The sequence below is a fragment of the Pinus tabuliformis genome, chromosome 4_2 (assembly GCF_031772625.1).
Source record: "Pinus tabuliformis cultivar Carrire ecotype Pingquan chromosome 4_2, CPIR1, whole genome shotgun sequence".
NCBI classification, from domain to species: Eukaryota; Viridiplantae; Streptophyta; class Pinopsida; order Pinales; family Pinaceae; genus Pinus; species Pinus tabuliformis.
Genome location: NC_142304.1, coordinates 1,093,917,264 through 1,094,061,442, shown reverse-complemented (window position 1 = coordinate 1,094,061,442; position 144,179 = coordinate 1,093,917,264). Strand labels below are relative to the sequence as shown.

Sequence of the window (144,179 nt, the reverse complement as noted above, 5' to 3'; positions counted from 1 at the left end):
AAGTGATCAATCCCGAAATCTTGCGCCAGAATGAACGCAAAGGAAAAGAGAACTTGAAAGATAAGGTAAATGGATAGACTGTACGGCCATCCTCATCAGAGGGTACTCAGAAGGTCTCTTCAGCCACATGCAAACCAATAGCCACAGATAGACCCAGAATAGAACTGCCAGGGGAAATAATAGAAGCACGAATCCAATACATGACTGACCATGCACTCATCGGGAAGTTCATAGGGTTTTGGCCGACGGAGAAAGCCCTGTACAGTTGGATTGCCGCGAAGTGGGAACCTAAGGGAGATGTGACACTGTAGTTAGGCACAAAAGGGTTCTTCACTGCAATATTTTTCTGTCTGGAAGATAAATATAGAATACTGGTTGAAGGTCCTTATTTCTTCAACTCGGCAGGCCTTTATCTAAGGGATTGGGGTCCCAGATTTAACCCAGATCAGGAGGATCTCACATGGGCACCAGTCTGGATAAGACTCTATGGACTACCAGATGAATATTGGCATGAGAATATTCTGAAAAATATAGGAAATGGTTTAGGGGAATATATCAGGACGGCTGAGGAAACGAAACTCCGAAGATTCACATCCTACGCCCGCTTATGCGTCTTCATGCGCCTGGACAAAGCCCTGCCGGAATCGGTAAGTCTCTCTCACCGTGATCATGAGTGGATTCAGCCTTTAGACTATGAACATGTTCCGTTTCGCTGCCGTAAATGCCACGCCATAGGGCATCTATTCAGAGACTGCCCCCTGAATGTTCAAGAAAAATCCCCTTCACCCTCTGAGTCACAGCCCAATGATGGCTTTACCAAAGCCCCAACTCGAAAGAGAGCGCATAAAAAACCACCCTCTGGGAAGAAACCCAAATCGAATACTGGTCCTGAACATTCAGTCAGGAACAGCTTTGGCATCTTGGCTAATATCTCGGATGAGCACAACACCTCCCCCCCTCCAAGTTCGGACCACCCCTCCTCCTCTTCACAGCCACCTCCCGAAGCCCACCCTTCCAAATCCCACCCCTCCAAGAAACCCCCGATCCTCATTGTGGAGAATAAAGAAAAACAACAGAACAAAGGTATTGAAATGGAGGTTGATGGATCCTCAGGCCCCGCCCAGGATTCAAGTATTCCCGTGGAAGAAGACAATCAGGTGCAACATATGGAGGAAGAGCCGGAAAGCATAGATCTATATGGTCTAGATATACTTGAACTAGAAGCAGCATGCAAGAAAAAAGCATATGAAAGTATCCCAGAAATACAGCTGGATAAACTGGAAATGGTCATTTCCAGGGCCTACTATCAGAATCAGCTTGGCATTCAGCCAGGCAGTCAATGGGATCTCAGCCAAACCCCAAAAGACTCCAAAAAAAGAGGAAGAAGAACAGACCTCCAAAGAACAATCGCGCTTGGAAAGATTCTGGTAGACTCCGGTAAGTATGCTAAGCTTACGAAGTACTACAAGCCATCCCCCATTAGTGAATCATGAAGCTCATCTCATGGAACCTCAGGGGGCTCAACGGCCCAGGAAAGCTCAGAATGCTCAAAAATATGATTAAAATAGAAAATCCACAAATTTGTTTTTTCCAGGAAACAAAATGTAATAGCACTACTTTAGAAAAAATCTTCACCAAAGCATGGTCAGGATGTCAATCAGTAGCTGTAGATGCTTCGGGTGCTTCAGGGGGATTAGCCATTGCATGGAACCCTCAGGCCCTTACTCTGTCGGAATTCCATGCCTCACATAATCTCATTCAGGCTATCTTCCACATAGTAGGCACTAATATTCATGGACACCTCTCGAATGTATACTTCCCCCAGGAAGCAAAGGAAAAGATGTTTCTCCTCTACACATTAGAAATCCTCAACGCCAATCGCAAGCACCCTCTGTGGATTGCGGGAGGGGACTATAATATGATCACAAATTTAGAGGAGAAGCTTGGAGGTAGAAACAAGCTGGAGCAGGAAAACATCCACTTCAAAAACTTCATTCAGAATGCATCCTTGATTGATTTACAGTTTTGCAATGGCACTTTTACGTGGAGTAATCGCAGAACAGGTCCTCATCAAATCGCTACCAAGCTGGATCGCTTTCTCATATCTGATAACTCGATCCACTTAGGGGGAGATTTCTCGGCGGCCATCCTACCCCACGCTGGCTCTGATCACTGGCCGATTGCCCTACAATGGCAATGCCCAGGCAATAAAACGCGAAGGCCTTTCCGTTTTGAGGAGTTTTGGTTCACTCATCCCTCTCTCAGAGACTTCGTCAACGCCACATGGACCTCCTTCCGCCCGCAAGACGGCTCCAAAATGTTTCAGTTTCAACAGAAACTCAAACATTTAAAGCTCTGCCTCAAGAGATGGAATCGAGAGACATTTGGAAACATATTCAAGGAGCAAAATGTTCTTCAAAAAGAAATGGAGGAACTGCAAAGAGAAATAAGCACATGCGGGCATACCGAGCGAACACTCGCACAGGAACAGCGCATCCACACTCAGCTAGAAGAAAGAAGAAGGCAGGAGGAGATATACTGGAAGCAGAAATCAAGAATCAGATGGCTCAAAGAGGGAGAAAGAAATACAAATTTTTTTCATAGAACAACAGTGCAACGCAGAATGGGCAACAATATTCCATTCATTCAAAAACCAGGAGGAGAAAAGGTGGAGCAACATGAGGAAATCGAAAATACTCTCCTCGAACACTTCAAGCAGGTTCACCAAGAACCTGACATCGACAGAAATCCGGCAATTGAAAGAATCACCCGCAATATACCAAAACTTGTCACCGAAGAGCATAATAAGATCCTCCTCAGCCCAATTCAAATGCAGGAAGTAGACAATGCAATGACTCAGTTCAAAGATGGAAAAGCTCCCGGCCCGGATGGGTTTACCACTTCTTTCTTTCACAGGTTCTGGGATTTGATTAAGATGGAAGTCTGGGAGGTGGTGGAGGAGTCGAGAGTTGCTCATTGGTTACTTCCCTCGCTCAATACCACCTTCATTGCCCTAATTCCAAAAGAAGAGGATGCGCTCAAACCGGACAAATTTCGGCCCATAGCTCTATGCAATGTCATATACAAGGTCATATCTAAAGTCATTGCGAACAGGCTAAAGCCCCTCCTGCCAATGCTCATCTCGCCAGAACAATCCGGTTACGTGGAAGGCCGACAGATTTTAGACGGAATCATCCACACTCATGAGATTGCTCATTCTCTCAAGCACTCCAAGCAGGCAGGTATGCTCCTTAAACTGGATCTTTCCAAGGCTTTTGACAAACTCAGTTGGAATTATATTCAGCAAGTGTTAACAGCTTTTGGTTTCAGCCCCACCTGGGTTCGCTGGGTTATGAGCCTTATCTCCTCCTCTAGCTTCTCCATCCTAATTAATGGGATCCCCTCTCGCCCTTTCTATCCCTCCCGTGGTATTAGGCAAGGTGACCCCCTCTCCCCCTTCCTCTTTGTTTTGATGGCTGAAGGACTGGGGCGTCACATTAAGAATGGCCTCCACATGCACCAGCTTAAGGGTATCTCCATTCACCACCTGCCAGCTACCTCCCATCAGCAATTTGTTGATGACACGATGCTGTTTGGATACCCTTCTGTTCAAGAAGCCTCAGTTTTCAAAGCTATACTTTCTGATTTCTCAGAAGCCTCAGGGACCAATATCAATTGCTCCAAATCGCAGATTTTATTTTTTAATACTCCCCCAGTAGTCAAGTCTGCCATAGTCTGTATCCTGGGATTCCCTTTGGCCTCTCTCCCTTCAAAGTACCTTGGAGCTCCCCTCACTACCTCAGCCATCACTCACTCCTCTTGGCGCAATCTAATTGAAAAGCTTGAATCTAGGCTCAATCAATGGACTCACAGAACCCTTAACCTTGTCAGTCGGGCGGTTCTCATTAAAGCTGTCCTTCAAGCTATGCCGTTGTACCTTTTCTCCATCTTGGCAGCGCCTAAATGGGTCCTAAAAAGATTAAGGAAAATTCAGAGAAATTTCCTATGGGGGAGCAACGCAACCAATTGCAAGTGGGCACTGGTAAAATGGAGCTCCGTTTGCAAGCCAAAGGCAAAAGGAGGAATTGGATTAAGGGATCCGTAGCACAGCAATGCCATCATGGGAGCCAAGATCTGGTGGCAATGGCTCACCAATGCAGGAAAGTCGTGGGTCACTCTATGGACAGCAAAATATGCAAACCAGCGACCCCAGGAAGAGCTTATCAGATTGGAACCCAGTAACAAAGGCTCGTTAATTTGGAATGCAGCCAAGGAACATTATAAAATGATCCAGAAGCACAGCTTCTGGGAGGTGAGAAATGGCAATAACGCTAGATTCTGGACGGATGCATGGAATCAAATGCCCACCCTCAGCAATGCCCTGAACCAGCCTTTGCATCATATGGAGGAGGAAACACAGATTACCAAGATCAGGCACTTTTGGACCCAGGATTTGGAGAAAGGATTCAGAATCTGGAAGCCAGGCAATCAAATCCTCTCAAATGTAAATCGCCAGTCATCCACAGCTCTGGAAATTGAGCTCAGCAAAAGAAAAATCAGATACGACGAAAGGGAGGATATCATAAGATGGGGATATCTACCTAAGGGAGCGTTCACCACATCTGAAGCTTATAAAATTATGTGCAATGACGCTGTACCTCAAGACCCAATCTGGGGCCAAATTTGGAACTCAGGCTCGTGGCCAAAGATATGTCACTTTCTCTGGCTGGTAGGGCATCAGAGAATCCTAACTTGGGACAAGCTTCGTAGAAGAAATTTCCATGGACCCTCCATATGCGTTAACTGTTGCGCCCATGAGGAAACGCTCCAACACTTGTTGGACTCTTGTCCTCTAGCCAACCAACTATGGGAGAAAGCAAGCTTTTGCTGCCAAAAAAGATGCAGACTTGAAGTGGAAATCACGAACTCCATACGACAATGGCAAAAGGACCCGTATAAGAGTAACATCCTCAATCATCTTTGGCGATTGATTCCTGGGCTAATCTTATGGAGTATCTGGAAGGAGCGAAACAAACGCATCTTCAAAAATCAACGCTCCTCCATGGACACAATCTGGCATATGCTCTGTAAAAACATCCAAGAAACTCTGATGACAAGATCATGGAAGAAGGAGGATTGGCCTACCTTAGACAATGAGAAAGCCATCATGGACAATTGGCAGATCAGAGGCATCAATGGCATGGACCAGCAGAATTCCCCTACGAACGGCACGGATGAACAAGCTGAATGGAAGCCTCTGCCAAAGCACACTTTCAAACTTAACTTTGATGGTGCCTCAAAAGGAAATCCTGCACTAGCAGGATTTGGGGGAGTAATAAGAAATCATGAAGGAACTCCCATAACTCTCTTTTATGGAAGCATTGGTTGGGACACCAACAACTTAGCAGAATTGGAAGGGTTATGGCAGGGTATTCAGCTCGCTAGCGAGTTAAACCTCTATCCTCTGGAGGTTGAAGGAGACTCCTAAATCCTCATCAATATGGCAAAAAAATTCCTAAACGGATCACAAGCCAAAAAAGTAGCAACCAGCTAGAGGCTAGAAGCGCGTCTGGAAGCTATAGAACAGAAGCTTCAAAGCAACAGAGCTATCACCTTCATTCACACAAAGAGGGAGGGCAATAAGATAGCAGACTACATGGCCAATGTTGGAGTGGGAGGTAATCACTCTCTACTTACTGGACAGCTGAAGGACATATTATCAAATGAGGAAGCCCAAGAATGTTCGCGACTGGTCCAAATGGAGGAAACGCCCCCGGATGCGGGTGTTTAACGTGATGGGACGGGAGATGGAAGCCAACCACATGCCGCTCCATGGGCATCACGTGGCCTTCCATGCGAGAGGACGACGTGCACACTCCTGGTTTAAATCGAAGGGACGGGGGACGGCAGAAGTGAATGCCCAGAGCATTGATGCAGTTATGGCGGATGGGAATTCGAGGCGGGTAGGTGACGATGGCGAGCTTATATCCGGTTGGGAGCAAGGAATTCTGGTCATGCTGCACTTGGCTGGCCTCTCTGGTGTTGAAGCGGCCCCCTCTCAGGCGGTGGAGTCTAATACAGTGTTGGTTCTGGTTTGCGACGGTTCGGCTCATCTGGCAGTTGGCAGGGAGGCTCATACCATTATGGTGAGACCCAGACAAAGGTTGCTGAGCCGTCGTGGTTCCTCCAGAGGCGGGGGCTCGAGCAGACCTGTGAGAAATGAAACGAGGCACTGTTGCCACTGTAATCTGGTAAGCTCCATTGGAGCCGCTCCCCTGCTCTCCGGCCAACATATGGATGCAGAGGCTTCCAGCTCGGCCTCCTTGCCAGCCTTCGGCTCCACGATTTTCAACTTCACCAGCTCCACGGCAAATCCGAGAATTAGTGCTCATGTCTCCATTCTGTTCATCGAGAACCCTCCTGAGGTGGATGACCCCATGGATGCTCAGGAGCATGGGACGCAGGACCACCAGGGGGATGCAGAGCAAGCTCCGACTGCTGAGATGGAGCAGGAAGACAAGAGTCGGGCCAACATTGAGGATACATCCAAGCAATCCCAGAATGCTCCAACAGCCACCGCTGGGGAAGCGGAAGCGACCTCGCCTACCCATGCTGAGCCGGATTACTACGGCTGGTACCCAATTGTGGAGGAGCAACTGGATGAGCCGAGGGAATAATCACGCCGGCGCCCCTGCTCCACCTGGGCGCAAGCACGCTGCCGTCTCCTGGTTTGTTGTTGTTTCAGTCTATGTTTTTTTCAGAATGTCAAAGCTGATGGTTTTTTGTGTCTCCCCTGCGCGGGACGACCTGAACAGTCCTTTTTGTGTCAATGGTGATAGTTCTTTCTGTATCCCCTGCGCCGGCTTGTGTGTCTATGTTTTGTCTTAGTTTTGTCTATGCCTGGGCAAGAGCAAACGGGTCTTACCTGATGTAATTTTGTACTCTGTAAATATTTAATAGAATAGTTTTGTTACCGAGAAAAAAAAAATTATTAATTAAACTAAAAAAATATTAAATTTAAAAAATATACATTTATATATTTAAATTTTATTTCACGGTAATATTTTACCTTTTTAAGAAGAGTTTCAGCATAAATCACATGTAGAAGGATCACAGAAGCCTCGGGACAAAGGTTTTCTACATGTGATTTACCCTGAAATTCTTCTTAAAAATATTATGGATCACAGAAGCCTCAATTCAATAATATTTTACCTATAAAATAATGCAAATTGTAATGTGTCGTCATATTTAAAAGATGTTTGAAATAGTCATAGAGTCTTGGATAGACGGTGATCCGTTGCTCTGTTAAAACACTCCTTAATATGAAATCATTAATTCCCACCCCAATTAAGTGATATAAATTGAAATAACCGATTTACATATTAAAATTTTGTTTCTTAATAATAAAAATATAAAAATAACTTATTCACATATTAAGATTTTGTTTTGTAATAATATTTCTACATATGAAAAGTAAATTATAATATATAATATTTACTACCATGCTCATAGTTATATCCTAAACTTTTCCACGAAGCAAAGTGTTCCCGAAGGCATATTTAAATCATTATTTTAGTTTCTCCATTTATTTTTGTTAGGAGGTTATATAGAATATATTAAAATATTCGAATTTTCAGATTTAAGATAAGAGACTATTTTATGGTTATGAAATTTGGAAGTCGTAAAATTATTATTACTTTATATATATAAAAATTAAAATTAAGATATTTTATTTTATTATTTATTAATTAAATTTTTTAATATTATTATGAATAAATATTTAATATACAAAAATAATATTGAAAATAATAGATTTTTTAAGATTACATTAAAATAGTTAAAATTATTTTTTCTCGAGTAAAGTTGAATTGAAGTACAGAGAAAAATGTCACTCTACAAAAACACAAAATTATTAGAGCAGTCATATAAATTAAAGGTGTAGTCTAACTTATGGTTGAAATGGTCTTTTATTAAAGGTGTAGTCTAACTTATAAACAAAATGGCCCAAATGACCTTTTTCATCACCATTTTTTGGTTAATTTTAATCAAAATCTGACTAGAGGTTTTTAAAACTTGAGTTTAAGTTGTTTAGTCTGCATAGTGCTCTAGGGATTTTCAAGGTTGTTGAACCCATTTATGCATTCAAAAATGTATTTTAAATAACAAAAAATCTTGAAATAGTATGGTCGGATTTTGGTGAATTCCGGTGAAAAGGGATATTTAGTATTTAGTCTATAAGTTAGCTTACTCCTAAATTAAATAGTCATCATTCCATTGTACATGTCTCACAATAATATCATAAAATTTAACTAAATTAGTAACACCCATATAAATTAAATGAATAGTAAATGTCTAGAAACATCAATACATAATAAATATCAAAACACACACTTCGTCATACATTTTAAGTTGTTAAAAAAAATCATACAAATTAATTAGATTATGACTTTATTTAATGTAATTATTATTATTATTAATGATAAAAATAATTAATGTATAAGTTGAACATATATATATTTTAAAAAATCATGTAACAAGATTCTTAACCATGGAGATTCACCCCACATTATCATGGAGATACCTAATTTGTAAAAAGGCTTTGTTATAACACCACCCCTTATTAATTCCACATGCCCAAAAAATAATAATTCATTTCATATGACACTTGTTCATATAACATTTTTTTAATTAATGAATTTAATTAAAAGGGTAAACAAACATAACTATTTTGGAAATAAATTCAAAATATTCTATGGAGGTTAAATCTCTACCATCCACTTAATAATTATTGATTATACTTAAAACCCTATTTCAAAATAGGCATGTTTATCGGCATAATAATAACTTTATTTTAAATTCCTATTATTATTATTATCGATTATAAGAAGAATTAATAGGTATGACAAGAGGGGAAGGAGTGCTCTATAACCTCGAGGAAGTTAAAGTTATAGAATATTCATGGGGCTTAAGGTGCATGACAAACAGCGAGGCTTAACCTTATGCCCTCTATTAGGGCATTCAGTTAACCAAAGAAAAATAAGTAGCTTCTCTCACTATTTTGGGAGACTCCCTCATTCTTATTCAACATTTGGTGAATGACTCCTCTCCAAGGGAGAAAACATTAGAAAGTCTTATGAAAATAATTAGGAAAGTAGTGGAAGGGTTCTCTTCAATAGCATATTTCCATGTTCTCCTTGGTCTCAATAAAGATGTGGACTTGTGTGCTAATGAAGGTTGTAGATTAAGATTGACAAATTTAAAAATCAATGGCCTAATTAGGCCTTCTCATATTCCTTTGGGTTAAATGTGTTGGCATTACACATTTACGAATGATTGCATTGTCAATCAGTTATAGTATGACATGTAAAATTTCTTTTTTGGTGGGTCATTTTTGAAACATATATGTTGAGAAATCAAGAGGCTTATTAATTTTAGATTATATTTTCTCTTTCATAGTAATTGCTTGTGAATTAGTTGGCTTCTTAATAATATTTTTTCTACTTTGTTTCGTCAAACAATTAGTATAGCATGAACATGAAAAACACGGAATCAAAAGAACACAAAATATAGGCTCTTGGCTAGGGAAAAGCCCCTCTCCTAGGGAAAACCCAATCAAAATTTCTTCTTATAAATCAGATCAAAATGAGACATCCAAGACCCATGATCATAGAAGAACTTCCACCTCTATATGACAAGTCAAACCTTACATTCTGCTTAACAAATTCATCATCAAGATATCAATGACAAGAAAAATACCAAGGGAAAATTTTCACATATTCCTTCTCAAGAAAAAACTCTTCTTCCATTTCGAACTTTGTCCCTCCACTTCATCTCTCTTCTTCTGCGAAATTTTAGACCAAATACATATCCAAGTGTTTGTCCAAATGAGCTCATAAAATATTCTATTTATATTGTCCATCGGGCGGCAAACAAACATGTCCATTCGGGCAGGGTTGACTTGTCATGAAGGCTGATTTGGCATCTCGAGGGGTATTGACCCAAAATTACATATTAAAAAAATTATTTTCAAGCGGTCCCAATAGGACTTTGACTCTTTGACTTAACAAAACTTATAAGCATGAAGAACATGCTTATTTAATAATAATAATAATAATTCTTTTGAGCATGAAACCCATGCTTGAAAACATTTTTTTTCTCTTCTTTTTGCTTCTTTTTACATAAAATGCATAATTACGATGACTGAAACTAGTTACATCTTTCAACATTCTCTCTTAACTAGGGAGGTATTGATAATGGTACAAGGATTACCTCAAGTTGAAATGTTCTAAGAAGAGTATTATAATTAACATATACATTACTAGAGATATTGATACCATCTAGGCCTACTGCGAAGATATCAACCCATCAAGGGATCTGGGCAACATCTAGGCTACCTTCCAAGGTACCAACCCAACAAGGACCCAAGTGTCATCTAGGCTACCTACCAAGACACTAACTAAACAGGGATTCAGGTGTCATCTAGAATACCTACCAAGACACCAAATCAATAGGGATCCAGGTGTTGCCTTGGCTACTTTCCAAGAGACCAATTCAACAGGGATCCAAGTGTCATCCAGGCTACTTGTCAAGACACCAACTCAACGGGGATCCAAGTGTCATCTAGGCTACCTGGCAAGACATCAACCCTAACAGGGATTTAGGTATCGTCTAAGTACCCTGCCAAAATACCAACCCTAAGTACCATCATATGGGCTAATTAGCCTAAGGTGGAACAACTCATCATCATGATCTAGTCAACGCCTCAACCTTATGGTAAACAGAATAGTACATATTTGTCATTACCAAGATCAGACTTACAGGAACATCTATCCTCAAGGAGTACCAGTCTCAGATGCTTATCCAATCCTCCACTATTCTCTCTCAATTCTCTCTTTATGGGTGCAAAAGTTGGAATGTGAAAATATTTATTTCCATTGTAGAGCTTGTTACGAAACAAGGCATCCCTTCAAAAATTGTCCCAAAGCTAGGAAGATCAAAGCTAAGAAAAGTAGCCGCAAAAAAAAGATGGTGTGATGGTGCCAAGTCAGAACATTATACGATCTTTAAAGATAGACTACCCCTAGATCTCAACAATGAGGAAAATGAGTAAGAGATTAGAATCCAAGAAAGATCCCCACTAGGTTCATGAAAACTCAATAGCAAGCCAAGTTGATATGGAATGTATGTAGGAGACCTATGAAAATCCTAAGAACTCTAGTTCCCCAAATGCTTCTCTTGAAGAAAATTATGAAAAAAAAAAAACTCCTTGGGTTAATCTTCCAAAAGTGACCAAGTTCAAGTCAGAGATTTTTGGTAATTCCTTTGTCTCTTCATAAATCATGACTAAAAAGCCAACTTCTTGGGTAGAAGAGGAAGAACCACATAAGAATCCCAAAGGTGCAGACAAAATTTGATATAACAAGAAGAAAAATGATCCTGAAGATATAGTAGATAACACAAGTTGGATCCAAGTGAGGAAAAAGGACATATACACTTCACCAAGGAAAACAACAAGTCAAACAAAGCTAAACAAAAACAAGAAGCAAGTCAAAATTAAAATGATAGAAAATTAAGAATGGGATGCAAACGTGTATGGATATTATGGGTCTTTTGGAAAATCTTTAGCTGGAATGGAAACAAACTTTTTGTTTTGGAGAGCTCTCGAGTAAGGTTTTGGATTGATCATGTGTGTTCAATCTCAAATCCTCAAAGAATTTTGGAAACACGTTTTTTAAAAGAATTGTAACAATTTTGGGCCAGATCATAATTATTTTAATATATTTCAAAATACCTATTTATATATATATATATATATATATCTGTGTGTGTGAATGTGTCATTTCTAAAAGTTATCCACTAATGTTGATTGACACATAATGTTATAAAGAGGAAAACTACACCACTTGAATTTATTAAGTCGATGGTCTATAAGTGGGTAAGCTTTCACTCCTGCCAAATGCACGAGGGTCTTGAACCATAAACTTGTTTCCTTAAGTCATTTTTTAAAATTATAAATATTATAAATCGTAATTACAAAAAAATCATAATAATTAGATTAAATATTCAGAACCTCGGATTTGGGTTTCCTCACATCAACCTAGGCATGGTAGAATTCATGTGTTAGTGATGCATGACCCACTAATGAGAAGGTTGGCCATTCTCTTTGAAAGAGGTCGAGCCAAGAGAGGTGGCAAAGGACATGGGCGTTAGCCTCTCCCTCCCTAGCATGGTCAAGGTGAAGACCAATTTAACGAGGACTTGTTGATGCACATACGTCGCTTAGTCACTACCATGGAGGCACATGAGCAAATAAATATCGGTAATGGCCATTGGGTTGTCCGGAACCTATGAGGCAGACATCTTCAGGAAGAGGAAGAAGCTAAGGAGGGGAGGAATGTCGAATAACAAAAATCAACTTCTATCTAATTCATACGCACACAACCTTATGGAATTTGTCCAAAGCATTGGGAATTCCTTTTCCCCCTCCTCCCCCTCTTTCAGATTCCTCAAATTGACATGACAGGATAGAAGCCATTGATTCCACTAATTAGGGACACATACAATTTTGTCTCGCCCACCCATTGTCTTAAGCAAAGAAACAAAATCTCGCTAGCAACCACAAATCCCTAGAACAAGTGGAGCAAGCACAAAACTTGGCCAACCAGATTGATGTTGTGTGCCAAACCAAGGGAGAAACCTCACAAAAGTAGACATACACCTACACCGAGACTGTGTATGTTGAGTGGGGGCACCCTTCATGCCTTCGTTAAGGATTTGATGACCCCTTCCTCTACCTTGACCAGCATGAACATGATCAAAGGGACAAGGCTCAAAAGGATCAAGCTCCACATAACCATATCAAGCACAACCAGGCATGGAACCAACTCAACTAGGCTCACTAAATTCCCAAGAGAGGCTTACTTAGCCTCTATCGCTTACTAGTTTTCCATGATGTTTTGTTGTTCTAGTAACCTGTACTTTTCTATGGACCAATATTATTTTAATTTGGGCTCAAAACTATTTGAGAGACCACCTGGTTTCCCTCTCATGCACAGTTGGTCTCTCTTACACTCTTGTCATGACAGAAATGCATTCTTGCAAACAACGCCACATCCTTGATACTCTCTACTATAGTTTTTCCATGATTGTACTTTATGTAAATTTATGAAAATATAAAGAATTTTGGCTTACTTAAAAAGAAGAAGAAGAAGAAGAAAGAATTAGTTAATTTATTGAAACTAAGACAAACATAATCAAGGAAAAAATTTGTAAAGTTTGTAATATGAAGAAATCATTTTCTTTGTAGTAGCTCCATTGGTTGACTCAACTTCAAAAAAATAAAAAAAGTGTGTTAGATACGCGCGCACACACATATTCAATACTTATAGATGTAGTTGCATGATATTTGTTTGCATTGATAATTCATTTAGGCATTTGAATTTGATGCACTCTAACTAATATATGAAATGATTTTTTTATCGGAATAAATGTTGAGGCACTCAAACTTTATAGGTTAAACAACTTAAATTTATGACTTTTAAAGTTTTATTCAGAATTTTAGACAATATTGAGTCAATTAAAAAAATGAAAAAATAGACTTAGCATATAACATATAATGAGAAAGCAATTTTAATAGCTTAAAATACTATTAAAATAGTGAATTGTATTCAATTTTTTATTTCCTAAACCAATCATAATAAGACCATAGTCATTATGACTTGACTCTTATAATTTTGTAAGCTAAATATAAAAAAGGAAACAAATACCTCAACACAAACCCCACTATATAAATTAGGTACATCATTTCTCTCTATATATAACTACTAGTATGTCTTGAGTTTTATATAAGTTATACAAATTTTATTTTGTTTAGACTAAATAATCTAGATAATTCTATGAGTCCAACAATTAAAAATTACTTCACATAAGTCCTAAGAGTTAGCTCAGTTGGTCTTGGTCGACCCCGTTGCTAAGTACCTTGCCAATTAAACTTAAATAGTAACAAAAAAAATAAAGAAAAATATTTTATATATTTAATGCTTCCTATCACCAAAAACCAAGCTCCCTTTTTTGTTTTGCCCTCTACCAAGCCATTGTTAAACACTAATTTGTTTTCTAACAAATGTTTCTCAAATAAAACCCTCCCCTAAAACCCTTAAGCTATATGAGCTCACCCTCCAGTCTTACAGGCAATTCCAATATTTTATAGCTCATCTCTTTGATATAATTCTAATTTCCTTAAAAATCCCCTTGATCTAATTCCTCCCCTACTCTCTCTTTAATTATTGTATTTATAAAACCAAGTAGAATTGGCACCTTGTTTTTGTTAATGCAAATTTCCAATTAGTAGACATTTCATCTTTTCATGCAATTTTTTTTTCTTTAAAGGTGTATTGTATTAATGGGGTGTAAAAATCCGATGGTAAAATTGTGATAGAGATTGTGATTTCTAATTATTTAAAATGTGTTTTTAAATGCATAAATGAATTTAGCACCCTAAAAAAACCCATGGCAATTGGATTTGCAAATTATATAGCTTAAACTTATAATTCTTAAAAATATCTATAAAAATTGCATTAAACTTATGCTTTTTGAAAATATGTATAAGATTTTGAGAAAATTGACCAAAAAAAATACCTAAAAAACAAAACCATTTTATTTATTAATTAAATAATATATTTTATTTTTTATTTAAAAATAAATAAATTAATTAAACAAAGAAAAATTCTACTTACAATCATAAAATGCTATTTTTTCCCTTTAAAACAAACCTACCATATTCCTCAAAGCATTAAGATTTCACAGTGAAAAAAAACAAATACCTAAATGCAAATCTTACTAAATAAAAAGATACAACATTTAAGTCAAATCAAATGCCCTATGCAACAAATATAAATCCAAAGTGCTAGATCAACTACAAATAAAATTAACTCTATCTATATGATTTCAAGAGTTCAAAATAATTTCACATAAATATTCCATTATTGACACAACCATACCTCGAAATTTTAATTAAATGTATAATAAGAATTAAAACAACATAAAAAAAGATTGCATACTTATTTCACCACCTTGCCTAATGATGGTTGAACATCAACTCATTTTCCACCCAGCCTTAAAAAAAAAAAACTTTCTCTAAAACCCCCAAACTACATGAGCTCACCACCTTCAGTAAAAACTCTCCCCTAAAACCACCCCTAATATCCTTTCTTTATTTTACTATCACCTCTTGCTACTTCCCCCAACTTTCCCATGCATCATTTTACTATAGAACCGCAATTGACATCCCATCTTTTCCATGCATATTTCCAATTATTTTACACCTCATTCTTCATGTCGTTTCCAATTTCCAATTTTTTTAATTTTTATTTTTTCAAAATAAAATCATCATTTCTAAGGACATGTACCTTATTTTATTTATTTATTTAATGTGCCTATGATTACACCCTCATAGTTTTTTTATTGATTAATTAACAACTATCCATAATTTTTTAAAGGATTATTGGCTTTGTTTTGCTTAACTTAGAAGGTTGATAATAGTAATTAGTGAGTTGGTAATTTTAGAAGATTATTTTGGGTAAAACATAGAATCAAATCACGATTGCCACTATTCACCTCAATATTAAAATATTCATATTAAGCTTAATTAGTAACTACCACTAGAGTTATTGTCTTTTCACATTCACATACAAAATAATTTAATAAAAAATAATATTACAAAAATATTTAGTCAACTCAAACTTTCATTCTTGCTAGATATTTATAAATATTAGACCATTGAGATGTTTTTAGTTTAAGAAAAACAAGTTCATAATAAATAAAAACTTATTTTAAATCTCATTTTTAAATAACTCTTCTTATTTTTCAACCAAATTAAAATTCAATTAATGATCTCAATTTCTTATATCATATCTCCAAAATACCTAAAATGATTTATCATCAGTCATCAGTAAAATTAAATATAAATTATAACCTAATTATATAAAACTAAAATAAAAATTTTAGATAAATTTTTAGAATTATCATACATAAATAGGCTAAAACATCCCAACAAACACTTTACCATAAATATATATTTATTAATTATAAAAATAATTTCTACCAAAAATATGAAAAATATTTTATCTCTTATTTATGCCAATTAACGATTTTGACTAAAGGGAAATAATAAAATAAATTTATTTATGGGTACTCGTTAAGAGGAGAAAAAACTCTTTTAATTTCTGCTTAAATTTAGTTGAAAATTGTATATGTGACAAGTATGGGCCTAATTCACTTTAATAAAGGGTACAATTGATCTTAATAATTGATTGGAAAGGCTTTCCTTTTCGTAACATTAAAAAATTATAAATATTCTAACAAATTTCATTAAAAATTAACTTTTCTTCATTTAATTTAAACTTAACCTTTTATAATAATTATAAAGATTTCTAACCAACATTTTTTTTCCTTGATTATTGTTTTTCCATTCATTTTTTATTATTATTTTATTTATTTTGTTAATTTTAATATTAAAAAATAATAATTTTAATATTTAAAAATATTATGTTTTAATTATAAACATTTTTAAGTAACTTCTCTCGAAAATAACTTGTATGCATTTATTTGATCCATATCTTTATTTTTACTCTCGTTAGTGTTATCCAGTTTATTTTTACATTATTATATAAATAAATGATTTTATTTAATTTCTTTAAAATGTTTCACGTTTACTACTTGTCGCTTCACTCTATTCCTTGACCATACCCTTATATTGCGGTGCATTTTCAATATTTTAGTTATTTGATGTATGTGAAATATTTTCACGAAATATGTGTATTTTTTTTTTTTTTTTAAGCTGAGATGGATCTTTTTCTATTACTATAAAGAAAACAAAACAGTACAGAGTATCAAAAAACATTAACTCGTCCTCGTGGGGAAACCAAGTATTTTAGCCATCTAAAATTTTTAATGGCCGACCAAAAATAAAAGGACCAAAGTCTGATTATCCCTGCAAGATGAACTAAACAGTCCTGAGAATTCCTAATCCTACTGATCTGCATAAAGCATTTTTCCTTATCTAGAACATGCAAAAAACTATAATTATCTAGACTATGTAATTTCATATACATATCTTTTCTCAAACATCCTCGGCTACAAGTTGCTGGTTTGCTCCTCTCTCTGCTCCCTGATGTTCTCCCTTCAATAACTGTTGTAATTCATCCAGTTTCTTCTCTTGCATCTCTAAAGAAATGTGGATAAACCTCAGTTCCCTTCTCAATTCGGGGCCTCCCTGCACTATTTCCACCATCTCAGTTGCAACTTGTTCTAATGCCTTTGCCAATAACCTTTTCATTACCTAGTAAATGTGGAGAGATTGCTTGAACAGAGACATTCTGCTTCTGGTGTTGCCTGGGTCATGCAGTAAGAATTCCAAATCCTCCATCTCTGAATCAGATTGGGCTTGTAAAGATTCCTCCTCCAAATTCTGAATAATTCTTCTGACCTTTGGGTTTGTATTCTGCTGATAGGCCCTCTCAGCCTGGTGAATTCTCTTCTCTATCGATCGTCTTGTTTTTTTGGCTGGTCCCGCTTCCTGCTTCAGATTCTCTCCTCTGTCCCCTTCATTCCTGCTCTGCCCCCTACCTCTCTTGCCTCCCGTATCCGTTCTGCTTCCCGCTCCCCTACCACCTCTTCTCCTGCCGTATCTTCTTACGCGTTCCACTTGTGGTGCTGGCTGTTCCTCGTCAGACTGCGGGTTGGCCCAATCGCCTGTAGCTTTGCCCTGTGCTTTATACTTCCTGTTTGCTTCGCGACGGGGTTCCTCATCCTCCGAATCATTCTCAATCTCAAAGATTTCTGCCGGAAGCTCCTCTTTCGCAACAGCCTTGCCTTTCCTGTCTCTGTTTTTGTCAGCTGCAATAGTCAGTTCCTCCGCCGCCCTTGACCTCATCCTGGTTTCCATGCTCTCTCTAATTATGTCACGAGGTATGTTCTGGTGCAGGATAAAAGTTTTCCTGTCTCGCAGTCTCAACACTGTTCTAGCCTTTGCGCGCTGTATTGTAAACAGACTAACCTGCTGCCTTCCCTTACCAGTCTGGGTACTTATTACCTTTCTGCCATCAATGTATGCCACAATATCGGCGATGTACTGCCGCCATTTATTTTCCGGGAGGTTGCCTTTCCTGGCCCCCATTCCTTGTTTATCATTTCCAATTTGAGGTTCTGACATGCCTCTCCACCGCCCTCTCCGATCGCATGCATTAATTATTTTGCGGTGGGAACGATCCTGTGATGCCATCCACACACGCCACCGGTGTACTGCACTGTGCGCTTTCATCATGTCATTCCTTTGTCCATACTGACCTGCATTAATCGTCCGGGATCTCCAGTCCCACTCATCTATCCAACTCATTAGTCCTGGAATTCTCGCTTGTTGCCTGATCATGATCGTCATTAATAATCGTTGCCAGGTCTACCCAATCTCTGCTGGATCGCACCGCTGTCCATTGGCTGTCTACAATGCTGCTTCGTCCTTTACAACCCCAATTCGCCAGGAAGTCGGCCGCGCGATTCCCATTCCTCCTTACATGGTTAAATAATTTGTAATCTATCCTTTTTAGCAGATCCGCTATTTCTTGAAATATGTGTATTATTTTAGTTATTTAATTTATATCAAATATTTTCACAAAATATGTGTATTAGCAAGTATATCTATTCAAAGTGTTGAAAAAATCACTTTGAAAAAATGGAATATATGACTTTTCAATAATAAAAATGTTTTAATCATGGGACTCAATTAATTGTACTAATCTTTATAGCTAAATGTTTTTAATAGTATACACAACTCAAACGTTGAAATTTTTCAAAGTGTTGAAAAAATTGAATACATGACTTTTAATAGTAAAAGTGTTTTAATGATGGGACTCAATTAATTGTACTAATCTTCATAGCTAAATGTTTTTAATAGTATACACAATTCAAAAGTTGATTTTTTTTTAATTAAATTCATTAATTAAATTTTGTTTTATATGAACAAGTGTCATATGAAATGCCTTATAATTTTTTGGGCATGTGGTATTGATAAAATCATAGTATTGGCACATGGTATTGTAACAAACCCTATTTACAAATTAAGAATCTCCATGAGGCTTAAAGCTTTATGGTCAAAAATCTTGTTACATTTTTTATTTAAATGTATATATGTTTAACTTATATATTAATTATTTTTACCATCAACATAGTATAATTATTATATTAAATAAAGTTATAATTTAGTTAATTCTTATATAATTTTTATTTTTTTTAATAATGTGATATCTATGATGTATGATAAAGTAAGTGTTTTGGTGCTTATTATGGATCGAAGATCGACGGAAGCATTACCCCAATAGGACATTTAATGATTATAGATGCAACATCTCCCCCACATTTACCCGCTTTTACTATCTCTTCATGGTAAACATGGGTTGAGTGTTACTATGACATGACCCGACCTCCAAGATCCAATTATGGAAGTGGGGCCTATTATTCGAAACACATAGTGCCACCCCCCAAGGACACCAAATCACTAAAGAGTCGGATAACCACTCTTGGTGATCAATCCCTGAGCTGGAACTTCTTTGCACAAACTTTACATCCCAACCACACCCATGACACATTGTGCATGCGGTTGGAAGGCTCCAACCGCATCCATAAGCCTTCTTGCATGCGGTTATGAATGAAATATGTCAATTCTGTGGCAGCGGTTGCGAGATTTGCGCCACTTTTTCAGGGCTAGCCTACAGGCCATTGCCTAAACTTTCCAGAATCAAGTCTAAGATGATAACGAGTCTAAACAATCAATACTAGGGCTAGACCTTGCTTAAAACACGTCAGTCACATGATAAACATATCGTCAAACATATGGTAAACATAGTAGCTACATGTCATGGTGCATTTCTAATAAAAAACGTCTGAACTTCATCAAAGAATCATCAAGAAGGCTCAATGCCCTCTCAAGATAGTTGTGACAACACTTGTTAGCCCTACATTTATATAACCAGTCATTGACACATCAAATCATGAACAAGATCCATAGCAAGAGCACATCGTTTAACTATGCATATAACCATAATAGAATCCATGACAATTTAGCCATAAAATCAACATAATAACCAATATATGTGCTCGTCAATCATAATGAGAGAATAAATGATATTAACATATGCAAAATCCAACCAAGTTAGGGACTTCCATGTACCACCTGACCATAGATTTGGCTGGACCAAAATCTCTCTTTCAACCAATCACCCTCGTGCCATATTCCAAGCATGAATGTGGGATCATATGGGTTAAAGCAAAATAGAACCAATCAAGGCTTCTAGAGGCCAAACCACGTCAACCCTCTACCATAGTGACTTCACCTAAACGGTCCAAAAATCACTAACATCAAAGCAAGCTTGGATGTCTCTGACGTCCTTCCCAACTCCAAAGGAATTTTCGTGTCTCCACCCATCTGTCAAGAGTTCTAAGAGAAACCCCATCTCCACCCTTGGCCCTTGGGAATTTTCCCGACACCACCTCAACCAGGATCCAAGTCTATTGACCATCTAAAGCTTAAGCTAAAACAAGGAACCCACAACACCATGACTATCTAGGAAATGGCAAGGAAAAGATGAAACTACTGCCAATCCTATCAAATCCCATGCCAATGGCAACAAACATAAACAAATAACCAATGCATGCACCATGCATTCGAATCCAAACATGCTAAATCTCACATGAACATTGTTACCTACAATCCACAACTAATTTATGTCCTTACTTACCATTGTCCAAACTTCCTCTTTGCTTCCCTTGCTTGCTTGTCCAAGTGCTTTCTCCTTCTCCTCTTGGAGTTTGTTTTTTGATACTGATAAAAAATTAAGCTAAAAGTTTTCAATTGTTTCTGAGGTGTCTTTTATCATTGATGTCTAGTCTCTTCCTTTCCTTTTTACTTTTTTCGTCATTTTCCTTCATTTTCTCTCTAATTTCCCTTGCATGCATATTTGTGTCTCTTCATCTCCCTTTTCTCATATTTTTCTTTACTTCCTTAATTAAATGTCAATGATTGTTTCTTTGCCCTTTGCCAATTTCCATAGCCATTAATTAACCACAAGTGACCCCCAACGTGATGTTCACTCATCATTCAACTTGGAATATGTGTCCCATGACCTTGGTCTTATTTTTTTTACATGGAAAATCAACCAAGGGTTGTTACAATAGAGAAAGTCATTGATGTCCTTAGGGTGGATGCCAACAATATTTTCTCAACTGAAGCGTTTATAATCGTTGGGAACTTGCAGGTTCTTTTTGTGTTTGATTGTTTTATGTTTCTGGATTGGTAGAATCGTGTAGTCTAAACAGGCCACAATGAAAATTCTGACATTATTTTGAGAAAATTCGGCATAAATTTTTGAAAATTTGGGTTGCGATTGTCAAACTTCACAATTTTATGTGCTCAGGGGTTCTTGAAGGTGTTGAATTCATTCCCACTATGAAAAAATGATTTGAACACTACCATAGACGGATTTATGAAATATTTTTTTACCGTATTCTGGCGATAAATTCATCATCGGAGCGAAATTGTGGCCTTGGTAGACAACACCTTGGTAAAATTCCATAGCTCTTGGCATAAATGTCTAGGAGGTTGTAAACAAACAATAATTTTATACTTTGGTTTTAATGAAACAGTAAGTATAAATATTTTTACATGGGAAAAACAAAGTATTGATGTTTATCAACATTCATTAGTCATTAAATTATATCAATATTCAAGTTTTAAAGTTAAGAGAAAGTTATAAAGTTGTATCGTAAAGAGAATTTAACAGATCTAAGAGAATTTTAAAACTTATAGCTTAATCTGAATACTACATTTAATTTCTTCTAACCAACCCTTGGTGGACCTAAGATTGACAATAACATTCTTGTATAGCCTACTTGCAACAACCCTCAACTCGAGAGGGACTTTTATCTCTTATAATCTCTTCCATAGCTTATCTCGAGGAACAATGTCGAGTGATTTTCTAAAGTCAACAAAACAGCAAAAGAGATCATTTTTATTATTGCGACATTCCTCAGCAATGATCTTAATAGTAACAAGATGGTCTATAGTTGAGTGATGTCTCCTAAATCCAACTTTCCCTTTAGCTCTTTTACCACAGCTTTAAAGCCAAAGAATAATCTTCTTTTCCAAAATGAGACAATACAACTTGGCTAAAATTTGCCTAATCATAATGGTCATGTAGTTAGAGGGAATGTTTTTATCCCCACTTTTAAAGACTCGCACAATAAGGCTTTGCCTCCAACGCTTAGGGAAGCCTTGTTTCACTACCCAATTGAGGAGCTTGCGTATATGAGGAATGAGGACAAACCTTCCAATTTTGAAAATTTTAGCTTGGTGGCCTTCAATGTCCGTAGCTCTCCCATTAGCGAGTTGCTTAATCTTGAACTGGAAGTCTTCCAAAGAAAATATATCCTCCTTTATAGGAGTGTAGGAGCTTGTGTATATGAGGAATGAGGACAAACCTTCCAATTTTGAAAATTTCAGCTTGGTGGCCTTCAATGTCCGTAGCTCTCCCATTAGCGAGTTGCTTAATCTTGAACTCAAAGTCTTCCAAAGAAAAGATATCCTCCTTTATAGGAGTGTAGGAGCTTGTGTATATGAGGAATGAGGACAAACCTTCCAATTTTGACAATTTCAGCCTGGTGGCCTTCAATGTCCGTAGCTCTCCCATTAGCGAGTTGCTTAATCTTGAACTTAAAGTCTTCCAAAGAAAAGATATCCACCTTTATAAGAGTGTTCAAGATGATGCGCATCGTGTCACGGGAATCATAAAGATTTTTAAAATAGATATCCTAGTTCTTTTAGGGATCGAATCATTTTCTTTCATTTTAGGAATAATAAAGTTCCTCCAAAATTTTATGGGCTCAACTTTAAAAAGGTGAAGAAGATGTTCTTGCCTCCTTTTTATATAGGATATTTTGTTTTTTTTATAAGAGTTTTGTACATATTTATTTTTTCAAGCTTTAAGGGTTAGTTAGGAGCATCTCTAATCACTTTCCCAATAATTTTACAATCATTATCATATCAACAATAGAAAATTCCATTATCTTAGTAAAAAAATTATTAATGACCATAAAAATAATTATAATAAAAATATAAAACTCATTTCTAACTGATATAATATATATAAAATATTTTATATCTAATTTATCCAAGTTATAAAATTACGATTTTGACGAAAAACAAGTCATAAAAAATAATTATTTACCGGTACTCGCTACAGGAGATAAAACCCTTTTAACTTCTATTTAATAGAAATTTGTATATGTGATAGTGTTATTTGAGGTCAGAATGGGGCCCGGCTCACATTTATAAAGCGTGAAATTTAACCTTAATTTTCGGAAAGGTTAGCTTTTTATACTCTTACAAAATTACAAAGATTTCTACGAAACACTCCGTTAGAAAAAGTATTATTTTTAATTATTAAAAAAATTAAGTAACTTCGTTGGAAAAGAAAATTTTGTTCATTTATTATGATTAGTAATTTTATATTTTATTTTACTTTCATTACTTTTTAATGTTATTATTCTATTTAGTTGGTTAATTTTAACTTTTTATAATATTATTTTTTAATTATAAATTTTTATAAGTAATTTTTTTCCATTTATTGCTAATATTAAGAATTTATTTTTTATTATTATTTGTAATTTTTTTTTTATTATTTAAATTTATTTATGCTTAAGGTGATTGGTTGAAATTCTATTATGAGATTTTTAGTAATTTTTATTTTTTATTAATTACTAATTTTTAATTTTTAATTTATTTATTTTTCTTTTTTTTTTCCTATTATTTCTATTTTCAAGAATTATAATTTTTCCTCTGCATTTTCAATTTAAAATGACTTATTATTATATTAAAAATTATTTTAATAAATTTAATTATAAAAATTATATATTAAAAAAATAAAACATATATACAAAATAAATATATATTAAAATATATAAATTAATATAAACAATATTAATCATATTTGTGTATATATATTAAAATATATAAATTAATATAAACCATATTAATCATATTTTCTTAATTTACAGTAATAACAACCCACATTACAATATTATTAAATATTTTATTTTTGTGATAAAAATTTGTATTATTATTTTTAGTTTAATTAAAATATATTTAAATTAAACCATACGTACTAGTTACTTTGTTTCATTTATTGCGTTAATTCTATAAAAATTCTTTAAATGGTTTTATCTTGACCACTTTCTAATTCACTTTATTCCTCAACCCTATCCCTTTTTTAATGTAGTCCTGGACCTATCCTTACTTATGTTGCCCTGCATTTTTTAAAAATTTAAGTTTTAATTTTTTAATCACATCAGAAAGCGACGTGGAGATGGTAGTTCAATTGATTTTCAGCTAGGGTGGTGGGAGGGCCTTCTCAATTTGGCTAGGTTTGGGATCTCTGTGTATCGAATGCGTTATGATTTTATTTATTTATTTTTCTAAGATAAAGAAGGGATTGTTTTATTTTTATTTTTTTTAAAGGTTAGGGTTAGGGTTATTGTATTGTGTGATAAATAATGAAATTGGACTGTGGTTTGATTTTTCAAAAAGAAAATGGGAAGAGTTAAGATATTTTCATTTTATTATAATAATATTAATTATCGTGTTATGTGTTTGGGTTTTTTAAACTTATTTAAAATAATGCTAGGTTTATGATTGCATTCTTTTATATATATATATATATTTTTTTCAAATATTGATATATTAGAATTTTGTTTCATATTATATATTTTTACTATCTATATTAAAAGTGGTGGAGAGTAAAAGTATTTGTCTTAAAAAAATTATATTAGATTTTAAATTCTTTAGTAAGAGAAGTGTTGAGCAAGGTTATTTTTAATTATTATTTAAATATTTTCATTTATTTTAGTTAAGAGATAGAAATATAAAAAATATATTAAACTTTTTAAAATTTTTAATGATGATAATTAATGTTATTAAAATTGAATTTGAATGTCGATATATTATTCAAAAACCTTGAATACCTAAGGAACTCTATCAAGATTGTTACGCTGCGAGCCTGCTCAGGCTTGACCTAGCTGCCCCCATCAACGAGCTGCCTCCTGCGGCCTCCCCGCCTGGCAGCCTTCTGCTGCTGGGCTCGATCACCTGCCTCGACACCCCTGGATCGCTCCCAACTGTTGGCTGAACTCGCTGAAGTGATACGCATCTCGGATAAGGGCTGGCACAGGCCCCTGCGCTGCTGTGCTCAGCCATGCCTTCTTCTGAGGACCTGAACAATATGAATCCGCCCCCGCCTCCCCCCCCGGAGGTTACAACATTCAAAGCAATGATAGCAGCTGGAAATAAGCGCCCGCCATCAGCCATTCAACAGAAATTTGTAAAAAAGCTGGAATCCATACCTTCGGTAGCACTCCCGGAAGAAGAAACGTGCAAGGCAGCACTGAATCTAGCTGAGAGAGGACTCATAGGCCAGTTCACGGGCCTCTGGCCCTCTCCCAAATCGGTGGAGGACTGGACCCAAAGGAACTGGAAACCCTTAATCAAAGAAGGTATAAAAAGTTACTTCGTAGGCAAAGGTTTCTTTGTCTTCGTTTTCGAAAGTGCAGAGGATAAAAGCCTAATCTTCAGAAACGGACCCTATTTCATGGGTCCTCAAGGACTATACCTCAACAAATGGTCGCCAGACTTTGATCCAGCCCAGGATGTCCCATCTACTGTTCCGGTGTGGGTGCGACTCCCCCACCTCCCACTCCATTGCTGGAATCAAAAGTCTCTCCAGATTATTGGAAATGGACTAGGCAAATACATAGACCAAGCCGTAAGGAAAGATCAATATTCATGCACTCGCATCTGTGTTGAAGTAGATCTGGAGGAGGGCCTGCCGGAAGCCATCAATATTACAGTCGCAGGATGGACGCATGTACAAGAGCTGGATTATGAACAACTTCCCTTTAAGTGCAGACACTGCCATGGCTACGGACATTTCGCCAAACACTGTAAGAAAAAGGCGGAAGAACAACCAGAACAACAAAGTGGTGAACAATGGACCCGAATCCAAAAAACTACTAATCACAAAAAAGGCAGCGGGAAAAGTATCCAGAAAGAGGCACCAAGCAGCTCCAATCCCACTCAAGAAAAGAACCAAAAATCCAAAGAAAGCAGACAGAGCACCCCAGTTACAGTAGTTACTGAAGATCTGGAACAGATAGATCCCCACATCACCAACAAAGAAGACGGTGAAATGGCACATCAGGAAACTCCTCAAGGGAGCCCTTCTAATCCTTCATATGCAGAAATCACTAGGAAAAAACTAGCGGACAGTTCTGGTTCATCGGAGGATGAAACCTTCGAGCAACCCACAAGAAAAGTTGGCAGGAAATCTCGCAAAGAAATAAGAGAAGAGGAAGCGGAAAGGCTTAAAACACAAGGAAGTCAGCCCACAATAGAGATGTCTATTGGGAGAAACTCCAGGACTAGGCCCCCTAAGGGAGGCTCTCAACCCACCTCTGGTAAATAATGCGTCTCGTCTCTTGGAACTACAGAGGACTGGGGAATCCCTCGAAAGTAGAAGCGGTCAAGGACCTACTCAAAATAGAACCCTCAGACATCCTCTTGCTCCAAGAGACCAAGATAGAGGGGAATACCCTTCTAGATATCAGTAAGAAGAAATGGAAGAAAAGCATGGGAAGAGCAGTCAGCTCAAGAGGCTCAGCCGGAGGACTTGCAACCCTTTGGGCAGATGACCTCTTCCTTCTGAACAAATCCCACGAGACCCAGCACTGGATCTACACAGAACTAACGCACTGCACAAGTAAGTTGACCATCTCCCTTTTCAATCTTTATGTTCCTGTTAATTATTCTGAAAAGAGAGACTGCTGGAATTCTCTCTTTGAATTCTTAGAGCAGCGATCCCCAAACAACATCATCCTTGCTGGGGATCTTAATATCGTCTTAAAACCCAAAGAAAAAAGGGGAGGAACTAACAACAGAGATCCCATGCTCCCCCTGGTGGAAGACCTTATACAGCAGTGGGAATTAATAGATTTTACTCCAATCAGAGGGCAATATACATGGACCAACAACAGAGTGGGGGTAGATCATATCGCGGCCCGCCTAGATCGATTCCTAGTACAAGGCACTCTGATGATGAATAAGAAAATTATCACCACAAAAATCCTCCCCAAGCTGACCTCAGATCACAAACCAGTCCAGCTCATATTGGAAGATGAAGAAGATTTGGGTCCAATCCCCTTTCGATTCAGTCCACTCTGGATAGAAAGGAATGGATTCATGGATACAGTGAAAACAGTGTGGGCCAAACCAGTCACTGGGTCCTCCAGCTATGTATGGGAACAGAAGCTCAAAGCTACAAAGTTAGCCCTGAAGGATTGGATAAGGAAGCCTGCCCCGAATCCTACCAGTCAAAGAAAAGAAGCAGTTCAGACATTAGATGCATTGCAAACTGAAATGGAAAGCAGAGAGATAACCACATCCCTGCTAGATAAAGAAGTCAAAATCCAATGCTCAGCATTCCGATCCTTCAGAACAGAGGAAGAACATTGGAGAATAAAATCCCGAAGCCTGTGGCTGAAAGCTGGAGACCGTAACACCACCTTCTTTCACCGTCAATTTAGAGCAAGACTCTCCAGGAACCACATTTCTGAAATCACATCAGCAGAAGGACAACTATGTAAAGGCTTCAGTCAAATAAAAGAGGCAGCTGAAAGACATTATAAAAGTTTGTATACCGCAGATAATCAAGGCAGCGAGGAAGATACTGCAGATCTACTCTCAAACATCCCTCTTTTGGTCAGCTCCGAAGACAACTCAGCTCTCACCCAACCTATCACGGAAGAAGAGATCATCAAAGTCATTTGGTCTATGGATCCGGATAAGGCCCCTGGGCCTGACGGATTCACCATTCATTTTTATATGACTTGTTGGGAAATCATCAAAGAAGATCTATTAAAAATGATAAAAGGTTTCATGAAAAAAGCCAAGGTAGGAGGAGGAACCAACTCCACCTACCTCGCCCTCATCCCCAAGGAAACTAATCCCGAAACCTTTGCCAGATTTAGACCAATTTCGCTTTGCAATGCATCTTATAAAATCCTGGCTAAGCTCCTAGCTACCAGGATGAAACCATTGCTTAGCAGGCTGATCTCTTGCAATCAAGGGGGTTTTGTAGAAGGCAGACACATCCTGGACAATGTCATTCAAGTCCAGGAGACTATTCACTCCAGCAATCAGCGAAAGGAAAAAGGAATGCTGGTAAAGCTTGACATGGCCAACGCGTTCGACCGAGTCAACCGCTCCTTCCTGTACAAAGTCCTCCTCTCCTTCGGCTTCTCCTCTCATTTTGTCAATCTCATCACTGCCTGCACTCAGAATCCCTGGATCGCCCCCCTTGTCAACGGACGCCCCACCTCCTTCTTCCAAGCTCAGAGAGGTCTCAGGCAGGGATGTCCGCTCTCCCCCTTCCTGTATATTCTGATGGCAGACTCCCTCAGCAGAAAGTTATCCTTTGAAAAATCCTCAGGCTCCCTTCCAGGCCTCAAACCATCAATCAGTTCCCCAGCTCTGAATCATGCCCTTTTCGTGGACGACTCTCTTCTCTTGGGAGGGGCATCTGCTCGAATTGCTAAAGCTATGGATTCAGTCCTCAAACATTACTGCAGGGTATCGGGCGCCTCCATTAACGAAAGGAAAAGTGAAGTATATGGATGGAATATTGGGCAGCAAGAACTCACAGGCATAGCAAACATTCTGGGCTTCAAAGGGCATGCCCAATGGGATATGATAAAATACCTCAGTCTCCCCATTACAATTGGGACCAATAAGAGGACGTTGTGGACGGATATCATCGGCAAAATTAAGTCAAAAATTACTTCCTGGGGTGGACACTGGCTCACAAAAGGAGGCAAGGTAATTCTGATAAAATCCGTGTTATCGGCTCTCCCAATCTATCAAGCAGCATACCTTCTTGCCCCAAAGAGAGTGACAGATCAAATATCAAGAATCCTGCGCGATTTTCTATGGCAAGGGGGAAAGGGAAACCAGCAAAAAATACATCTTGTCAAATGGGAGACGGTGAAGCGCTCAATTTCAGAAGGCGGACTGCAAATCCGTGACCCAGCCTTGGCAAATTTGGCGATGGGAGGGAAATTACTATGGAAACTTTTTAAGGAATCATCGCACCCTGTAAGCGTAACGCTGAAGTCCAAATATGCCTGTAATGTGCCGCTCAGGAACCTTCAGACATGTCAAATTCCCAATAGCACGCAAACTTGGAAACTCTGTAATAGAAGCTTAAATTTATTTAAAGGAAAGGCATATAAAATTCCAGGAAACGGCAAACGCACAAATCTGTGGTTTGACCGAATTATGGATCAAAATCCGCTCGCAGAGATAGATGAAATTGCAGGGATAAAAGAATGGCTGGAACGCGCAGGGATCACCAGCATATTCGACTTATCCAAATGGGATAGGCACGGAGATTGGCAGGGATGGGACTTCCTCGGAGTTCCTGAACGACTTCAACAGCAGAAACAGATTCTCGAAGAATTGTTGGAAGATGCGGCCCCAGTAAATAGAAATTCTAAAGACAGTTGGGGATGGGGGCGCTCTGGAACATACACCATAGCAGAAGCGTATAACACCATCCAACCAAACAGGAACAACAACAGAACACCTGAATTCTGGAAGAAAGTTTGGGAACCGCTCGCCTTGCCCAAGGTAAACTTCTTCTTCTGGACGTTGGCTCATGATAAGCTCCTAACCGGAGATAATTTAATGAAAAAAAACATTGCAGGCCCGCACAGATGTGAGCTGTGCAGAAGCAGCTTAGAAAGTGCCAAGCACCTTTTCATAGACTGTAAGTTTGCGAAAGAAGTATGGGGACTCTCCCTCCATGGGCTACAAATCACAGTTCCGACTCACAACTCAGTAGCTGATCTATTCGACATATGGAACCACTGTTATCCCAACAAAATTCCTGTCAAATCCATCTGGAGGAAGGTCTGGAATGCCATACCCAAATTTGTGTGTTGGCAGATTTGGCTGTCCAGGAACGATCTGATATTCAATGAAAAGGCACACACTCCCCTCTCCGCAGCGGTAAAAGCCAAGTCTTTTCTCCTAGAAGCAGTGCAACAACAAAACTATACAGGTGATCCACTGCTCCTCCCGGAAGAAGAGCGGTGGCTGGGTCCCCTCCACCCTCAACCACGGAAGCAGCTATCAGTCCCTCAAGCAGGAAATCAGACTTGGCGCATAAGAGAATCTGAAGAAAAATTTCAAGAATGGTGGAGAATGCAAAAAATTACAACAATATTCTTCGACGGAGCCTCCAAAGGCAATCCCGGGGCAGCAGGTGCTGGAGGGGTCATCTTCGCTCCGAACGGAATAAAAAGGGACAGTTTTAGTTGGGGCATTGGGCAGAAAACCAACAATCAAGCGGAGATCCTAGGCCTTCTCAAAGCTTGTCAAATTGCTAGGGAAAGAGGAGATAAAGAATTCCAAGCTTTTGGAGATTCGGAGATCATAATTAAAAAATTAAATACAGGAAATCTGTTCACTAATGCATGCCTCAACAAAACACTAAATAGGCTGAAGAGAGTTCTGCTCGATTTTGACTCCTACAAATTCTTCCACATACTCAGAAACCTGAACAAAGAAGCAGATCTAATGGCGAACAAAGGGTGCACCCTCCGGAAAGACCAACTTCTCACAAACGATGAGAGCTCATTTCATCCCTGCAATCCTTGAGGAAATGGAATTTTGTAACAGCTCAAAAGAAAGTGTTAGAATCAGAAACAGAAGATATGTAACATTGGCTGCCATGGTGTAATTCTGAGTTTCTTATCAAATAAATAAAATCATACCCGTTTGAGTTAAAAATAAAATAAATAAAAATAAATAATAATAATAATAATAAAAATAAAAAAATAAAATTGAATTTGAAGGTGATTTATTATTTATTTTTAAAATGTGAGAATTAATTTAGTTTAAATGTTTTATGTTTTTTTAGGTACAACTGAAACTAGCTCTACCATTAGTTATTAAACAAGCTCTCGATCCGCTCTCACTGACAGGAAGGCAGGCAGGCCAGCCCCTCCCAGTTGTTTAGGCAAGGTCCCAGGCCCGAGACCCCCAGTTAATTTTGTTTAAAATATGGTAAAAAAAATGGAACTACATATTTGACAACTCAAACTTATATAGATAGATGGGTTTGTGAGATTCTAGATCTATTCATGTCTCATAAGTTGTAACACCTCACGTTATATGGACATTTAACTTGTGTTACTATTTTACTTATTACTTTTATTTACTGTTATGATTTTGTCATCATATGTTCCATAAGAACATTAAAGAACTAAGGGTGGGCTGGCCAAAACATTTTACAAATAATGCATAATAAGAATTAAAACATTTTTCAACAACTGAACATAGTTGTTAACCTCTTGAGATAGTTAAGGTGGTTAATCAAGTGTCTCCTCCAAATGAGAATTAGAGGAAGGCCTAGGGGGATGGAGAATTTAGGAGAGGAAAGGATCAGATTGGTCAAAAAGGGCAAAGTGTTGCCATCAGAAATTCCTTGAGCTGGGTGGAATAAACTAGTGGGAAATCTGGAATACAGTCATAAGGGTATGTGACTTGATGCTGGACAGACAGTCTTGATGCTTCAAGATACCTAGACTGAGACAAACCTCATAACTACTATTTGGAGGAGGAAGAGCTCGGGGGAGAGTCTGGATGTAATTTCCAAACTCGCGCCTGGGTGGTGAGATCTTCCTGAAGAGGAACTACTGGCTACAAGATAGTGAACAGATAAGTACCTAAACTTTTTATGTCTTAATGATTAATAAAATTGGTAATTCTAGTGTTGTTAGATTACTATAAACAGATGAAATGAGTACTACAAAGATCATTTTTAATTCATTATATGCTTGGCAACCAATATTTATTTCTTTTATGGCTTAGATTAAAATTGATAAGACTATGTACTTGAAACGAAGGTTAATTACTATGCGGTGTGTGTGCCAATTACAAGGCAGACGTGATACAATTCACATGGTGAGTGGAAGACGTGAATCAAAAACTCAGAAAGATCCTGAATAGTCGCATAAGAACCAAACAACTGCATAATTGAAAACAGAGTAGAGAATGAGTGAGCCTTGAACCTTAGAGTCAAGAGCGAACCTAGTTATTCTCAATAATCATAGCATAAACACAACTATAAATCGATGGACTGGATATGCATATATAAACAATGAACGAAAGCATGTTGCAGCATCTAAAGCATATAGAACATAATTTAAAAACAATACACAGACCTTGCAAGGAGAAGGCACCATTATGAGATAATCGAACATTCCATATAGCATTTCAAGCAGGGTATTCGAAATAAAGAAACGATAATAATTATTAACCAAACCATCACCATAATTTTATACATGAAACCATTATGTTCACAAATTCAAAACCCTTGCCATTGAAACAAAGACCATCTCCTGAGGAAAATTACACATTAAGTTTATATTTGCAGGAAATCTTTAGAATTTGAAAGAACGAACAAAAACTTCAGTTGGGGAATGATGGAAAACTTATGTTCATACTAACATTTAAATGTATTACGAAAATCTTTATAACAGAAGGAGTCAATAAATTTTAAGCCCAGTATGTGTTCAAAGTTTAATATTAAATCCGTGTCCTAGGCGAGAAGGCCACCAAAACACAACAACTCAGGAAACCAGGGCAATGCTACAACCAGACAACCACATGCTAAGTAGATAGGCAACCAGAGGACTTGTTGAATGGTAAAATCCCTCGAGGGTTTAGTGTTAACTTTTAAACCAACCTGAATGGCAGCAGAGAGAAAAGAGATATGAGAACGCTGCTCCAGAGGCCGAATCGCTAAGAAGGAATGTTCGGGGAGAATGTGTACCTGCAACCAGTTTCAAAACCGAGTTAGGAGGAACCTCACCGAGCATTATTACTGAATGGTAAAATAAAACAGGAACAATTAACTCTAGAATACCTATGAAGTGGTTATGGAGTTGTGATTCTCACCTACACCGTTAACCAAGAACTTCGGGTTAGATTCACAACCCCTTTCTCTCTGGCGAAAGAGACATAACCCAAAACTCTGATAGTAAACACAATCTTTACCTGGGTGAGGACATTTGTTTCTGGATTCATCTCCATTGAAAGGTAAGGAGCCGACATTAGTAGGAACCACCTGCAAGGTTCAAGAATCTACTTAGAACTCATACTTGCACCTCTGGAAAAGAAAAACATTGATAACAATAACCATAATCTAGAGAAAAAACAATGCATACATTACCCAAGGGATAGCGCATGTAGTAGCCTGCAGATGAGCGAGGTTCTGGTAAATAGAAACCCTCATCATCATGGAGAAACACACACTCTGTTGCAGAGCAACCAAACCAGAAAGCAGAAAAAACCAAATGACTTCGACCGCGGGGCAGAGCAGGGGAGTTGGTTACCACAACAAACCCTTGTTGCTGAGGACCGTTGAATCCACAAGCTTTGATCGCACAACGTAGGAGATGCCAAGTGTCCTGGGTCACATGACCTTTCTAGAGTCGTGTACCAAAAAGATTAAATTGTTGTTGATTAATGTGTATTGTACATTGGAGGGAATGCAATATCTCGAGGTTTGCCTACTGTGTGCCATAAAACCAATGTAATAATGTCACATCAACCATAAATTCCGCAAATTACATTGATTGCATGGTGGTAAAAATAAACTGTTATTTATTTTGTTTATGATCGGGTAAATGATTTGCTTAGAAATGTCTGTTACATAAGTTGTATTTAGAGAAATAAAAAATAGAGATCTTAAGAAAAATTGTATGGTTGCAATGAAAAAGGTCATAAAGTAGAATGATTAGACTTTGTTGAATTTTATTTATATGCTTTAAAAGCATTAAGAGATGCATACCAGTATCACAATAGTTTTGTTGAGTTAAAAAAATTGAAAATGTTGGTAGTGTGAAAAATACTTTGAAATTTAGATCTAATATGAGAATAAGCTGGAGAATCCAAGAGACAGTGATCTTCATCTCCAACCCTCTTAGTGTCACAAAGGTGACAAACACTTTCATCCTATGGTGTTTTGAGAATTAACCAACACCTAATTTCGCCATGGAGCTCATGAGAATTTGCTCTTATTTTAGCAATGATTATTTTCTTCTTTACATTTGTCAAGATAGATAGATACTTTTGATTTTTAAGATTTGAATTGATCACCTTCTCATAATATCTTGGTATCCTTTTTCCCCTCTAACTCTTTATCACCCTATGATTTCTCCTTACATTTTTAAAGAAATAATATTGTTAACATTACCCTTATTTTCCATAATGATCTCTTCCTTTATCCGTTGGTGGTATACCTAAGATTGGGCATTCTTATGCCATCCTCGCTTTAGTTGAAAGTGGTTTTAGCTAGTGTTAGAATACATTTTAAGAAGCCTCTTTCCTTGATGTTGATTGATCTCATCTTATATGTAAGACACCTAGTCACATCCATATAAAATAACAGGGGCAAAGAAAGTCTCAAGGATGAGTATTTTTATCCCATATCGAAATATTTGTTGACTTATAATTGTTTTCAAGTCCAGAATAAGTTTTCTATCCTCCATTTATCATTTTCTCAATGTTATAATTCTAGTTGAGCTTGTGATGGTTATCAATTCCAAGATATTTGTATGAAAAAACTTCCTCGAACTTGTTTTTGTCATATATGAATGTATCATATGTGAGTCTTTTATATTTGATAATAATGACTTTTGTTTTATCAATGTTAACTGACATACCCATCTTGGAACGAAAATCTTGAAGGATTCTCATATGCTTTCCAAGATGGTAAGGACTCCTTGCTAAGAGAACAGTATCATCAACGTAAAGAAGTGTGAAGACTATACCAATGAGAGTAGGCACAAAATAACCTACTTTTTCCAAACACTATTCTAACTTATCAATATGTATTTCAAAAAGGGTATGGGACAAGGGTCACCCTTGTTAGACTCTGATATTGTAGCTAATTTCTTTTGACCAACCATTAGTGGTCCTAAACACCTAAATCTGTTGTGATTAGAACATATTTGGGGTGATATGGGGGGATTAAAATGATACAAATATCTTTGTCTTGTTGACAAAATACAGATTGGATATAACATTCTCTTATAACTCTGTCACAACAACCCTCAAATCAATAGTCACCTTTGTCTCTTCCAACCTCTTCAAAAGGTTTGTCCTTGGAATCGTGTCAAAAGCTTTTTTGAAGTCAACAAAACAACAAAGGAGATCAATTTAATTATTTTGACACTATTCCATAAGGAAGCTAAGAGAAATAAGGTGGTATACCATAGAATGATATCTCCTAAAATCGACTTGGCCTTTAAATATTTTAACATGGCTTTCTAGCGACAAGCTAATTTTCTTTACCAAAATAATCTCATATAGGCTACAGAAATGGGGTTAATCACAATGGCATATAATTAGAAGAAACATTTATATCCCCACTTTAAAGATAGGTACAATGAGGCTCTGTGTCCAAGGCTTAAGGAAGCCTTACTTCAATACCAAATTGAAGAGCTTGTGTGTGTGAGGGATGAGGATGGGCCCTTGTATTTTAAAATTTTCATCTTAGTAGCCTGCAATGTTCTTAGCTTTTACAATTATGAATGCATCACTCCGAACTCTATGTCTTCCTTAAAAGGATTTCATCCTATATAGGAACATTTAAAATGGTGTCCATGGTGTTAGGGGATTCATAGTGTTTTTTAAGGTAGGAATTATAGTTCTTAAATGGAATCATATTAATTTCCCGAGCTTTATGAATTGATTTTTCTCCAAAACTTCCTTGTGTTTGATTTAGATAGGTGCAACAACAACTTTTTCTTTCTATTTATATGGTACCTTTTTCTTCCTTTTTGTACATATTTATCTTATTCATTTTCAAAGGTTCATTAAAAATCACCCCTAATTTCTTTTCTAGCAATTTTACAATCATAATCATAATAAGAGTTAGTTGTTTTTTTTTTTTCACATGATACCTCGATATGGAATTTGTTAATGGATGTATAGAGGGTTGTAGTGATTGCTTTTAGGAAAAAGTGTACCAAGGACAAGTGTTCCCGAGGCTTGGTGTCTCACCTAGGAAAGTGTGTCCTAGTGTGACCCCCTTTACTTAACTTTGTGGGTAATAAAGTTAAAGTGTGTATATAAGGCATAAACTCATACATTGACTTTAAGAGAAATAAATTCATAAAGTGACTTCATAAATATAAAGTCACTTCAAGATAAATAACATCATAAAGTGACTTTATAAACACAAAGTCATAAGTACCTTTTGAGTAATTAATGAAAAGGGGACTAAGGGGGAAAGGGGTCTCATGAGTCAATGAAAAATCAAATCTCCACCCTTGGCCTAATCAACTAAGATCTAATCTAAGCCATTAGTTCTTAGGGTTAGGGTTTCTCTTCTTAATGAGAGAACAAAATGGAAAAGCAAATGGGAGAAGACATAATTTGAACATTTTCTTCATGAGAATTGGAGAGAATGAGCAAAAGAGGTTGAGAGGAAAAATTTAGTAGAGGAAGGAGAATACAACAAGTACATGAGCAAGGACAAACCATAAGAATTTTAAGGTACCCTCTAGCACAATTCCACTATATCGGCACAAATTTCGAAGGTCAAATTGAAATTGCACGATTCTTGAGTTGTAGCATTGTTTTTGCGTTTTCATAACAACAAATCTCAAGGATGAAATTGGAGTTACTATTGTACAAATTTTGAGACATTCTGGGCATGATTTTTGAGAGTCTGACATAGCAGTCAACGCTACTACAACAACGTGGAAATCGATAAAGTATAGGAAAAAACTGAGGGGTTATTTCTCATGAGATTTGAGGGGACAAACAACAACATTTATTGTTGCTAGATAGTATTGATGTTGGCACAACTTTCTGAGCAAGAGGGCACAAAAATCGAGGAGCAACTACAATACAGTTTCAAAGGAATTATGAGCATGAATTCAAGGACATAATTTCATTATGCTTATTCTCATTAATTATTGAAATAATTCGTTGATAATAAATAAAATATTCCTCTCTCACTAGTTTTCATGCGGAAAGAGTCAATTTTGCGGACAAAACCGACCTCCCTAGAAGCTAAGGCTTTCTAGTGACAAACAAGACAATTAAACACTATCTTTCCCTAAATATGCGTTTAGAATACAAGTAATCAGGTGTTTATAACATACCTTTAGTCCAACGCTTTGTATCTGTCCAGCCTCGCCGATCCGGATGAGGTCCTCCTTCTCTTCGAAACCTGCATTCACTAACAAGCAAGCGATTACATAGCACCTGAATAACTCATAAAATAAAACATATTTATCATATAGACCAAGGAGTATATGAAACAAATCATGTATAACAACTTGCTGAGAAAAATGAGCTTAATTGTATTAAGTGGAAACAAAAGAAACCATTACAACCTGAGCCTTGGTGTTGTACAGGTCCCTCCTAGGGTCCAACAAGAGTTTTCCTTTACTTTGATCAGATCACCCACTTCCAAATGAAGCTAAGAAAGGATGGGAAGCTCTCCTCTCAAGCTCTATAAGGGAGTCCTAATTTCAGCAACATCTACTCTTAGGAATCTTCAGCTTTCAACCTCCCCTCCCTCTGGCCCAATGCCTGTATTTATAGTGCTTTGGAGGAAGTTAATCAGGTCCACCATGAATGGGATAAGCCCCTCTTTCAATGGGATAGCTCCCCTCTTCATGGGATAAGTTCCTCTTACATAGGGATGCATGAACCATCTGGAGGTGCTCAATCCACGTCAAACCATCTTCTAGAATGCTCTAGAAATGACCACAAGTAACTTTTTTGAAGTGAAACTTGCGCCTTTTGACCTTTACAGGAGTACGCACCCACCCCTTTACAGACAGAGCGTACAAGTACGCAGGTATTGTGAACTTGGGGTGCGTACACGCAGGTAAGGCTAAGAGAAACTGTGTAACCAGAGTTAATTGACGTTTTAAGGACTTTCTCTCTTTCTTGGAGTTTGACATGAGGAGCAGAGGTATGAGACTTGCCAAGGAGGATTGTATGACAGTTGATAGAGCCATACTAACTGCAAATAGTCATGGTGACAAATTTTAGTGTAACAGATTGCCCCCTAAAGTGCGAAGCCTGTAGTAGATTAGGGTTTCATATCATCTAGGAAGGGTGAAGTACTTTATCATTTCAAGGATTATCTTGTGGAGAGCCTGGTTGGAACCTGAAAGTATTCAACACAAAATACATGTATGAGATCATATCATCGCTGAGGTAGGCATTCCCATACTCAGATCAAAAATTTTAACTAACAAACTAACTATTGCTCTGATACAGGAATGATTTTGCAGTACATCATAATCATAGACTCATGTAGACACAGTATGGACGCAGCCATCTGTTTATAGTTAGTCTACTATACAATGAATACAAAACTCCTCGCAGCCTGGATGGTGGAAACTAGATCCAAGGTCTTCATTTCTGCTTCCCAAAATAGTACGATTCTATCCATGCGAATAAATGAGTTGATGTCGAGCATGGCAGAAACCACTTGATTACCAGTCAATGATGTAAACTGTTAACAAGTGTGAGAGAGACCACCAATGATGTCAATGGTTCTCAAAGTACCCAGTACAATCCATGAGATGTGAATGAATGTGCTAATGTCGAACATGTCACGGAATCCTTCGATCGAAAGTCAATGATGTAAACTGTCGTCGAAGGCGAGAAATCTGCCATTGATGCATGCGGATCTCAAGGTACTGACGATTTCTAGATCATCTTTCTAGATAATGTGTCGATGTCGATAGAAAGCGATCCGTCGTAGGCAAGCCCACAACACGAAATCATAAATCAAGTTGAAGAAATGTAGCTGTAAGGACTGACTCAGGGATGGTCAAGATGGATGACAGGTATTTTGCAGATGAATGGTTTATTTGCAGCGACCTCTTGAACACATAACGACACAACAGATGGCTTGGTGACATTTGACCCAAAGTTAATACCCAGTTGAAAACTTTCAATGTGGTTTAATCAACTGTGAGGCAAAGGATTTCCCAACCCAGGTGAATGAAAAGTGTCGTGTTCAAGAGTGGTTATAAGGTTTCTTCTGAGACAAAGGATAACAAAAAGGCTCATTTTTCTCTCTTTTCCCCCACCATTTCTGGCAAGTACCTCTTTATTTTTTACAAGCTTGAGGAGGATAACATATGCTTGATTATAAGCTCATCCTTCGGATGAGTCCAACTTAGTTTAGATTCGAACCCTAAGAAGGAGTGGTCCGTTCCTGTTTGTAATCGAACAGGCCCTTTACTGTGAAATTTTAACGAGTCCAGTATAGGAGAAACTCGGTGTTTTTCAATTTTAGAGAGTCTGAAAAACTTAAGAAGACTCCAAGGTTGAACTTTTTCGTAAATTTGTGTCTCCCAAGCCCGAAAAAGTATAAAATAATACTTGAGAGAACCGCTTGGTTTTTTACGACCAGGGAGTACTTTCATAGTTAGTGTCTTTGACCTGAAAAGTAAAAAGCGATCAAGGACACGTCGTTTTATTTCCAATATCGAGTTTGAAACGACAAAAACCCGGCGATCTTTTCTTGTTTTTACGGTCGGAAAAGGGCTATAAGGGGACCGTCTTTTAATTCCATTTTAACGAGTGTAAAAGAAACGCTCGGCAATCTTTTCATGTTTTAGGAGTCAGAAAAGGGCTTAAAAGATGACTCTAATGTTTTTGTTTGTGAAAAATGACAATTTTCCCTGAAAATCCTTTATCCTGCACAAAAACCAACACATTACTCATACCTGTTTAAGATAGATAAAATAATTTGAAAAATACCTTTTCACGGTGGAAAATAAACAAATTTAACATTCATTTACTCAAAAAACCTATAAGAAGGGCTTTTACCATTTCATTTTTACCATTTTACTGTTGAGGAGAGAAAAAGGGCTTTTGGCAAGAAAATTCCCGTGGTCTTTGCGGAGAATCCGACCGTCGAAATCGAACGTCGTCTCATCAGGTATTCTACAACATCCTCCCTTGCATTTCCATCCGTTTAGAATTTGTTTTTAAGCTTTAGTTTCATTTTTTGGAGGCCTTGGGGTTTCAAGGTCTGCTTTTCGGGGTACGCAGGTGCTCCATTGGTGACCTGCGTACCCCAACATTTTCTCAGTTGCGAAAATGCCGGGCGTACGCAACTTGCCTTAACAGAAACTGCGTACACACGCTCTGTCTCTAAAGGCGGGCTGCGTACACCGCGGAGTGGATTTTCAAACCCCCATTTCTCCAAAATGAACCAAAAACTTTTGATTTTATGGATTCTAACAGATGTTTTATGGTGTGTAGATTGTGATTTGGCCGCGATTAATCACCAAACTTCCATTGATGCTTTGAAGACATGCGATCTTTACAAATACTGGGCCATACCTGGCATGAGGGCCCAGGTGCGCTTTCTAGAGTGGTTGGTTGAAAGGTGGAACGTCCAGGATCAGTGCTTTTACATTGGAGGGCACCAGCTCGAGATAGAGCCCTCAGACATTTACTTTCTCACTGGTTTTCCCAAGAGGGGCGAACAATTGACTCTGTCCGGGACTAGGCCGGGTGGCCAGTCCATCGCTAGTCTCCGTCTAGAGTGGTGCAATGATCAAAACCAGGAGAGAGGGATAGAGATTAAAAAGATATCCTGACCTGAACTTATGGTAATTGCCTTTACAGTTACCAGACTTTGCGGAGCAGCCGCTTTGCACATTGCCACCGGGTCCTAGATGCGGATGGCGATTGACTGCTATCGAGGCACCATTTTCAACTGGTGTGATGCTGTGTTGGCCAATTTAAAGGGCCAACTGACTAGGGAAAAAAACGGGCAACTAAAGACTTTTGGTTATGGGCCTTTAGTTGTGAGTTTTTCTCTAGAGAGGGTTTCGATGCTGATCCCGCAGCAGCTCACTGTTGAGGTTGGGCTTCCCCGAGAGCTTAAGTTGATGCGATGGGTTGCGGTGATGGCCCGTCATCCTGACGAGGGCACAGAGGTTGTCCGATTTAGACCGGAGTACTTTAACTGGTTAGAGGACCAGGTCTTCTCGATACAGGATTTTCCTTATGCCAGAGTCGATTTTCGTGGAGATCCGGACATGATTCTTCCACCGAGAGAACAGTGGGATGGCACAGGTACTTCGTTTTTCATAAGTTTTTAAATTATCTATTTTTTTGTTTTTATATCGTCTCAAAACTGACAGTGACAATTTTCAAAATGCAGATGTAGGCCCACGACATCCAGCCAATCTCCGGCCTTTCGAGAGGAGACAACCAGTTGCACCGGCACCGGTCCCACAGAACGAGGCTACAGAGACCTTAACTGAGTTGGAACAAGACCTAGAGCGTCTGACGGTAGATATACCAGAGACTACTATAGATGATATTCCTATCAGGCTTCAGCGCCATGTAGTCGGAGTTCCAGGACCTTTTAGGAGGTTCTTGTGTAGGGTAGCCCGTGCAGTGGTGTCGTATAGATATCATCACCAGTGATTGGATGATCGTTTTTGTAGACACATATGACATTTTGGTTTTTTGTACTTATCATTTTTTGCCTATCATAAGGTGTTTTGCAACCTATGATCGAAGACGATGTATTTTTGACACACTCCTATCTATATATATCATTATTACCAGCTTATCTTGTTAAACATGTGTGATTAAATGTTTTTAAATTTACATGTATGATTATCGCAAATGTCTGTTTAACATTCGAGAAGCAATTGCATCTGCTAATGTATTTAAAGACCTTGGAATATGTTGATATTCAATGTAATCAAATTCACGTTCCAAGAGACGCACTCTCAAAAATAACCTTAATAACACTGGATTTATAATGGCATATACTCTATTAAGCTGTAATACAACGAGTTCAAAATCTAACCTCACTATCAAACTCCGAATCCCAAACGAAATAGATTCAGACAATAACTCAATCACTGCACTGTATTCTGCAATGTTGTTTGTTGTTTGACCGAGGCTCACCCCATGCATAGAAACTAACTTGTCAGAGGGCGAATAGATAACCCAAGCTGCGGAGGAGATATTCCGTGTATTACGACAAACACCATCAGCGAATCCAATGTACGTTTGGAGAGGCATCGACATCTGCAAACATCAAGGGTAAAACCAAGATAAGCAGAATAACGACGAAAAACACACTTTCTAAGCTAAGCACACTGTCTAAACTAACAAACACACTAGCTAGAAAGAAAAACCTAACCTAACTAAAATCTCCATACCCATAATTTAAGCATAATACCTCTTTAGGTAAAGTACATTTCTGGGTTTACCCAAAGAGTCCCCGTCAAAGTCAACTAGCACATAGGCCCCTTTTGCTAGCTTTCGCTTGACAATATAGGGCCCATGCCACATAGGGACGAATTTTCCAGCACCTAATTTATCGTTAGCTTGATCATATAATAGCACTAGGTCTCCTTCCGAAAAATTTTGAGGGGTCACATTTCGATCATACTGAGCTTTCATTCGTTTTGCATGAGTCTCGATTGCCAATGCAGCATCACGTCGAGTCTCATCTAATTGAGCTAAGTATAATATGTTAGAAAATTATATATTAAGGAGCAATGGAACACATAAAATATTGCAGAAATATAAACACAGAAAACGCACAAAACAAGAAAGACACAGATATACGTGGTTCACCCAGTTTGGGCTACGTCCACCCCGAACAGCCAGTCCTTCCTTTCTATTATCTAGCAAAATGAAGAGATACAACCTACAGCAAAACCGCTGTAATATCCTCTGTTTTCTCTCACAGTCTCACCTCTATGTTTCTCGCTCACCGAATACACATCTATCTCACAGCCTCAAATACAATGCCCTCATATAAAGAGAGGGGTTGCCTTCTAGGGCAAAAAACCCTAAACTAAACATAAGTTCTACCGTCAGATCATCCGCCTAATGAACGACCCAGATTGACTAGAAATTACTATACTTTTACAAGGCAATTTTACAGCTGTTTGACCCCCCACGGCAGCGATTATTTTACGGGCGGCGTTGCCGCCCCATTTTGAACTGGGGTCCAATATGCCGGTACTATAGAAGATAATCAGGCTCCACACCCAACAATCTCCCACTTGGAGACTGATTGTAGCAACTCCACCGCTGCTCCATTTGCTGGAAAATGACTCCTCTTTGGATCTGATTGTTTCTCATCTTCATCGTCATCCTTGAAGACCAACTGAAACTGAGCATATTCTCAGTTTCTCCCTGGTTACAACTTTTGTTAGCATATCTGCAGGGTTCTGGCTAGTGTGTATCTTTTCCAGCTTCAACTCTCCATCTTCCAACACTGATCGTATGAAATGGTACTTGAGCTGTATGTGTTTTGTCCTGGAATGAAATGCTAAGTTCTTTGCAAGATGAATGGCACTTTGACTATCACTGTATAACGTGCCCATATCATGCTCCTTACCCAATTCACCCATAAACCTTTGTAACCAAATCATTTCTTTACTAGACTCTGTAGCAGCAACATACTCTGCTTCTGTTGTTGAGAGTGCAACAACACTTTGGATTTTTGAAACCCAACTGACTGTTGTTCCTCCGACAGTAAATACATATCCTGTAGTGCTCCTCCTATTATCTCTGTCACCTGCCATATCTGCATCAACATATCCTTGTAGGGATATGTTTGAACCACCAAAGCATAATGCCTGATTTGTGGTACCTCTCAAATATTTGAGAATCCATTTCACTACCATCCAATGTTCCTTTCCTGGATTGTTCATGTACCTGCTTACAACTCCCACTGCATGTGCAATATCAGGCCTTGTGCAGACCATTGCATACATTAAAATTCCAACTGCTGATGCATATGGAACTTTAGACATATAATCCATGTCTTCTTGGGTCTTTGGGCACATTTCTTTGCTAAGTTTGAAATGGATAGAAAAAGGTGTACTAACTGGTTTTGCATTTTGCATGTTAAATCTTTTCAACACCTTTTGTATGTACTCATTCTGAGACAATGTTAATTTTCTATTTTTCATGTCTCTAGTTATTCTCATACCAAGGATTTGTTTTGTAGCACCCAAATCCTTCATTGCAAATGAATTTGCCAATTTTCTTTTGAGCACATTTATTTCCTGCATGTTAGATCATGCAACAAGCATGTCATCTACATACAGTAACAATATAATATAGCTGCCATCATTTTGTTTTTTCAAATAAACACAATGATCAGAGTGACATCTAGTATAACCTTGTTCAGACATAAACTTGTCAAATTTTAGATACCACTGCCTTAGAGCCTGTTTTAAACCATACAAGCTCTTCTTCAACCTGCACACAAGTTTCTCCTTCCCTTTCACCTCATATCCTTGTGGCTGCTGCATATATATCTCTTCCTCCAAATCCCCATGGAGAAAGGTTGTCTTTACATCTAACTGCTCAAGATGCAAATCTTCAGCTGCTACAAGACTTAAAATAGTTCTGATTGAAGTCATTTTAACAACAGGAGAAAATATTTCATCAAAATCAATACCTTTCTTCTGTGCAAACCCCTTCACCACAAGTCTAGCTTTGTACCTTTTCTTTCCTCCATCTTCTTCCTTCAGCCTGTAAACCGATTTATTCTTCAATGTAGTTTTTCCTGCAGGCAACCTGACTAAATCCCAAGTCTGGTTATGCATTAAGGAGTCCCTCTCTTCTTCCATGGCTACCTCCCACTTCTTCTTGCTTTCAACCTGCATTGCTTCTTCATAACATTCAGGTTCACCAGAATCAGTCAACAATAAATAATATAATGAAGGAGAGTATCGTTCAGGAGGTCTACTTGTCCTGGTAGATCTTCTAACACCACTTTCAGGTGTTTGGGGTGCCTGTTGTTGTTGTGGTTGTTGATTATTATTATTTTCAGGCACCTTTACTTTTTCAGTAATTTCATCAAGAACTGCGTATTCCTTGTTTTCTTTTTCTTGTTTCTTTTCCTGCAATTGATTCTTATACAAGACTTTTTCATTGAATATTACATCTCTGCTCCTAATGATTTTGTGATTTTCATAATCATATAAGCGATAACCAAAATCATTAACACCATATCCAATAAAGGTACATTTCTTTGACTTTGCCTCAAGCTTTGTTCTATTTTCTTTATCAATATGGACAAAGGCCTCACAACCAAAAGGTTTTAAAATAGAGTAGTTTACCTTTTTCCCTGTCCATGCTTCCTCTGGAACACCACCATCCAAGGAACTTGAAGGTCCTTTGTTTATTAAATAAACAGTAGTATCTACATCATCTGCCCAAAACTGTAAAGGCAATCCTGCATGCAATCTCATGCACCTTGCACGCTCCATGATTGTTCTATTCATCCTTTCTGACACACCATTTTCTTGTGGTGTTCTTGGAACTGTCTTCTCTCTGCGAATTCCATGCTCTGAACAGTACCTATCAAACTCTTTGCTGCAATATTCACCTCCATTGTCTGATCTAAGACACTTCAATTTCTTTCCTGTCTCAATCTCAACCAAAGCTTTCCATTTCTTGAAAGTATCAAATACATCAGATTTATTCTTAATACAATAAATCCAAGTTTTTCTAGTTGCATCATCAATAAAGGTAACATAATAACGAGAGCCACCGAGAGATGATACCTGAGCAGGTCCCCATACGTCTGTATGCACAAGCTCTAATTTTTCGTTCTTCTTTTCTTTCCCAACTCTGAGAAATCTGACTCTCTTATGTTTTCCATAAATGCAGTTCTCACAGAAATCCAAATCAACATTCTTCAAACCTGGCAACAAATTCCTTGAGTGAAGAATCTTCATCCCTTTTTCACTCATGTGTCCAAGCCTATGATGCCATAATGCTGCATCTGCTCCTCTGGAAGTTAAAGCATTAACAGAGTTAGAAATACCATTCCATAAATACAATGTACCAACCTTTTCACCTTTTGCTATTACCAGGGCTCCTTTAGTGACCTTCCAAGCTTTATCTGTGAAAGTTGTCACACAACCTTCACTGCCTAACTGCCCTGTTGAAATCAGATTTTTCTTTAGATCTGGAACATGCCTTACCTCCTTTAGTAGCCATTGGTTTCCATTCTGCTGTTTTACAAGAACTTTACCCATTCCAACGATTTTACAGGGTTTATCATCACCTAGACGAACTTGTCCAAAATCTCCTTGAACATAGTCATGAAAGTATTTCTTATCAGGTGTGGCATGGAATGAAGCCCCTGAATCTACCACCCAGGAATCAATAATATTTTCCAAAGAAAGAATCAAAGCATCTTGTAACACCTCATTTGTCACATTTGCTTCATAATTGTTTTCTTGCTGTGCATCTCCTTCTTTTCCCTTACGAGATCTACAATCTTTCTTTAGGTGTCCTTTCTTTCCACATTTCCAGCACACTATCCCCGATCTGGACTTGGATCTGCCTTTCCTTGATTTACTGCGATATCCTGAGCTCTTTCCTCTTTCCATTTTTCTTCCTCTAGACTCTGCACTCAAAGCATTTCCCGATGTCTCACCGGAGCTTTTCCGTCGCATTTCCTCGCTAAGGATAGCACCGACAACATCATCAAACTTTAAAGTACTAGATCCAGAAACAGAGTTACTGATGGCCATTACCAAACCATTCCAGCTTTCTGGTAACGAGCATAAGAATAACAGAGCTCTAATTTCATCATCAAATTTTACCCCTACAGAACTTAACTGACTTGTAACTGTATTAAAATCATTTAAATGGTCTGCAACAGATCCACCTTCCGACATCTTCATATTAAATAACTGTTTCATAAGAAATACCTTGTTCGAGGCCGAGGGTTTTTCATACAGTTTCGACAACGCCTCCATCAAACCTGTTGTCGTGGTTTCCTTCGAAATGTTGAAAGCGATTGACGCAGCAAGGCACAACCGTATTGTTCCGAGTGCTTTTCTATCGAGAAGGTTCCATTCTTCGTCTTTCATACCCGTCGACATCTTTGTTTTTCCGCCCAATGGTAGATATAGATCTTTCTGATACAGATAATCTTCCATCTGCATCTTCCACAGCGAGAAGTTTTGGCCGTTAAATTTCTCGACCCTAAACTTACCATCTTCCGCCATTGCTCCCACTCGAACGAGGAACCCTTATTTCTTGCGAGTTTATCAGCCAAATAGACCTTCGGCTCTGATACCAGTTGTTAGAAAATTATATATTACGGAGCAATGGAACACATAAAATATTGCAGAAATATAAACACAGAAAACGCATAAAACAAGAAAGACACAGATATACGTGGTTCACCCAGTTTGGGCTACTTCCACCCCGAACAGCCAGTCCTTCCTTTCTAATATCCAGCAAAATGAAGAGATACAACCTACAGCAAAACCGCTGTAATATCCTCTGTTTTCTCTCACAGTCTCACCTCTACGTTTCTCGCTCACCGAATACACATCTATCTCACAACCTCAAATACAATGCCCTCATATAAAGAGAGGGGTTGCCTTCTAGGGCAAAAAACCCTAAACTAAACATAAGTTCTACCGTCAGATCATCCGCCTAATGAACGACCCAGATTGACTAGAAATTACTATACTTTTACAAGGCAATTTTACCGCTGTTTGACCCCCCACGGCAGCGATTATTTTACGGGCGGCGTTGCCGCCCCATTTTGAACTGGGGTCCAATATGCCAGTACTATAGAAGATAATCAGGCTCCACACCCAACATAATAAACGCTTTTCCTCTTCGGAAGTAGCTGGAAGTAATTCGACAGCCATTTGAAGTGACGAGATTTCGCATTCAATGGGCAGCACAGCTTCCAAACCATAAACTAGTTGGAAAGGAGTGAACCCTGTTGAAGTTTTCACTGAGGTTCGGTATGCCCAAAGCGCGGAAAATAACATGTTGTGCCAATTCAACCGATGAATACCAATGATTCGTCGGATCATGATAACTAAAACTTTGTTGATGGACTCAACCAGACCATTGGCTTGTGGATAATAAGGAGTTGAGCTATCATGACGCAAACCAAGCTGGCCTATAAGTTCTGTCATCATAATGTTTCGAAAATGGCGCCCATGGTCAGTGATTATCGCTTGTGGGACACCAAACCTAGCAATAATGTGATTGAATACGAAAATTGCAGTTGTCTTGCCGTCTGCCTCGAATGTAGGCATCGCCTCGGCCCACTTAGTAAAATAATCAACCGCAAGGATGATATACGCATGCCCCCCGGCCGAGTGAGGGTTACATGTAATAAAATCGATACCCCATTTGGCAAAAGGACCAACGGCAATTATAGGGTGGAGAGGAGCAGGTGGTGCGCGCATCTTGCGATCAAACACTTGACAGTTGTGGCATTTCCGGACTGCGATAATACAGTCTTTAAATAAGGACGGCCAGAAGTAGCCAACGCGCAATATCTTTTGGGCTGTGGCATACCCAGACATATGACCGCCACACGCTCCAGAGTGACAGTCATTCAAAACCCTTTCTGCCTCTTCGTGAGTTAAGCAACGTCGGAAAACCAAGTCTGCCCCACGGCGATAAAGAGTATCTCCAATAATTTTGTACCGTTGGGACTGGAATCGAATTTTCCGACGTTCTGACTTTGAAACTTCGGGCCGAAAGGATTGGGTTTGGAGATAGACGATTATATCCCCATACCACGGATCTAAAGTGCTGATGAGAAACAAAGATTCGTCCGCAATGGGTTCCTCTGCCACAATTTCCGTGTCAGCACGCGGGAAATCACACATCAACTCTGCAAAAACTAAAGATTTCTTAGACTTAGATTTTTCGAATTCCAAGTCGAACTCTTGCAGGATAACAATCCATTTGGAGTACTTGCCCCCTAGCAATTGTTTAGTCAAAATGTAGATCATAGGGTTGCAATCCGAAATAACTGTAGTTTTACGGAGAAGAATGTAGTGACGAAAACGTTGGACAGCTTGAACGGCTGCCAAGGCCAATTTCTCCACATGTGAATATTTGAGCTCAGTTGGATTTAACGTCCGACTAAGGTAATATATCACATGTTCCGTTCCGAATTCGTTTTCCTGAACTAAGACCATCCAAATGGTGGAATGAGCAGCAGCGAGGTACAAAAAGTAATCTTGATTGTAGTTGGGAGGATGCAGCAATGGCACATGGGTCAACGCGTGCTTGAGTGCATCAAAAGATTTCTGAGCTATCTCATCCCAAGAGAATTGAGTGTTCTGTTTCAACAATCGGGTAAAACCCTTTGTAATCTCGGCGTAGTTAAGAAAGAATCGGCGTAAAAAGTTTGCTTTCCCCTGCAAACTTTGGAGCTGGCGAAGACTCGAAGGAGGAGGCAATTTGATGATAGCTTCTACCTTCGAGGGATCGACGCGAATGCCGGCTTTTGAAACTACAAATCCCAGCAATCGTCCTACTTCTATACAGAAGACACATTTGTGTGGGTTCAACCGTATACGATAATGCCTACACCTCATGAAGATTGCTCGTAAATGGACAAGGTGATCAGCTCGATGTAATGAACGAGCGGGTAAATCATCGAGATACGGTTGCACAATGTGTTTGATGTCATGGAACGCATAGGACATCGCCCTTTGAAAAGTGGCTCCGGCATTCTTAAGCCCAAAAGGTAATTTGCAATAAGCAAATGTCCCCCATGGACAAATGAAAGCCGTTTTTTGTTGATCGGCAGGTAGAATATTGATTTGATTGTAACCGGAAAAACCGTCCATAAAGGAAAATATTTCACTGCCGGCACAATCATCAATTATTTGATCGATGTAGGGTGTTGGATAGTTGTCCTTGGGACAAGCATGATTGATATCCCTATAGTCGATGCATATTCTTATTGTTCCTTGTTTTTTGTTAACCGGAACAATATTCGATACCCAATCCGTTAACGGGATCGGATAAATGAAACCTGCTTTCAACAGCTTCTCAACTTCTGCTTTAATTGCAGCCGCTTTTCGTGGGTGAATCTGACGCAAACGTTGCCGGACGGGTTTAGCATCCAGATAAGTTTTGATCTCATGAACAACAATTGCGGGATCAATTCCTGACATTTCCTCATAGGACCAGGCAAACACGTCGCAGAATTCTTGAAATAGGGCCTTGTATATCTAAATTTCGTCATCTGAACACGAGGCACCTATATGAATGTTTTCAATGATTCCGGGATTGACTGAAATGTCAATGGGAACAGTGCTGGTCTATGGTTACGATCTTGCCATTATGTGGAAACTTTATTACTCTGAAGACCGATGAAACGACATCTGTCATAGCGTAAGACCAACTTCGACCCAAGAGAAGGTTGTAGTCTAGAGGGGCATCAACCACCTCCACATTTAGACTAACGGTTTTTCCTTCAACCCCTATAGGAAAATCCTGTAGAATGCCAAACGGATGGAACCCACGGCCATCAAAGGCCTTAAGAATTGTCGGGGATTGATTTAGTGAAGGAGAACCAAGCGATCTCCAGCACTGTATCGACATAATACACGTGGAAGCTCCCTCATCAATTACAGTCCGATGAATAGGCCTATTTTTTACTATCACTGGGATCTGGAAAGCCATTTGATGAGGTAAACGCGGTGTACTATTTTCTAGATCAAAGCTTATCAGGTTCGGGTCCTGAACATCAACAGCTCCTATAGCCGACAAAAGTAATTGTCGTTGTGCTGGGCATGATTGCAGCACTTCTAAAGCCGACATTGCTGAGGGTGAAACAGCTAAATCCTCAACAATATTGTAATTCTGGGCCGCTCTCGCATGTGGATTGAAAGCAGACCTTCGAAGTACACCCTTGGCGGGCGGTTTGATTACTAAGTCCGAGTTAGGTTTCTTGATCTGTAGTGGATCGGAACCGGGAGCTGAGGTTGATGGATTTGAATGAGAAGATTCTGCTTCTTTCGATCCATCAACAAGACTTTTACTACCATAATCTTGCGATCGAGTCGCAATCCTTACATGAGACATCATCAATATGGGTTCTTCACTGGCACTTGAGGAAGAACCTATCATCTTACTCTCCTGCTTTGGAAATGGATCTTTCAAAACAGCAGGAGTTGGGGAACCTTTGACGATTTTCACAACCTCGGCCCGATGAGGGCAATCTCTTGTAAAATGATCCTCTTCACAAATAAGACAAGGATATCGAGGTTTGCGCTTTTCGTCATTGGTTTCCGACTTTTCTGTTTTCTCCTTTGGAGTTTTTTCTGCTTTATTCTTCTTCTTGCCTTTCTTCTTCCCACCGTTTTTTGATTTAGCCGTAGATGACTCTACAGCGTGAATATCAGCGGAAACTTCAGCAGAAGAATCTACTGTCGGGGAGTCTGGTAAGGTTATAATGGCGAATAATTCTTTGAAGACTTCTTCTTGCTCTTAGTACTCACCGTACCAATCATGCCATCAGCAGCATGAGATCCCAAAGGAGCAGCAGCGATTTGATTTGACTTTGGAAGATCTGGGATCTTTTCGTGTAACGTACCTGACTGAGTGTAAACTAAGTCAAGGTACTGCGCTTGAGCAATCACTTGCTCCTCAGTAACTACTCCGGCCTTAGCTACGTCTTCAGTAATCTTCGGTAATAATGATTTAACAAACCATTCAGGTAAGATTTGGTCCGGGACAAAAACTTTCACTAATCGCCTTCAACGTCTCCATTCATGAATATGATCGGAAATATAAGTGGACGTCGACTGTTTTAATGAAGTTAGTAACTCCGTGCCATTATCATATCTGACCGGCAACTGAAAATGAGTTAAGAACGAGGTAGCTAACTGATTAAAATTATAAAAAGAGGCCCGTGGTAACTCAATGTACCATTTGGCTGCAAGACCAATGAGTGTACGCTGGAAAAGACGTAAACGGATCGAATCATCCGAGATGGAATTTGAGGCACACCAGAGGTGGTAAGTCATCACATGATTTGACGGATCCTCTCCAGACTTACCCTCGAACTTGGGAATGTCACTGGGAAACTTATTCGGCATTGGCGGCCAAAACGGAAGATAATTTATCGGATCGTTCGTTAGGCGTGTCAAGTCTGGTAAATCCAAAGTTGCGATAAACGGTAATTGTCGATTAGTATCCCTAAAACTCTGGGTCACAAGACCAGTCCCAGGAGGAGGATATCTAGGATAACTCGGAATAGGAATCGCATTCGAGATATTGTATCCTCCTGGAAAACCAGGATTAACCGGACCGTACTGGGGTTGTTGTGGTTGTTGATAAGTGTACCCAGGATATGGTTGATACTGGTAAACCGGTTGCTGGACAGCAGGCCCGTATTGGTATTGTCCCTGGTATGGTTGATAAACAAATTGTGGTTGAGTAGTGACAACCGTACTTAAACCAGGCTGTCCTACAGGCATCTGAACCGTAGTTTGAATCGTGGATCCAGACAATGGTAAAGATGTCTGAGGAGTAGTGGCAGAGACAGTAGAAACCGGAGCTGTCGATACTCAAGAAGTAAGTGTGGTTGATGGAACAGATGTTGCGGTAGTTGCAGTAGTCGTTTGAGATGGAGTACTAGGTGCAATGGGCGACTGAGTAACTACCGAAGGTACAAAAGTTTGAACATTAGACTGGACTGGTTGCTGGGGTGGACCAGAAACTAAAGGTTGTCTAGTTTGAGATGACAACTGTACGCTTGGCTGCAACGCCTGTTGAACTTGCGATGGGTCCCACACTATGTTCATTCCGGGGTATTGACCCATGACAGGTTGAGGATATTGAGATCCATAACCGGATTGAGGGTAGGATTGATAATTGAAAGGTACATTTCTCGTACCTTGAACATAAGATTGACCTTGGGGTGGTTGATAACCTTGACTCGAGTACTAACCTTGGGGTAGATACCCTTGAGGTAAGTATTGATACTGGGGTTGACCTTGAGGCATAAATTGATACTGAGGTTGACCTTGGGGTACATATTGAGGCTGGGGTTGACCTTGAGGAATGTACTGTACCATGGGTACATACTGCCCTTGAGGTTGCCCCCCAGACGCAAATTGTGTACCTTGAGGTTTCCCCCCAGGTGGTAATTGGCCACCTTGAGGTTGAGAACTGGGAATTGAACCTGACATCATGTAAATGTCTCCTATGCCCAACGGTTTATTACCATTGTTTCCAGTTAATAACCCATGTCCAATGGGTTGAGGAGATGCTCCTGCAAAAGTACCAGAAAGTGACTGATACCCAGCAGGAACAAAAGGACCACCGTACAAGAAAGATTTAGGAGATTGAGTAAACATGGACGACTGACTAGACATATTTACAGGAGTATAAATACCTCCGGGTGGATAAGGAGTACGAGGTGGAGAAAAACTTGATCCTCAGTTGTCTAAATAATTAGTTAACGAAAGATACCAAGTAGTACTTCTAGGTGGACTGTAAAAAATGGATTCACGCTCCCTTAGATCAATAGTAGGTTGATCTTCAGGGATAGGGACACCTATTTCTTCTTCTGGAGCAAGTCCTTCAATAGCTATCAAACCAGAAGGAAGATTTTCGGTGATGACTCTTTCTACCCTAGGTGAATCAGGAACACTAGAAGTTGGAGTAACAGGTTCAGATATTTCAGGTTCTTCGCCTATATCACTAGTAGATGAAAAACTACCAGCAAGCTCGGAAACTGCAACAGCTTCAGGATTATAACCTGTTTCTAGACTTTGGTAATCGGGATGGACTACTAAGGAAGACTCTCATTCTTCAGGTAAACCTTCTTTACTGCCACTAGGAGTTACAAGGACTTTCAAACCTTCGTAATGACCCGGGACGTCTTCAGGAGGTTCGCCCCGAAGTCTACGAGACTTCCTCAACAAATCGGCCACGGTAACAATCTCAGGAGACTTGCCCCGAAGTCTACGGGACTGTCTCGGTAATTCAGCCACAGTTAAAAACTTTTAACTACTACACACGCAAACAAAGTAAAATCTCAAAGCAAACCGCCTAAAGTCTCTAAAGAACCAAACAATATTTGAATCACACGCCTAAAGAATCTAGGGCGTCAAACCATACACAAACAGTAGCCTTCCGGACCGAAAACACTAGTTGGTGATGAAGCCCAACATCGCTGAATTCAGTACATAAGTGGTGGGTGGAACAGTTACCCCGACAACCTGCTTAATGAATAGACCGGCACAAGTTCCTCCACTTTAACCGTCTCGAGTGAAGTGAACCCCCTGGAAAATCCAAGTGAGTCTAGCCGACGTCTGCTCTAGGTACAGTGGGATCTTCCCTCCACCATCACCTCGGGTAGAATCCTAAAGATAATGGTCACTAAGGTTACCAACAGCAACAAATATACCCGGGGGAACAGTCTACGACCCGATAGCATGCAAGGGCAGAGTAACAAGCTCAATCCCCTTGCCAGTTCCTTGACAATAATCCAAGGTTTACCGACAAGTGACCCCAGGCTCCTCGACAATAATCCGAGGTTTACCGTTTGTAGTACGTGCATATATGGCGTCTTTCCCAATGAAGGAGGATTGATCCCCTCACTGGTTCGGACACGGTCTCGTGCTTCTCCTTTAAGAGGAGCTTTCCCAGAGTACAAATGAAACAGTTGGATTTATCCTACCACAAGATAAGCTACTTGTTTGGTTTTACTGTCTTGGAGAGTTAATTACTCTCCTACTCCAAGACACTAGCCTAATCTATATTGGTGTTTCAGAGCCCTAGTAAATAAAAAGTTACTAAGTTGATTTTACTTTAAGCGTTAATTTTTATGGCTTTTCTTTAAGACAAAAGGTAGCAGAGATGAAACTGATGGTGTGTAGACTCGACTCAAATCCACTAAAAAGATGCACTTAGGATGATTTATACTAATTTTCTTTTTCAATGAATTCCCTAGCTAAGAGAGTTGGAGAATGCAAAATTGATATAAAGACAATTTTCTTGGCAATGAAAATAAAAGAAACAATCTCTTTATCTTTTCCAAAGCATACAACACATGACCACTAATTACTTCACGAAAGTTGCTTTCCTTTTCAAAGACTCAAATGCTACCTAAGCAAACTTTCCTTCAAAAGAGATTTTTTGGATTTTTTCCTACTTAACAAAGCATATAAAAATAAAAAATGAAATTTTAAAAATCTATGACAATCAAATCAATTCTACTTAAAAGCAAATCAAAGATAAATTCACCTAATAAGCAAATCTAATGAGGCCAAAACCTACAAAGTATGATTCCAGGATGTTTTACTCAGTCATGATTTAACCAAGGACTAGTTAATGCAGAATTATAAACTAGTCAAAAACAAAAATCAAAATCTTTTGTTCTTTTTCTTAAAATGAAATTCACAGTTTAATCAGCAAACTTTTTCGAGATTCGGAAAAGAGACAACACAAAGGTAGGCTTCTCACACAGGTAGATTTTATGAAAGGCCCGACTCCTAAGAAGACTGCAAAGACCAGGGATATCCAAGATTTTACGACTTCTAAAGCCAAAGTCACTACATGACCAATGCAAAAATCAAACCCTAAGGCCAAAACCTCTATGAATTCCACTAAAACTCTTGACACTGATGAAACAAGCTTAGATGAAGATTTATGGCAGGTAACCAGTGGATCTGGGCAGTAAAAACAACTTATAAACAAAATCTAAAAGGCAAAAAGGAGAAAATTGAAATTTTCTCAATTTTGACAGGGTACGCAGGCAACCTGTTTGCACAGGTGCGTGTACGCTCTGTGCACAAAGCTGCAGTGCGTACAGGTACGCACTGTGCTTAATGCAGAGGCTGCGTAATTCTAGCAAAACCAAGAAAAAAGAAAATCTAATTTGACCCTAAGCTAAACCACCCAAATACACAGTCAGACAGCCAAAAATCAGAAAGAAAACGACTTATCTCAAATCAAAGTTTCACACAAAGGAAAAATCATTCACATCAATGGAGTTCCCCAGCGGAGTCGCCATTTTGTCATGCAGAAAGAGTCAATTTTGCGGACAAAACCGACCTCCCTAGAAGCTAAGGCTTTCTAGTGACAAACAAGACAATTAAACACTATCTTTCCCTAAATATGCGTTTAGAATACAAGTAATCAGGTGTTTATAACATACCTTTAGTCCAACGCTTTGTAGCAGTCCAGCCTCGCCGATCTGGATGAGCTCCTCCTTCTCTTCGAAACCTGCATTCACTAACAATCAAACGATTACATAGCACCTGAATAACTCATAAAATAAAACATATTTATCATATAGACCAAGGAGTATATGAAACAAATCATGTATAACAACTTGTTGAGAAAAATGAGCTTAATTGTATTAAGTGTAAACAAAAGAAACCATTACAACTTGTGTCTTGGTGTTGTGCAGGTCCCTCCCAGGGTCCAGCAAGAGTTTTCCTTTACTTTGATCAGATCACCCACTTCCAAATGAAGCTAAGAAAGGATGGGAATCTCTCCTCTCAAGCTCTATAAGGGAGTCCTAATTTCAGCAGCATCTACCCTTAGGAATCTTCAGCTTTCAACCTCCCATCCCTCTGGCCCAATGCTTGTATTTATAGTGCTTTGGAGGAAGTTAATCAGGTCCACCATGAATGGGATAAGCCCCTCTTTCAATGGGATAGCTCCCCTCTTCATGGGATAAGTTCCTCTTACATAGGGATGCATGAACCATCTGGAGGCGCTCAATCCACGTCAAACCATCTTCTAGAATGCTCTAGAAATGACCACAAGTAACTTTTTTGAAGTGAAACTTGCGCCTTTTGACCTTTACAGGAGTACGCACCCACCCCTTTACAGACAGAGCGTACAAGTACGCAGGTATTGTGAACTTGGGGTGCGTGCACGTAGGTAAGGCTAAGAGAAACTGCGTAACCAAAGTTAATTGGCTTTTTAAGGACTTTCTCTCTTTCTTGGAGTTTGACATGGGGAGCAGAGGTATGAGACTTGCCAAGGAGGATAGTATGACAGTTGATAGAGCCATACTAACTGCAAATAGTCATGGTGACAAATTTTAGTGTAACACTAGTTTTCCCTTCTGGGTGTTTCCAGGGTCATTGGACCAAAAAACCATTGTGTTAAATTTGTGTGACAGTTGCATTTATTCTCAGCGAAAGTGAAATAGTAGAGTAGGCTTATGTGTTTCATGCTTTAGTAAATATTCATGTTTAAAAACAATAGCATAAATCTATGTTGGGTTGGGCATTACATTGATGTGATTCCTAAAACTAAAATTGGGTTAGGCATACAATTTTCTACATGGTATCATAGTTGTGGTAAGTAGATCTACTGAAAAATGTTGAGAAACAAGGACGAAACAATAAGCTTAAAAAGGTTTGTGTGGTTGAGAGGGAGTTGAGTTTACCCTTTGGACAAATCCATGTTGGGTTTTGGAAGTCATGGAAACAAGGTCGAGGGTGGAAGATAGGCTGAGTGGGGCTGAAGCTTTTAGCTTGTGGAAGGAGAGATTTGTATTGTTGCTTTAGGAGTTTGAACTATGGGATGTAGAGAGTACAATAAATCCCCCCACAAATCTAATACTACTCGATGATTTCAACAAGAGGAATGTGAGAGCCAAAAGACTCCATCTAGACGCTATTAAGGACCACCTTATTCCCCATATTTCAAGGAAGGTTTATGTCTTTAAGATGTGGGTGACCTTAAATAAACTTTTCCAAAGCACCAATGAGAACAAGAAGATGGATTTGAGGAAAAACTTAGGCCAACCAAGATGACTAAAGCCGACATTGTATCCTCATACCTCACCATGGTCACCCAAGTAAGAGATGAGTTGGCAATTGTGGGTGAAACCATCTTTGATGAGAAACTAGCTACATCAACCATGAGTGGTTTTACACCGAGTTGGGATGCCTTCATTGATGGAATAACTTCTCGGGAGAATCTTCCATATTGGGGAAGAATGTGGGATGATTCTGATCAAAAGGAGATAAGGTGGAATGCCAAGAGTGTCAAGTAGCGTGGTGGGAAAGATGAGGAGAAATTAGGCCCTAACAAGAAAGGGCAACAAGAAGGCCAAGAAGGGATACACGTGTGGGGCCAAGCACAAGGGTAAACAAAAGGATAAGGATATGAGAAAAATGTGATGCTTTGCTTATCAGAAGATGGGACATTATTTAGTGATGTGTCCCAACATGAAGAAGAAGGGTGTTGCAGTGTTAGTTGAAGTGGATGAGTTTTCCACCAAATTTGAAAGGGATTTTTCCTTGGTTGTAGGCCTTGCTACAAGTGTCATATCCTCTAGTTTTTGGTACATTGACACTGGAGCTTCATGTCACTTGAAAGGGATCAAGGAGCATTTTATAGGTCCTATAGAGAGGGATGTGTATCTAGAGGTGGTGCTTGGAGATGACTCCACAATCAAAGCAGTTGGTGTTGGGACCATGTCCTTTTAGAGGGAGTCACAACCTCCCTTGAGTGTGATGGAGGTATTATATGTTCTAAGGTTGAAGAAGAACCTGATATCAGTGTCCACGATTGAGGACAAGGGATATGAGGTGGTGTTCAAAGATGGGCAAGTTATTATGTATCCTAAGGGATCCATTATCACTTCTGCGAGAGTGATTGGAGTCTGCCATGGGAAACTTTATAGGTTCATGTTTAAGCCTACTAGAGCATTGGTTTTGACCACTATCAACAGTGATTTGTGCTAGTTATGGCACAAGAGGATGGCCCACTTGCTCTAGGGGGAGCTAAGAGTATTGACGAAGATTGTCGCAAGATTGCCAGAGTTCAATACAAAGCACCAAGATGTGTGTAGGGGGTGTTCTTTGGGAAAGTAAACCACGACAACTTTACGAAATAGTGATAATAGGGTAGCCAGGATACTTTACTTGATTCAATCTTATGTGTGGGGTCTGATGTCTTCCTTATCATTAAGTAGATGTGAGTAGTATGTCACTTTTATTGATGACTACTCGAGGAAGACATGAATCTACTCCATGAAGACCAAGGATTAAGTCTTCAAGAGGTTCAGAGAGCTTAAAGCTCTAATATAGAACCAAACAAGGAAGAAGATCAAGGTGTCAAGGTTCGACAATGGGGGTGAGCATGCCTCTAATGAGATGAAGGATTTTTATGCTATAGTGAGCATCAAGAGGGAGTTGACAGTTCCTTACACCCCACAACAGAATGGGGTTGCATAGAGGAAGAAAATGGCCATAGTTTTGGCAGCGAGAGACATGCTCCATTATCAAGGGATACCATTCTTTCTACAGTTTGAGGTGTGCAACATTGCAGTGTATCTACGGAACATGAATCCACATAAAGTGTTGGGGAGCAAGACTCCTAGGGAGGATTTTTATGTAAAGAAGCCTAGGATTGGACATTTTAGGATTTTTGGGTGCATGACATATTCACATGTCCATGAGGAGCATAGGACAAAGTTAGAACCCACAACTGAGAAGGGAATTTTTGTGGGGTATAGTGAGGTCTCCAAGGCCTACCACATATGTATTCATGTGTAGAGGAGGGTTGTTACAAGGCAAGATGTGAGATTTTAAGAAGAGAGAGACTTGACGATGTAATGAGACATGTATTAGGTAAAGAATCCAACTCCTTAGCATGGAAGTCCATCACAAGGTATGGAATCATTAAGTACAGGTTCACAGGGTACTGTAGGATCACAGGCTTTAGGGGTGATTGGTCCGTAGGGTACAAGGTCACAAGGCATAGGTTCTTAGGGTATAGGTTCACCACCAACCACACGGGCATCATCCTCAAGGATTCAGACTTATGAGGAGGATATTCACACCCCAATGTTGGAGGCTACTTCAGGGAAGAGGAAGCCAAGATGACTTCATCATACCTTGAAATAATCCCAAGAGATAGTTGGAAAGCCCAAGTGGTCAATTAGGGAGACCATAACACCAAAGAGATTTAGTGGCTATTTGGCTATGGTGAGCGGCATTGTGGATACCGAGCCATCTAGTTAGGAGGAGGTCGTAGGTTAGCAGGTATGTCGAGATCCCATGGTGGAAGAGTATGCTTCCATCATGAAGAATGATGTGTGGGAGATAGTGTGGATACCTGATGGGAAGTCAATGGTGACATCCAAGTGGCTCTACAAGATCAAGTGTGTTGCAGATGGCAGTACAAAGAAGTCCAAAGCTCGATTTTTGGCACAAGGGTTCTCATAGGTACAGGGAGTTGACTATTAGGTGACCTTCACACCAGTGGCTTGATACACTTCAATTAGAGTAGTGATGTCCAATGAGATTCATGGGAGAGATTCTCATGTATGTAGGTTGAAGAAGGCCTTGTATGGGATAAATTAGGCACAAAGAGCATGGTATTCGTAGATTAATTCCTACTTGAAATATATGTGTTTTAAAAGAGTGATGCATATATGAACATATATTACATTGCGATTGGTGAGGATTCACTCATTCTTGTATTGTATGTAGACGATTTGTTTATTACATGACATGAGAGACTCATTTGGGCATTGAGAGACCTTACTTCAGAGTTTGAGATGACCAATATTGGACTAATGCACTATTTTATAGGATTAGCGGTTTAGCAGGAGGATGGGAATATCTTCCTGGGATAGGGTAAGTACATAGTGGACATATTGAGCATATTTCATATGGAGGATTGCAAGCCTATGGTCATGTCTATGATTACCAACTAGAAGAATTTGTATGCTTCTGATTCCAAGTTAGTAGACACCACTTTATATCACCAGTTGATTGGTTTATTGATGTATTTGGTCAATACTAGATTGTATATTTGTTTCACAATCAATACATTGAGTTAGTTCATGGTGGAGCCTAGGGGGTGCATTGGGTGGTTGCGAAACATGTGTTGCGGTACCTACAAAACAATGGATTTTAGTCTGGACAATGTTCAAGGGGATGGAGTCAGACTTACTGGCTACACAAACTCATATTAGGTAGGATGTGTTGGTGACATGATGAGTATTTCTGGGTGTTGCTTCAGTTTGGGTTTGGCTATAGTGTCATGGTTTAGCAGGAAGCAATAGTAGGTAGCACTAAGTTCTGCCGAGGCAAAGTATATGGCAGCTAGTCAAGCCAGTTGTGAGGCCATTTGGCTTCACAAGATGTTGATGTGTTTATTTGGTCAGTTGTCGAGGCCTACAGTGATCTACTGTGATAATTAGAGTTGCATTAAACTCACAAAGAATCCAATGTTTCATGATAGGTCAAAGCACATTGGGAGCAGGTGTTGCTCCATTCATGACTGTGTTCACAGAGGGGCGGTACAACTTGAGTAGTTATCTCTTAATGAGCAGGTGGTTGATATTCTCATGAAGTCTTTGCGAAGAGGTGAGCATTTCTATTTTAGAGACAAGATGCTAGAGTCATGAGAAACACTTTCCTTGGTAAGAGGGAGCATTGGAAAAAGAGCACCAAGGATTAGTGTTCCTAAGGCTTGGTGTCTAGCATATGAAAGAGTGTCCTAATGTGACCCCCTTCACTTAACTTTATGTGAAATAAAGTTATAGTGAGTTTTATAAGGCATAAAGTCATAAAGTGGCTTTAAGAGAAATAAAATCATAAAATTACTTTATAAATATAAACCAACTTTAAGAGAATTAAAGCCATAAAGTGACTTTATAAACTTAAAGTCATAAAGTACCTTTTGAGTAATTAATGAAAAGGGGACTAAGGGGAAAAGATAGCTCATGGGTCAATGAGAAATTAAATCTCCACCCTTGATCTAATTCACCAATATCTAATCTCAACCATTAGATCTTAGGGTTAGGGTCTCTCTTCTTAATGAGAAAAAAGGGAAAAAAACAAAGGAGAGAAGGCACCATTTAAAAATTTTCTTCATGAGAATTGGAGAGAAGGAGCAAAGGAGGCTGATAGGAAAAAGTTGGCAGAGTAAGGAAAGTACAACAAGTACAGGAGCAAGGATAAATACTATGAATTTCAAGGTACCCTATAGTACACTGCCATCGCACTAGCGCAAATTTCAAAGGAAGTTATTGCAGACTAAAGTTGCATGATTTTCAAGGGACTCATGCATGAAAATTGAGAAGTTGCGGTGTTGTTATTCAAGTTGTCAAAGCATCAAATCCTAGGCACCAAAATTGAGGTATTGTTGCATAAATTTTGAGAAGTTATGGGAATGATTTTTGAGTGTCTAACGGAGTGATCAAAGCTGATACAATAACACAAAAATTGAGAAAGTTTGGAAATAAATTTGAAGGTTATTGGGCATGATATTTGAGGGAATTGACAATGGAATTCATTGTTGCCATACAATATTGAAGTTGGCACAAATTTATGAGCAAGGGGGCACAACAATCGAGGAGCAACTACAACATAGTTTCCAAGGAATTCTCGGCATGAATTCAAGGAGATAAGTTCATTATGCTTACTATCATTAACTAATATAATAAATTCCCTAATAATAAATAAAATATCCCTTGGTTTTGCCTTTGAGGTTTTTCCAAGGTCATTGGATAAAAAATTCACTATGTTAAATTTGTGTGACTGTTGCATTTATTCTTAGCGAAAGTGAAAGAGTAGAGTAGGATTATGTGTTTCATGAGCAAATATTCGTGTTTAAAAACAACAACATAAATCTATACTAGGTTGGGTATTAAACTGATGTGATTCCTAAAACTAAAACTGGGTTAGGCCTAACATTTTCTACAAATTTATGATAAAGGTCTTCTATATTGTCCTTACAAGTTAAGAAGTTTAAATCCCTATTTAAATCCTCTAATTAGAGATCAACTTTACTTTGTAAAAATGTAGGTGCCTTTGATTCTCAACATTTTCATGTATGGGGTTTTTGTGCATGAAAAAGTCTAGAGTTAAGGTTAAAGGTATATAATTAGAGTTAGGCTCATGGTCATTTATGAGGTCAAAATTTACTATTTGGTTGGAAATGGAGATACCACATACCACGCAATCCATGATGCTACTATAAAGCCCATGAACTCAAGTCATTTGGTACTTAATGACACCATTTCAAATTATTTGGTCTTGAGAACTACAAAGCTTGACTAGCTCAGTACCAAATAAATTCTCAATTAGGTCTTCAGAGTTTCTTTTTTATCTACTAGATAAAACAAAGTCCTCGTTTAGCCATATAACATTAGGGTTGGAATAATTCCTTAGATAAATAACTTAGTTAGTTGCAGTTCTAACATTAAAGTCTCATAGCAAGAGGATATTACATTCATTCCTCAAACTATGAATATCTTGTTCTAAGGTATTATAAGGGCATTCTTTTATCTAGATTTTTTTTTATTATTTAAAATACAGAATTAATAGACACAAAATAACAAATTGTAATATAAATTCTTCTAGCATTAGTGTTAGAGATTTTTATCCAAATGTATTGATTTAAGGGGTCAATCTTGTGAAGCCAAGTATGAGGAGAAACATTATTTTTTATACAAACTATTCCTTCAATTAATCCACAATAAGATTTCTTGCGCCATGCTAACTACAAGACAAATACATCTACGTGGGGGACCTTATACTCATAATTATCACATGTTTCAACGAGAAATATAATATCAATTTCACTTGGGATCCAACTTAACATAAGACCTTTATTCCATGGAGAGCCATGGCAATTCCAAAGAGGATACAAAGTATTCCAAATTCCCATTTAAAATTATCATTATGGTTTATATCCTTGATAATAGCTTTCTATTTCTAATTGTTGCTCATTTTCCTTACTTTGTGTCTTCATTTACCTTTTGAACCTCCTTCCTTAACTCAACTTGATCTATTGGAATGTCGTCATAGTCTATAAATATTCTTGACCCTTTTAAGGTTGGAAATTTATTGAGAATGCCAAATTTATGGTCAATACAACTTACCTTGGCATGAATTAATCTATCTTTCGGTTGGAGTATCTTTCACAATCTCTTTACTTTTATGAGATAAGTTGTTTCAATTTGTGACTTATTTTTTAGTTATTCTTTACTATTTCCAGCATGTTGTCATCTTTTTGCTATTTCATACCAATAATTATGAGATTCAAGACCCTTTTGGCATGCTCATGTTCTTGCTCAATTAGCTGATTTATTTCCTTTTTGATGAGTTTGATATCATTTTTTTAAATACTACTTAGGGCCAAAATTGTTATTTAGTTTTTCTTTTAACTCTTTAATCTCATCTCTTGAGCTGTAGTTTTCTTTAATCATTAATTGCTTATGTTTTTCCATATCTTGTAATCTAGCCTCCATTTCTGTTTGTTGAGTCTCAAACCCTAATATTATATTCTCTACTTTCTCTTTTAACAATTCAAATTTGTTATCCAACATTACCTCTAAATCTATGTTCCACTTCTCTTTCTTCTATCCTTCTTATTATTATATAAACTTATAAGCATTGAGAAAAATGATATATGAAGTGTATAAACTTATTATGGACATGAAAATAGTGGTAAAATTAGAAAACCAATTCGGATAAGAAGAAATTCATTTTTCAAACTCTTATCACTCCTTTACTTATATGGTTGTACAATTTGGTGTTGCAATATCTCTAGAGAATCGTGGAGAAGAATAAAATAAATCCAAAAGAGATTTATAACTTACAATCTTAAAATTAAACTCAATACACCAATCCCATCTTCCTCACAAAATTCACTCTTTCCCCCATTAAGAGCACGGTTATGACTAGGTTCTTAATATACAAGAATAAGATAAACAACATGGAAGACAAGGGGCTTCCTAAGGTTGCTTCAAAATCTAGTCAAAACCATTAGTTGTTCAAGCAAAGTTGTCATAAAGATGCAAAGTTTTTACTAAATCATCGAGGCATGGAGGATGAGATCACTTTACAAAATAAAGATAATTTTAAAAATATTATTGCATTTAAATTTAAAGAGTCATTGTGGTGCAATAAAAAAAATTAGAGAATAGGCAAGAATTAAGACACTAGATAAATCGTGATCAACATTGCTAAAGTAAGAACAAACTCTCATGAGTTCCATAGTGAAACGAGGAGTTAGAAAATTCATCAAATGCACTAGGTCAAAAGAATGTGTATCTTTGTGACAGTAAGAGAGTTGAAGATATATGTAGATTATCCTGAAATATCTTGTACTATATACCTATTCCCTGAATTAAGTAGGAAGAGAGAAATCTACTTAAAAAAAAATAAAATTGAAAATGAAAAATAATTTTTTTAAATGTCCTTTACATTATATCACATTAAATTTCAATTGCAAAATATTTATTACAATACCAATATTCTTAACGTTTCAACTAATTAAAATTATAATAATTTAAAAAGGTTTCTCATAGAGAAAATTTAAGCAAATAAATGAATTTTTAATGTCTAATAAATAAATATATATGTGAATGTTAATAACTATTAGAAAAATATTGGATTTTAAATATGTGGTAGGATTAAAAAACAATTTTATAATAACTATTATAAAAATATTGGATTTGAAATATGTGGTATGATTAAAAAACAATTTTATATATTGCGTGCATACTTTTTTTAAAGATAAACTTAGGTAAACTTTCCTATGTTTATTGATGAATAATTTTTTTTAACGTAAAGATTAATCTGTGTGAAGTAAAGAGAGAACTTAAATATGGAAAAATTTAATTTTATGTTAAAATTTTAAGAAATTTTATTAATTTTTGAAATTTTAATAATATTTGTATAAAAATGTTTAAATTTTGAAGAATTTTATATAATTGGTTGGAAGAAGATATTAATTTTTAAAATGTTAATTTAGATGATGATGATGATGGTTAACATTCACTCTGAGACCAAACTTTGGTTTATTAGACTTAAAGAAACAAATTATTTAGTTTGATTTAAGATTTTATTCCTATGCTCAAAAAGCTTGGAGAGAAGCCTCCCGAGCTCACTATAATTTTGACATCGTAAAAGGCTAGGAAGGTCAGTATTGCGAGAAAGATTATGAAACTGAGATCTAATGTGGTTGTACGTGGGGCACTCTAAGAGGAAGTGGTTTTCATCCTCGATGTTCTAAAGCTAGCTTAGGAAGTCTATGATCTCCTATGTTATTGAGTTTGTGCTTATACAATAGAAGCCTAGTCATAGCTAGGCTCTCGATAGGGGAAAGACCTACTTCTATAAGGAGAATAAGACAGGGTGTATTGCTTTTAATTTTCAGGTTATACGTTATAAAACGCTTTTGGATTTGCTCAATCTTTCTCTACGATTCTCTAGAGATGCTGCAACCCCAGACCTCACATCCATATAAGATAATAGGAGTGACTAAAGTTTCAAAGAGGAACTTCTTTTTATCCCACATTACGAGGTTTCCTGTTTTACAATTATTTTCAAGACCAAAATAAGCTTTCCACCCCCCCAATCCTTTTCTCAATTATATATTTCAAGTTGAGATTGTGATGAATTTCAATTCCTAGGTACTTGTAAGAATACACTTCCTCCAAGTTATTATTGTCATCATAAATTTAGCGTAAGTGTCCTTCTTGGATTTGATAATCATAACTTTTGTTTTGTCAGTGTTAATAGTCATACCCATGGTAGAGCAAAAATCCTTAAGAAGCCTAAGTTGCTTATTAAGATTAGATGGGCACCTTGCCAGAAGAACAATATCTTCAGCATAGAGAACAAGGATGATGACTATCCCAATTATGATGACTATATATTTTAGGTATTTAGGTTTTTTTGTGATCCACAATAAATTAAGCAAAGTTTTTATTAATATTTTTATAAGAATATTTAAATTAAAAAACAAATTATAATTTTTAAATTTTGTTATTTATTTTAAAATTGAAATAATTTTATTCGTATTTTCCATTGGAATATGAAAGAAAGGTTGTTATATCATGTTATGTTAAGTTATCTAAACATTTTGAATTAGTTAAATAAAAATTAATTAATTAAATTAAGAATTTATTATTGAGTTGAGGCTTCCGTGATCTATATCAATTTGTCCTGATGATGAACCGCATTTGTTGATTCGAAACACGTGACAAATATATTATAATAAGAATTTATTGTTAGCTATTTTAGATTCCAATTTTTGACAGCCCATAATATTTGTTATGATAAAATCTATTTAAAAATTAAAAAAAATCTATTATGAAATACATGAATATCAACTTAAATCTATCTTAACTCCAAACTTAATCCTCTCAACATTTAATAATTACAAATTACAAATTTAAATAAATATATTTATAAATAATAATATGAATAGTCCTCCATAGTATTTTATTTAATATGTTTATATCTGGTAATGATGGACGTGTAAATCAACCTTGTGTTATATGAATACAAACCCAACCTGTAAATCAACCTTAGGTTTTATGAATACAACCTCATATAATATAAAACAATATAAAATATTGTATTTCTAATTTATTTAAATTATAAAATATAACTATCTATCATCATGGTTGTTAAGTTTTAGTAAATTAAACATCTCAAAACTCATCTGATCATAAACACAATCAAACTTTAATTCTTTGTAAGCTCACTATTTACTTGTAAAGCTTCCCTTGTTATTGGAAATTGGATCATGTTGGCTCAACTTAACTTTATAAAAGGTAAAATTTAATATTTATAAAGGTCAAATTTAATATTAAATGATAATGGATTGAAAAGGCTGGTTCCATTTGTTTGTTATTTTTTCTCCCGGAGATAAAAAGATTTCTCACTAACTTTTTCACAAATGATGATTCCCTTTGTTTTGAGTTTATTTTTATCTTTACTTTTATTTCCACTTATTATTATTCCATTTTCCTTTATTTAATTTCTTTAAAATGTTTAACCAATGTTCCTTTCCATTTCATTTTCCTCCCGGACTCTATCCTTATTTTTACTTAACTTTTTTTATATTTAATATATCATAATGACTATAAAAGCACAAAATTTCAAAGCATGAAATTTTTTATTGGTGTTATTTCAAAGCTTTAATTTTTTCTTTCTTTATCCTAATGACTATAAAAGCATGAAAAGTGTTAACTGCTGTTATTTTCTACTCATCTCTTTCAATAATGGGATACTTTGATAAATATTTCCCGGAGGAATAATAAGTATAATCAAATGATAGATAAATATAATATTTAAATCTGTACGGACACGGAATCGGAGGGAGATTGTTTTTTACATATATTAAAATTTATGTTCAACTTTTTGTCATATATTAAAAATTTGTATATTGTTTTCCATTTCTAAATTAAAAAAGGACATATATATGGTTGGTTTTTATTTAGGGTTGGTTTTTAATATAATTTTTGTTAGTTCGGTATTTTATTACATTTAGAAATAATATTTATATTAATAAATTAAAAATAATAATAATAAAAAAATGGAAGTTGGTCATAAATAAAAGATTTTAATTTTGATTTTAATTTTATATCAATTTTATATAGAGAAATAAAATAATTGAAAGTATGAAAAAAATTATTTTTTAACATGAGAATAATTTCTTCACTTCTTAATATGGAGGTGATAGAAAATAATGTTATTCATATTGCATGATGTGTAATTAATTCTATGTTTAATTTACATGTAATATTTAAAATACAAATCTATAGTTATTATTATTTTTTAAACAGAAGGGTTAGATTTCTATTACATAAGCTCGATTGCATGGTCATAACCATTTACATATATGGCTACAAAACTTGTTTATGTTATCTTTGTTGCTTCAACATTTTAGTAAATGTATAACAAAGTCTTTTTGCCTCTATGGGCCCTCTACACTATAATTCTACATTGAAACCTTCCATAGATTTTGAAAAACTGACCCAAAAACAAATCAAATTTTCATTACATTGACAATCGGGAATTTAAACGGGTTTTAAAGGCCCAACTTCATCTGTTCCAATTCGAATCACCTCTATTCCTTTGCTCATTCTGGCACTTAATGTAGCGCCACCAGCTTGCTCTTGCTGCTCCTCAGGACCAGATCCTGCATTGCCAAACATGAGCTCCTGGACATCTGCAAAAAGATCGAAGCCTCAAACCTCTATGTTGTTAGAAATAAGCTTTACCTCTAGCCTTGCAAATTTTCTTTCAACACTTGCTTCTAGCCCTTCGATTTTTGCCTTTGCCAAGGTGGCTCTTGCTTCTCTTTTGCTCTCCATGAGATCCAACATTTTGGAGAGAAGCTCCACCCTTCCCATCAACAATTTGAACAATAGCTCCACAATTTTCTTCCAATGCACCAACTCAGCTTCGGGGTTTGACCCTCTTCCGACGCCATAGCCAATTGCTCCAGGTTTGAACAAATGCGATGAGTACACTAACATAAACGAGGAGGAGGTGGCCACATTCCAAAATATGCCTACTTAAATAACCAGTCCTTGTCATTTCTCCCGAGAATGAATGCTCGACCATATTCCAAAAGATGCCTACTTAAATAGCCGATCTTTGTCATTTCTCCCAAGAATGAATGCCATGTCTCCATTTAAATCAATCTCCAATGATGCATGATTATGTTGCGAACTTGATCTTCACGAGGCACTAGATCAACATTCCTTCCAACATATTTAAGAATGACAAAGAAAGGAGATGTGTTCGACTCTACAACATTAATGAGCCCAGGTGAAGTCCAATAGCACCAAGGATCAAGGTCGTCCATTTTTCCATTATCCTGGTCTTAACAAACTTGGAATAGAGCACTGGGTACGACAGATTACCACGTAGTGATCTAGTTTTATTAACACCTCCAAGTGGACGCTCCTTAATTAACATGACACATGCTTTGTGCATGTGGAGTTGAAATGATTTAAACTATTTTTTCATGAGGTTTCCAACTATAATGGCCTTTCTATCCACATTAATTCATGGTGGTGTTGGGTTGTGTTATATTCTTTCCACGACTAGCCCATGTAGTGAACCGGGGGGGTTTGAGGGGGGCGGGTAGCCCCCCTCTACAGGGTCCTAGGTGGCGCCTTGGGAATTATTTTTTTTGGACCCTATATTAGGTTGGGCGGACCTACTTATGGTTTTGTGCATGATTTTCACACATGGTTTTGAACATGATGGTTCGGTCCATGGTATTGGATGCTTCAACATGTATAAATATGTATTGTAACATTGAAAGGAACATAATGAAAAATCAAGTTGGTAGTCATGGTTTTGGGATCCAAGGGAAAATATCTGTGTATATGTGTTTTATGTGTTATGCTCTTGCATTGTTTATTTTCTTTGTTTTAGAATTCGTATGCAGGTAATTTCTGTATGGGGTTAAAACCTACAGGTGGGTTAAGGCATCAGGGTGAATCACTTCCCCCCCTCATTAATTTAGCAAATTCCAATTTCGAGTTCCACCTCAAGATTTGCCATTTTTTCAACATCTCTTTTTACCTGCCTAAGTATATGCAATAGAGAGACTTCTTCATTTTTTTTCAACTACAACGCAATTCTTCTCACGAGGGGAGGAAATGAAGAGTCACAAGAAAAGGATGCCTTAGTGGTCATTCTAATAACGATAATCAATTCCCCTAGTATTTTAAGCTCTCTTATTCCCTTATTTTTAGTGATATCTAGGCCTTTCCACGGTGTTAGAAATTCGAATCTATTATTTGATGTTGTACCTAAGCCCCAAGCGAATCTCATCTCTTCATGTTCTTCAGGGTAGTAGATCACCCTTCCCACCCCTACCACCCCTAGGTTCTCTTTCAAAGCACTGTAAAAAAATAACATGGTTGAACACTGACTATCTTTCTAGGAATGGAACTCATATTTCCCAATCTTAAACATTGAACTTTCACTGCATTCGACTGACCACTGAAGCTAAAAACATGAACTGGTGGGACATAAATGTTTATCCAGCTCTTTTCCAAATCAAATAAGTCATCGATATCAGAAGCCTCAAGACCTCTCTTTGAAATAGACTCAGAGAGCAAAGACAAGGTTTTGGAAGTTGGTCTAATAACTAAAGGTGATTCATCTTTAAAAATGACTTTATTTCTTTCTAACCAGATAGTCCAGCACAAATTTTTTGGAAGAGATGCCTAGGCATGCTTGGCAATGGAGGATTGAATCTTATCATTTGGGCAAATGTTTATCTAGGTTTTAAACATTTCCTACCAACTTAAAGGGATGGAAAATATAGAATGCACTTTTTCATAGGCTAATTGCCATACAAAAAACGAGAAAGATCAAACATGGAATAAATGATAAATTGATTTTTCTTCACATTTACATAATACGCACCTCGAAGGGCCATGAATGTTTATGTGTCTGAGATTTTCTGCAGTGAGAACTTTCTCGTGTATCAATGTCCAACAAAAGGAATTGACCTTTGGGATGGCATCTTGTTAGGATATTCCGACACATAGGAAATAGTTAAGTATAACTTGGTCTAGTGTAGAGTTAGGTAAAGTGTGTTTCTTTACTATGTACTTTTGTAACTTACAATCCGACGGTCACGATATGTAGTGATCTGACAGTTCATTCTCTCCTCGGTATTATTGACACTTGATTCGTGGCTTAACACCCGATTGGTCCATGATATCTATTTAAAGAGCATGGAGGGTCATTTGTAGGGTAACCATTCATGAGAGAAGCTTATGTAAATTTTCATTCTTTTATTAATAAATTTCTTGAAGTGGCTGTGTTGGTTGAGGCCGTGGACTGTTTCCCTCTTTGACGGTTTTAACCATATCAACAATACTGGTGTATTGATCTGTGATTTGTTTGTGAGAGGTGTCCTTTGGTGTTTTGTCTGAGGAACTTACCCTGTAAATTCCTACATGGTATTAGAGCTATTTGAGGGCCGCATCCGTTGGTGATCCAAATCTGAAGCCGGTAGAACTGCGACTGTCGTTTTCTAGATCTACTATTATTGATTGCTTTCGGGCCGAGAGGATTGCTCTATTGTGTTAGGGGCATATGTTCCAGTGAGGAACCCCTTTCGTTTGACACGAAAAGGTTTCTGGTAGCCCTAACTACGTCATTTTTAAGATCTGGAGCCATAACTTCTTCATCCGGAAGTCGTCTTTTCTTAATCAGCCTAATTTTTCAAGATCTTTCCATTGGAACACTTAGCTTCAACATCTATAGCTTCACTTTTTGTTGAAATGGAAAGTCCATGCCAAGTTATTCTTCATAGCACCAACTACTTCCAATGGTGGTCCTACATTGTGGATTTACTCAGAAGTAAAGGTCTTTACATAATAGCCTCAGCCCAAGAAACCAAACCGAAAGATTAGGATAAGGCAGCCAAATGGGAAAATAGGCAATATCAAGCACCTGGGTTGATAGGGATGTATATTTTTCCAGACCTTAGAGTCCATATCGCAGAACTTGATACTCCTAATGAAGCAATGAAACAAATCACTAAAGTTTTTGGAATTAAAAATGAACTTAGAGCCCATCAACTTGAAAATGAGTTGCTTACATTGGACCCCAGTAATTTTTCTTCCATTGAAGATTTTTTGTTCAAGTTCAAGACCCTTTGACTTCTCTTGGAAGGTTTTAAGGTTAAGAAAGAAGATGGTAACCTTATCTATTCCATTCTTACTAAGTTGGGACCAGCCTACTCTGTGTTCGTTTCCACCTTCCATTCTACAAGAGAAGCCTTCATTTCTCAAGGACAAGACTACAAATCCCCTTCCTTTGATGCCTTTTGTGATTCTTTAATAAGAGAACAAGAAAAACTCTTACATATTGGTCTTCTTAATCTTGGAAACTCTTTTAAGAAAGCCTTAGCCGCCCAACAACAACCAAATTCAAAGAATCCTAAGAAGCCGTATCCTAAAAAGAATGGTCCTAAACCAAACAAGGGTCCTAAGCCATTTCAGTCTCAAAATGAAAAATCATTTCAACAAAATGATAAGGCAAATAAAAACAAAGGGAAGAAGACTGATAAACATTACCACTTTTGTAATTGAGATGGCCACTTAGAATCCAAATTCTTTAAGAAGATGGGAGCCTTGGAGGCAGCAATGAAGAAGCATATCATCCATTTGGAGCACTCAACAACTTCAACTTCATCTTCAAGAATAACTCTTTCTGCATGTGGTTGTCAAGCATCTCAGCTTGGATATGCACTAAATGTATCTTCTTCTTCTCATTCTCATGAGTGGCTCATTGATTCTGGAGCTTCTTATCACATGGACAAAACAAAGCCATGTTTTCTTCTTTAAATGATTGTAACACCAAAAATATATATGTTGGTGATGATAGATCTCTTAGTGTTGTAGGGACTGGAAATGTTCATATAGACAATCGTCAATTCAATGATGTATTATGTGTTCCAACCTTATCCTGCAACCTTTTATCTGTATATCAGATAACTTATTCAGGTGAAGGTAAAATCGTTGAATTTGCACCTCGCGATGTTGTAATTAAGGACCTAAGAGATCCTAGACAGATTTTAGCTATTGGCATTGCTTATGATTCTACAAGGTTGTATAAGTTTAACAACTTTGGCTCATCTCTAGTCTATTGATCAGTTAGACTAAATACAACTAGTTTAAAAAAGTTAAACTGAACACAACTCCATCAACTGCACCTCCAGTCCACTAAACTCAACTCACTTGAGTTCTAACTGAAGTCCTGCATGCAAATATTAGTCATCCCATAGGTAACCACGTATTTCCTTCTGGGATCTGCATGTACCACATCCGTAGCTCATCCTGAAGTGCTCCAAGAGAATAAGATCAAGTTTATAGTCCAAATATTATTATGAGACAATAATATTTGACTTTTTTTATTTTTGACAACCAGTCTAAAAATAGACTTTGATCACTCACACTGTGATAACTCACACTGTGATCACTCACACTATGGTCACCCACACTGTGATCACTCATACTGTGATCATCCACACTGTGATCATCCACACTGTGATAAAAAATAGAACTTGCGCCATAATTTTCCTACGGGCCCACTTAGTGAAGGCGACTCTTTTCACTAAGCTCCAACATCTTGTTGCATTCTCAACAAGCATTTCTTGTTGCACACATTTCAACACTCCCTCTCAATAAGAAAGGCTTCCTCTCAAACCTGATCCTGAAACTCTGGAATGTTCTCCATGCAACACATCTAGCTGGTCCACTTGCTCTGTCATCAAAGTCTCTGACTGCTATTGCCTTTGTTGACTGAAAACTCTGCATCTCTGTTCTCTTCAGTATCTGACTGCTTTAGCCTCTGTCACTTTGATCTCTGACTGCATTCGTGCTGCTGCTGGTTCTATCTCCCAGCATTGCATCCGCACTGCACCTCCCAACTGACCTCCCTGTTGGGTTAGAAACACCCTATGATGCTGAAGCTCTACCTGCTGCTGACAAGTGCTCCCTCTCTGACATCTGCGCTACTGCAACATCTCCATGCATCTCGCACCATTGCACACCGCTCTGTGCCACATAGCACTGTGCAAAACACTTGTGTCGCTCGCATTGCTGCAGCCTCCTAGCTATGCACCATCCTGGGATTCCCTGCACTGTCGCTCTCTCTGCCGCTCCATCCGCATCTGTCTCTACCCAACCAATCATTTCCTGCTACTACACATTTGGGGCTCCTATAGCAAGGTCTCATCCAAGAGGTTGGGTACCTCAAGGATCCTGCCCCTCCTCCTTGGGACAATCAATCCACATCACCCCACCTCCTACTTGGAGGTATGGCTGCATGCGATCCCTCAGCCCACCTGGCTCGAAGTTTCCCCCTACTGTAGGTCTTTGGATGAGTAGATGTCTCTACTCGATCTCCTCTCAGCTTCCCTTGTTGTGGCTGCTCCACAACCTCCTGAAGCTGTTGCACCAATCGTGGCTCCTCCACAATCATCTGAGACTTCTTCTGGCTCCGCATGTTGAGAGGTAATATATGCTCCCTCTCAACCACCAAGTCTCCATCAGTTGCCTCGCTGCTCAAGGCTTTGCATGCATCTTGAACCTCAAGAGCATACAGGTTCTTGACCCATGAACCAATTTGCTTCACCTGTCTAGTGATGATGTGTCTAAGGAAAACCTTTCCCTTACTGAAGACTACATCATAGCCTTTGTCTTCCAGCATCGCGATCGACACCAAGTTTCTCTTCAATCCTGGTACATACTTGACATCGGTCAAGGTAAGGCGAGCTCCATGCTCCCTCTGAAAAATAACCGTGCCTACACCTGAGACACTATACTTCTCATCATTACCCATCCCTATGAGTATTTGAAGATCTTTCTCCTCCAAAGTACTGAACAAACTTTTGTCACCGGTCATGTGGAAAGAAGCTCCACTGTCAAGAAACCAACCACTTCCCATCATGGATGAAACCATGCATGCGAAGAGTGTGAAATCCAACTCAAACTGTGAAGCAAGTGCCTCACCTTCAGATCCTTCCCCGGATCCCTTCTTGGACTTCTTCTTTGGGCAATTAGTAGCATAATGACCCAACTCATGACAACGAAAGCATCTCACCTTCGCCTTGTCAACCTTCTTCCCATCATTGGAAGAACTGGATTTGGAAAGAGAAAACTTCCCCTTCCCCTTCTTTGCCTTACTCGCTAAGGCATAGTTCTCCTCATCATGCATAGATGAAGAACTGTCTCTGGTGCGCCGTCTAATCTCCTCTTGCACAAGATCCGACCAAAGTCTCTCCCATCCTGGTAATTTCTCCCTTCCATTCACCGAGTCCTGGTAGCTATGCCAACTCTTAGGAAGGTCAAGGAGTGCTAGACTCACCATCCTCATCCGACAGTCACCCTCACACTTCCCAGCTCATCCCGGCATTGGGTGAACTTCGTGAGATACTGGGGCATAATGTCTCCATTCTCACACTTAATGTTTCTGAGTTTTATCTCTTGCTTTGGAATTAAATTCGAATTCCACCAGCTCAAAAACTCAACCACTTCCGATCTAGAATTCGTGAGAACAAAGTATTTCTTGTACAAAGATCGACTGTATGGGCATTCACCAGATATCTCACCTTCCAAAAAAGGATGAATCCAGAGGCTACTTGGCCCGATTCCAGACTTTTCCTGAAGAAATAAAATGTAAACACTTCCTGAATAATAGATCTGATGATCAATACATCACTGATATAATGTAGAACTTCTTCTACAAATTAGCTTGCTTTGATACCATGTAGAAATTTTGAATAATATGACACATATTCATGGAGATTATCCTGATTATACACTTATAAGAGGAACATGCATAATACATAACCTCCTCTACGTTGATCATCAATTTACAGACGCAGAAACATTCACAGGCGCACATAGAAGCATCAATCACACATATCAACATAGTATTTTCCCGGGGAAAGCATCTCGCTAAAAACCCCACACTATCTGTATATTAATGATTGAGAACATGTAACATTACAAAGTACAATGCTTATCACAAGCAATCCAGTACCAGCTCCATCTGTTACACACAATACAACTCAGATCTGATCTCCAAATCTATTCCACTGCTTGCCTACCTCTCGAGCTCAATACCTGCTCAAGAACTGATGAGAATGGCTTACCAAACTCGTATTTGACCTGCAAATAATCACTCACACTCTGTTGGACGTGAGCACAAGCTACAATTCTTGATATTGGCCAATTCATTGGCATACTCAATCCCTCTGATTGTGCAAATCATCATGCACAGCTATAGTCACAACCGATAGCAATCTGATCCTCTAACACCTGTCCCCGTTGAACTGAACATGCACTGACATGCAACTGAGTTAACTGATGTATTCTATAGTTGCATTATGAGTTAATAACTTGTGAATTAATTAATAACTAATTCACCCAACTCATCTCTAGTCTATTGATCAGTTAGACTAAAGACAACTAGTTTAACAAAGTTAAACTGAACACAACTCCATCAACTGCACCTCTAGTCCACTAAATTCAACTCACTTGGGTTCTAACTGAAGTCCTGCAAGCAAATATTAGTCATCCCATAGGTAACCACGTATTTCCTTCTAGGATCTGCATGTACCACATCCGTAGCTCATCCTGAAGTGCTCTAAGAGAATAAGATCAAGTTTATAGTCCAAATATAATTATGAGACAATAATATTTGACTTTTCTATTTTTGACAGCCAGTCTAAAAATAAACTTTGATCACTCACACTGTGATCACTCACACTGTGGTCACCCACACTGTGATCACTCATACTGTGATCATTCACACTGTGATCATCCACACTGTGATAAAAAATAGAACTTGCGCCATAATTTGCCTGCGGGCCCACTTAGTGAAGGCGACTCTTTTCACTAAGCTCCATCATCTTGTTGCATTCTCAACAAGCATTTCTTGTTGCACACTTTTCAACAGCAATTTGTGGAAGCTTAAAGATTGAGCTGAACAATATAACCAGAAGAAGAGGAATCAATGCAAAATACACAGAAGAATACTTCAGGGAAAGCCTCAGCTAAAAACCCCACTATCTGTATTATCATACAAGGTGGAAATACATTAGAATTATACAAAGCCTTAGCTCTCACAGCTAGCCAACTCTTAGTACAATCCTCGCAGATGCTCACAGGAAAATCTTGGCTTCTCACAAAACCTTCTCTTATGCCCTCCAAGATCCTATTTCCTTGCGCAGTTTCTCTTGGGTGATCCTCCTGTTACCAAGTGGAACACTGATCTCATACATTGCTCTAACACTTTGTCAGAACTATGCAATCCTCAAGGAATCTTTCCTTCTACATGCATGAGTTTTCTTTATAGGAAAACACATGCAATTGATAGTACATTGTCCTTGACATTTAGTTCAATTGGATCCTTCTTAGAATAATCATGCATGAGTTACTGATGAGGAAATCTTTAGTTATTTAGAGTACACTGGTTGAGTGCATGCATGCATCAACTGACTGATAACTCACAATTAGTTCATCAAATAGTTTGGAACTAATTTAACTGGACTTAACTCAATAATCTGAGTTAACTAATTACAACTCAAATATAACTCAATATTATCTCCTTAATTAAGGGATAATCTAACTGACTGATAACTCACAATTAGTTCATCAAATAGTTTGGAACTAATTTAACTGGACTTAACTCAATAATCTGAGTTAACTAATTACAACTCAAATATAACTCAATATTATCTCCTTAATTAAGGGATAATCTCTTTAATTTAAGGTATAACTGTTGCATGACTGCAAAACTAACTTGAATTTCTCCAACTAATTAATCTATAATGAATTAATTAATTATTTTCAAGCAGATGGTGAGACTAAATTCGATTTTAATTCAATGACAAATTAAAATTAGATATTCTTGTTGCCACATTTCAACATTTTTCTGCATCATTGATAACTCTATTTTATCCAAGTCTATATGTTTGATCAACCATTTAACCATTTCAAGGCATAGTATAACAAGTGATAGTGCAATGAAATTGTGCAAGTAAGATCTTCACACCTTTATGTTGGTTTCAACATATCTTATATCATTTTCCATGAGATTAACATAAATAGGTTTCTTGGTCTCCTCTTTATACATGCTATATAAATTCACCATACTTATGTGAATGGTAATGACCTATATGATTGAAGGTAAAAAATATATGAATTGCATTGTTTCTTTGATTTTCATGACAATAATTTTTAACTATTTTTTTTTTACTTTCTTGGAAATTGTTTTTGTGAGACGTATGAATATTCTTATGACTTATTCACTTCAAACAACAAAATGCATTAACATAGTACAACAAAACACATTAACATAATACAATAGCATAACCATATAAATTAAGTGGTTAATAAAAGTCAATAGACACCAATCCATAATAAACATCAAACCTTTGTAACCTCTGTCGGGCCCATTCAACTAGCAAACTCACGTTTTTGCACGTCTAAATTTCAACAACCATGAGGAGACGCAATTTCAAACATGCAAGATTCAAATAAAATTATGAAACTAACGTTACCAGTGACGTAATTAGTTCCTGAATGATAAAAAAGATATCAAAGTGCAAAATTCAATAAAAGTATAGCCTAATAACATTAATATTTGGCGTGTTTTTTGTTTTTTTTTGTTTTTTAATTCTTTTTTTATAAAAAAATTATTATAAATAGAAATAATTATAATCTTTTAGACATATTGAATCTGTATTCAAAACTACAATTAAAAACTGAATAATTTTTTTATTATCAATTTAAGAAATTTTTTTTTATTATCAATTTAAGAAAAACCAAAAAGGTGTTTAATAGTTTAATAAAAATAAAAAGATTTGAATATTTAGCTGAAAATTTTGAAAATCTAGATAATAATTTTCAAACTTCAAAATTATGAACGTCACACAAATTTTTTATTATAGTTTTTAAACTTCAAAATTATGAAGATAACACAAATTTTTGATAGTGCTGAATTCATTCCATTATTAAAAAAAATGATTCAACCATTCCAATTATCAATTTTTTTTTCCAACAAATTTATGTTCCAAACAAAATTGTGAATTCTGTAGAAAAAGCCAAAATAAAGTTGCAGCCTATAATTTCTCGTTTCTAGTGCGCCTGCAGGGTAAGACGAGTAAATGAAACAATTCAGGGCTGACAGTACTACTCATACACCTGCAGATCCAGAGCCTGGTATTCGAACTCTTGACATGACAAACTTTTTGTAAATACTGACGAAATTTCTTTCGAATCCGAATTTGCAGGCCAGAGGAAAGCAGAGGCTCGATTAATCGCTGGAATTTCACGGCGATCTGCTCTACGTATTCAATTCGAACGTGGGAGAAGATTTACATTAATTCTGAAAAGATCACAGACATACTGTTGCATTCATTTCCAAAGATTACAGAGATCGTGCTTTTAATGCGCTGAATTTAAGTCATCCGTGGAACCCAGGAACAATTTATGGGGTGTACTGTACTGGAATTAAAAATAAAATAGATCATATAAGTTATTTTTAGTTTTGTCGACATTAATATTTTATTTCACATTTAAATTAAATCAGGTCTTTTATTGTATTATAGGTTTATTTTTCAACCAAATGAATTAGGTCACCTTCCCTATTACATTGTAGTCTTTTTTCAACTTAAGAAATAGTGCCTGGTGTAGTTAGAAGGTGTACATAGTCTTACCTTAGATTGGAGCACAAGCTTGTGGGCAACCTCTCTTATTGTATTGTAGCTATAAGTCATTTCAAAAGATGTTTAAGATATCTTTTATAAGAATCTTTTTTATTTAATGTATTGAGAGGCACATTTTATAGTGCATGACAAGGGTGATATGCCATTTCGAATTGATATGTGTCTTTTTAAATTACAAAAAAAAATATTTTCTAAATAGAAAAACAATGTCACTTGTAACAATAAAACCAAAAATAAATATGCATGTTTAGTTAGTTTTAATTAAAAGCATTGTAAAATATCAATAATCCCAACCTTGCTATAGTCAATCCATTTGTTGTTGATATTACAACCCAATATGATACATAAATTACACTCACTCTTAATCATAAATGAAATATTTCAATGTCATAATATAATTTCAGATCAATTTTAAAAATAGGTAAAGTATTTAGAAGTAAAAAAAGTGTTAGTATAATTTTAAACCTTATACTTTTCAAAAATATTTCAACAACAAAAAGAAAAACAATTGGAAATTAAAAATAATATAAAATTAATATGAAACATTTAAAAATATCCAAGGTAAGTCATGAATAAAATGTTTTAATATGCAGGGTTAAGTAATATTGATGTATACTTTAAAATATATTAATTAAAAAAATTATTTTAATGTGAACAATGTAGTCCATAGATAAAATGTCTAAATGTATATATTATGTAAAATATTACATATTATGTATATATTACATATTGTTTTAAAAAATTATGTATATAAAAAATTAAACAATTGAAAAAAAGGTTTTATAGTTGAAACAAATATTTATTGGACATACAAGTGTAAGTTATATAGCATTCAAAAATACTATTAAAAAATGAAAAAATACATTGTTGCATCCAAATTTAAACATATATAATATAATAAAAAAATAAAATTAATAATTTTAACCATCTATAGTATTTTTAACTCATGGATTTTTTCATGATATTATTTTTTAACATAGTTTATTTAAACCAGAATATTTTTTTAAAAACACAATTTTCCAATTTTACTTAATTTACACTTTGTGATTAATATTAGTTTTTTCATTTTTACCTTCTTTATTTGCTTAACTGGTTTTATTTAATTACAGGGTAAAAAAAAAATTGTTAACTAGTGATTTTGGATTCCTAAAAAATAACCACAGAAGTAAAAGTGTTTCTTTATTGTTCTACTTTTAACCGTTGTTTCAAGTTGCAAGAATTGCAATTAATATCCAGGGTTTTCAGTTAAATATAGGTTCTTTCTCACTGACATCTGCATTTAATTTAAAAGAAAAACTAGTCATTAAGACCAAACAACATAAAACTCAGTAATCAATCAAACCTCTCCACACTAAATAATAAGAAAAGACAGGTTGCTTTCAAAAATCCGCAGCTTTCCATGAATCTAGATAGTGCAGTAATTTCATTCTCTTTAACCCCATAAATAAATAGCTTTTGGAGGTTTTAAAAATCGGGAAACGGATTTCATCACCGCGGTCCAACCATGGAGTTGTTCAACAACCTGTGTGAAAAAGTGTTTTAATTTAAAAGTTTTTAGCTGCAGCCCTTAATTCAATTTGATTATCGATTTCCGTGAATTAAACATAGAATAGTAAGGGAAATTTTTTTTACCTCCCTTTTATTTATTTATGAGATTTCTAGTATTTCCATGTCCATGGTAGGTTCATTGAAAATGTTTTTTTGTGTAAGTTTGGCATTTTTTTCTATTCGTTCATTTCAATAATCAGGAAGGTTCATTTCAATAATCAGGAAGGTTTCTGTCTAGTGGGAAACCAGGTATGTTGGTCACAGAATCGTATTATAAGCCATTCAAAACATAAATAGTTTGAGTCTACGTAACCATTGGCGTAGACATGGAATATGGCGCTCTATGCGGCCAAGGCGGGCGTTCTGAGGCTGCAGCTACAGTTGAATTAGTTGGAGCTCTTTTTGAATGTCTCTGAGACCCACATCTAAATCCACATTTGCAACTATGTTGAGGGAAGAAACCATTGCTTTAGCTACAATACATTTCATAAGCCAAAAGAGATGAACAAACTGTTTATACAAAGTGAGGTGGTCGCAGGTATAACTAGGGTTAGGGATCAAATCACTCCAATCCTCTGCCGACGGCTCGAGCTCAACTTTCAGGTTTAATTTTGCCTCCCAGGTCGAAATCAGCCGCCTCACCTGTGTCGGGGTCCCTTCGCAATAGGCCTGGACCGTATTCTATAAGACCTCGGCATGCATTTTCCTGCCTCGCTGGCACAGAGCCTTACTGGCAGACGAACCTGTTTCCTTTCCCTTATCACCCTAGTTCCTGCGACCACGACCTTTGCGGCTAGAGGCACTAGCATGAGGAGGAGTCTTCACCATAATGAGCAGAACCAAACCACCCTTCATCAGCCTTCTCTCAACTTCCCATGCTCGAGAGCTAACCCTTTGTACAAAGGTTGGAGGGAGAAGCGACTGAGGCAAACCTGGAGTAAAATCTATATAGAGAACCACCCGACAATCAAACATAAACTTAATGGAAGGGCATAAGAACAGAGGAAGTGTCAGATTACACTACACCACACCAGAAATCCACCACCTGAGCTAATACGTAGAGACAAACAAGAACCCTCCTAGAGTGTGAGACACCATATGAATAAGAACAACATCCTCCATGCACCCTTAAGACTAGAGGCTGTAGACTCGGCATTGATCATAAATCCGAACCCTTACTCTCCATAGGGTTTTCCAATGAAATTCTAGCTTAGAATGGAGAAGCCCGTTATCAACATGCAGAGGAAGCATTATGAAAAAGATCTAAAAACCAGTAATCATGCCCATACGGGATAGAATTTTGCCAAAAAAGATGGATATCGACATAACATAGTCAAGAAAGCCAGAGATTTTAGTCACAAAAACTACTAAATTAACCATTACTCCTTTTCGCCTCCAAACACGAGGTGAATCATGAATTGCATCCCCTAACCCAGAATACAGGATACCCATGAAAACATAACCCCCAACCTCGAGCAGAGACAAACTGCGACTGAGTGTTTCCCTTGCATTCCAAGTGCCATGAACCAACAGACGGTAACCTTAGGCTCCCTTAGATACCGGTGACACTAATACAACGACCGGACAGATGTTCTTAAATAGACCTCTGCTCCCACCACCTGTAAACACTGTGGTCTGCCTAAGTTCACGTTGTGGATCCGTAGAGATCTACGACCCTTCACAACATCAAGACAGAAGAGCGTGTGAGGACGTGGAAGATATCTTCCACCATCCCAAGCATTTAATCCTTCAATCATTTCGATGATCCCCATACGGGTATCCAATTGCCTCGCACCCCGATTGGGCGTTTTGATTAGGAACCAAGTCCTGGTTCAAAATCAAAGTCAATTGTTCCAATCCCTCTCCCCTGGTCTCTCTTGCCCATTAATTATCTAGGTTCGCACCCAGGTGGAGACAACCCTAGTTTGCTAGGAAGTCCATTACTTTGTTGTCAGTGCAGCGGACGTGCAAAGGAATGATATATTCAAAATCTTGAACAACCTCATTGATGTCCTAGATTAGGCATGCAGTCCTCCAACTTTAGTTGATCTTCTCCCACTCGGAGCCCTGGTTAAGCTTTTTTATAGTATCGATGACGAGTGTGGAATTGTCTTCGACCACCATTTTTCTAATCCCTTCCCTTCTTGTAGTTACAAAAACATGTTTAACTGCATTAAATTCAGCTTCATTATTGCTAGCCAAGCCACAGTCCGAAGCATATATTCGAACCACCTGACATTGCAGGTCTCTAATGATCCCTCCAAAACCTGCAGCTCCTGGGTTACCTTTAGATCCCCCATTGAAGTTAAGCTTAAGAAAACCATCAGGGGGCATAAGAAGCGGGAGGGGGATTAATGGGGAGGCACCGTTAATTTCCAGGATGAGGGGGCAAGCATTTGCGGAGACAGGTTAAGGACGAACACGATCCACGCTTCCTAAGGGGTAACCTACCAATCATCAGAATGCCATTTCGCTATCGGTATAGTTTCTCTTATGTTTTGGAGGATTCCTTTCCAAATCTCCAGGTGTGGTAGTTTTTGATCCTTAAAAATCCTTCAATTCCTTTCTTTCCTGTCACGCCCCTACACCTGCGGTAGTCTTCCAACCGCTTGTAGCAAGGTGCGGCACCACCGAACGCGTTCTTTTCACCAATACTAACATTCGTGGACTACGCCTACTTTCACATTAACATACTTAGCTTGTGTTTCGCAACTAAGTAAAAGCAATATTCCTTTATACTTAATGAAGCCCATACTCATTCATTATCATCATGCAATTAAACCGAGAACAACAATTGCAACAAGTATAAAGGGGAGGGGAAACTCCCCGTAATGTGAGTCTGCCCGACAATTTTATTAAGAATATCATATTACAATACAACGGTGTGTCTTGGCCGAACCAAGTCTCACACTTAACCAAATTTTACAATAGACAGGCCACCTGCCTTTTACAACATCTTGTGCACCCTTGCATAAAGGGAGGTGCTCACCCGAGCCACCTAAGGCCCCTTAGTCAAGTCCTACACAAAACTGCATCCACGTTGAACCCGGCACACTAGCCTTCACCTCACCCGGCACAAGAATACCAAAACTGCACCCTAGCTGGCATGCGCATGAGATATGCGCAACTCTCCTTTCTCTTGCGCAAATTTTTACCCCTCTTATGCGTAGAGGATGAGAGAGCTCGTTGATGAACAAATGAGCTCATGCTCCTTCCATATATACCATACTTACGTATGTTTTAAGGGGGGTGTACAGCCCCACGACCGACCCCCTAAACTGTCAACGCACGCCCACATCTCTTCGTTAACAAGTCGGCTTGCAAGTATTGTTTAATATCGCATATAAGGATATGCTCAACACTTAGTCGTTTTAAGTGTTCTCCTTATTGTCGCATTTTATGTCGCACAAGTGTCGTAAGAACGTCGCATTTCCTCCACACAAGTGTCGCACCCGTCGCACACTTTGTCCGCGCGCCCGTGCGCCCGCCCGCGTGCCCGCTCTCGTGCACGAGTCGCCGGTGCCCGTCGCACTTCGCTCACGAAGGCCTTACATCCTCCTCCACCTGAAATCGTTGTCGTCCTCGACAACATACCATCTCGGTAGCCATCCACCAAGATCATCATCATCCACGATGTCGACCTTTCCACACAAGGCAAACATCTCTGCAACATGTGTAGAGCCTCGTCTCCATCATGCTTCGACTTAGTGACCAACTGCCACCAAGCTCACCATACCAAGGTATGCACCTCCACGGTATGCACTCCATTAGATGTCATCTCGATCCATGATTGCTGACCTCCTGTCCTCATCATGTGTCCTCATGTGAACTGCTGCCATGATACTCCAACATAATGCCAACACATCTCTGTACACTACTAGTCCCCATGTTTGAACTAGTCGGATGGCCAGTCCAACTGTCACGCTCAATCCATGAGAGTGAACATACTCATGCCACCATTAGTTGTTTCTCAAAACATCCTGTCACATCCTTGACTCATCAAGAATCTATCTCCAATCCATGCTCAGGTCCATGGAACTCCATCCACCTCATCTGCAACATGTTGTCCATGATGTTTGGTGTCAATGTGCTACATGAAATCAACCACATCTATCCCAACATCATCATGTGTGTGTGTCTCCTCTATATGAAGAGATCCTCAAACCGACTCTCGATGTGCCACATCTAGGTCCATGAAGCAATCTCCATCATATCTACAATGTGTCATTCCTCAAGTCTACCATCGAAACAAGTATGCACTTGTCTCACTTGTCCATGTGCTGCTCAATCAGCTCCCATGTGCCAAAGTAGTTGAGTCTCGGCTCAACCCATACCCAAGTCAAGGCATCAACATCATCGTTGTAACTCCATCACTTCAAAGTGTCTCATATCGATCATCCACATCAAGTCACTCTTCCAAGCCATGCCCATACATGTACTTTGGAAGTATGCATCCCATACTGCATCAAAGTCTCTTGACCTCAGCTCCTCAATGCATCAGATCCTCTAAGTCCACCATGTATGAAGTCCCTAAAAGTCACAACAATCTCATGTCATCATGAGCTCCATGAGTCATCTCCAACCAACATCTCCATGTAGTAGGAATGCTCCATAATCTGCTCACAAATCCATCCAAGTCCATGGCCTTGTTGCACAAGAGTGTACAACCTCTCCATAGGCTCATAAGTAATAAGTCTCCATGTCACATTAGCAAATCCATCTGCACAACATCCCTGCCTTGGCACTCTTCCTTGGATGTCCATGACACCTCTACAAGTGCTCTCACACAATGTCCCTGCATAAGACTGCCATGCTCCATGCCTCCAACCTGATGTCCATGACTAAGTTGTCCATGTAGTCCAACCAAGTAGACTCATCACAACAACCGGTCATCCTCATCCCAGTCTACAATCTTCGGTTTAGTGAACTCGGTCACCCAACCATATCATCATCATCATGAGTCCCTTCCATCATAGCTCCTCCATCCAAGTGTCCACCAAGACTATCTCTTGGTCTCGGCCATGAGAAGTCCACCCAAGAGTGTGCCCTCCAATCTGTCCATGAGTCATGCCGGACACTTAGCCATGTGGCTAAAGCACGACTCATTCATCCACAACGGTCATCAAGTTCCTCCCTTCTCACAGGCCATTGCGCCTTCTACCATAAGGTCACAAGTAGCCCCAACAAGTCCTGCAACAATTGACAATCCTTGTTCCTCCATACAAGGTCTCATCATAGACACCCATGGAAAGATCCTCCATAGCATCGGCAAACTGGCTTTGCCCTTCCCTGCATACGGTCCATCTACCAAATGCCCAAATGAAACACAAGTATCAATACTTACTTCATCATCATGAGGCTCTTCCTCATTCATCCATGTCCGCAAACTGTACGATCCTGGTCCAACTTGATCATCCTCAAGTTCATCCTCCATCATGGTCATGTCTGCAACATCTTCAACTATCACGGCTTCCTCTTCCTTGATAGCACAATCTGCAACTTCATCTTGCTCCATTGTCCATCCAAGTTGAAGAAGCTCATCTTCAACATTCTTCTCCAAGGCTTCAAGTTCCTTCCGGATCCGGGGCTTTCCTTCTTTCAACACCCTTAACCTGTGTAAGGTATGCAAAAGCTTCCTTCCACCTTCTCCCAAACTTGCCATGCCTTGTCGTTCAGCTTGGTTCAAGCACTAAGCTTTACCTCTGCCAAACCTGCTTCCACTGTCACGAGCAACCCTGCTCACCAGCTCCAACCAAGCTCTGATACCAACTGTCAAGTTGTGTATCAGTTTCAAACCTTCATGAGCAAACCTTGCTTTGATACCAACTGTCACGCCCCTACACCTGCGGTAGTCTTCCAACCGCTTGTAGCAAGGTGTGGCACCACTGAACGTGTTCTTTTCACCAATACTAACATTCGTGGACTACGCCTACTTTCACATTAACATACTTAGCTTGTGTTTCGCAACTAAGTAAAAGCAATATTCCTTTATACTTAATGAAGCCCATACTCATTCATTATCATCATGCAATTAAACCGAGAACAACAATTGCAACAAGTATAAAGGGGAGGGGAAACTCCCCGTAATGTGAGTCTGCCCGACAATTTTATTAAGAATATCATATTACAATACAACGGTGTGTCTTGGCCGAACCAAGTCTCACACTTAACCAAATTTTACAATATACAAGCCACCTGCCTTTTACAACATCTTGTGCACCCTTGCACAAAGGGAGGTGCTCACCCGAGCCATCGAAGACCCCTTAGTCAAGTCCTACACAAAACTGCATCCACGCTGAACCCGGCACGCTAGCCTTCACCTCACCCAGCGCAAGAATACCAAAACTGCACCCTAGCTGGCATGCGCATGAGATATGCGCAGCTCTCCTTTCTCTTGCGCAGATTTTTACCCCTCTTATGCGTAGAGGATGAGAGAGTTTGTTGATGAACAAATGAGCTCATGCTCCTTCCATATATACCATACTTACATATGTTTTAAGGGGGGTGTACAGCCCCACGACCGACCCCCTAAACTGTCAACGCACGCCCACATCTCTTCGTTAACAAGTCGGCTTGCAAGTATTGTTTAATATCGCATATAAGGATACGCTCAACACTTAGTCGTTTTAAGTGTTCTCCTTATTGTCGCATTTTATGTCGCACAAGTGTCGTAAGAACGTCGCATTTCCTCCGCACAAGTTTCGCACCCGTCGCACACTTTGTCTGCGCGCCCGTGTGCCCGCCCGCGTGTCCGCTCTCATGCACGAGTCGCCGGTGCCCGTCGCACTTCGCTCACGAAGGCCTTACATTGCAGGTCTCTAATGATCCCTCCAAAACCTGCAGCTCCTAGGTTACCTTTAGATCCCCCATTGAAGTTAAGCTTAAGAAAACCATCAGGGGGCATAAAAAGCAGGAGGGGGATTAATGGGGAGGCACTGTTAATTTCCAAGATGAGGGGGAAAGAATTTGCGGAGACATGTTAAGGACGAACACGATCCACGCTTCCTAAGGGGTAACCTACCAATCATCAGAATGCCATTTCGCTATCAGTATAGTTTCTCTTATGTTTTGGAGGATTCCTTTCCAAATCTCCAGGTGTGGTAGTTTTTGATCCTTAAAAATCCTTCTATTCCTTTCTTTCCATACTGCCCAAAGAAGAAAGCCAAGGGAGATACACCAAGCTCTATTTAGGACAAGACTGAAAAAGAGTCATTTCCTCCAACTCTCGATTATGGATCAAATATTGGTATAATCTTGGTCCAAATGACCAAAAAGAGTGTCAATATTATACCAGAGCTGAGCTACAAAGGGGAATAGGTTCAAAATATGCTCAATAGTTTCATTTTGAGAGGCACACATGCTACAGAAAGAGGGCCCTTGGATTCCTCTCTTTTGTAATTGGTCCCAAGTAATAATACGGCCATTGCACACTAGCCACAGGGAGTACGTTACTTTTGGCCAAAATTGTCACGTCCATATTTTCCTCCAGAGAGGGTTATACTGGTCCGGAAGTTCCTTTGCTGCCAACTGATAAGATTCTTTTATGGTAAACATACCTTTGGTTTTGTAGCTCCATCGGAAAATGTCCGGTCCTTGTGCCAATCTTGTTTCCTTTTCCATTGTCTCCATGTATTCCCAGGGACAGGGTCCCAAAACTGATTGATCGTCACATTATGGGTTATGTTGGTAAAAAGGAAGATCTCAGCAAGGTCTTGGCGACTAAAGATTTTTCCCGTTGTTGCCACGAATCTTTCCAGAATAAAGCTCTATTCCCATCCCTTATTTCCGAGAAGGTATGATTACGGATTAACTCTTTGTTCGCAGAGGCTAAATTCCAAATTGAGGATCCTCTTGGAATACCTTGCACTCACAATCTTTCTTCTGTAGAGGAAGGCATATTGTATTTCAGGGCACAAATATTCTTCCAAAGATCAGTTCTGCCTTGTATCCAACGCCACTAAAGTTTCGTCGTCATCACTTTTAGGAGAAGAGGATCACAGAGACCTAGTCCCTCGACCATTTTATGTTTGATAAGCCCATTCCATGAAAGGAGCACCCATTTTTTGGCTTCCTGAGCCCCTTGCCGTAGGAATTTTTTGAAAATGTTTGTCATACTAGAGCAAGAAGTTTTAGGAGCAGCTAGACTTGATAGCTGATAGATTGGAATCGATTGCATCACAACCTTCAACAAAACCACCCGCCCAACAATGTTAAGAGAGCGAAAAGACCAGTTTTTAAGGCATGATTGAATACGACAAAGGAGGGCTTTTGAACAGGAGGTTGTAAGAGAGTTAATCACTAGGGGAATTCCCAAGTATTTGGACGAAAGGGAGCCAATACGAAAACCCAAAATCCTGGCCAGGAAGGATTGGGAAGGAACTGGGGTATTGAAGAAAAAGCTATTAGATTTCTCATTATTGATCTGAGCGGTAGAGGCTTGCATGAAATATTGAAGGATAGATTTTAGGAGTCTAGTTTCTCGAAGGGAGACTTGACAAAATAACATTATGTCATCCACAAATTGTTGGTGAGACAAGGTTAGGTCATTTCCCCATAGGCGAATACCTTTGAGATGACCTACTTAAATAACTGATTTTATATATCTACCCAACCCTTCCGCAGCCAAAATGAAGAGGAAGGGAGAGATAGGGTCCCCTTGTCGGAGGCCTCTGGACGCATTAAAAGTGCAGGAGGGGGAACCGTTGATAAGGATCAAAAACACCCGAGTAGAGATAAGAGAGGAAATCCATTGCATCCATTGTGGGTCAAAACTGAAGGCTTTCAGAATATTTAGCAGGAAAGGCCAGATAAGGCAATCATAAGCTTTGGATAGGTCTAGTTTTATTAGCATACCCTTGGCTTTAAGACTCTTGAGTGAGTGAATAACCTCCTAGGCAGTGATAATGTTGTCTAGAATTTGGCGTCCTTGGACAAAACCAGTTTGCTTAGGAGATATCAGAGAAGGAAGAAGAATTCTAAACCCTTGGGGATCTTCAGAATGAGCAGATTTCAGATTCAAGGCTATAAAAGTGGAATTAAGACTGGTTTGTACCTACTTGGATCGACGTGATTCCTCCATGACTTCCAGAATGTCCTTACCAAGGATGGGTCAGGCCGCCTGAAATAATTTTGCAGTGAAGCAGTGAGGCCCTAGGGCTTTGTTTTTCACCAATGCTTTTACTTTCTCTAGAGTGATGGCCCACATTAGTGTCAGATTTTGATCTCTGTTGACCAACTGGGGAATATGTCTTGTGATATGCCTGATCTCTTCCGATCTGTCCAGACACGGTTCAAACAAAATATTGTGGAAATGGTCGACCAAAAGAGTTTCCATATCTTCATGTTGTACCAATCGGTTCCCCTCAAAATCAAGCAACGAAAATTATATTATGTTGCCTATGTTGTATCATAGCTTTATGAAAGAAACATGTGTTTCTCTCTCCTTCCCGCAACCATTGAACCCTGGATTTTTGTTTCCAAAGGATCTCGTCCTGCTTTCTTGTTCCTCTATCTGAGTAGGAGTTGTACTTCTTCTACTATGAGGGGTCCATAATGACTTTGGGTAATCATCTGTTGTTGCACCTTTTGCATGTTGGCCTGTAGGATTACTCGATCTTTCGAGATGTGTCCAAACTCTGATTTATTCCATTTTTTGATCTATTGCTTGAGATCATTCAGGCGGAGTTGGAAGGTATGCATGCAATTCCACCACTAAACCGAACTAGATGCCCACCAATCCTTTACTTTGTCTAGAAAGGATGGATCCCGCAACTAGAAGGATTCAAACCTGAAAGGTCTGTTGCGATGGCCTAACTTCAAATCCATTTCCAGCCGGATCGACCAATGATCGGATCTAAGGCATGGCATAATGGAAGCTTCAAAGAAATATCTTTGCTGATAAGGTCTTGGAAACCAAGAATCTATCCAACCGGGAGGCGACTTGGTGCGACCCACCCCTACGGCTGTTCCACATAAATATCCTGTTGATTGTGAGAATATCTACAAGTTTCAAATCTGCCATCAAGTTTTAAAAAAGTTCCATTTATGGTTCCTAACATCTTATCCTACCTTTTTTTTCTTCTAGCGAGGTGGTGAGATTAAAGTCTCCCCCAATCAACCAAATTTTTTCCTTGCTCAAAGTTCTAAGCTTTCCTATATTATGGAGGAAAGATTACTTATCCCCTGGAATATGAGGGTCGTAGACCACCAAGAGTAATACCCACTCGCTAGTCCCAATATGTTTGATTCTCCCAGAGAGGATGCGAGGCATACTGACCCAGTGGTAAAAAGGAATCTTCGTGGGGTTCTAGAGAACAACAATACCTCTTGCACTACCTCTTACATCTAAAGCTATTACTTCATACTTGGGATGCAGACGACTGAGCATTTCTTCTATTCTTGCCCCTGTGACCTTTGTTTCATGGAGCAACACAATTTGGGGCTTCTCCTTTTTGAGGTGATCCTGTAAATATCTATGTTTACCTCGATTGTTGAGGCCCCTCACATTCCAGGAGATTACAATCATTGGAAAAATTTGTTTATTTGGTGGAAAACCTCCGATAGTAGTACCACCCTTTCGAAATTGACTAACAAATCTCCAACCATTTGGATCAATTCTTGGAGGTTTTTACTCCCACCTTTCTTACCTCCCTTGCTTTGGCTACTGTGATCTTGTGAACCTCCCAACTAAGACCTAATGGGATCTGATGGATTAGGTGGCTTTTGGCTTTGTTTTGCCTGATATTGCTGGAAAGTGCCACAGTAGAGTTTCTTTTGATCCTCCGTAATGAACCTCTCGTCCAGATTCCTCCATTCATGCAATAATCTTTTCAGCACTAACTCTTCTATACTCAGATCCTCCTTTTATGTATCAATATCCATGGTGGAGATATCCATGGACTTCTCTTGTTCTTCCTTATCTAAGGGTTCCAATTGAGCTTTCCTTTTTGGCTTAGAGGATGTTTTCGACAGTTCTCTCCCTCGTGCAAAGTATTTCAATGGATCTGCTACTTTGGAACTTTCCCCCAAATCCTGCAAAACCCCAAAACAATTTTGGTTCTCTGGTTTTCTTTGTTGTGCTGAAGGTTGTGATTGGACCGGTTTTACATTCTTTTTCTTGTGTGATACCTCTTGAAAACACTCATTATCATCTTGCGGTGAAGTCGGTTCCTTGGGTTGAGGCCTGACCTCCGATTACATTTGATTCAATGGGCAGACTTTGTACAAATGGCCATACTCATGGAAACGATGGCAAGCGAAAAGGAATGTGTTCGTAATCTAGCGGCTGCTACCAAATCTCATCTTGATATTCCAGTTCTACAAATTTAGGGAGGGGCTCAATGATGTTTACATAAACACAAATTCAAGCATACAAAGTGTATCGCCCTCGGTGGGTGAATTCAACCACTTTCACGAATCTTCTAATGGAATTGGCGACCCCTTCCAAAATTTTAGGATCCAAAAAATCTACCAGCAGGGCAAAGAGACGAACCCAAACAGGGCCAGCCATGAACTGTTCACGATATGGATTATAGCATTCCTCCGAGTATCTCATAAAAGGTCTTGCATTATAATAAAAGTAAAAATGATTTTTAATATCTAAATTACAAGATCTAGTGAAATGATTCATCCTGACTAATTGAAGATCCAGTGAAAATGATTTTTAATATCTAAATTATAGGATCCAATGAAAATGATTAGTTCTAACTAATTGAAGCAAGTTTTGGAAGGTTTTCTAAAGATGGTTCAGGGTCATTTCCATGAACCATGTTGATTTCAAGCCCCTGAATTGTTCATGGGAGTTGTTAGAAACAAGATTTATTTTTGTGAAGCTGTAAGAACTGAAAACTCTACATACACAATTTTGGGCATACTGGCAAATTTTTTACTTTTTCATTATAATTAGTTACTAGCATACCCCTGAAACAAGGAAGGAGACACCAAAGAGAATAGAGGGTGGATATATTGTAAAAAGAGAGTAGAGTATAGTTTTTAGGATAATGGGTCAATGTGTCCAATGGAAAGTATAAAGTTTGTTAGATCATGTTATCAAAAGAGTGAAAATTATAAGTGATAAATGCTTCCAAATTATAACACGTTAATACTTTACCAACTTTCTTGTCCCTTGAATATACCAATGGATCACATTATCTAATAGTGAAATGACTATACTTGGGTGGGCCAAATTTTGCTTGTTTACAAGAATTACATTGATGGTCACATGGAGATGATGATAGATCAATGCATGAAATTCAATCTTATTCAAAAAAGGTTTTTTTTTAGAAGAAATATATGGATGTCCGCATGTTATGGGTTAATCCATTTGTGACAATACCAAGGTATATCACAATCCATCCCATCTGGTTTAAATTCTTCGTTGATTTTTCACAAGGCCACACAAAGTAATCTAGGTTCAATATTTTCATGTCCCTATCTTTGTCATTTACTCGTTATCCTCCATTGGATTGGCATCCCCTTAAGTGCCTTGTTTCCTTTTATTCTTGCACTTGTTTATACCCCCCTTCTTGTTCCAAGTTGACTTGCTCCTAGATTATCATTTTTTTCTTTCCCCAATGGTGAGGGAGAGAGCTCGAGTGTGGCGAGGGGGAGGTGATCAAGGCCTATAAGATAATTTGAGAGATTGAGCCCTAGTCGAGCCTCAGTATAACACTATCGTGAGAATGCCCCAGTCATTGTGCAACACAAATTATATGATATTGAACAAGAACTAGTGGATGAACAAGCAAAATGATCAAATTTAGATGTCTTGGCTGAGGTAGAGGATTAGGTCCCTAACTTGGGAGCATCGTGAGTTAGATGAAACCAGTACCTCCGGATGGTGTATTTGTAATGGCATCTTAAGCATTTGTTGCAAAGAGTATTGTTCAACTGCATTGAGAGTGGGGATGAGCTCCTCCTTTGCATGAAGGGGCTTCACTTGCTTTATAAAATCATGGATGATCGACTACATCGTCTAAAAGCATCTATGCTCAAGGATTTTGAACAACCACCTCAATGAGACTTTCACTAGTTAGATGACAATATGGACTTCCTGTGGCTCATAGCCACTCTTAGTAAGGGATTTTTTGCTATAATATATAATTTTCGCCTATTTTCTAGTTTCCTTCTTCTATGTCTATCATGGATTTTAAAACCCATTTTCTATCCTATGTAATGAGCATGTCCAACACCATCTCAATTTATGACTCTTTTGGATTAGATAGCATGATTATGCACCAATCTATGCCTATCTTTTGCTTAGGCAAGCTAGAGTTGGTCACAATTTCGATATCCAACATGCTTTGCACATATATATTTCCATAATATAATGACGTGAATTTACAACAACAACAAAAAAGTGCCCATTGATGGATATTTCTTTGCTTAATCAAAGTATGCACTAGTGCATTAGCACCCTACACAAACAACAAGATTTTAAAAAATATAAATGTGAGGGACTTTGAGTTAGGTGTTTTAGTGTGTATTATGTTAACTTTAATGTAGATAGTAGTGCAAAATAGTATATATTAAACGTTATGTGTTTTTTTTTGGTAAAATTTGTGATCTTTTTTTGTCTGAAATTTGGTAGGAAATTGTTGGAATCCAAAAATTGAAGTATAGAATTGCATAATTTCAGTGCTTTAAGGATTTTAGACGGCATTGAATCCATTTATTCATTCAGAAAAAGCAATTTTAACAATGGAATCCTATATTTAAACTATGGAATCTAAATAATTCTAGAGAGGTTGTTGAATTTATCTATTCATTTAAAAATGGGATATAGATAATGAAAAATTACAATTTTTCCATGAATTGTATGGTTGAATTCTAGCCAAAATGGCAAAAACATAAATTCAACAATTAGACTAAGCCATTTAAATTTTGCATAAGAAAAATGTTAAATTGTAATTAACACATTATATAGTTTCATGTAAATGCTATTGAAAACACTTGACTTTATTGAAAACGACCTAGACTATAATTACAAAGTAAACTGACTTTTTTTTGTAAATATTATATAAATTAAAACGAGAGACCTAAAACTACTTATAATTGATAAAGAGTACATCTTCTTTAAATAAAATAAGAATCCAATACTAAAATATATTTGATTAACACCCCGGTCGGGATGCGAGCTGGTGGTTGGGGCAATAGGTGGGAATTAATGAAGCGTATCCCTGAGTTTTGTACCACCACCCCCCACACGCTCAAGGAAATGGGTGTGGTGGTCCTTGGCATGATTACATGCAAGGGTGGTGGGCAAGGTGGCAATACAGGTGGAGGCGTAGGTCTTATAGGAGTTAAGGGTGAACAAATGGGTAATGCTGGTGTGTTTGATCGCGGATGAAGGAGCTGGTGCACAGGAAAGAGAGGGCGACGCCATCCTCAGCCTCAAGCTTATAGACGACCTGCAAATTCCCATGGGTATGTTTTATGTCTCTTATCCTCCATTGCAATGATGACCTAGTTGGGCTTCTGTTGGTGGGAGAGGAGGAAAAATATAAATGTTAATTGGAAACACAGAATTGTGGGAGGAATTGGGGGTTGCGCTGGGTTGCACTGACTTGGTTCTGCGTCTATGTCCTGCTTCAACTGGGTCTCGCCTCTGCCTCTTTTTGTTTTGACCTTGCGTTGTTTTGCTTTGGGTCCCTGGGTTTTGAGGGCCGAGGGCTGAGCGGGGATGACAGAAGAGGTTATGTAGGGAGAGGCTACGTGCTGGATGCTGAGGGAAGTAGGGGTCAATTAAGATGTTGTCTAGGAGTAGGCCCCTACTGTCAAACCCATTTCAATTGTTGGGGTATAGCTAGAACTTTTCGTGGAGAGGGAACAACTAGGACTCTCGGGTGGGAAACGGGCACGAAACTGCCAAAGGCTTTGCACTGGTATCTTGGGTAGAGGGGAATGGGTCTGCAATTCATGTCTGGCCTCCCGCTGGGAAGTGGCAGAGCTCGCTAGCTTGGCCTAGGCAAGGGGAAGACAACCTGACCGTGGCTGTGAGGAGATGGGTGTGGAGACGAGGGCTCACTGTTGGTGGACGGAGGCCGACCCCTTCTAGGGAGTGGATCTCTAACCATGATGGCTCGAGTACTGATAGCAAGGAGCAAGGGGAGGAGCATGGTGAGGCAGACTGCACCGGTAACTCAACTCAGGGATGGGAGCAATGCCATACTATGTTAAATGGTTGTTGGTTAACAAATTGCTGCTGTGAACAGGTTTTGGGCACCTTCGCCATGGATCAACCCACGAAAGGCCGTGGACATGGAAGATGGGGACAAGTGCCTAGAAATGAAAAGGACCCGAGCACGTCTGAGCCCTGTAGGGGGAGAAAATCAGTTGATCATCTTATCCGTGAAGCTGCCGAGGCATATTGAGAGGGTACTGATGAAGGCATCCAAAAAATATTAAAGGAATGGGAAGAGGAAGTTAAGCAAGGCAACGAGACTAAGGAGGACATGGAAAACTAGAGGACCCTTGTCTCGGACCTAGGTAACACTTGAGGCAGGATAATGCAATTCAAGCAAACCCTGTATCTCTACTGGTTGATGAAAAGCCTGATGGGAAAAGCTATGGAATAAATCTCAGTGGGCATGGCTGTTTCTCTTCAAGGTATGTCGAGCTACAAACAGGACTTCTAGAAAATTCAATTTCAGCTCCATAAGCAAGATATTAGGCTAGACAGAATTGAGAGACATATTCCATGTATCCTGGAACTGTCTGAGATGCTTGGATCAAATGTCAAGGACCCTGCGCCAGTGGAATCAACCTCGGAGGAGCAGAAGGACTAGATAATCACCCATGTTTATTTTTGTTTTCTATGCGGATAACATTTACTTTTCGTCTTGCAAGTATATGTATAGATAGAAATCTAGAGTATGGTCATGAAACAAAGACATATATAGCTTGGCTAGAAAGACTGAAACTTTACTGTTTTTGGATGGCATACAATGTGGATAGGTGGCCAACAAACTTAGTTTCCCAATGGGCAAATTGAGGCCACCCAGCGAATCTAAGTCGTGTAAATTTACCTATAAATGAATAGAAAAAAGAGAGGCCCTGTCAGGCTTAACAAAATAAAATAAAATATTTGATTAACATAAACATGTACTCTCTTATAAAATATCAATTATAACACTTCATTATAGAACTTCAACAATTTTTATATTTGTTGAATGCACGTTATATTGTTTTGTTTTTAGGAAAAAAGGTTGACTTTCAATTGCTTTTGAAAATTTTAAATAAATTTTATAAAATTCATTAAAGTTTTGAAAAAAATAAATATTAAACTAAATATTTTGAAATTTTATTTTTCGGATTGGTTCATTTACATGAAATGACTAATTTCATGGGGTTTAAAATTGAATTGTCAAAAAAAAAAAATGCAACCAACTGTCATAACATTTAATAAAAAGCACACCTATGAAATCTAAATATTTATGAAAATGAATTGTCATTGTATGAAGTACCAAACATATCAATACGTTTAATAAAGAGTACGCCTATCAAATCATAATATTTTATACATGTACTCTTTATTAAATGTTATGACATGTTTGGTACTGCATACAATGACAATTCATTTTCATAGACATTTAGATTTCATAGTTGTACTTTTTATTAAATGTTATGACACTTGGTTGCATACAAGATTTTTGTTTTTTTTTTTGACAAATTTCAACAATTTATTTAGACAATTTTTAATTTATTTATTTATAATGTTTTTTTATATGAAAAATATTGATGTTGTATTTTAAAATTTATATATTTTTAGTTTTTAATACAATTTTTTACATAATAATAACAATAATTTAATTTTGAGAGATATAAATATGATATTAAGGCCAAATGGAACCACCTTCCACTGATAAAAACCTGTTGGACATGTAAAGGCAGTTTTGTGTCTATCCTCTTCCTAGATCTGTATTTGGTAGTATCCAGATTTCATATCGAACTTACTGAATACTTTACTGTTTTGGATTTTTTGCATGATAGTTTCTGGTCTTGGTAGAGGGTAATGAAAACCCTGAGTTATGGCATTCAGAGACTTATAATTGATTACCATCCTGGGCTTTCCTCTGACTATTTTTGAGTGGTTTCGAACCAGAAATGCTGAACAAGAATAGTGAGACATACTTGGTTCAATAAGGTTCATGAACTATATATGCTGCAACAATTATAAATACAGCATGGGGAATCATTTGATTACAAACAGGGATATGATTCTGCCATCTTTGAAGTTCATAAACAGTATAATCGAAGAAGCAAAAAGAATGTTGGTTTCCCTGACCAAACTAAGAAAACAGTACAAAATCAACCCAAGAAAATAAAATAAGCCCCTATTTGAAAAATCCTCCAAATTCTCCCTAGGGAAAACCCAAAACCTTCTGACCCCACAATTGTAGACATAACCTCTGATCAACCTTCCACTGATCCACCATCCACTTCAATTCCACATAAGGAACTAGTGGACAAAGCTCAAAACATCAAATTTGAAAATCCACCTAAGGAGGTCCCCAATAAAGGAAAAGAAGACAAGCCTACTCAAGTCCCTGCTGCAAAAATTCAAAACCTTCAAATAGAAAAAGTCTCTTTGCCATTCAATCTGGGAGCAGAGATAGCAAAGCTAAAGATTTCAGTTCCTTTAACAGAACTAATCAAGAATGAAACTTACAAATCAAAGATAAACCAGACCTTAAACTTTGCTGAAAATGAGGATTCAGTCAATTTGTTTGATGACCAACCAAAACTCATATTTGGTCCAGATGTTAATGGCAAACCATTAGAAGGAGGAGTTCCACCTTTTTACATCAGCCTTAATATCCATGATAAAATTCTACACAATGCAATGTTGGATTCTGGCGCCTCTCACAACTTAATGCCCAAATTAGTGATGGAGAAATTAAACCTAGACATTACAAGGCCTTACAAAGACTTATTCTCATTTTACTCTAGTCAAGTACAATGTCTAGGATTAATCAAAGCCCTGTGTGTCACTTTAGTCTAATATCCTGCCAAAAGCACCCTTATGGATATTGTAGTTGCTGACATCCCACCAAAGTATGGCATGCTGTTATCCAGATCATGGGGAGCCAAACTTCAGGGATCCTTACAACTAGATATGTCATATGCAACAATATCTATTTTTGGACAAGCTAAGAAACTATACCGTGAAACCTTAATGAAATATATGGTGAGTAGCCAGGATAGGACTCAAAATTTTCCCATCTACTCCATACACTTAGATATAAATTCTTTTATCCTGTATAATGCTGATCAAACACAAGAAACTTTTTTAGACAGTACTAATACAGAACCAAAAGAAATTGCAGTTTCTACACAAAATGAAACTAACCAGACTACATAATTGTTCAATGAACAAGATGGTCAAATTGCTATAAATAATGAAAAGTTTGTTGCACCATATAGTGTAAATATAGATCATGAGATATTATGGCATCTAGAATTTGATGGGTCAGTCGATAGGTTAGGAGCAGGAGCAGGAATGTGGATATATAATTTGGAAAATAATTACTCAGAAGGCCATGCATATAGATTGAATTTTAAATGTACTAATAATATGGCCGAGTATGAAGTATTAATTTTAGGTCTTAAGTTAGTTAGGAATCTAGGAGCTAAAAGAGTTTCTGTCATGGGAGACTCTGAACTAATTATAAAACAGATTGATGTTGTATATATGAAAAAGGACCCTAGATTAAGTTGTTATAGGGGAACTATCGTAGAAATACTTAACACATTCCTAGAAACAAATCTTGTAGTGATCCCTAGAAAACACAACATGCAAGACCATAGTTTAGCAATGTTTGCCAACACCTGAAAATTACCCTTCCAACCTAACCATTAGTACACTGCTGAAGTTAGGCACAAACTTGCAATTCCAGATAATTTGAAGAATTGGCAAATATTTTCTAATGATAAACAGATAAATAACTTTTTAATTTCAGAAGAAGAGTTTACCAATAACAATATAGATTCTGATACATCAATAGATCCTAACACTAATGATGAGATAGAAATAAATGAGATAGAAGGTGATGAAATAGATAGACTCAACCCAACTAACTTTACAAAATTAGATGTAGATAACTTGGAGCAAATTGAGATTGATGAAATAATCAGTGAAGAAAATGAAGTAATTAATCTCAAAGATAACTTCTTACCAAAGGGATTAACCCCTCTGGAAGATTTATTCGATTCAAATGATGTTTCTAGGAAACCTAAAATGGAACCTTCAAGATCTGATATAGAGGAATGTAATATAAACACCAATGAAAATCCTAAATTGATCAAACTTTCAAAATCATTACCCCTACTGAAAAAAGTGAAATACATTGAGTTGTTGAAAGAATTTCAGGATGTCTTTGCTTGGAGTTATGAGGACCTCAAATCCTATGACACCAACATCATCCAGCACACAATTCCTATTAAAGAAAATCAAAAGCCTTTCAAACAAAAACTTAGGAGGATTAATAATGTCTTATTACCTGCAATTGAAAAAGAAATTCAAAGGATGTATGATGCCAAAAAAATTGCACCAACCAGATTTTCTGACTGGGTCTCAAACTTGGTGCCAACTAGAAAGAAAACTAGTGAGATCAGACTCTATGTGGATCTCAGAAACCTCAACAAAGTGTCACTAAAAGACAATTACCCTCTCCCCAAAATGGACCACATTTTATAGAGAGTAGTTGGATCAACCAGAATCTCATTGTTGGATGGGTTTTTTGGTTACAACCAAATCTTGGTTCATCCTGATGACCAACCCTAAACTGTCTATACTACTCCTTGGGGCACATTTACGTATGTGAAAATGCCTTTTGGGCTAGTGAATGCATGAGCCACATTCTAGAGGGCTATGGATATAGCCTTTACAAAAGGAATTCATGATTTCTTTGTGATATATCTAGATGATATTACTGTATTTTCAAAATCTAACAATCAACATTTGGATCATCTAAGACAAGTTTCTATGAAATGCAGGAAATTTGGAATCTCCTTGAACCCCAAAAAGTCCCTGTTTGGGTTAGAATAAAGAAAGTTGTTAGGTCACATAATTTCAAAAAATGGTATAAGAATAGACCCTGCTAGAATAGAAGCCATCTTGCAAATAAGACACCCTAGGAACATTAGAGAGTTACAAGCTTTTTTAGGAAAAAATAATTTTCTTAGAAGATTTATATCTAATATAGCATAATTAATTAGATCACTAAACAATATGCTGAAAAATGATTCCACCATAAAATGGACTATTGAGGCTAAAAAATCCTTTGAAGACATTAAAATAGCCTTGAATAAAACACTTGTGTTAATCAATCCTAAATTTGAGAGAGATTTCATCTTGTTTTCCTTTGCTTTTGAGCACACAATTGTTGCAGTTATATTGCAGAAAAATGACCAGGGCTATGAACAACCCATTGCTTTCTTCAGCAAAGCCCTAAGAGATGCCCCCTTGAAATATAACATAATGGAAAAACAAGCATTGGATTTAGTCAAAGCCATTAAGGATTTTAGGGTATAAAGCTTATATTCTCATATAGTAGCCTACGTTCCCAATTTAGTAGTTAAAGACACCCTAACTCAGGATGGTCCTGATGGAAAGAGGGGAAAGTGGATTGCTACTATTTTAGAGTATGATATAGAAATCAAACCTACTAAGTTAATCAAGGGCCAAGGCTTAGCCAAACTCATGGCTGAATCAAATTGTCAGGCCTTGGATATAAACTTTATTGCAGCAATAGATAATGAAGAAGATATGGAAACTCCACTAATCAGCCAGGCCTTTACTGAATCACCTTGGTATGCTGATATTATTTATGTTTTACTGAATTTACGAGCTCCTCCTGAATTATCTAGGACTAAAAGTAGGTTCTTAAAGATGAAATCTCTGAAATTTTGTATATTAGACAATGCTCTATTTTGGAGAGATCATGAAGGCATTCTTCTCAATTGCTTATTAAAAGAAGAATTTGATAATGTTTTGAAATAATTTCATGCAGGTGACTGTGGAGGACACCTTTACTGGAAGACCACTGCAGATAAAATCCTTATAGTTGGTTTCTACTGGCCTACCTTGTTTGCTGATGACAAAAAATATGTGACCTCCTGTCACAAATGCAAAATTTTTGAGGGGAAGAAAAATCTCTTACCTTTACCCCTCAAGTCAATCTTTACAGAGATACCTTTTTAATAGTGGGGTTTAGACTTCATTGGTGAAATTCACCCACCCTCATCTGCCCAGCACAAATTGATCCTCACCGCCACAGACTACTTCACAAAATGGATAGAGGCCATACCTTCAAGGCAAGCCACAGACACTGTTATCATAACCTTGCTTGAAACCAATATTCTATCAAGATTTGGATGTCCAACTAAGCTCATTATTGATAATGTAGCAGCCTTGTTACACTAAAAAATGTCACCATGGCTATTTACAGTTGGTATGGCTCTATCAACAGTCATACCACCCTCTTAAGCAAGTCTTATGCCTCTGCTATGCATGTCAAGCTCCAAGAAGAGAGAAAGTCTTTATAAATGTGTTTATCTCTGGGTACGCAGGTTCTCTCAACCTTGCCTGCGGGTACGCACCTAATGTTCATGATGTCTGCGTCCAAAGACGCTCTGTATCTAAAGGGGCAGGTGCGTCCCCCTGAAAAGGTCAAAATGCGCAAGTTTCATCTTCAAAAAGTTACTTGTGGTCATTTCTAGAGCATTCTAGAAGGTTGTTCGACGTGTATGAAGCGCCTCCAGATGGTTCATGTACCCCTATCAAAGAGGAACTTATCCCATCAATAAGGGAGCTATCCCACCCAAAGAGGGGATTATCCCATTGATGGTGGACCTGAATAACTTCCTTTTGAGCACTATAAATACAGGCATTGGGCCAGAGGGAGGGAGGCTGAAAGCTAAACATTCCTAAGGGTAAATGCTGCTGGAATTGGGACCTCTTTGTGAGAACTTGTGAGGAGAGATTGTCATCTTTACTTGTTTCCATTGGGAGGAGGGTGAGCTTTGTCAAAGTAAAGGAAGACTCTTGTGGACCCTGGAAGGAGCTTGCACAACACCAAGGCTCAGGTTGTAATGGTTCCTTTTGTTACCTTTAATGCAAATTAGTCCATTCTTCTCAATAACTTGTTGTTTATGAGTTGTTTCATGTACTCCTTGGTCTACATGTTGAATATGCTTTGTTTTATGTTATAATCAGGTGCTATTTAATGGTTTGACTGTTGGTGATTGCAGGTTTTGGAGAAAAGGAGGAGCTCATCTAGATCAACAAAGCTTGGACTTCTACAATAGCGTTTGGACAAAGGTAAGAGCCACGTACTTGATTTCTCATATAATAATGCATGTTTAGAGAAGGATAGCTCTACTTTGTTTTGTTTGTCATTAGAATGTCTTAGACTTCTAGGAAGGTCGGTTGTGTCCGCACTATTGACTGATTCCGTGTGACAAAATGGCGACTCCACTGGGGAATTCCGAGTTGAATTTAGCAAATATTTCCCATACCATTGCCATTGACATTTCAGTAAAAACTGGAACTATTGAGAACATTCATATAGGTGCCTCATGTACAGACGATGAAATTCAAAGTTACAAGGCCCTATTCCAAGAGTTCCGCGACGTGTTTGCCTGGTCTTACGAGGAGATGCCAGGAATTGATCCCTCCATTGTTGTTCATGAGATTAAGACTTACCCGGACGCTAAACCCGTTCGGCAACGTCTGCGTCAGATACACCCTAGGAAAGTGGTTGCGATTAAGGCAGAAGTTGAGAAGCTGTTGAAAGCAGGTTTCATTTATCCGATCCCGTTAACGGATTGGGTTTCGAATATTGTTCCGGTCAACAAGAAACAAGGAACAATAAGAATTTGTATCGATTATAGGGATATAAATCGTGCTTGTCCAAAAGACAACTATCCCACGCCCTATATCGATCAAATCATTGATGATTGTGCCGGCAGTGAAATATTTTCCTTCATGGACGGTTTTTCCGGATACAACCAAATCAATATTCTACCTGCCGATCAACCAAAAACGGCTTTCATTTGCCCTTGGGGGACGTTTGCTTACTGCAAATTACCTTTTGGACTTAAGAACGCCGGAGCCACTTTCCAACGGGCAATGTCTTACGCGTTTCACGACATCAAACACATTGTGCAACCGTATCTCGATGATTTGCCTGCTCACTCTTTACGTCGAGCTGATCACCCTGTTCACTTACGAGCTATTTTCATGAGGTGTCGGCATTATCGAATTCGTTTGAATCCACACAAATGTGTCTTCTGCATAGAAGTGGGACGATTGCTAGGTTTCGTTGTTTCAAAAGCCGGTATCTGTGTCGATCCCTCGAAGGTAGAAGCTATCGTCAAATTGCCTCCTCCTTCGAGTTTACGCCAACTCCAAAGTTTGCAAGGGAAAGCAAACTTTTTACGTCGATTCATTCCTAACTACGCCGAGATTACAAAGGGTTTCACCCGGTTGTTGAAACAAAATGTTCAATTCTTTTGGGATGAGATAGCTCAGAAATCTTTTGATGCGCTCAAGCACGCGTTAACCCATGCACCGTTGCTGCATCCTCCCAACTACAATCAGGATTACCTTTTATATCTCGCCGCCTCCCACTCCACCATCGGAATGGTTTTAGTTCAGGAAGATGAACTCGGAACGGAACATGTGATATATTATCTTAGTCGGACCTTAAATCCAACCGAGTTAAAATACTCACATGTGGAAAAGTTGGCTCTGGCAGCCGTTCAAGCTGTTCAGCGTTTTCGTCACTACATTCTTCTCCGCAAAACTATAGTGATTTCGGATTGCAACCCTATGACCTATATTTTGACAAAACAATTGCTAGGGGGCAAGTACTCCAAATGGATCGTTATCCTGCAGGAGTTCGATTTGGAGTTCGAGAAGTCCAAGTCTAAGAAATCCTTAGTTTTCGCTGAGTTGATGTGTGATTTCCCGTATACTGATACAGAGACTGTGGCAGAGGAGCCCATTGCGGACGAATCTTTGTTTCTTATCAGTACTTTAGATCCGTGGTACGGGGATATAATCATCTATCTCCAAACCCAAACCTTTCGGCCTGAAGCTTCAAAGTCGGAACGTCGAAAAATTCGGTTTCAATCCCAGCAATACAAGATTATTGGAGATACACTTTATCGCAAGGGGGCAGACTTAGTTTTTCGACGTTGTTTAACTCACGAAGAGGCTGAGAGGGTTTTGAATGACTGTCACTCTGGAGCATGTGGTGGTCATATGTCTGGGTATGCCACAGCTCAGAAGGTGTTGCACGCTGGCTATTTCTGGCCGTCCATGTTTAAAGATTGTATCATTGCGGTCCGGAAATGCCACAACTGTCAAGTGTTTGATCGCAAGATGCGCGCACCACCTGCTCCTCTCCACCCTATAATTGTCGTTGGTCCATTCGCCAAATGGGGTATCGACTTTATTACTTGTAACCCTCACTCGGCCGGGGGGCATGCGTATATCATCCTCGTGGTTGATTATTTTACTAAATGGGCCGAGGCGATGCCTACATTCGACGCAAGCGGAAAAACAGCTGCAGTTTTCGTATTCAATCATATTATAACTAGGTTTGGTGTCCCACAAGCAATCATTACTGACCATGGGAGTCATTTTCGAAACATCATGATGACTGAGCTTACAAGCCAGCTTGGTTTGCGCCACGACAGTTCTACTCCTTATTATCCACAAGCCAACGGCTTGGTTGAATCTATCAACAAGGTTCTAGTCATCATGATTCGACGGATCATTGGTATCCATCGGTCGAATTGGCACAACATGTTATTTTCGGCGCTATGGGCATACCGAACCTCAGTGAAAACTTCAACAGGGTTCACTCCTTTCCAGCTAGTTTATGGCTTGGAAGCTGTGTTACCCATTGAATGCGAAATCCCATCACTTCAAATGGCTGTCGAATTACTCCCAGCCACTTCTGAAGAGGAGAAACGTTTGTTATACTTAGCCAAATTAGATGAGACTCGACGTGAAGCTACTTTAGCAATCGAGACTCACGCAAAGCGAATGAAAGCTCAGTATGATAAGAATGTGACCCCTCGCAGTTTTTCGGAAGGAGACCTAGTGCTATTATATGATCAAGCTAACGATAAGCTAGGTGCTGGAAAATTCGTCCCTATGTGGCATGGGCCCTACATTGTAAAGCGAAAGCTAGCAAAAGGGGCCTATTAGCTAGTAGATTTTGATGGGGACTCTTTGGGCAAACCCAGAAATGGGCTTTACCTAAAGAGGTACTATGCTTAAATGGTGGGTATGGAGAATTTTTAGTTAGGTTAGATTTACTTTTCTAGCTAGTATGTTTGTTAGTTTAGTCAGTGTGCTTAGTTTAGAAGAGTGTGTTTTTCGTCGTTATTCTGGCTTATCTTGGTTTTGCTTTTGATATTGCAGATGTCGACGCCTCTCCAAACGTACATTGGATTTGCTGATGGTGCTTGTCGTAGTACACGGAATATCTCTTCCGCAGCTTGGGTTATCTATTCGCCCTCTGACGAGTTAGTTTCTATGCATGGGGTAAGCCTCGGTCAAACAACAAACAACATTGCAGAATACAGTGTAGTGATTGAATTATTATCTGAGTCTATTTCGTTTGGGATTCGGAGTTTGATAGTGAGGTTGGATTCTGAACTCGTTGTATTACAGCTTAATAGAGTTTATGCCATTAGAAATCCTGTGTTATTAAGATTGTTTTTGAGGGTGCGTCTCTTGGAACGTGAATTTGATTACATTGAATATCAACATATTCCAAGGTCTTTAAATACATTAGCAGATGCAATGGCATCTCGAATGTTAAATAGACATTTGTAAACAATCATAAATGCAAATTTATAAACATTTCATCATACATGTTAAACAAAATAAGCCGGTAATAATGATATATATATATATATAGATAGGAGTGTGTCAAAAAATATACATCGCCTTCGATCATAGGTTTAAAACACCTTATGATCGGTAAAATGATAGGTACAAAAAGTCAAAATGTCACATGTGACTACAAAAGGTGACCATCCAGTCACTGGTGATGCTCTCTGTAAGACACTACTGCCCGGGCCACCTTACATAAAAAACTCCTAATAGGCCCCGGGACCGCGACTACATAGCGCTGCAGTCTGATAGGAATGTCGTCTATGGTCGTCTCCGGTATGCCTACCGTGAGACGCTCTAGGTCATGCTCCAACTCGACTAGCATCTCTGCGGCCGCATCCTGTGGGGCCGGTGGCGGTGCAGGTGGGTGTCTCCTCTCGAATGCCCGGAGATTGGCTGGACGCCGTGGGCCTACATCTGCATTTTAAACATTTTTTACTGTCAGTTTAAGGCGATATATATAAAAAACAAAAAAAAAATACATAACTTAAAAAACTTGTGAAAAATAAAGTACCTCTGTCATCCCATTGTTCTCCCTGTGGAAGAACCATGTCCGGATCATTTCGAAAATCTACTCCGGCATACGGAAAGTCCTGAATCGCAAACACCTGGTCCTCTAACCAGTGAAAATAACTATCAGTGAATCGAACAACTGCCGCACCCTCGTCAGGATGCCGGGCCATCACCGTAACCCATCGTATCAGCTTTGGCTCCCGAGGACCCAAGATATCAACAGTGAGATGCTGAGGGATCAGCATCGGAACTCTCTCTAAGGCAAAGCTCACAACTAGAGGCCCATATCCAAAGGTCTTTAGTTGTTCGTTCTTCGCCCTAGTCAGTTGGCCCTTCAAGTTGGCCGACACAGCATCGCACCAGTTGAAGATGGTGCCTTGGAGACAGTCAATTGCCATCCGCATTTGGGACCCAGTGGCAATATGTAAAGTGGCTGAGCCGCAAATCCTGGTCACGGTGAAAGCTAAGACCATGAGTTCACGCCGAGAGATGTATTTGATCTCTATGCCTTTCGCATGGCGTTGATTGGGTATGCACCAATCTGCTCGGAGACTATCAAGGGATTGGCCACCCGGCCTAGTCCCGGCTAGATTGAGTTGCTCGCCTCTATTCGGCAAGCCAGTGAGAAAGTAGATGTCGGAGGGCTCTATCTCGAGCTGTTGCTCTCCGATGTAAAAGCATTGTTCATTAACGTTCCATCTCTCGACCAGCCACTCCAAGAATCTCACCTGAGCCCTCATGCCAGGTATGGCCCAGTATTTGTATAATCCACATGCTCTTAGGGCATCGATGGAAGGTTGGTGATTGATTGCAGCTTCATCAACCTCCTCGTGCTCTCTTTCTCTCCAATCCAGCATGGTAAATGCCCTACACATGAACAAACAGGCATTAGAGTTAATTTTAGGAATTTTAAATGGTTAAATTGGGAGTTTGGGGTTTCAAATTCCGCGTTTTACGGAGGACGCACCCCGCGTTTGGCACACAGAGCACCGAGACGCAGGTGGCCTGAAGGTAGCCTGCGTCCCCTGACCTTTTTCCTGTGTAGGAAAAAGTCGAGGGACGCAGGTCAGCCTTTAGAGCACCTGCGTACCCCGCGGAGTGGTTTTCAAAACCTAAAACCCCCCAAAAATCAAAACTGAAACCTAAAATGAAATTCTAAACGGATGAAATTGACAAGGAGGATGTTGTGAAATACCTGAAAGAGACGGCGTTCGATTCTGACGGTCGGATTCTCCGCAATGACCACGGGAAGTTTCTTGCAAAAAGCCCTTTTCTCAACCTCAACAGTAAAATGGTAAAAAGTCTTTTTATAGGTTTTTTGGATAAATGAATGCTAGGTTTGTTTATTTTTCACCATGAAAGGATGTTTTTCAATGAATTTTTGCCTATCTTAAACAGGTATGAGTAATGTGTCGTTTTTGTGCAGGACGAAGGGATTTAGAGGGAAAATGTCGTTTTTCACGGACAAAAATATCAGAGTCATCTTTTAAGCCCTTTTCTGACTCCTAAAAAATGAAAAGATTGCCGAGCGTTTCTTTTACACTCGTTAAAACGGAATTAAAAGACGGTCCCCTTATAGCTCTTTTCTGACCGTAAAATCAGGAAAAGGTTGTCGAGTTTTTGTCGTTTCAAACTCGATACTGGAAATAAAACGACGTGTCCTTGATCGCTTTTTACTTTTTAGGTCAGTGGCACTAATCATGAAAGTACTCCTTGGTCGCAAGATCAAGCGGTTCCCCCAGGTATTATTTTATACTTTTTCGGGCTTGAGGGACACAAACTTACGAAAAAGTTCACCGTGGAGTCTCCTTTAGTTTTTTCAGACTCTCTAAAAATGAAAAACGCCGAGTTTCTCCTATACTGGGCTCGTTAAACATTTTACAGTAAAGGACCTGTTCAATTACAAACAGGAACGAACCACTCCTTCCTAGAGTTCGAATCAAAACTAGGTTGGACTCATCTGAAGGATGAGCTTATAATCAAGCATATGTTATCCTCCTCAAGCTTGTTAAAAATAAAGAGGTACTTGCCAGAAATGGTGGGGGAAAAGAGAGAAGAATGAACCTATTTGTTATCCTTTATTACAGAAGAACCTTATCACCACTCTTGGACACGACACTTTTCATTCACCTGGGTTGGGAAATCTTTTACCTCACAGTTGACCAAACCACTTTGAAAATCTTCAAATCGGGTTTCAGGGATTAACTTTGAGTCGTTTATCACCAAGCCATCTGTCGTGTCGTTATGTGTTCAAGAGGTCTGCAAACAAAACTTTCATCTGCAAAATACTTGTCATCCGTTTGACCATCCCTGAGTCAGTCCTTACAGCAACATTTCTTCAACTTGATCAATGATTTCGTGTTGTGGGCTTGCCTGCAACGAGTCGCTTTCTATCGACATCAGCACATTATCTAGAGAGATGACTTAGAAATCGTCAGTACCTTGAAGTCTGCATGCATCAACGACAGGTTTCTCGCCTTTGACGTCAGTTTACATCATTGACTTTCGATCAAGGGATTCCGTGAAATGTTCGACATCAACTCATTCATTCACATCTCATGGATTGTACTGGGTGCTTTGAGAACCATTGACATTACTGGTGGTCTCTCTCACGCTTGTTAACGGTTTACATCATCGACCGGTAATCAAGTGGTTTCTACCATGCTCGACATCAACTCATTTATTCGCATGGATAGGATCGTACCAATTCGAGAAGTAGAAATGAAGACCCTGGATCTAGTTTCCACCATCCAGGCTGCGAGGAGTTTTGTATTCATTATCTAAGTAGACTAATCATAAACAGATGGATGCGCCCATACTGTGTCTACAAAAGTCTATGATTATGATGTATTGCAAGATCATTCCTGTATCAGAGTAGTTAGTCTGTTAGTTAAAGTTTTTATCTGAGTATGGGAATGCCTACCTTAGTGATGATATAATCTTATACATGTATTTTGTGTTGAAAATTGCAGGTTCCGACCAGGCTCTCCACGAGATAATCCTTGAAATGATAAAGCGCTTCACCCTTCCTAGATTTTATGAGACCCTAATCTACTACAGGCTTCGCACTTTAGGGGGCAATCTGTGACACTAAAAAATGTCACCATGGCTATTTACAGTTGGTATGGCTCTATCAACAGTCATACCACCCTCTTAAGCAAGTCTTATGCCTCTGCTATGCATGTCAAGCTCCAAGAAGAGAGAAAGTCTTTATAAATGTGTTTATCTCTGGGTACGCAGGTTCTCTCAACCTTGCCTGCGGGTACGCACCTAATGTTCATGATGTCTGTGTCCAAAGACGCTCTGTATCTAAAGGGGCAGGTGCGTCCCCCTGAAAAGGTCAAAATGTGCAAGTTTCATCTTCAAAAAGTTACTTGTGGTCATTTCTAGAGCATTCTAGAAGGTTGTTCGACGTGTATGAAGCGCCTCCAGATGGTTCATGTACCCCTATCAAAGAGGAACTTATCCCATCAATAAGGGAGCTATCCCACCCAAAGAGGGGATTATCCCATTGATGGTGGACCTAAATAACTTCCTTTTGAGCACTATAAATACATGCATTGGGCCAGAGGGAGGGAGGCTGAAAGCTAAACATTCCTAAGGGTAAATGCTGCTGGAATTGGGACCTCTTTGTGAGAACTTGTGAGGAGAGATTGTCATCTTTACTTGTTTCCATTGGGAGGAGGGTGAGCTTTGTCAAAGTAAAGGAAGACTCTTGTGGACCCTGGAAGGAGCTTGCACAACACCAAGGCTCAGGTTGTAATGGTTCCTTTTGTTACCTTTAATGCAAATTAGTCCATTCTTCTCAATAACTTGTTGTTTATGAGTTGTTTCATGTACTCCTTGGTCTACATGTTGAATATGCTTTGTTTTATGTTATAATCAGGTGCTATTTAATGGTTTGACTGTTGGTGATTGCAGGTTTTGGAGAAAAGGAGGAGCTCATCTAGATCAACAAAGCTTGGACTTCTACAACAACGTTTGGACAAAGGTAAGAGCCACGTACTTGATTTCTCATATAATAATGCATGTTTAGAGAAGGATAGCTCTACTTTGTTTTGTTTGTCATTAGAATGTCTTAGACTTCTAGGAAGGTCGGTTGTGTCCGCACTATTGACTGATTCCGTGTGACAAGCCTTTAAATCCAAAAGAATGATAGATTTCTGCAATAAGTAGCATATCACCCTAGGCCATTCTACAGCCTATTAGCCTCAAGGTAATGGACTGGCAGAATCCTCAAACAAAATCCTAGTAAACATCATCAAGAAGTTACTAGAGAACAATAAGAAAACTTGGAATAAAAAGCTAGTCATTGCCTTATGGGCAGACAGATTGACTACTAAGAAATCAGTTGGTACTTCTCCCTATCAACTAGTTTATGGGATGGAAGCTATCTTTCCATCCTCTTTGGGAGTACCAGTAATGAAAATACTTCAAGAATTGTAGATTGAACCAAATAGTATCCAAAGAAGAAACAGCCAAACTCTTCATCTACAATAAACTAGAGAAGAGGTCTATGTCAGGTCTCAAGTTGTGCAGGAAAAGATTAAAAATATTTTTGATAGAAGAACCAAGGCTAAAGATTTCTATATTGGTGACAAGGTGCTCAAGTGGGATTCAAGGAGGGAAGACAAAGGCAAACATGGGAAATTTGATTTCCTATGGAAAGGTCCCTATGTCATTTATGCTTAGAGGGGAAATAATGCCTTCTTCTTGAGAGAAATTAATGGTACAGATGCAAAAGCTGGGCCAATGAATGATCAAATGTTAAAACATTACTTTGAACCAAGTTACTAATTTTCATTTCCCATTTGTACATACTTTATTTACAAAGTCTAGTTTGGATTGGATAGTAATCTTTGAAGTTGAAGCCCGAAGAGAAGGCCCTAAGATTTAAAAGATTTACTGTCATAAGTATCAATAATGCAGATTCACAGGACACTTTGCAAGGTAACATTAACAACAATTCAAAGGCTACTAATCTTCAGTAGTTCTTGACATCTTTTGAGAAGATGACATCTCCAAGTGGATCCATTGTTAGGTTCCTATACCAATAGGAATCATAATTTTGAATGACTAAGGTTAAGCCTTGTAATATTGTACGTACCTTTGCTTTCTGCAAATGTTTTCCATATTAAAAAATTTAAAAAATGTAAAGAGGGTATGTCCTAAAAGAAATATTAAAGGACAAAAAGAAAAAGAGAAGGTCAAAAAATGAAAATATATGAATCCCAAAAGTAAAAAGAGACCATGAAAGTGTGCAAGTCTAAATACCACTGCTATTTACTTTTATGCATAATAATGATTGTGTGCAGCTTGTTATTCATGCCACAGTCCATGGTAATCAAACTATTTAATCTTGGTTATTTCATGCTTTTAATTTTATGTTTATAGTTAGAGAATAAAATCTGACCAAACAATTTAATCTTGGAAGATCATTAGATAGGTAGAGAAAATAAAAGGACCTCATCAGTTTAATCTGAGCCCTTGGATGATATAAGGTTAGAATTAAATAGATTACTTTCCAAAAAGAAAAATGGTTGACAAGGGTTTGCTAGTCTAAATGCACCCAAATAAAATGAAGAAAAGATGGTAGGGTAAGTAAATGGGTAAGTAGAAAAAAGGTTGCTAAAGTGTAAAGTTTATTTGATCAAAAACACATGCATCATGCTTAGACACATATTTCTATATGTATGATCAACTATGGAAGCAAAAACAAAGGTTTGCAAGTTAAAAGTGATTAACTCCCCCTCATTCATTTTTCCCCTTACTCGCTAATTTCCTATCCACAAATATATTCTAGCACTTTAAATCCTTCAAGTCAAAGAGGCTTAGAGCATTTCTTTGACTTTTGGTGGGACCAGACCCTTGGCTTAATGACTTATGGACATCAAGTATTGGAATCCCCTTCATGAAATTCATTTCCCCCTCATTACCCTAATAAAACCCCTTTTCCTAAGGATAAACTTCATTTACCTAGGAAAAGTGAAAACCCCCATGTAAATCCTATTTCATTCAAAAACCCACAAAAAGTACTTTATCATAAGTATGAAATGTATGGGAATAAAATGTGCAAATATTACATTTTACATTATGCTAAGGATATACCCACTCTGCCAATTTCATATTAATTTTTAATTTTATTATATAAAACCCATAATACCTTTTCCCTTATATTAATTAAATCCCCTATGTAATACCCCAACCCTTAGTTTTAATAAAAACTATACAATTCACCCCATATCCCGACAAAATCAATTAATCCCGTCATTAAGCCCTGCCCGATCATTTTAACCCGTCATTAACCTATAAATTAATCCCATACCGTTGAAGTTTAAAGCACTGCCCCCCCCAAAACCCTTGCTTTTACCATCCCCGTCATCCGACGGGACGCCCAATGGCCAATCATTACCCGCCCAATAAAGTGTTTTTCCCTAGCTCCCCGGCTGGAGTAAATCAGGTGACCCCTCCCAAATATCACCTGACCCTCATAAGTGGTGTGATGGCCTAGGAAACCACCTCCCCGCTCAACCCGATAAACCACCCACTATTCATTCATAAAATTTGCCACTAAAAAGTGACCGTTGCTCCATAAAAAGGTTGGGAAGCCCTTTTTTGTCTTTTTTCGCTCATTTTCTTTAAGAACCTCTACCAACCAATGCAACACCTATAAACTTGCAAACTACCAGTTAACCCCATTCCAATCCTCAAAGAAGCTACATAGACCACCTATAAAGCTCTCAGAGCCCTTTCAACCTTCTGCCATTGTCCAGAACACTAGTTTGGAGTCAATTCACCTAAACTCCAGGTATTTGTGAACAAATTACCATTCACCCTTCAAATTTGAAAACGTTATGTACTTAAAGGTATTTTAATTAAGTAAAAATAATTGGAATTACTTTGAATTCAAACTGCATACCCAGACCCTTCTCCAAACTGCCAATTTTCGTCAAAAACCTCTAATACAACCCTACACAGTCAAATTCAAATCCACAAGAACTGAATTATGGCTACCCCTGTCACCATGGATGTCTGACCCATCACAACTCCCCATCTGGACCTAGACCACCTTCCCCTGGTGGACAAGGATTTCCAAATCAGAGATACCAGTGCATATGAGGTCCTGCTCAAACTTCATTGTTTGAGTAGGGACAGATACCTGAACCATTCAGATGACATTGGTCTTTGGGAATCTAATTTTCCCAAATACCAATTTCCCCAAGTACATATCTTTCCTGAAATTGTCCATATGTGCCATGCATGTTACATTCCCAGCCAGAGAGTTGTAATGTCCCCTGACCAAAAAGTCATGTTCACCATCACAGCTGAATCAATCAAAGAGATGTTGCAACTCCAACCAAGACCAAACTTGACCCCACTCTCAATTGGAGACTTGTTAGACTAGTACACCAAGTTAAGTCCCTCTAGACTGGCCCAATTATTTCAAGATTTCATTGTAGAAGAGCAACATATTCCTAAAATTCCCCCCCATATGTTTTTGCCATGTTCTTTGAAAGGGGTAAACAAATCATTACCATGATATCATGTATTCCAGGCTGCACCACTGATGAATTTATTAATGAAGTTATCCTGGCCTTCATGTCCATTTACACCCTAGGAAAGCCTCCTGCTACTGTGTATGATTATGCCCAATTCATAGCTGAAAGAATGCATGAACAGTTCACCATAATGCACAATGAGTATTTAAATACTCATATATTCTCTACCATATGTTCCTATACTATCAGAGAGACAGATTTCCTTTCACTCTTCAGAAGCTGCACACCAGAGGACAGCCAGGTCTGTCATATTTTGGACCCCACTCTTCCATGAATTTCAATCACCATATACCTATACAGATTTCATTGATTCTTTTGTTCATCTAGTCATGACCATGCTGACAGGAAGCCCTCCACCCAGAATAAGTCAAGAGATCAAAAGGGTGTTTTAGTTGTCTAAAAAAAGCAAAGTGGGAGATTGGTACCTTTACCAAAATCACATAAAGATAAGAATCTATGGTTCTTAGCTGCACCATATAAACTACCCAAATACCTCCCCATGAGGTTATTTTATCTAGACTACTATAGACAGATAATGAACTTTGACGAGCTTGATTTTGTCTCAGCCAAGAAAAGATCTCAATTCAAAGTCAAAAACTAGGTAGGCATCTTCATTTGCAACTCTAGAGAAGCAGGGCAGGAAGTAAATAAGATTCTACAACAAATGAAGTTCCAAAGCAGTTTCATATGGAGATATGACCCCTAGGGGTTTATGACTAAACTTAGACAAAAGGTCAAATTGGGGCCTTACATTCATCATCCCATACCAGAGATAGAAAGATATGCAAATCAGTATGAATGGGTGGAAAATACTCTTGTAGACAGGGATAGCACAAAGGTAGATGTAGAGAATACCTTGATTGACTTAGAAAGACAACTTGATGAGAGCTCGTTTCTGCAGGTACCTAAACAGCTAGAAAGAACCATGAGCACCCCTCCTATCATGCAGACTCCTTAGAATGAGGAAAAGAACCCCAAAAGGACCAGAGAGGAACCCTCAAGTTTAGGAATGGGCACATCAAATATACAATATGAGACCAGTCAGAGCAAAAGGCATAGGCTAAATCCTATTTCAGAGCAGGAAGACATGGAAGGCTCAGTAGAAATAATTGATATTGAGCTGGACAGAAGTAAAGGCGTAGCTCCATATGAGGAAACACAGGGACCATCCGCATCACAGACCCAAATTTTGGAAAGGCAACTAAGTGTAGAAGTATCCTCATTCAGTAGCCCTGCTGATAAAGATAAGGATATAAAAGATAGATATAAAGAGATCAAGATGAGAAATGAAAAATGAAGGCCCAAACTTATGCTTAGTATCTCAAACTCACACCTACCAATCAGACTAGGTTGATGTCAACTTTCGATATCAAAGAGGGAAAAATATAGATGTCCTTCATAAAACCAATTGCACAATAGCCAAGGACATCAGCAGATTACAAGAGAATTGATTTTGAAGTGTTGGCAAAGGATATTCATCCCATAGACCATATTGAGTTTCATAAATAGGCTGGAGAGATGATTTACTCCACCCTCACAGGTAAAGCCATAGCTGCTCATCAGTTGCAAAATTCATTGAGAAATATCTCAGCGCAATATCAGTTAGAGAAGGCCTCCTCACAGGCCAAAGACACTAGAATTAAGTCTTTGGAAGACTTAGTGATTGAATTGGGACATGATCCCAAAGACATTAAAGCCACTGAGCAACTGATTAAGAAAAATAACGATGACATTACAACACTTAAAAAACAATTGAAGATACATCAGCTACAACATCCCCAAACATTGGAAGTTTTGGAGAACCAGACTAGACATGAAGAATTGATGGACCTAGTCCTGAAACTCAATGATCAATTAAGGGAAACAAAGAAGGAATTGGACACTTTAATCCAATTGAAGTACACTGATATTGCCACTACCTAAGTGGATGCCATCCCAACAGTCTCAACAGCCGTTCCTTCTACATTGGCAGCCTCATTGGCTCCCACAGCTCCTATGCCTACAACACAACCAGTTTCAACAAAGTCTACATCAACAGTAGGTGCATTAGGTGAAGAAGTAGCAAATTTGGTCAGAGCCATGGAGGAAATGTCCATACAGGCTACAGAGATGAATAAGTTGAAGGAAAAGGTGACAAGCTTGGAAACATATTACAAGCTTGCCAAGGTCATGCACAAGGAAGAAGTGCAGAAAGCTGCCAGAATGAATAAAAGGTTAAAGGCCATGGAGAAAGATCTAACACTAAAAGAACCCCTTGGACAAGCCAAGGAACTATTGTGGGCCAATATCATTGACTCTGTCAATGATATTTGGCCATCCATTCAAGTGATTTTTGAACAGATAGATCTGATAAAGATAGCTACAGAAGCTGTCCAAAGAGTCAAGGAAGAATTAGGAGACATGCCTGAGGATGCAACTAGACTTATCCACTTCCTCAACAGTAAAAACAAGTATGAACTTTAGGAATTGGAAATAGAAGATAGGACCGAAACCATTTTGGAGGTGAGAAAGGTCCTTTCCAAGAGAAACTTAATGTTAAACTTGGAGGACAAGTGTCAAAATATGCAGGTAGCAGTTGATAGATTTATGGCCAAGTTTCAAATTTTGAGAGAGAAAGGGTTACCCAGTCCCTTGGTCATAAATGACAAGCTCATGACACAGCAGGATTACGACAACAAAATCAGAGAGCTAGCTAAAGAACAGGCTAGTACATCATCAATAAAGGCATTTCCAACAGGCAAGGTTCTTTACCAAACATTTGAAAACTTGTTTTTCCTCCAACATGAGGTAAAACACTTATTCATCACTAAGCCTACTTTTGCTAAGTACACCGAGGCAGATGAAATATATAGAAGGATGTTGAAAATCAAATTACTTGATGCTAAATGGTGGGAAAAATTCACTGATTTACTATAAGAAAATTCCAGTAAAAAGGTAAAAAGAAAGACAGCTAGATGAAAAGATAAAGATAGGTCAGCAGGGTCAAAGAGTATCAGATAAAAGCCTAAAGTGACTAAAGCCTCCAGCGTGAAAGTTCAAACAGCAAAGAGCATTAAGGGCTAAAACCAAACCATAAAGGCCAACAGTACCAAAATAAATGGGACAACATGAAACAATTCAATAATTGTCTCTATCTTCTTGCAAGAAGATATTTGTATTTCCTAGATTAAATTTCAGGTTAGTTTGAGATATTTCGTAATAATTTTTGTATAAATACATCACAATTCAAAGTATGTAGGGTGGATTCTTAGACATTTCTATAGACTTCTTGATCAAAAGACTGTAAAGCTATTGTATCATTCACTGAGCCAGCAAGATGGATTGATGAATAACGACAAGATATTTCATAGGATTCATGATCCAGGTTATCTTTTGTTTATAGATGCATGAAAAGAATTACATAAACAATTTGTAGCTTAACCAAAGAGAAACTTAAATGTGCACATGTGAGAAGAAGAAGAAGAAACACATAAGCATGACAAGAAGACAAGAAGGCTGATAACGGAGTTCGTCCCTCCTAGACTACGTCTCCGAGCCTTGCTCGATCAATGGGGAGGCCTTCATTCATTAAAAATGGCATCAAAAGAAGTTACATTCATCAATTTACAAAATGGAGCATTATACCTCCATGCTAAAAAGTGCCCGAAAATTGGAGAGCTTTGTTGCAGAAATTGACACCACCAATGGATTCCTGTCGGCGAGAGTTATAAAATCCATATAGAACTTGCCTAATTCTGAGTCTAGACCAAAATCACCCTCCTGCAAAAATTCTGCTCAGGCAAGGTTCCACCACCTTGTCTCGAAATTCGTGCCGTTGATCTCTCCGGGCGCTCTGGCTGAATAAAATGTTTTTTTATAATATCGCTGGCAGATATTTCAAAAAATTTGTTATGGCCTATTGGTTAAAGTTTACTGTTAGGATGGTAAGGTCCGGTGGTCAAACCCCGTCCTCCCTTCCATATATGTCGTTTCTTGTTTTGCATCCCAACCGTATGGTTTTAATAGTACACCATATATATATATATTTTAACTGTTTTCGGGTAACAGGCCCGCCGTTTGGGCGGCCCGCACCCATCCCCACACACCTCTTTTCTAACCTTTGGATCCGTATGATTGATTGGGTGGCGGGACCACATGCGTGGCCGCCTACCCATATTTCGTGCCCACTTCAAAATTGGCTGCGGTGGTAACTATAACCCGAATTAACTTATGGGTTGGTAGTTATATGGTTGCACGGTGTGGTGTCTAATATATATATGGTCCATAACCAAATTATAATCTATAGGTTTGACTCCACCAATGTGGGTTGGATTAACCATATACCATATATATAGTTTTGTTTCATATGTCTTAATCCCAACAACTTTTCCACATGGGCTGTCAATACGTTAGTTGATATATATATATATTTATATATTGTTTGGTTTATATCCATGCCATGCGTAAACGGTTGGATTAAAGTTTTGTTTATAATTCGTTGATTTGTTTTAACCACACCATATATGGTTTGCTTTGTAATATATTCTATAACCATATAATATATATTAACTTTTTTTGGATTTATGAATTTTTTTAATTGTTTTATATAGTTATTTTAATAACTATATAAAAACAATTTTTGTTATATGGTTTCTAATCCAAAAATGATTTTTGTTGCTTGTGCAGGTTTAGGAGGCCATTGGAGGGATGCCAAGTGTCAAGCTGCCATGTGGGTCCCACGTGCTGACTGGGATGCCATGTGGTGCACTGTGGGCCCCATTTTTCCCCTGCCATACCAAACTTTGAAGAGCTCTATCTTTTGCATACGAGCTCAGATTGACGAACCGTTCACGCCATCGCGATCAGGAAGACGAGCCCTCTTAACTGATGCCATCAACTTCTCCTTTCTGCCATTTTGAATTTCGAGCCTTTATCCATCCCCTTGGTGTCTCGAGATCCTCCTGGATCAATTCATGTGTTGAGCGAAGTGCAGACAAGTATTTTCTCATGTTGTTGTTATCTTTCTTAAAGTTTTTCCACAATCTTTAATGTATTTCTGAATCTAAATGCTATAACTGGAACAATATCTCAGAATTTGTTTAATTACACTCTGTTTTAACGTTTATGCATTTGAATGTTTTCTACTGATATCTAAGTTAAGGAATTCTTAATTGCTCCTTAGTTTAGGTTGTTTCTTGCTAATCCATATCAAAGGATTCTTAAGTTCCCTTTGCTTTCGATTACCCTCTATTCCTCGTTTATATCTCGGTCTTAGAATTCTTAATTTCTCTCTTACCCTAATTAAAATCATTTCACCCTACTGTTCCAAAGACCTGCACTTTACTCTGCTAGCTTTCCCTTTAGTGAGTTGATCCAGTTCTGCTGCCCTTTTGTTGACTCCATAGCCCAATGGTCTGAAGATGTCATTCTATCCATCTGTTTCAAGGATTCCACCATCCAATCTTCAATACAAATCAAAAACCCCCCTGAACATTCATAACTAGCCTGAAATCCTAGCAAACAAAGCTAAATCATATAGAGAGAGCCCTCTCTGAGCCATAGGTTGACTAGAGCCTATGGTCCAAAGTTGGTTTGTGGTTACCTCGGTCATTTTCTTTCTTCTAATAACTTCTAGAGAGATCTCTGAGTGATAACATAAGTCTTGTGTGATATTTTGTTGGTGCATGTGCAAGGTTTTTTATTGTGATAGCTAAGAGTGGTATCTTCATATTAGATCATATTTATCGGCATCGATTCCAACACCCACCATTAACTTGCGAGGGATCTAGGTAATAGATTGAAAACCCTCTTTTAAGAGTATCATGTATGAACATTATAGATGCATTGAATGTGTGCAATTTGATTGTCTATGTTATTGATCATTGCATATTATGTTACACACACCACTTTGGGAAAGTTATAAGGAAATTGTTGGGCGAAAAGTAGCTTGTTAACTCAAGTGAAATTCTCCCGTAACAATACCCTCCTTTTAGTTCATCAAAAGATTTCATTTTGGGTCTGTTTCACACCCAAAGCACTTATCAAGTGTGCCTTCTGTATTTTTGGTTACATTTTGTTTGTAATTTAAGGGGGCTTGACCTGAGTTCGGAGTGTACTGCACACCAACAAAACCCTCAACCACTGGCCCTTTCAACAACGACCTGCAAGCATATCACAGTCTCACCCAAAGTGGTTATGGGAGGTTGCAGAACTAGGTTTCTGTAGCCAGAGGGATATGCGCACTATGGTGCCTGTGTGTTCACTTATGTCTTATATCTATCTACAACTTCGCATACATGAATAACTTTGCACTGATGATTAACTTCACAGATTGGTACTTAATGCATAAACATATCAGAGAACAATATAACATATATTCTTCCGTGTAATTCAATAAAAAGCATGCATAACGATATCAATAACAATAGATAATGTACACAGAGAGATACATAATACTTCGCTAAAACTTCTTCTTTATTAATAAGGATCTTTGATACATACACTTCTCTGACCTACGCACCTAGCTGCAGGTGGTTTGCACACTCAGTTGCAAACTCTTCAAGGCCTCCGTGCACTTAGCTGTGGAGCCTTGCCCAAAACACAGACTCGGAAAATATGATCAATTATGGATTCTATCTATGTGTTTTTATTCTACCTTTGACAAAGTATTACATCTTCTTTATATAGGCTTCCTTAATACAAAACCATGGTCCACATCCCATGGATTCGACAAAACAATGGACTAATACCCGAAACCCGTTACAAAATAAGGGACTTTTGACCCACCCTAAAGCCCCTAAACATTGCGTAATGAATAAAACTTCGATAGCTCTACGCGCTCCACTCCTCAAAATGTGGAGTCTTTGACCAAAACTTGGACCAAGTTGGGCTACGCCGAACAGGCCCCCAACACTCACTCAGGGCTCGTCTTGAGTTACTCAGCTGCATTTCCCCTGATTTTCCTAGAAATTTTGTTGTAGATTGCATTATACTGTTGGATTGTCTCTGCCATTTGTTTCTTCTCTTAATGCACCTCCTCTAGCGATGCTTCTGTGGTTGGGCCAGTAGCCTTCTACAGTATTTCTGCCTCCCTTTTCTTCAACTCTTTGATCCTTTCGTCCACTGCCTCAGAAATTTTGAGGGCGTCATCCTGCCACAGATGAGTCCTCTCTTGCAAAATTTTCTCCTTCCTCCGAAGATCATCTATCTTCTTTTGGAGGTTCTTTCCTTCAGTAATACTGGCGAGCTTCTGCAAGACTGGTAGGGTCTTTACAACTGTCAAGATCTCATTGCGTTGCTTCTGCTTCACTTGTAATTTCTCCTCGATCATTTGGATGCTTGGATCCTCCTGCAATGAGGTCCAAATCTGCATTGTTTCATACAATAATTTCCCACAATTCGCCACTGTATCGAAGATTCCTTTCAATGCTACCTTTAAGTCTTTCTGCTTGTGCTCCCACACTTCTAGTGGCATGGTTGGATGCATCCTTATTTACATCTCTCATATCTACACTTCATACTTGAATTTTATTTTTGTCAGTGTATTCTTTGATTCCTTGATTGTGAAGGTGAGCTTCACGACCTTCTCTGCTAGTGGTTCCTCCTCACCGACCTTCACGTCTAGGACTATGCTAAAACTATCTTTAATGGCTTTTCCAATTGTTCAGTTGTCACTAACATGCATCATCTCTTTGCTTAGCCACCTACTCTGGCTCCTTATTTAGTGCAACTTTCTCCTTTTCCACCTGCATCATCAACACCGAGGTTCGTTGTTCCCGCTCCTGCAGCTTGGTTGTTAAACTTTGATGGAATTCGTGTAGCACTTGAATGGGCAGCACGACAATATTTATGTTGACGGTCTTCCATGATTTGGCTCATTCTTTGTCCTCTAGTTTGTAGAACTATAGTGCCCCAGTTAGCACCTGCAAAATTCTAATGCCGAATTGTGTTTCTATTCTTCGCTCTACCTGCGGTGGCTGAGTTATTTGTTCTAGTTGTTTTTCTATTTGCGGCAACGCCTTCAGTTCCGTGATGCCTTGTTGTTCCTCATCCAAGATCGATCTATAGTGATCATCAATTCTATCCCAGGTCTTTGCTATGATCTCCTGGACCTTCTCTCTGGTCTCATCGATGTCCCCATTAGTGAGGACAAGCGATTTTGTGCCCTTGGACTTATTTGCTTTCTACTTTTTCCTCTTTCCTGTCGCAGTTTTTGTGTCTCTCCTTCTAACAATAAAAGGTGATTCATATGATACTCCTACATCACTGAGGGGTTCCTCATGCTATTGCTCTATTTCCTTTGTTTCTATCTCTACATCCTTTCCACTTATACCTCCATCCTGTGGGGTACGCTTCTTTGTTCCAACTGCTCCATCGGGTGGAGTCATCCATTCTTCTGGCCATTATTGTATTACTGCAAGAAAATCATCTTTGGTTACTAAGTATGGCAATGGGTGTCATGTCCTAGTGGGGTCCTTCATTGCCTTCAAATAGGCTCTGTGGAAGTCTGCTTTGAAATCTACAATGTAACAATATTGCTTATATAAGCTAGGTGACAACCTTTTATGTTGATTCACCACCATGTGTAGATCCATTGCCATCACCACAAATAAAATCCTATTCTTTGTTGTGCACGTCAGCTCCTTAGTAAACCAGAGGGAAGCATACCTCACTGCCTCACAAACATCCACCTTGACAGATGGAAACTGCGAGTCTTTTGGTTCTTTCCATGCAATTAGCAAGATGAGGATTATCAGCCAAGTGTAGTGGAATGCCTTCCCCTCTTCATGTGCTTCCTTGCAATTTGTCAAAAATTCCTTGCATAGATAGGCAGCCCAATTAAATTGGACCCCTACGCTGCACTACACAACCAAAGATACTACAGTTGCAGACACCTCATTGGCCCTGCACTTCCTCATTATCTTACCTACCAAAATGTGTGCAGCGAAATAGACTCATTCGTCATCGATGGAATTGTTATCATATCCCCAGAACTTCTTCACCAATCCGAACTTTTACTTCACCATTTGTGCCATCTCCTTGTCCTTATTTTTTCCCACAAATTATTCTACGAGGTATTTTCCTTGATGAGGCAATGTTGTGATTTTTCTGATTAACATCTCATCGATTGAGATCCTCATCTCTAACCATATGCGTCCATCATATACCAGTGTGAGGAGTTGTCGCACAAAAATTGTATTGGATGTTCTTCAACCGAAGTGTGGCACACTTAGCATATTTAAGAGGCCTGCTCTCTGCAATCATGTAGCCCACTAGAATGGCTCCATCCTCGTGACTCCAATTTATGGGTACCAAACCTGCTTCAAATATCTACTTGGTTAAAATTGCGGGTATTTTCTCCGATTGTTAAAGTTCCAATCTTCTAGCTTCAACTCCAGAATATTCCCTAACGCTTCACCATCAAGTGGCACTTCCTTCGGCCTCAATGGAGTGTACGTGGAAAAATTTCTCTCCTTTAGTTCCTTAACTAGCTCGGCGTTCGGTTTTCTTGGTGGCATGTAAGGTGGGAGCACATCGAGAATCTCTTCATCCTCTGTTTCCATCCGGTGAAATTCAACCTCCTCTTCACTATTATTAATTTTTTGAGGCACCTTCTGCTGCATCGACTTCTTTCCTTTCTGCATAGGCTTCTTCCCCTTATCTTCTTTGTTCTTTGTGTGGACTTCCTTCTGTGTTTTCTTTCTCGGGGATGTTCTGAGTTCCATCCTAGAGATGTCAGTGGGTCTCTTCTCCTGCTTCTTCTACGGTTGTGGTTCTTGTGGGTACCTACTTTCTCGGTGACCTCTGGCACCTTGGGGACATGGGTACCTTCACTTCTTGTGCCTCCATAATACCCTCTAATCCTCTTTCTGAAAATATTTTAACAAGTTCCTCAAAGCTCTCCTTTGACATGTAGTAGTTGTCTTCTCTTCACACTTGGATGCAATTTCTCAACTTCTCTAGACAACAAAGTGTCAAATGTCACAAGGGATATGGTTTTTATAACGAATTTGAATTCTCACCCTCATGATTGATTCAATATTTTCTAATTTAGTGCAGGTATGGGGTTAGATACAACTATTTGTTCTTCATAAATTCTCTTCTCTCGTGCCCCTTAACAGAAATTTCCTTTCAACAGGAAATTTTTTCGTCTAACAGTTGTTGAGCAGTGGTTTTCATTAACGTCAACCCAAGTAGCACCAGGGGCTACCCCGATCTTGCATGGGAATTTTGACTTGACAACTTATTCGATTCTGAGTCAAGTATCTTCTAGATGGTTTCTACTTGTCGAGATGTTTCCGTTGATATATGGCATGCCACGTATTTCTTCATGGTTTGAGAATCTCATATCGTTGTCGTTAAAAGAATTCTTTGATATCTTAAGGGCACAACGGGGTATGGTCTCTTGTATCCCAAAAGAAATGATCTGGTCATCCAATCTTAAACAAATGCAAATTGGGTAGGAAGTGTTGATGATCGTAAGAGTACCAGTGGAGCAGCATTCTACCTAGGTGGTTGCCTTGTCTCATGGTTAAATAAAAAGCAGTCTTCAATCTTGTTATCCATAGTGGAAGCAAAATACATCGCAGCAGCAACTTGTTGTACTCAAGTTCTCTGGATGAAGCAAACATTGCAAGATCTTCAAGTTAAGTTTGATGAGTCTATTCCCATTTTCTGTGATAACACCAGTGCCATTAATATCTCCAAAAATCCTGTGATGCCTTCCAAAACAAAGCACATTTCGATCAAATATCATTTCGTGATCCGAACTTAAACAGGAATGCAACAACTTATAGATATAATCATAAATACAGAGATGCAGCAGAAAAACACTTCATTTCATTAATAGAAAAATATTGAACCATGCTTACAAACAGAATGGAAATACGATAGCTCGGGCAATCGTAGCTTATCTCTGAGAAGAGATGTGGTGGCTACATGCCTCTGAACTGTGTTACAATGAGGCCTAAAGGCCTATTTATTATTGAGAAATAATGGAAAACCTTAAACATCCAAAAACCTAACCATAGGAGATGAAGCACCAAAACTATGGGCCCTGTTTGGGTAAATGGGTACATCAACTTCCTAGGGTCGTAACTTTGGCATACGATCTCCGTTTGGATATCATAATACCTCGTTTCAAAGATATTGTAGAGAAGGTCGAAAAAAATTAGCAGGCAGATTTTGTATGTTTTTGGTCTCTCTTTTTTCCCTAAAACCGCCGTTTAGGGCCTCCAAACGACTCTTAAAGTTTAGGACCCGAAAAAATGCCAAAAATAGTAAACTGTGCAATAATTAGGGAAACCGAAAAATTGAAATAGAAGGTGTTGGGGGTCCAAGTGGAATAGGCAGGTGGCCACCAATATCCACCTGGATCATTCCTCCCCCATTGCGTTGAATGCCTCCATGAGATGGAGAAACTTCTGCTGAACTTGGTCCCTGGTGAGCCACTTGCCTTGGTGAAGGAGTTGGGCAACTTTGACAACTTGATATAGTTGGATCTTTAGTTGGCGAGTATTCTTGATCTATGTGTCCATGATCCGATCAGTGGTGGTCTGTTCCATGCTATATGGGTTTAGCTATGTTGGTGTGAGTTATTCTGCAACGTCGGATGTGTCCACCAATGGTGGAAGTATGGTCGAAGGTGGTCTACATTGATAATTGGGTACAGACCAAGGAACATTGGAATCCTAAGCTCGAAGGCATTGTCCCCTACAGCCTTGGTGATAGTGTATGGCCCATATCGTAGTGGACGAACCTTGTGGTGGGGTCCAATGAGGAGCTCCTTCTGCAAATGTAGCCAAACTTTCTCGCCCACCTGGAACTTGTATGACACCCAATGTTGATCATGGCACTGCTTGTACTTAGCATTGGCTCTGTCGAATATATCATGGAAATGTTAGTAGATATATTGAATGTGGTTAATGAAGTTGTTAGCCCGGTCGGCTTAGGACTGGACATGAGTCGAATCTACTTGAGTAGCTGCAAATGGTATGGCCACATCAATGGGACATAATGGTTGAAATCCCAGCCCTACCTAAAAGGGACTGTGGCCCGTTGAGTTGTGGATAGCTCTGTTGTAGTTGTGCTAGACACAGGGAAGGCTTTCATCCCATGTGCGTGGATATTTTGAGTTGTGAATGCATAGAATTTGTACGATCATCCTATTGAAAACCTCTGTTTGGCCATCAGTTTGGGGATGTAAAGTTGTGGACTCAGTAAGTTTTGTATCCAACATCGACTAGAGACTTTACGAAAATGCACTCAGGAATTTGTTGTCCTGATTTGAGACAATGGACTGTGGGATCCCAAAGTGTACCCCCACTCGCTCAAAGAAGAGCTTACCAGTGGCCTCTATTGTGATACTCTTCTTGCAGGCTGCCATGATGGCCATCTTAGAGAATTTTCCGATGACCATGAAAACGCAATCGTTGTCGTGCTTAGTAGAAGGAAGGCCCGACCTATAATTCTTGGAGACAGATTCCCAAGGCTGACTAGGAGTAGGTAGAGGAGTATACAGGCCTTGCTTCTTGATGGTTGGTTTGGAAATGGCATAGGCAGTGTAGGATCTAATGTACTTCCCAACATATTGGTGAAGTTTTGGCCAATAAAAATACTTCTAGAATATCGCCATTGTTTTCTCTACTTTGAAATGTCCAACGACCCGACTATAGTGCGCCTCCCAAATCATCTTGGCACGATCGCTTGAAGGAACACAGATGTGTCCCAGGTGGCATAATAGGCATCCTGAAGGAGAAAATTTGGAACTTGCTTCCCTTCCAAGAGTGTCTGGTATGTGCTTTCGAATTCTGGATCACTCTTGTAAAGGTGCGACCACCCCGATGTCTCGTTCCCAGAGGAGTCAAGCACAATGATGAACGCCATGGCTGGTGGTCGGCTAAGGCAATCAGCAACATTATTTGTGTTGCCCTTCTTATACTTAATGTTCAAATGGAACTGTTGTAGGTAGGTGGACCAATTTTGATGGCAATCATTCTGCAAATTCCCTTGTGTCTATATGAACTGTATAGGTCGGTGGTTTGTGTGGATGACCGTTTCCTTCCACATATTGTAATGATTCCATTGATGGCAGGCCTGCACAATGGAATACGTTTCTTTGTCATAAGTGGGGTACTTTTGGACTATGTCCGAAAGTGTCTCACTGTGGTGTGCCACTATATGCCCTGCTGAGTAAGAACCGCACCAATAGCATAGTCGGAGGCATCTGTCTCAATCTCAAATGGTTGTTGCAAGTTTGGTAATGTGAGCACTGGTGCAGAACAGAGGCAATACTTCAACTAGGGGAATGCCTGTTGTTGGGTTTCAAACCAAAAAAACTTTGCTTTTTCTCCGCCCTTGGTGACTTGACTTAAAGGCCAAGTGATATGAGAGAACCCCAACATGAAGTGGTAGAAGTTGGCAAGACCCAAAAATTTTTGGAGCTCTGTTAGAATGGTTGGGGCTAGCCAATCCCGAATGACTTGTATCTTGGATGGGTCCACCTGTACACTTTGCTCATCAATTATGTACCCCAGATATTGAAATTGGGTCATGCCAAAGGTGCATTTCTCTAAGTTAGCACACAACTTGTGTTGTCGCGAGGTTTGAAGGACCTATCAAATATGGTGGAGGCGCTCGTCCCAACTTTGGCTGAAGATCAAGATGCCATCTAAATACACCACCATGAATGCATTGGTGAAGGGTTGCAAGATGTCATCCATCAGTCTCATGAAGGTTGCAGGGGCATTCGTTAATCTGAACGGCATGACCAACCATTAGAAAAGGCTCTCCTTGGATTTGAAGGTAGTATTCCACACATCAGAGGGTTTGATAGGCACCTGGTGATAACTCGAGTTTAAGGAAATATTGCTAAAATATTTGGCCCCCTTTAGCTGGTCAAGAAGGTCATAAATCCGCAGGATTGGGTAACTATTCTGGATAATGATCTTGTTCAATGAACGGTTGATCCGAAATTAAATAGGAATGCAACAACTTACAGATATAATCATAAAAACAGAGATGCATCAGAAAAAAACTTCATTTCATTGATAGAAAAATATTGAACTATGCTTACAAACGGAATGGAAATAAGATAGCTCGAGCAATGGTAGCTTATCTTTGAGAAGAGATGTGGCAGCTACATGCCTTTGAACTGAGTTACAATGAGGCTCAAGGACCCTTTTATTATTGAAAAATAAGGGAAAATCATAAAAAACCAAAACCCTAACCCGAGGAGATGTAACACCAAGAGTTTATGGGCCCCGTTGGGGTTAGTTGGGCAGCCAACTTCTTGGGGTCGTAACTTCGTCATATTATCTATGTTTGACACATATGATACCTCGTTGGAAAGATCTCCCTGAGGACTATAGTTGCTGACATGATTTCTTTAGCAATCATTGAAGGAATTTTGCTAAAAAAATGTCGTTTAGGGCCTCAAAACAGCTCCAGAAGTTCAGGACTTGAAAAACTGCTAAAAATAGTAAATTGTGCTACAATTATGGAAACATATGAAACTGACTGGGGGGTCTAGGTGGAATAGGTGGGTGGCCAACAATGTCCACCTAGATCATTCCTCCCCCCTTGGGAAGCAATGGTCCCCATTGCGTGCAGAGCCTCCATGAGGTGAGGAAATTTTTGTTGAACCTGGTCCTTGGTGAACCACTTCCCCTGGTAACAGAGTTGGCCTACTTTGACAACTCGATATAGTTGTATCCTCTATTGCCAAGTGTTCTCGATCTGTGTGTCTATGATTTGATCAGTTGTGGCATGTTCCATGCAGTCTGGGTTGAGCTATGTTGGTGTTAGTTATTATGCATTGTTAGGTGTGTCCAACAATGGTGGGAAGTATGGTCGAAGGCGATCTACATGGAACATTGGGTGCAGACCAAGGAATGGTGGGATACTCAGCTCAAAGGCATTGTCACCTACGGCCTTAGTGATGGTGTATGGACCATATCAGAGTGGGTGAAGCTTTCTGTGGGGTCCAATAAGGTGCTCTTTTTGTAAATGAAGCCAAACTTTGTCACCCACCTAGAACTTGTGCGACACTCGATGCTGATCATGTTACTGCTTGTGCTTAGCATTGGATCTATCCAATATATCATGGACCTATTGGCGGATGTGTTGAATGAACTTAATGAATTTTTTAGCCCTTTCAGCATCGGACTGCACGTGAGCCGAATCTACTTGAGTGGTTACAAATGGTATGGCCACATCAATGGGGCATAATGGCTGAAATCCCAGCCCTACCTGAAAGGGGTTGTGGCCTGTTGAGCTATGGAGAGCTTTGTTGTAGCTATGTTGGACATAGGGGATACTTTCATCCCATGTGTGTGGATGTTTCGAGTTGTACATGCACAAAATGTGTATGATCATCCTGTTGACAACCTTTGTTTGGCCATCAGTTTGGGGATGGAAAGTCATGGACTTAGTGAGTTTTGTATCCAGCATCGACTAGAGACTTGACCAAAATGCACTTAGGAATCTGCTATCCCGATCTGAGATAATGGACTATGGGATCCCAAAGTGTACCCACACTCACTCAAAGAAGAGCTTAGTAGTGGCCTCTATTGTGATACTCTTCTTGCAGGCCGCCATGATGGCCATCTTAGAGAATCTGTCAATGACCATGAAAACACAATCGTTGTCGTGCTTAGTAGAAGGAAGGCCTGACATATAATCCATGGAGACAGATTCCCAAGGCCGACTAGGAGTAGGTAGAGGAGTATACAGGCCTTGCTTATTGATGGTTGGTTTGGGAATGGCACAGGTAGTGCAGGATCTAATATACTTCCCAATATCCTAATGAAGTTTCGGCCAATAAAAGTACTTATGCAATACTACTATTGTTTTATCTACTCTGAAATGTCGAGCGACCCGACTATAGTGCGCCTCCCAAATAATCTTGGCACCCTCACTTGAAGGAACACTTATGTGTCCCATGTGGCATAATAGCACATCCTGAAGGTGGAAATTGGGATCTTTCTTCCCTTACAGGAGTGTGTTATGAAACCAGCTCAAGAAAAGATAGAAAAGATAGATCAACGCCTTAGAATTCAGCCTCTTCGAGGGGGCAACCTCCTTTACATTACATAAATGAACAATTCTTGGATGATACAAGTGAAAAGACCTCCTTTCTATATATAAGAGTCTAAGGGGTCATAACATAATCAGAGCCGACATAAGAATAATAATGTAAGGGCACAATAATAACAATAGTGGGCTTCTATGGGGCACATTAGTAACAATATGGGCACTACATGGGTACATCAATATAATAAGTGGGTTGTAATAATAACAATAAGGGGTTACACTAGTAGTATAGGGGCCTAACATGCCTCTCTCCTTCAAAAAGCGTTGTCCTCAATGCTTGAGTAGTTCTTGATTCTTCTGTATAAAATTCTTGTCCTCCCATGTGGAATCTTCAGCGGGTAAGTTCTTCCACTTGATGAGATACTCTGAAATTGATCGATTTCGTAGCTGTCGGGTTCTTGTTTCTGTGACTGCTCCAGGTTCCAATATGATTTTTCCTTCCTTTTCAATATCTGGCAATATTGTTTGAATTGGGATCTTTTGCAACTTTTGAATAAGTGGCCATACTTCTTTGTCCTTCTTCCATTCATCCTTTGCTTCGTTTATCCAATCTGGTTGGATAATAGAAATAGCACAAAACAATGCTTCCACATCCTCATCCTTGAAGAGTCTTCCCATTTGGTAAGGTCGCCATTTTTTAAGTGCATGTAGTATTGCCAACATTTCCTTCTCATAAATAGCTTGCTTTAGATGTAGCAGTAAAAATACCCAGTCACCTACATCAAAACATTTTTCACTATGATGTTGATCTACCTGTTGTTTCATTTGATTTTGCACCAAAGTGGCGTTATCCTTTAAAAGTTGGAGAACTTGTTGTTGATGCTCGATGTGATCTTTCACTGCTTGAACCTTTTTCTTCTTGATATGTCCTTCTATCTTTAGAGTTTGAGGAGTGGTAATTTCTTCCAATCCTTTATAAGATATGGTCGGATTCATTTCTTGATGCTCGATGTGATCTTTCACTTCTTGAACATTTTTCTTCTTGATATGTCCTTCTATCTTGATAGTTTGAGGAGTGGTAATTCCGACCAGTGAATTACAAGATATGGCTGGATTCATTTCTTCTTTCTTGATGTGATCTTTCACTTCTTGCACCTTTTTGTTCTTGATATGTCCTTCTATCTTGAGAGTTTGAGGAGTGGTCATTCTTGCCAATAGTTTACAAGTTATGTTCTGATTCATTTCTTTTTTCTTTGGGGCCGGGTCCTGGCATATATCCTCTTCTTTTGATGTTTCTTGATCCTTTTCTTCCTCCTCTTCATACTCTATGTAAAATAATTTCTTTTCAGCACACTTATGACCTTTAGTGCATTTGCTGTCACAATTGTAACAAAGCCCTTTTTCTCTTTTTTCTTCCAATTGTTGTGGTGTAACCCTTGTAGGTTGTGGAAGGCTAGGAGAAACAACACGTCCATCTTTAAAGTTGTCAGGGGTAGAATTCCTTGTTGCCATAATTTTACTTTCAAATATGTCACAAAGCCCTTTTACTCTTTCCAATTGTTGTGGTGTTGCTCTAAAGAAGGTGTTTCTCTTTGTATCCTCATAATGTGCTATCATTTCCTCCGTGAGAATTGACCACGTAACAAGTTGTTTACGAGAACAAAGCCCTTTAAACCATAAGAATTGATCCGGTTCTAAATATGAAGATGCAATACATACCTTTTGTAATAGTGGTACACCATGTAGATCAAAATATTGCTCCATCTGAAGTATCCAATTTACCAGATCCTTGCCATCAAACTTCCTCATCTTTCTTTTTCTTGATTTTAGGACCTCGATATTGAAACGACTGTAACTCTGTACTTGCGGATATTTAAGTTCTGAAATTGCTACTTGTAGTAGATCTCTATGTCCTCTTTCAAATGCCACCAGTCTTATCCAAATTGGATTCTCCAAAAAAGAGTTATGAAAAATCTCCCAAGATGACCTGATTATAGACCTTTCCAGAAGAGCGAACTTGTATGAAGTTCCACGTGTCAATTTTTCGACCTTTGGCTCTGAAAATATATACAAGAAACTACAGTCCGTCCTCTTTCTGTACCTTCTTTCGAAATTTCAATCCAATGCTCAGAGAGAAAGTTATGACTATTTTCCCCAAGTCACTTGTTTGGAATGTAATTCGGGAGTCTGAAAAAAGACCAACTTCCTCAGATCATATCTCCACAAATATAGCACGAAAAGCTCTAAAATTCAGACCTGAGGTTCAACGCGATTTCTTCTCAAATGGGTTTTTTTTGCAACTTCTGAAATGTCGCAGAAATAAAGTTATAGCGAAAATTCCACGATGACCTGTTTGGAGCAGCGAAACCCTAGAATCCAAAGCTCTGATACCAAATGTTATGAAACCAGCTCAAGAAAAGATAGAAAAGATAGATCAACACCTTATAATTCAGCCTCTTCGAGGGGGTAACCTCCTTTACATTACATAAATGAACAATTCTTGGATGATACAAATGAAAAGACCTCCTTTCTATATATAGGAGTCTAAGGGGTCATAACATAATTAGCGCCGACATAAGAATAATAATGTAAGGGCACAATAATAACAATAGTGGGCTTCTATGGGGCACATTAGTAACAATATGGGAACTACATGGGTACATCAATATAATAAGTGGGTTGTACTAATAACAATAAGGGGTTACACTAGTAGTATAGGGGCCTAACACAGTGTCTGGTATATGCTGTCGAATTATGGATCACTCTTGTAAAGATGAGGCCACCCCGATGTCTCCTGCCCACAGGAGTTAAGCACAATGATTAGCGCCATGACCAGTGGTTGGTTGAGGCAAACAACGACATTATTGGTTCTGCCCTTCTTATACTTAATGTTCAAATGGAACTATTGCATATAGGTGGACCATTTTTGATGGCGATTGTTTTGCAACTTCCCTTGTGTCTGTACGAATTGTAGAGGTCAGTGGTCCATGTGGATGACCGTTATGGTGAAGTAAAATTATAAGTGCGGACATGAACAAATTCCTCTAGCTCGATAATGGGTCTAGCCACAACAGAGACATTCTATGGAAGATTTCCTTAGGTTAGAATCAATCAAAAGGGCCTACCTCTTGGTCTGCTTATCCTACTTGATGATGTCATCGCTTGCTCGCTCCAGCTATCTCTTGCTTCCTTCTTCAAGCTCCTGAAACAAGTAAACAGTAACAAACAACAAACATAATAATAGAAAAATTGCAATTCAACCTACTTAACAAGTCAAGAAATATTAAGCCATGAATATGTAATATTACAAAACATGTAGGAAATCAATCGATAGTTGCATATATTAATATCAAAGAGAGATTACAGCCATTCGCCTTGACGTTGCAGTCTTCCTCTGACAAGACCAGGTTCCCACACACTTCTGTTAACATTCCACAATGGCCTCAAGCAACAATAGTTTTAAGGCTCTTCCCTTTAGGATCCACTCCAAACCAAATCACACTTCTCCCTCACACAACTAGATAGCTACAACTAGTAATAGCTTGCTTATCCACTCCAAACCAAAATAGCATCAACACTCAACCAAAAACTATGACTAGCTTGTGCTTGGGAATAAAGGAGGTTTATATAGGAAATATGCATGGGAGATGGATCCTCTTCTCATGGGAGAAGGACTTATCTCTTGAGATAGTTCCATCATTATAGGGGAAAGGAGCCCAAACTGTCATCCTTGACCCCATCTGGCCAAACCATTTACTAGACTTCCTTTACGAAGCTTCGGCTCTAATTTAAAAAACTTTCCATAATAGGACCGAAGTGACTGGAACATAGCTTAGTCGCACCGATCGGCATGAGGAATAGTGCTAATCTCTGCACATCGGCGTAGGGGAGACAAAGGTCATTAGTGTTGATCTTGTAAACTGGGCAAAACAGAAGTTTCAGGGAAAAGGGTGCAAAAGGGAAATGCTCTGCTCATGAAGAGGGACATAATGGGAGTTTCTTCATGAAGGCAAAGCATGCAGGGTTCACTGTAGAGGTCCTCCAAGATCAAGGAATGGGGAGTACAGGGACAATGACAAAATGTTGTGTAACAGATGTCCCCTAAAGCATGAAGGCTGAACCAGAGTGAGGGATGAAATGCTTTATAAATCAATGCGGTGAACCGGTTTGCCGTCGGAAAACCTGCAAGCACGTACAGATACATATACATAAACTGAGATCTCTGTCAAATGATACATGAATCGTGGCATGGACGCAGCCATCTAGAAAATGATCATGTAAATGTATCCAGGTATGGGCGTAATCATCCTTCAAAGAGGATCATAACGAAACCAAGGTATGGTCGCAGCCATCCAATAATGAGAAGGATCACATATGATAACTCATGGTCTGGTCATAGCTAGCCATGCGATAGATACATGCATATCATCATAACCATGTCACATCATTTCATAACTTGGACTTGTGTGATCTGAGTCCAAGGTCTTGCACACCAACTGGACCCGATCAAAGTACAAATCCTAGCATGCGAATAGATGTGTTGACGTTGAACATGCTAGAAAGTTGCTTGATTACTAGTCAATGATGTAAACTATTAACAAGAGCGAGAGAAACCACCAATAATGACGATGGCCCTTAAGGTACTATCAACACAATTCATGGAATGTGAATACAGGGGCTGAAGTCGAATACCTGTGAAATCACTCGATCGAAAGCCAATGATGTGAACTTGTCGTTGAGTGCAAAGAACTTGCCATTAGGGCATGCAAGCTCTAAGGTACTGGAAGGGAATCTCTCGGTCAACTTCCCGGATAATGAGTTGAAGTCGATGGAAAGTGACCATGTCAAAGGAGGGCCATAATGAATCCCACATCATCAACGTGAGACGAGAGGATGTAAAATGATTTTGGATGATACAAAGAATCAGAGCTAAGTGTAACTACAAAGGGACAACTCTTGAACATATCAACGACACAACTGGAAGTTTGGCAGCTTTTGGATCCATGGGATCAATGGTCATAATGACGTGGTAGAGATCAAATGAAAGGCAAAAATGAACGGCCCAAACCTAGGAAGGTCAACGATGCCGAGGAGGATGTCCCAACCCGACACGAAGCAAAGAGTGTCATGTTCAAGAGTAAGCTGCAGACACGAATTGATAGATTTCCAAAATTTTCCCCCACCATTTCTGGCAAGTACCCCAATTATTTTTAATCGTAAGCTTGAAGGGGATAGCATATGCTTGCACTATAAGTTAATCCTTCAGACGAATCCAACCTAGTAAGTTTAACGAGCCCTAGGAAGGAGAAGCTCGTGTTCTTCATGGTGACAAATCCGATGTCTTTTAATAGTTTAACAAGTCTGACAAAGGTGTAACTCGGTATATTTTTCATGTTTAGAGAGTTTGAAAAAGAAACATAAAAGAAAACTCCTCATGGTCCCTTTTCATATATTTGTGTCTCTTGAGCCCGAAAAGGTAGAAAACAATACTTGAGAGAACCACTTGACCATTTCAGTCAAGGAGTACCTTTTTTGTAAATAGTGCCTCCCAACCTAAAAAAGGGGTAAACTTATACCGGGCACACGAATTTTTTCATCCATTAACAAGTTCGAAACGATAAGGGCTCAACCATCTTTTCTCTTTTAAAGGGTCAGAAAAGAGCTAAAAGAGGACCCCCCATTTTTATTCTCCTTAACGAATCAAAAAGGGAAAAAATACTCGACAATATTTTCATATGAGTTTAACTAGTCGAGAAAAAAGCTTAAATGTGACTCATCACCATCACCAAACATTCATCACATGTTGCTACATAAGTAAGGAAAAGTGTATTATCGAGTCCTTGAGGTAAAATAGGTCAAAAATATTTACAAAACCTGATATTTTCATGAAAAAATGAATAAAAAGGGAAAAGTAAATATATTTTTACAATTTACCATTTTACCTTTGTAGTGAAGACCTTTTACCCACTTTTTCCCTAGCTTTTACGAAGCAAATTACGGGAGATCCGAGAGGTCAATCGATGAGCCTTCAGTTCCAAGTAACAGGCGAAACCCTGAGCTCCATTTTCATGCTATTCATTTATGCTTTTAGCCATTTTTTAAGGATTTTTAGGGAGGTTTTTGAGAAAAAATTTCGCCCTCGGTCAACGCGATTTCTAGGCACGAGATCGTGCCGGCCGAGGGTTATTTGCATAACCATCCACGCCGACCAGTGTGACTATTTCTAAAACAAGCACGTAGGCACTGTGGATGGGGAAAAACCATTTTTTCTCAAGAAATAACCGTTAAAACTTGAATTTTATGTGCCAAAATTGATGATTGACTCAAATAAATGGATTTTGCAGGAGAGAAATTGCCAAAAATGGTGGATTGGAAGGAAAGAGACCACGAAGAGGTTGAGACCTAGGCATTAAATGATCCAAATTGCCTGGAGGGTTTGAGGGCTTGCAGGCTCCTCAAATTTTTCCTTACACCAGGGATGCGGGCCCAACCCGAGCTGCTTCTTGATAAGCATTTGGGACATCAATTGCGAGATTTTTGTCATTAGGGACCAGGAGCTAGAGTTGACAACTTCAAATATCTACTTCATCATTGGACTATCTCGCAGAGGTGAGCCAGTGAACTTGTATGAGTCACGTCCAATTGGGGCAAGCATATCTTCCCTACTTGTCGAACATTGTCCTGAGGCCCTGAAATCCAAGAGTGGGAAGATAGAGATTTCCAGTGTGCGAGATCTGACACTGAGGGTGCTTCTGTTGACTATCAATAGAGTGGCAGGGTTCCAAGTGGAACATGAGACTAACAAGTTGAAGTTCCTTTATGGTATTGACTACACAGCTCCTATGGCCTTCAACTGGGCAGAGGCCATGAAGATGAACATCAAGCGCCAGTTGTTCAAGGCCAAGGTAGGGAATCTGAAGAAATTTGGCTTCGAATTAGTACTTGTGAATTTTTCCCTGGAACGAGTGCCATTGTTCCAGTATCAGTTGACTGAGGTTGACCCTCCTGCGCCATGCGATCTGCTGGATGGCCCAATAGAGTCATTTGATGCCTAGGATCATTGGGGGTCAGCATATGTCATATCGACCAGCATTCTTCTCATGGCTACAATGACAAAAGATCGTCATGGAGGACTGGCCGTACAGTGGCACTAATTTCCGTGGAGACCCAGATATGCCCTTACCAGATGGAGAGGACTTTGATGACGAAGGTAAAAAATCAAATTTTTTATTTTTATGTTTTTTAATTGTTTTTGGTATATTTATGCTTATAACATTTCTCTTGTCTATGCAGAGGTTAGACCAGAGTGGCCAGTCGGGATGTCCCTGCCAGCTAGCTGTGTCCCCCTTCCTATTGATGCTGTTGCCCTTATCAGGAAGGGAGCGATAACGACGAGGAGATCATGAGGAACCTTGAGGGGTTGACTCATGGTATCCCGAAGTATGCTCGGATAGGAGACATGCCTCGGCGGTATCAGAGGCACACAATGGGAGTCTTAGATCGGATTAGCCGATTACTGAGTCGTGTCACACGAGTTGTCTCGTGCTATCATGACCACCATGTTGAGTAGTTCCTATGTCCAGTACTTACAAATTTTTTGAGGCCTGCGTGCCGCTAATGTGCGAGGCCTGCGAGCCGCTGATGTTATTATAGACAAAAATATTATTTTTTGGGTTCTGATGTGTCAAAAATTCTCATATATGTATATATATATATATATATATATATATATATATATATATATATATATATATATATATATATATATATATATATATATATATATATATATATGTTGTATTTTCTTGTCTATTATGTTACAAATGGTTTTTCTTATCTTTCACATGTTTCGCAAATGTCTATCCAACACGTAATTAGCTAATGCATCTGTCAATGTATTCATGCATCTAGGAATATGATGATATGTAATATAATCAAAATGTCTTTCCAATAAACTGATACGGAGATACATTTGTAATATTTGAGGGTTCCTAATGGAATATTGCCCGTTGAGTTGAAGGACGACAAGCTGTGAATCTAGGTTGAAAACTAATTCTATGATGCCCAGAGTGATGGCTACTGATAACAGTTCGATGACCACACTGTATTCAGTAATGTTGTTGGTTGTATGACCTAGGAAGATACCTTGAAGGTCAATCAACTCACCGTTAGGGTTGTAGATAGCCCATGTCGCGAATGATAGGTTCTGGGTACTTTGGCAAGCACCATCAACGAAACCAACGTGAGGAGTTGCAGACATCTGCAAAGCAAGAAAAGCATAGTAAACAGGAAATTTGTTTGAAAACTATCACATAAAACCATGCTGTACAAAAATGAATCACACACTAATGTACATAAGTAACCATGCAAGATGTCCTAGGCATAGTACTTTTTGAGGTATGAGTCCATGCTGGGACTCGGGTAATCAATCAACATAGATGAACACTGGAGTTTGATCGTTGCCATGACCAGTAAGCATTGACTTGGCCAAATAATAGAGTAGAACTCATATAAGGCTTTCCCCCATGCCCCCTGGGCAAGGTAGGGTTACGAGTTAGAGGAAAATCGGTGAAAAATCCAGGAGGGTTAAAAATCTTGAATCCATGAAGGGATAAAGGTGCCCTTAGTTGAAAGATCTTGATAATGTCAGGATGAACTAACACATCAATAAGCAATGGAGAAGAGGACTCTTCGAAAGCGGTAGAAATGAATGCCAGGTGAGGTTGTAACGAGGAGTGACGATGAGTATCGATCCATGGTGATTCCTTGAGAGACATGATTTCCATGATTCCTTCATTGGCAAGGAAGGTCTCGGCTAAGGGATCGGACGATTCCAAAGTTCCAAGCCAGGGGGATTGAGAGTACATATCGAGAGAGGTCTTTGACATATGAGAATCATAAGATGCAGAATTTGAAGCCAAAACAATTTCCACGTAATTAACTTTGGCGAGACTAAACGGCATGACCTTGCCCCAAGTATCAACAAGATCTGGTGCAGGTATGACCCAGGGATCAAATTTTACCAAGACCATGTTGATAGAGGCAACATGAGAAGGTGGGAGTGGAAAAATTCCCATTAAGGCAGGATCTTTGAAGAGTCCTGCCCCCACACTCTCATAGGGAGCACCAGAGTTCTTGACGTATGGAACATTGCCATCCGAGGAGGAAGAAGCAAAGAAATATAGTTGATCGATAGTGACAATCTTCTCTTGATGGGGAGAATGGATCACGTGAAACAAAGAGGAGGCCACAACATGCATGGCATGAGTCGAACTTCGGCCAAGTAGAAGATTATAATTGAGATTCGCGTCAACAATCTATACTTCGACTTGCATTGTCTTGCCTTCCAGGGTGACGGCAAGGTTAGGTAAGACACCGAATGGTCGCGAATCACGCCCATCGAAAGCTTCCAAAGTGTTCGGAGACTAGTTCAGTGCAGGGGAACTAATAGCCTTCCAGCATGCAATTGACATGATGCAGGTGGTAGCACCTTCATCTATGACAGTGCGATGGATGGTCTTCTCGTTAATGATTACCTGAATAAGAAAGGCAATTTGATGAGGGAGCCACGGAACATGGTTCTCCAGATCGAAACAGATCAAATTAAAATCGGTGGGATCGATGCCCCCGATAACCGACAGTAAAGATTTCCATTGTGATGGGTAGCTTTGGAGTACCTCGAGAGCCGATATGGCCAACGGCGCCTAAGCCAAATCCTCAACAATATTATAGTGCTGAGCGGCTTGGGAGTTGAGATTATACGAGGATTTCCGTAGCACACCTCGAGAGGGCAACTGAGTAGTGGAATCAGGATTAGGGCGCTCGATTTGCAGAGGGCCAGAATTCGGGGTGGAAGAAGAAGGAACAACTTCTTTTTCTTTCCCAACTACTGAAGCTGGAGTTTGATCATCTTTTGATTGGATAGCTACATTAATGGGCGTGCTCATCATGAACACTTGAGATCCAGAGGAAGTAGATCAGGGTTGGTCTACCATTTGAGTCTGCTGAGATGGAAATGGCTCTTTAAGGACAACAGGGGTCCCTTTGAGCAGACGACTAACTTCAGATCTTTGTGGAAAATCCTTAGTATAGTGATCCTCCTTGCAAATGAGGCAAGGATACTTAGGTTTCCATTGCGAAGATCCGCCAGCAGACGATTTGGGAGGACCCTATTTCAGAGCATCGGTTTTAGCTTTGCCTTTCCCTTTCTTTTTTCCTTTTGAGGATTTTTCTGTTGTGGTAGACTGGATAACATGGTCCTCTGAGGTTTTACCAGGGCTTGGTGGATTTTGAGATGAATTATTAGGAGAAGCATTCAAGACTAACTTCTGTTTGGAAGAAGTTTTAGCGGGGGTCTAGGATACTGAACCAATAACTCCATCAACGGAAGGAACAGCTGGTGACTTTGATGCTGCAGGGTCGGATGATGGCCGCGGAGCATTGGGTAACAATTCATATAAGGTGCCAGACTAAGCGTAAACCAGATCTAAGTACTGGGCACAGGCAATGGCTTGCTCTTCAATGACGCATCCACCCATAGCTATATTGCAAGAAATTGGGGCTACAAATGATTTGGTAAACCATTCAGTGAGCAACTGATTAGTTATCTCAAACGTCTATGCCTCCATTCATGGATATGATCAGAGATGTGTGTCGCAGTGTCTTGCTTAAGCAATGTGAGAAAATAGGTGCCAGTTTCATAACGAACTGGCAGCTGAAAATGCGTGAGGAAAGCCATGGCTAATGAATTGAAGTCATGAAAAGTACTTCAAGGTAGCTCGATGTACCATTTCGCTGTGGCACCCGTGAGGGTTTGTTGGGAAAGATGAAGATGAATGGAATTATCCACGTATGAGTTTGACGAGCACCAGAGGTGATATGTCATCACATGTGCCTGAGGATCTTCTTTAGCTTTTCCGTTGAACTTTGGGCAATCACTTGGTATCTTAGACGACACTAGAGGCCAATATCATGAATGAAGGATTGGATCATTCGTAAGATGAAATATGTCCAGAAACTTAAGTGTAGCCAAGAAAGATAATTGAGTGTTAAAAGGCATAGGAGGTCAATAAGCGGGCCCATAGGGAGGGGCCCATCCCTGTTGGTAAGGGTTTTGGATCCATAGTGGGGGATTTTGTCCATATGGCATCTGAGGCTGCCCCCATTGGGGATTACCTTGACCAAAGGGAGGATTCATACCTTGAATACCTTGAAACTGTCCATGCATAGGTTGCTGATAGGCAACGTATGGGTTAAAAGGCTGCTGAGCTTGTTGACCTTGGACATATGGGTAGGGGACCTGTTGTCCTGGAACATAGGGCTGTTGGGCCTGTTGTCCCTGAATAAGAGGGTTCTGGACCTGCAGTCCTTGGGCATAAGGTTGATACACTTGTTGCCCTTGGACATAGGGGTTTTGTACCTGGTGCCCTTGGCTGGCATAATTTTGAACTTGTTGACCTTGGACAAGAGGATTCTGCACCTGTTGCTGCAGGATTTGACCTTGACAGTGTCCCTGCAAAGGTTGACCTTGTTGATATGTATACAAGGGTTGTTGCTACTTGGGTTGGTTCTGCTATTGCAAGGGTTGACCTTGTGGTTGCAAAATTTGTCCCTAGGGCTACAGAGGTTAGCCCTGCGAGGGTATGGGTTGAGAGGTATGCAGAGCATATTGCATCTGCTGCTGCGCGGCCTGTTGCAACAGTTGAAAGGACTGACCTTGTGGTTGTTATAGGTGACCTTGGTGTAAGATAATCTGCCCTTACTGTTGTGCAAATTCGTCCTTGTTGTTGCAAGGGTACTTGAACAGTGCCTGGGAAATTACCGAACTGAATCTGGTCATAGCCAGGCTGGATGTATTGCCCAGGTTCGAGGGTGTAAGGTTGATTAACCAATCCTTGAGAACCATATGGAACGTAAGGATTTCGGTATTGGACTTGAGCCCCATATGCCTGTTCATATTGAACATTGCTCGATCCAGACAGACCACCAGGATTCTGAACCTATTGGTGTTGGAAATTGTTTGATCTAGTAGGGTTAGCAGGGTTGTAAATAATACCAAAATAGGGCTGGTTTATACCAAGCATGTGAGCTTGTGATCCGCTCACATTAGTGGCACTTGACACCATAGAGACATTCAGGTTCTACCCCCCAGGCGATGGCACAATTTGGCCACTGACTAACAGGACAGAAGAATTGGCAGAGACAATCTTTGAAACTGCTGGTTGAGACTGACGCATAAATGGGATTGATGATACAAGAGTGTTCAGGACGGTGGGTTGCACTGGGACTAAAGTAACAACTAGTTAGGAAGTCGTGTTCGTGATGAATGGACTTGACGTAGGCATGATGCCTGATGCTCAAACAAAATTATGGTAGAGTGATGAGGCACTAGGTGTGCCTGAAACTAAGTGTCCCAAAGACACATAGCCAAGTGGAAAACTGGCGGGAATACCTTATGAATAAGGGAAACCGTCGGGAGGGAACTGTAATGGAAATTCTCCCCCCTCAACAATGTGTGGATTAGAAACTTCGGACTCATCCGGAGAAGTGACTGGGGCATCGCCTTTAGGTTCCATGTTTGAAAACAAATGATGATGAATGGCCAAACGTGTACTGG

The 144,179-nt window shown here is 38.9% G+C and overlaps 1 protein-coding gene across 1 annotated transcript; it reads right to left on the bottom strand.

Annotated features, from left to right (window-relative positions):
- Window positions 1–32,464: 32,464 nt before the first annotated feature.
- On the bottom strand, window positions 32,465–120,425 carry LOC149173458 (uncharacterized). The gene is made up of 6 exons (XM_089426705.1): window positions 120,377–120,425; window positions 107,676–107,897; window positions 68,865–68,968; window positions 33,385–33,645; window positions 33,215–33,284; window positions 32,465–32,990 (listed from the first exon to the last, which is right to left on the bottom strand). The coding sequence occupies exons 1-6, from the start codon at window positions 120,423–120,425 to the stop codon at window positions 32,887–32,889; spliced, it is 810 nt and encodes a 269-aa protein (XP_089282831.1). The 3' UTR covers window positions 32,465–32,886.
- Between the last annotated feature and the right edge of the window lie 23,754 nt (window positions 120,426–144,179).

What these genes read in the sequence shown, in the direction of transcription:
- LOC149173458 (XM_089426705.1), bottom strand. Translation starts at nt 120,425, where the DNA reads ATGGCATCAGTTAAGAGGGCTCGTCTTCCTGATCGCGATGGCGTGAAC. An exon ending in TGCGCTATCCCTTGGGTAAT is followed by an intron (nt 33,285 to 33,384) that starts GTATGCATTGTT and finishes TGAACCTTGCAG; the next exon opens with GTGGTTCCTACTAATGTCGG. An exon ending in AAACAAATGTCCTCACCCAG is followed by an intron (nt 32,991 to 33,214) that starts GTAAAGATTGTG and finishes AACTGGTTGCAG; the next exon opens with GTACACATTCTCCCCGAACA.